Source organism: Bos javanicus, chromosome 7, assembly GCF_032452875.1.
Source record: "Bos javanicus breed banteng chromosome 7, ARS-OSU_banteng_1.0, whole genome shotgun sequence".
NCBI classification, from domain to species: Eukaryota; Metazoa; Chordata; class Mammalia; order Artiodactyla; family Bovidae; genus Bos; species Bos javanicus.
The window spans coordinates 71,205,860-71,350,038 of NC_083874.1; the positions used below are offsets into that span (position 1 = coordinate 71,205,860).

Here is a 144,179-nt window from a genome sequence, read left to right on the forward strand (position 1 = left end):
CTGGCATTTGAGAGGTCAGAGCAGAGGAGTAAAAGGAACATTATAGAAACAGCCTTTCTGTTTTCCTTTTTTTCTCCAGAGCCCGGTATCGCGGAGTCTCGCCGTAACCCAAGATGGCAACCATCGCTCATTTTCAGTCCGTACAATGACGTGATAGAGCGACAGTGCCGCACCCTCTCCCTGAGGTTTTACTACATTTCCCAGGATGCTTTGCCAACGCCGACGATATTGGCCGGCGCCGACGGAAGAGCACCTGACTGAGCGGAAGTAGAGATCTCAGAGGCGAGGAAGGTGAGGACGAGAGGAACAGTGAAGCTGTGAGTAGCCACATGGGTCTTTAGTCTTGGCGGTGAGGGACACAGCTAGGGGAGGAACGTTTGGGAAGTGTAGGGGTGGCCCTCCTTAACTCAGGAGCCTCAGACTCCTGTGTTCTTACACTAGGCCTGGGAGCTGGGAAAAACAAAACGTTGCTGTGGAGGCAAAGTCTCCGTATTAAAATCGTGCTGTTTAAAGTTTTCTTGGGACGAAATAGGGGCGAATTCGGGTTTTGTCGCAACCCAAGAGTCTGCGTGATTTTACTGCGACCGGAGGAGTGGAGCTGCTGACGGTCTGACTCAGCGTCTACAGCACTAGTTCTCAATTGGCTGCACCTGAAAGTCACCTGGGATGCCGTTTTAAAACTACAGATGCCCTGGCTCCACGCCAGACTAGTAAATCAGAATCTGTAGAGTATACAGTCTGGTCAGCAAGACTTGCTAAAGCGTTTTGAGTGTTAACGTTGTGCGTCCAGGGTTAAGAACCACGCTTTTCATGGCTAATTCTGACCCCTTCGGGAATCCTGATTAGGGCTACCAGAGCCAAGGCCTTCCTTCCACTGTAACCTGCGTGGGCTGTATCACATGCAAGTGGGTGAAGTTGATGATTGCTCTGTTGGCACGGATTATATTTTGAACTCTACCAGAAACTTATTTTTGAGCTTCCTGCGGTGGTGCTGGAAATTATTTACGACCTGGTTATTCAATCTGAATAAAAATTAGAAACGCATCGTTTTTCTTGCCATTGTTTTCGCTTCTGCCAATTTTTTGCAACCCTGAAAAACTAGGAGCAGTAGAAGATGGAAGAATCACATTAAAAGCGGTGTCTCCTATTGGCTTGTAAGAAGTTCTGAAAAGGGTAGCAGTTAGAATTACATTTGGCATTATTTGTGGGCTTATGAAACCCTTTATGTATGAATATATAATTGAATCAATGAAAAGAAGTTAGGATGTGATTTGAATTTTGATGCAGAAGTTTGTTTAAATGTGATAGTTAGGATTGGATAGGCAGGTAGATGGCATTACTTAACCTATTTTCTCTTTCGCAGTTTCGGCTTCACCTCCCTCACTGATTGAGCAATGGGGGAAAAGTCGAACTGTAGGGTTCCAGAGGATCTGTTCACTGGTTTGAAAGTTACAGATCCCCAGGAAGCAGAGTGTCTTCACCCTCCAGTATCCAGTGGCAAAGAGCAGCATTCCCAGAGCGAGCTGCTCAAGGATGTCGACGCCCAGCACCAGGAGGACCAGGGGGAGGAGGAGTGCTTTCATGACGCCAGTGCCTCATTTGAGACGGAGGAGCCGGGAGCCGACAAGCTTGAGAACAAACCTGAGGATGATATGAATCCCTCTGAACTAGATGAAGAATATCTAATGGAGCTGGAGAAGAACATGCCAGATGAAGAGAAAAAGGTACATATTCTATTTAGTGTGCATGATTTGCCACATAAACTTTTGTAAAGTGCTAAATTTGATTGATACTGTTATCATAGATTGCATCATTTGTGGTAAAGAGTGACTTGCCCATCTGTGTCCTTATTGCTTTAGTAATGATGCATCTGAGATAAATCAGTGACATGGTGGGGCCGCATTGAGTGTATCTGTTTAGCGAAGAAGTTTCCACTTTTTTTCTGTGAACTTTGTTCTTACTTTCATCTTGTGTAACTATTTCTTATATATATACCCTTTAGCTTTTTTTTAATGACCTTATTGATGGTTGGCTGCTGAAATTCCTGTCGTGGATATTTTTTGGTCAGACTTTAGAATTTGGTATGCTGCCTGTTTGTTAATCCTTCTTTAGCAAAAAATGACTGCCTGAATATCCTGGTGTGATTCGCTTACAGAGGGCAATGACTGGGACCTGTGTCATTTACATTTTGTTCTTGAGGAACAGAATTATGTGTGATAGTAACTCATTTGTTAAGCACCAGTAATATGCCAGCCACTAAGCTTAAAATGTTGCTTGTGTTTTCATTTAATCTTTACAACATGCCTATGAAATGTATACTGTTAGTATCTCCATAAGATAGCAACTTAGGGTAGTACAGTAACTTGCCTAAAATCACATATCTATTAAGTAGTAGAACTGTTTCTCAAACCCAGATCTCTTTGATTCCAAAGGTAAAATATAATGCAGAATTTAATAACAAAAACAACTGTCTTCCTACAAAGCAGATCCACTAATAAAATGTATATTGTCCTGCTACTCTGCCCCTGGGCTAGTGACTGAGCAAGCATTTATTTTGGGAGACAGAGGCTTGGTGTCTTCTATATATTCTTCCTTCTGATCTCATAAGCAAAGTGGCTTAATGAGGTACTATAACATCTGAATTTGTCTGCAGAGAATATGAGTGAGATTTGTAGCTTACGGCTCTGAAGCACTCACTCAGTGAACAGGTTATGACGCATTGGTGATGCGCTGAGATGGTAAACATGCAGTGTAATGATGGGCGGGGGAATGTAGCAGGAAGTGAGGAGAAGCATCTTAGGCACTTTTCATTATCAAATCTTTTGGTTTTAACATGCATGTGTTAGCTTTTGTGCTAGTGTGTGCCACTAGAGGAGAACGATAAAGGGCAAAAATGAGCCAAGGTCATAAACTACCTCCAGCAGAAACGGCTCAGAAAATTAAATCAAGTACTATTTAATAACATTAGAGAAATGATTTTCCAGAAAGTGTTTGGCTTAATTTTCGTAACACTGGTCCTTTTAAAAGTTAAGATATAATTTACATGTTGTAAAACTTTAAGTTATAATGTGTACTACTCACTGAGTTTTGACAACTGTGTATACCTGTGTAACTCACAGCAGTTGTAGTATTAGCTTTCTTTTATGATGCTTTGATAAATATCTTTGTGAAATTAATATTAGGAAATCAGCTAAACAGATGAAGAAATGTCTCTGTTGCACATAAGGTTTAGTTTTATAGGTCATTGGGAAAGGGATATGTTTAAGCTTGATTCTTTTAAAGTAGACACAGTTCAGATAATTCAACAATAAAAATAAACACAAAGGGCCACACGGGAAGACTTTCAGTCTCAGTAATAATTTTTAAATGCAAATTAAAACATATGTCATTGCTCAGATGAGAACATTGTTCGGATGTTGACAAGAAAAGGAAGTAGCAACTAATGTACCAACAGTGAGAGTTTGAATTGCTATATCATTTCTATAGTGTACAGATAGCAAATTTTTATATGAGCATTTCTTTAGATCAGGGATACCATGGAACCTTCTGCAGTGATGGAAATGTTCTGTATCTCCACTGTCCAATATGGTAGCCACTGCTACTACATTTTAACAGTCATCTGGCCATTAAGCAGGTAAAATATGGCTAGTACAGCTGACAAAATGAATTTAAAAATTATTTTTTTAATTTTAGTTAATTTAAATGGTCGCACATGGCTGGTGAGTACCATAAAGACGCTTTGCAGGATCATTCATAATTTCAGAAAACTAGAACTAATGTTGAACAGAGGGGATTACTTTAAACAGTTTTGGCATATTTATGTGTGGTGTACAACATAATCATTAAAAAGAGATAAATCTTGTATCAACATGGATTAATGCCTGAATGTTAAATGAATTAAGCAGGTGTTATAATATAATTTATAATAAATATGTATTTGGTGTTTATCCAGTTCCTGACACAGAGTTCCTAAGACCTTTGACATTTCCTAAGTGGAAAGAGATGAAGGTTTATTTTGTTATTCATAGCAAGGCTCTTTCAACCACATCTGAGTTAATGAGATGACTTTGGGAAAACCCCTAAGGATGAGGTCTGGTTGTCAGTTTGGGGCTCTCAGCCCCACTCCCACTCCACCCCACTTCTGGGGAGGGAAGAGATGCTGAAGGTTGAATTAATCAATCAGGCTTACTTAATGAAAGCTCCATAAAACCCCTAAAGGATGGGGTTCAGAGAGCTTCAGAGTTGATGAGCACATACAGAAGCTGAGAGGGTGCATATCCATAGAGCCTGGAAGCTCAGTGCCCCTTCACACAAACCTTGCCTTACGCATCTCTTCCATCTGACTGTTCCTGAGTTATATCCTGTATAGTAAAGTGATAATCTAATAAGTGAACTCTTTTTCTGAGTTCTCTGAGCCCCTCTAGCAAATTAGTTGAACCTGAGGAGGTTGTCGTGGAAGCTGTCCATGTATAGCCCATGGGTCAAAAGCAGAGCTGACAGCAGCAACACGGGTGGACTTGGAGGTCGTTATGCCAAGTGAAAGAAGCCAGAGAAAGACAAGTACTGTATGATACCACTTACATGTGGAGTCTAAAAAATAAAGCAAAGGGGTGAATACAGCAGAAAAGAAACAGACTTGCAGAATCAGGAAAGCAACCGATGGTTACCAGTGGGGAGAGGGAAGAAAGGAGGGGCAGTATAGGGGTAGAGGAGTAAGAGGCACAAACTACTGTGTATGCAATAAGCTATGGGATGTGCTGTACAACACAGGGGATATAGCTGATATTTTATAATAATTAGAAGTGGAGTGTAACTTTTACAATCATGGATCACTGTGTTGTACACCTTTATATATAACATATAATATTGTGCATCAACTGTAGTTTAAAATATGTATAAACAGACCCCCCCCAAAAAAAAAACAAACAGCAGTGACACCCTGGACTTGCAGTTGCCATCTGAAGTGGGGATGGATCCAGGCTTGTGGAACTCAGCCTATAACCTGTGGGGTCTGGCACTGTCTCCAGATAGATTGTGACATAATTAAGTTAAAGTGTAGCACACTGGCTGCTGTCCACTGTAGAGCTGGAGTTGTTTGGTGTGGGAGAAACTTCTACACATGTTCTGAGTGAGTGTTGAGAGTAAAAGAGACATGCAGGTGTTTTCTTTATCAGAGGTTATAGAACAGTCTGGAGAAGGCGATGGCACCCCACTCCAGTACTCTTGCCTGGAGAATCCCATGGACGGAAGAGCCTGGTGGGCTGCAGTCCATGGGGTCACGACTGAGCGACTTCACTTTGACTTTTCACTTTCATGCATTGGAGAAGGAAATGGCAACCCACTCCAGTGTTCTTGCCTGGAGAATCCCAGGGACGGGGGAACCTGGTGGGCTGCTGTCTATGGGGTCGCGCAGAGTCGGACACGACTGAAGCAACTTAGCAGCAGCAGCATAGAACAGTCAGTGATTCCTTTTAAGTTACAAACCTGTGTGAAAATAGTTTATACATGAAAATACGTTAATACAGGAATGCTTGGAAGGGTATACACCAAATTATAAAAAGTGAGTAGCTCTGAAGGATGTGGTTATTGGAGAATTTTCATTTATATTTAATATAATTTTATAATGTTTGCAGGATTTTTTTTTATGGTAAGTATATGTTACATTTATGACCAACATCAAAAAAAGTAACTCCAATTTGAGTATATAAATAAATAAAATTTCTATTCTTTATAACCAGGGCAGACTTTTTACTAAAGTAAGTACACAAAGCTGACCTTTGGAGATTTGGGAAAGATTTACTATCATAGGATCTATGTATTGCCAAACATATCAGGTATCAATAGCTGAAGTCTGTTATTCACGTTGACTTGACTTGCCCTGTGGCTGAGAAGATCCAGGCTCAAGTGAGTGCCAGTTCTCAGCAGAACTCGTAGATTAGGAGTAATGGAGGAGGGAGGCAGTTAAGGTTTGGTTAAAACTGGCAGAATCTCTTCAAGAAAGCACTGTGTGTGCACGTGTGTCTCAGCAGCAATCCTGACTATTTGTGAAAACTTAAATGTAGACATGAGTACACAGAGGGATGGGATTTTTAACTCACATTTGAGATGTACTAGATCTGCAAAGCAAATAAATGATTTTTAAAGGCTTAACTGAGGTGGACTTACCTGGTAGCAGATGAGAATTATTACTATAATAATACTATGATACAAAGATGCTTATAGTTTGGGAAACTATAGAATATATTTCTTTGTGGTGGTATTGATGTAAGAGAATCATTTTTTCTGGGCTGCTTATCAAAGTGGAGTTCTCTGGGTATTCTTATGCACACACTAAAATTCAAAGACCACTCTCTTGGAACCTTGCACACTGTCTTCCTTCATTAAATAGCTGAGTAAGTAAGGTTTTCTCTCTCCCATGAGGGCCAGTAATTGCTCTTACAGATATCAGAGATTTTATCATTCATTTATTCAAGAAATATTTGCATTTCTTCCACATGCCACACATTGTTTGAGACATTTAGGAATACAGTGGTGAATAAAACACTCATCTCTCATATTCTAGTTGGGAGGTATGGGTGGAGGTGGGGGGAGTGATGAGAAACGCATGGGGCCTGGTGGGATGGGTGGGACTACTTTATTTTTTTTAATTGGAATATAATTGCTTTACAATATCGTATTAGTTTCTGCAGTACAACAGCGTGAATCAGCCATATGTATACATGCATCCCTCTCTCTAGACCCTCCCTCCCACCCCGTCCCTCCTCTCTAGTCGTCACAGCACCAAGCTGAGCTCCCTGTGCCGCGCCGCAGCTTCCCGCTAGCCCTCTGTCCAACACATGGTGATGCGTGCACGTCAGTGCTGCTCTCCCCATTCGGCCCACCCTCTCCTTTCCCCTCTGTGTCCATAAGTCCGCTCTGTATGTCTGCATCTCTATTCCTGCCCTGCAGGTAGGTTCATCGGCACCATTTTATAGATTGCATATATGTGTGTTAATATATGGTATTTGTTTCTCTCTGATGTACTTCACTCTATGTTATAGATGCTAGGTCCATCCACATCACTACAACTGACTCAGTTTCACTCCTTTTTATAGCTGAGTAATATTCCATTATGTACCTGCACCACATCTTTTTTATACGTTCATCTGTCGGTGGACATCTGTCTAGGTTGCTTCATGTAGGCAGGACTACTTTAAATTGGTTGGTCAGGGAAGACCTGTCTGGGGACGTGCCATTTTAGGAAAGACTTTTCGGGAAAAAGGAGTCAAGTGTGTGAGGATCTGATAAGAAAATATTCCATATAAAGGGAGCAGTTAGTATAAAGGTTGTACAGTAGCTGTAAACTTGATGTATTTTTGGCATGGGCTTCCCTGGTGGCTCAGATGGTAAGGAATCTGCCTGCAATGCGGGAGACCTGGGTTCTATCACTGGGTCAGGAAAATCCCCTAGAGAAAGGAATGGCCATCCACTCTAGTATTCTTGCTTGGAGAATCCCTTGAACAGAGGAGCCTGGCGGGCTACAGTTTATGAGCATGCAAGGAATGCAAGGCCTGGGAGCTGGAGCAAAGTGATTAAGGAAGAGAATGGGATGATGAAGTAAGAGAGAGTCTGATGATGGAACACCTTGAGAGCTGTGAGTAAGGAATTTGAATTTTTTTCCGAGTGCACAGATGGAAAACAGATGGGAAATTTTAAGCCAGAGGAAAGATGAAAGTTATTAACATTTTATTGATATTCTGTTGGTCATGGGGACAGGGATGGTGCAGAACACTGAGACCAGTTAGGGCTTAATCTGTAGCCTGTGAAAGACGATGGTAGCTTGAACTGTGGACTGAGTGAAGATAAGTGAATACTTCAGGATTCATTTTGGAGGAGAAGTTGACGAGGCATACTGGATTCCTTTGGGAGGGCTGGACAGAGGAATAAGTATGATTCCTTGGCTTTGGCTACTGGGTAGCTGGTGATGCCCATTAGAAATACGCAAATGAGGAGGGCTTTTTGAGCTTGTCAGGTCTCTGGTGATTTCATTTTTGTGTGCAAATGAAAAAGGTTTTTTATTTGTGAGCGAGAGCGCAGATTGCTTCCTTTTAACGGATTTGCTCCTTGTTGCCAGTTGTGTGCACATCGAGTTCATTTACAAAAAGTCTGTTGCTTGGTGAGCGTGGACTCAGAACATGTTGTTTCTGCGATTTTAAAACATTTTCCGTAGGTTCTGAAATTGAAAGGATTGTTTTTTGCTTTAGGGCTGTTTAATCTTTAACCAGGAATAGTTATTGGTTTAGTGCTGAAGTTCTTTATTAGTCTTTCCACTGTCACTCCCATATTTCTTAAATCCCACATTACTTTATCCTTTTGATTTCCATGTATCTGCTGCCTCATTGCATTATATTTTTTTAATATTATTTGTTTTATTTATTTGTCTGTGGCTGGTCTTAGTTTTTGCACTTCGGATGTAGTTCCCTGACTCGGGATTGAACTCAGGCCCCCTGGATCGGGAGCACCGAGTCTTATCCATTGGACCACCAGGGAAGTCCCCATTGCATTGTTTTCATAATCTTATCAGTGTTGTTGTAACTGTGGGCATGATTACCAGGAACAGTTCTCTCGATTGCTTCCAGAAAGTTTTTAGTAACTTAGTGCCCTGCATATTCTGTTAACTTCATGAGAAAACCCTTTCTGATTTGTTCTTTTCCTTTTATTTCATTTCTAATGTGCATTCTTTTGAACTAAGCTTGCCATATTTAATTTTATAGCGTTTACCAGTATTAAGTTTAATGAATGCTACTGACAAGTGATTAAATAAAATCCTAGAATTTAAGAACTGGAAGGGACCTTAGATTTCTGATCCTGATTTTAAACCAGGGGAAGTAAGGGTCGTTTACTCTAAAACATTTGGAAGTTATTTGCAGATGAAAGAGTTAAAATGGCATTCAGTGTTTCTTTTGTTTACTAAGGAAGATCTCATTGTGTAGATAAGTGGTTCTCAAACTGAATTGTGTCTGAGAATCACAGGAAACTTGCTAACCATGCAAAGCCCTGATAAGTGTCTGCTACCACAAAATTGTGAGGTAGCAGCCAGTAATCTCCTTTGTTAACAATTGAAGTTAGTTGATTAACAGCGTTGTGTTCATTTCAGGTGTACAGCATAGTGATTCAGTTGTTCAATTCAGTCGCTCAGTCATATCTGACTCTTTGCGACCCCATGAACCGCAGCACTCCAGGCCTCCCTGTCCATCACCAACTCCCAGAGTCTACCCAAACCCATGTCCATTGAGTCGGTGGTGCCATCCAACCATCTCATCCTCCGTTGTCCCCTTCTCCGCCTGCCCTCAATCTTTCCCAGCATCAGGGTCTTTTCAAATGAGTCACCTCTGCGCATCAGGTGGCCAAAGTATTGGAGTTTCAGCTTCAACATCAGTCCCTCCAGTGAACACCCAGGACTGATCTCCTTTAGGATGGACTGGTTGGATCTCCTTGCAGTCCAAGGGACTCTCAAGAGTCTTCTCCAACACCACAGTTCAAAAGCATCTATTCGATTCAGTTGTACTTTTTCTCAATTATATTTCTTTATAGGTTATTACAAGATATTGAATGTAGTTCCCTGTTCTATACAGTAAATCCTTGTGGCTTATTTTCCATGTCATTTTGGTTCAGGTAGAACTGTGACTCCACTTTGGGAGACAGAGAGCTAGATGGATGCAAATGATTAAGCTTCCAAAACAAGAAGTATTGACTAACCAGTATACTGACTCCATCTAACATCAGAAGAAGAGCTTACTAATAGGATATATATATATTTTTTTTACCCTGATCTTGCGCTCAGGGTTCTAAAAGATGAAAAGAATGTAAGCAGTACCAAAATAAGAAATTTATTTCTGTTGAATTGAGTTTTGGGAGATGGGATTTTCTGAGTTAAGAAACAGGAAACTGTTTCCAAGATCAGTTGTCTTTCCTCAGAAGGACAAGGCTTAGTGAGAGGTTCTAACTACAGCTTCAATCTAGAGATTCTCCCTCCAAGCTCCTAGTAGACTAATAAAAGTGACTTGTGGAAAGAGCGAATGTGTGAAGCAAATGATGTCTTATTTCAAAGAAGACAAAACTGAAGCTTCTGTTTCCTTTTTAATGATAAACCATTCCCTTCAGGATAATTTGTAGGTCAGTGTATCTAGCCCTTTCAGTGTAGGGATTCCTTTTCCCATCTAAACAGGGCTGAAGCGGAAAGTTTTGTCTGTGCTTCCACTTTCCAGCCCTTTAGCAAGTATGTAACTTTTTTTATTCCTCTTTTTTAGCCAGATAAGATTGATCTCTGTTTGCTGCTGCTGCTGCTGCTAAGTCGCTTCAGTTGTGTCCGACTCTGTGCAACCCCATAGACGGCAGCCCACCAGGCTCCCCCGTACCTGGGATTCTCCAGGCAAGAGCACTGGAATGGGTTGCCATTTCCTTCTCCAATGCATGAAAGTGAAAAGTGAAAGTGAAGTCGCTCAGTCGTGTCTGACTCTTCGAGACTCCATGGACTGCAGCCTACCAGGCTCCTCTGTCCATGGGATTTTCCAGGCAAGAGTACTGGAGTGGGGTGCCATTGCCTTCTCCAGATCTCTGCTTACTGTGCTAGTTTGTACTTTTTTATTTTGTAGCAATTACTTTACAAAGCTGCAGGGGGAACCAGAGAGCTGCTGATAGATTTACAATATGGAAATTAATCTGCGGATAGTGAACCTCTTGTTTTTCTCCCTGTTGTCTATAAACACATATTCACTACAGAATTATTTAATTATGAGAAGTTTTTTTTAATGTACTTAATGCAAGTTTTTATCATTTAATAATGATAGAAGGCATATACACTTGTAAGTTCCAAGTCAAACTTACTGTATTTATGTTTTGTTCACTGACCTAAAGTATAGGAAATATCCCTAGCCAGCCACTGCATCGAGAGGGTCTCTGGTGGAGAGTGGATGTTTTGTGATTAATAAGGGAACGGTTGAACACCTTCTGATATTTTTTCCAGGTTACACCAATATCTAAAGTTGTGTCAGTTGAAATTCTGTAGGATTCTGAGTTACAGAAAGCCATTCCCTACACCGAGCTTAAAGAGGAATTCACCTGTTTTTTCCCAGTAGTTATAGATTTTTACATTTAGATCTGCAGTCCAGTTGGAGTTTATTCTTGTGTGTAGTGTGACATAGAAATCCAAAGTTTTCATTTTCCAAATAACTACCAACTTGTCCCAGGACTGTTTCAAAATGTCCATCTGTGCCTCGAAGATCTAGGTATATTTTAGTGTCAGCTGGGTTCGTTTCCTTTCCCAAATGCTTACCTTCTTCCTGTTTGTCAGATTATCATTTAAATTTAGGTTATAGTGGCATTAGAACCTCATTTAGATTCAGATTAGATTACCAGAGATTTGAGTAGTAATAAAATTTTAAAATAACTGGAGAATTATTTTAAAAGTATAAAAGCGTGCTGTGGAGATGGCTTTCTGCAGTATAATATTTTAGTTCTTTCATAAAGGACTGTGCCCCAAGTCATGTGAAATTATTTTACCCTATGACCCAAGAAAATAATTTCCTAGAAAACAGAATAAAAGATCCCATGCATCTGTATATTTGTAAGGGCAAAGAATAAGGGAGACATGGGTTCAATCCGTGGGTTGGGAAGATTCCCTAGAGAAGGGAAACGCTACCCACTCCAGTATTCTGGCCTGGAGAATTCCATGGACTGTAGTCCGTGGGGTTGCAAAGAGCTGGACATGACTGAGTGACTTTCACTTTCAAAGAATAAGTACTTGCAGATTGAATTCATCCATCTTCAAGGAATCCATTTTGCTAACTTACTGGAAAATGAACTTGGATTAACTATAGAAGAAAAACCCAAGACCAGTGGTACAAGTCCCTGATTCACAGTGAGGTAGAGGTTTATTTTTAACATAGGTCTCAGAATCTTTATAGATCAGATCTCTGTGACTTGATGACATGTTCTGAAGTAGTGTCATCTTCTTTCAGGTGCCCTAATTCTTGGTAGCAAGGGAATTTAAAGTCACTTTTTCTTCAGGACAGTGAAACGTGTAAGCTCTGTGCTTTTACCTTTGTGCAGCAGTTTCTATGTCTTGCTCAGTTATTTCTTCCTGCAAACAATTTGTTATTTCCATACAGTGAAAAACAATATACTCTTGTAGTTAAAAGCATGAGGGGTTAGACAGATCTGTCCTAGTTCCATCATTTAACTTGGTGTAAGGTGGGATAATAGTACTACCTTTCTCACAAAGTTATTGTAAGGATTAGATGACTAGCACATGAAAGCAATCAGGCAGTGTTAGTTGTTCGCGAAGTTGTAGCTAAACTTCAGTGGAGTGTAGTCTGCAAAATACTTAGGGGCCTAGAGCAGCCTCTAAGATCTTTGGAGTCCTTTCTGGATACGTTTCTCACAAGGTGGCAAGCATAAGTGAATATTTCAGATTTTTAGAATTATGTTAACCTCAGTTAATAATACATAAATTTTTCTTCAAGTTAATTTATGAAGAACAAATTGAGTGTTTGCTGGGGGATGTGGGACTGGGGTGAGAAAGAAGGTATTACAGATTTGGAAGGGACACCTGGGAAGCGTCTGAGGTTCTGGCAGTTTGTCCTCTTTATGTATTTTATAACTTTACCACTTTACTGTTAGTTAGATATCCGTTTTTATAACTATTATATTTTCCTAACTTGACTGTCCTATCATCATGAAATGTTCCTTGTCTCTAGCAATATTTCTTGTTTTTAAAACTATTTAGTCTGATACTTCTAGAGGCACTGCTATAGACAATATTTTCATCCTCCCTAAATTTATATCTTAGACGCTTACTCCCAATATGACGGAATTAAGAGATGGAGCCTTTGGAAAATGATTAGGTCGTGAGGGTGGAGTACTCATGAATGAGATTTGTGCTCTAATAAGAGATCCAAGAGCCCTTGACCATTCTGTCACATGAGGCTGTAGTGAGAAGACCCTTAGGATCCAGAGAACAGGCACTCACCAGATATTGAATCTGCCAGCCCCTTAATCTTAGACTTCCAGCCTCCAGAATGCTTGTTGGTTATAACCCAGTCTTTGATACTTTTGTGATAGCAGCCCAAACTAAGACATCCACTCTCTTTTATGGTTACTGATTCATATATTTTTGATATCCTTAAACTTTCATCCTGTTTGCATGTTTGAATCTGAAGTGTGTCTTAGAGACAGCATGTAATTGGATCTTCTTAATTTCAGTCTGACAGTCTCTGCCATTTCATTAGTGCTTAGTCCATTCACATTATGCTTATTGACATGGTTAAATTTATATCAGACTTTTTGTCTTCTATACGTCTCATGTCTTTTATTCCTTTTTCCTTTACTACAGTCTTTTGTGTTAGATAATTTTTTTACTGTACCATTTTAATATTTCTGATTTAGCCATCTGTTTCTTAGCTAAATTTTCTTGAAAGTGAAAGTTGCTCAGTCATGTCCAACACTTTGCAACTCCATGGACTATACAGTCCATGGAAATGTCCAGGCCAGAATACTGAAGTGGATAGCCTTTCCCTCCTCCGGGGGATCTTCCCAACCCAGGGATCAAACCCACGTCTCCCACATTGCAGGCAGTTCTTTACCGGCTGAGCCACAAGGGAAGCCCTAAAAGAGAAAATAACGTATTTATAGAGCATTTGGTGTATTTCCCATTTATAATGCCCTTCATTTCTTCATGAACTTTTACTGTCCATTGTCATTTTCTGTCCAAAGGACTCCCTTTAGTATGTCTTGTAAGGCAGGTATGATAGCAGCAAATTCTCTGTCTTTATCGTGAATGTCTTTATTTAGCCTTTATTTTGAGGTATGGTTTTCCTAAATATCTAATTCTTGATTGACAGTCTTTTTTATTTTACCATTTAGAATGTGTCATTGTACTGCCTCTGCCCTTCATTGTTTCTGGTGAGAAATCAGATATTGACAGTTTTGTTGTTCCCCTGTACTTGATAAGTTGTTTTTATCTTGTTGCTTTCAGATTTTGTCTTTGAGCACATTTGACTCTGGTGTCTCTAAGAGATGGATCTGTGTACTTGGGGTTCACTGAGCTTCTCGGATCTTTAGATTAACTCTTCATCACAGTTTTGAGATTTTTAGTCACTTTTTCAAATACCTGGTCTCTCCTCATTTCTGGAACTCTAATCACATATATTGTGACAGGTCCATTTTCCGCCCCCCCTGTCTTTTTTTCCCGCCCTTAGTTCTTCAGATTGGATGTCTATTGCTCTAACTTCAAGTTTACTTATTCCTTATGCTGATATAAGTCTGCTGAGCCCATCTGTGAATATTTTATTTCAGTTATTGACTCTTCCATCTTTGTTTCATTTTGTTTTTCTTTGTAAATAATGTCTGTCCTTTTTTCATGGATCTGTTTTTTTAAATCATTGTCATCATGCTCATTTAAGTTTTTAAACATACTCCTTTTAGTTTTTGCAACAAATTATTTATAACTGGTTTTTTATTTTTTATCATCTTAAAATTTTAGAAATTTATATTGGAGTGTAGTTGATTTATAATTTGGTTAGTGCATATATACAGCAAAGTGAATCAGTTGTGTGTGTGTGTGTGTGTGTGTATATCCATTCTTTTTCAAATTCTTTTCTCATATGTCACCACAGAATATTGAGTAAGACTTCCCTGTGCTATAGTCAGTCTTTATTAGTTATCTATTTTGTATTTAGTAGTGTGTGTATGTTAATCCTAATCTCCCAATTTATCACTTCCTCCCTGTGTTTTTCCTTTGGTAACCATAAATTTGACTTTGAGATTGGTGGGTCTGTTCTGTTTTGTAAATAGGTTCATTTGTATCATTTTTTTTATTAGATTTCACATATCAGTGATTTCATATGATATTTGTCTGACTTAACTTCAGTTAATATAATCTTTTGATGATGGCCATTCTGACCAGTGTGAAGTGATATCTCACTGTAGTTTTGATTTGCATTTCTCTAGTAATTAGTGATGTTGAGCATCTTTTCATGTGCTTTTTGGCTATCTGTATATCTTCTTTAGAAAAATGTCTGTTTATATATTTCACCCATTTTTGATTGGGTTGTTTGTGTGTTTTTTTTTTTTTTTTTTTGAACTGCATGAATTGTTTGTATGTTTTGGAGATTAACCCCTTGTCAATTGCATTGATTAAAAATATTCTCATTCTGTGAATTGTCTTTTCGTTTTATTTATGATTTCCTTTGCTGTAGAAAACTTAAAGTTTAATTAGGTCTCATTTGTTTATTTTTATTTTCATTACTGTAGGAGGTGGATCAAAAAAGATATTGCTGTGACTTACGTTGAGCCTATGTTTTCCTCTAAGAGTTTTATAGTTTCCAGCCTTACTTTTAGGTCTTTAATCCTTTTCATTTTTGTCTGTGATGTTAGGGAGGGTTCTAATTTCCACTATTTTACATATAGCTGTCCAGTTTTCCTAGCACCACTTATTGAAGAGACCATGTTTCTGCATTGTATGATCTTGCCTCCTTTATCACAGACTAGTTGAAACTAGGTGCGTGGGTGTATCTCTGGATTTCCTGTCCTGCTGCACTGATCTTTACTTCTGTCTTTGTGCCTGTGCTGCATTGTTTGGATGACCATGGTTTTGTGGTATAGTCTGCAGTCAGGGAGCCTGGTTCCTCTAACTCCCATCTTTCTTTCTCACGATTGCTTTGACTATTCAGGGTCGTTTGTGTTTCCATACAAATCCCTAAAATTTTTGTTAGCTAATTCTGTGAAAAATGTCGTCAGTAATTTGATAGGGATTGCATTGAATCTGTAGATTGCTGTGGATAGTATGGTCATTTTGACAGTATTGACTCTTCCAATCCAAGAACACTATATATTTTTCCATCTGTGTCATCTTTGATTTCTTTCATCAGCATCTTGTAATTTTCTGAGTACAGGTCTTTTTGCCTCCTTAGGTAGGCTTATTACGAGGTATTTTATTCTTGATGTGATGGTAAATGGGATTGTTTCCTTAATTCTCTTTCTGATCTTTTGTTGTTAGTTTATAGAAATGCAAGAGATTTCTGTATATTAATTTTGTATCCTGTGACTTTACCAGATTCCTTGATGAGCTCTAATAGTTTTCTGATGGCCTCTTTAGGATTTGCTGTGGATAGTATCATGTTATGTACAAACAATGACAATTTTACTTCTTATCCAATTTGAATTTCTTTTATTTCTTTTTCTTCTCTGATTGCCATGGCTACTACTACTATTAAGTCGCTTCAGTAGTGTCCGACTCTGTGTGACCCCATAGACGGCAGCCCACCAGGCTCCCCCATCCCTGGGATTCTCCAGGCAAGACCACTGGAATGGGTTGCCATTTCCTTCTCCAATGCATGAAAGTGAAAAGTGAAAGTGAAGTTGCTCAGTCGTGTCCGACTCTTCACAACCCCATGGACTGCAGCCTACCAGGCTCCTCCATCCATGGGATTCACCAGGCAAGAGTACTAGAGTGGGTTGCCATTGCCTTCTCTGATTGCCGTGGGTAGGACATCCAAAACTGTGTTGAATAGAAGTGGGAAGAGCAGACGTGCTTGTCCCTGGTCTTAGAAGGCGTGGTGTGTGTTTGCTGTCCTGTCTTAACTCTTTGCCCTCCCATGGACTCCCCGTCAGGCTCCTCTCTCCATGGAATTTTCCAGGCAAGAAATAAGAGTGGTTTGCCATTTCCTTCTCCAGGGGCTCTTCATGACCCAGAGATCAAACCTGCATCTCTTGCATCTCCTGCATTGACAGGCAGTTTCTTTACCACTTGTGCCACCTGAATGATCTAAATTTTTCACCATTGAGAGTGATGTTAGCTGTGGGTTTGTCATATATGGCCTTCATTTTGCTGAGATAGGTTCTCTGTACCCACTTTCTGGAGATTTTTTTTTTTTAATGATAAATGGGTTTTTGAATTTTGTCAAATTCTCTTTCTGCAACTGTTGAGATGACCGTATGGTTTTTCTTCTTCAGTTTGTTAATGTGGTGTATCACACTGATTGATAAGCATATGTTGAAGAATCCTTGCATCCCTGGGGTAAATCCCATTTGATCATGGTGTATGATCCTTCTCATGTATTGTTGGATTTGATTTGCTAATATTTTAAGGATTTTTGCATCTGTGTTCATCAGTGATATTGGCCTGTAATTTTCTCCCTTTTGTAATGTCTTTGTCTGAGTTTGGTATTAGGATTATGGTGGACTCGTAGAATGAGCTTAGGGATGTTCCTTCCTCTGCAGTTTTTTGGAAACATTTCAGAAGTATAGGTGTTAACTCTTCTCTAAATGTTTGATAGAATTTGCCTGTCAACATTTGTTGCAAGTGTTTTGATCACAGTTTCAATATCAATACTTATGATTGACATGATCATATTTTCTGTTTGTTGTTCAGTCTTGGAAGATTGTACCTTTCTAAGAATTTATGATCTTTTGTATTTCTGTGATGTCTATTGTAACTTCTTTGTCATCTCTAACTTTATTGTTTTGAGCCTTCTGCCTTTTTGTATTGGAAAGTCTAGCTGAAGATTTATCAATTACATCTTTTCAAAGAACCAGCTTTTAGTTTCGTTTATATTTTCCTTTGTTTTCTTCATCTCTATTTCATTTGCCTGCTCTGATCTTTATATCTTTCCTTCTACTAACTTTGGATTTTGTTTGTTCTTCTTTCTTTAGATGTAAGGCTATGTTGTTTGATATTTTTTGTGTTTCCTAAGGTAAGATTGCATTGCCATAAACTTCCCTCTTAGAACTGCTTTTGCTGCATCGCATAGGTTTTGGATCGTCATGCTTTCGTTATAATTTGTGTGTAGGTGTTTTTTAATTTCCTCTCTTATTTCTTCAGTGATCTGGTGGTAGTTCAGTGTCAAATTGTTTAGTGTCCATATGTTTGCTTTTTTTTTTTTTACAGGTTTTTTTTCTGTAATTCATTTTTAATCTCATAGTGTTGTGGTCAGAAAAGATGCTTGATATGATTTCAATTTTCTTAAATTTACTGAAGCTTGATTTATGGCCCAAGATGTGACATGTCTTGGAGAATGTTCCATGTGCACTTGAGAAGAAATTATATTCTACTTTTGGATGAATTTTTCTGTGAATATCAATTGTCTGTCTCGCTTAATGTGTCATTTAAGGCCTGTGTTTCCTTATTGATTTTCTGTCCGGATGATCTGTCCATTAGTGTTAGTGGGATGTTAAAGTCCCCCACTGTTACTGTCAGTTTCCCCTTTTATGACTGTTAGCATTTGCCTTACATATTGAGGTGCAACTAGGTTCAGTGTATATATATTTATAGTTGTTACATAATCATCTTGGAGTGACCCCTTGATCATTACGGAGTGTCCTTCCTTGTCTCTTGTGACAGTCTTTTTTAAAAAAGCCTGTTTTATCTGATGTGAGTATTGCTACTTCAGCTTTCTTTTGGTTCTGTTTGCACAGAATACTTTTTCCATCCCCTCACTTTCAGTCTGTTTGTGTTCCTGGATCTGAAGTGGGTCTCTTATAGGCACCCTGTACACAAGTCTCATTTTTGTATATATTCAGCTGTTCTAAATCTTTTGGTTGGAGCATTTAATGTTTACATTTAAGGTAATTATCTATCTGAATTCTTAACTACCATTTTGTGAATAATTTTCAACTTGATTTTGTTAGGTCTTTTTTTTCCCCTTCCCCTTTTGTTCTTTTGTGACTTGAGGATTATCTTTATTTAGTGTTGTGTTTGGGTTGCATTTCCTTTTTTGTGTGTGTTGTAGTTTTTTGGTTTGTAGTTCCCATGAGGTTATGATATAGCAGTCTATATCAGATCAGTTCAGTTCAGTCGCTCAGTCATATCCAACTCTTTGCAACCCCATGGAGTGCAGCACCCAGGCCTCCCTGTCCATCACCAGCTCTCAGAGTTTACTCAGACTCATGTCCATTGAGTCGGTGATGCCATCCAACCCTCTCATTCCCTGTCATCCCCTTCTCCTCCTGCCTTCAGTCTTTCCCAGCATCAGGGTCTTTTCAAATGAGTCAGTTCTTCACATCAGGTGGCCAAAGTATTAGAGTTTCAGCTTCAGCATGAGCCCTTCCAATGAATATTCAGGACTGATCTCCTTTAGGATGGACAGGTTGGATCTCCTTGAAGTCCAAGGGACTCTCAAGAGTCTTCTCCAACACCACGGTTCAAAAGCATCAATTCTTCGGCGCTCAGCTTACCTTATAGTCCAACTCTCACATCCATACATGAGTACTGGAAAAACCATAGCTTTGACTAAATAGACCTTTGTTGGCAAAGTAATGTCTCTGCTTTTGAATATGCTGTCTAGGTTGGTCATAACTTTTCTTCCAGGGAGCAAGCGTCTTTTAATTTCATGGCTGCAGTCACCATCTGCAGTGGTTTTGGAGCCCCAAAAAATAGTCTGACACTGTTTCCACTGTTTCCCCATCTATTTCCCATGAAGTGATGGGACCAGATGCCATGATCTTAGTTTTCTGAATGTTGAGTTTTACGCCAACTATACAAGGTTGTTTTTAAGTTACTGGACTTTTATTTTCACATGCATTTCCCACTTCCTGCAATTGTAGTCTCATCTCACAGTTGCTGGTTTTAATATCTTACTCGTATGGATGAGTTTTTACATTTACTGTTTATTTGCCTTTATTGGTGAGCTTTCCCACTTGTGATTTTCTTGTTTCTAGTTATGGTCTTTTTCTTTTTCCTTCCTTTCTCCCCTCACCCCCCCAACCCCTGCCTAGAAAAGTTCCTTTTTATCATTTGTTGTAAAGCCAGTTTGGTGATGCTGAATTCTCTTAGCCTCTGCTTGTCTGTAAAGCTTTTGATTTCTCTGTCAAATATGAATGAGAGCTTTGCTGAGAGTATTCTTGGTTGTAGGTTTTTCACTTTCATCACTTTTAATATGTCATGCCATTCTTTTCAGCAGAGTTTCTGCTGAAAAATACCTGATAACTATGGGGATTCCCTTGTATGTTAAAGTTATTTGTTTACTGTTAATGTTTTTCTTTGTGTCTAATTTTTGTTAGTTTGGTTAATATGTGTCTTGACGTGTTCCTTCTTGGGTTCATCCTATATAGTAATATCTGTGCTTCCTGGACTTGAGTGTTTTCTTTCTCGTATTAGGGAAGTTTTCAGCTATAATCTCGTCAAATATTTTTTTCAGGCCTTTCTCTTCTCCTTCTGGGACCCCTAAAATGTGAATGTTGGTGCATTTAGTGTTCTCCCGGAGGTCTCTGAGATTGTCCTCATTTCTTTTCATTCTTTTTTCTTTATTCTTTTCTGTGGTGATAATTTCCACCACTCTGTCTTCCACCTCACTTATTTGTTCTGCCTCAGTTTTTCTGCTCTTGATTCCCTCTAATTTAGTTTTCATTTCAGTTACTATACTGTTCATCTCTATTTGTATTTTAAATCTTATAGCTCTTTGTTAACAATTTCTTGTATCTTCTTGGTCTATTCCTCCATTCTTTTTCCGAGATTTCATATCATCTTTACTATCATTACTCTGAATTCCTTTTCAGGTGGATTGCCTGTCTCTTCTTTAGTTGTTCTTGTGGGGTTTTATCTTGTTCCTTTGTCTGAAACATATTTCTCTTGCCATGTCATTTTGTGTAGCTTTCTGTGTTTGTGGTCTCCTTTCCACAGGGTGCAGGAGAGTAGTTCCTCGTTCCTCTTGCCTCTAGTGACTACCCCCTGCTGGGTCTTGTCCCTCTGGTAGGTAGGGCCGTGTCAAGGAGTATGTTTTGAGGTGGCTGTAAACTCAGTACAGCTTTAGGCAGACTGATGTTGTGGTGACCAGGGCTTGCACTGGATATTGAGTGGGACCTCCCCTTTGCTCTGTGGTTACACTGCCCTGTCAGGGGCGGGATCTGCTCCCTTGCTATTGAAATGGAGTAGAAGCCCCTGGAGGTGTTTCTGAGGTACGATTCTGAGCTGTGGTGCAGGATAGGTGGGATTGGAGCACTCCCACGGGAGACGTCCCTGAGTGCCACCCTTGGAGCTGTCCACCTGTGCGTGTGCTCTGTCGTGTCACGTTTCACCGTTGTGCGGGCTCATGAGTTACACCGTTGTTGGCACTGCTCTCAGCCCTATCGTGACCATTGGTAGGCCTGTGGTTGGCCCTGGTGTCTCTCAGGCGTTATTTTCACCAGGCCACCAGCACAGATTCACTGAAGGTGGGTCTCAGCACTGTAGTAGCCATGCCCCTGGGCCTGCTGTGGTAGCTGTGGCAGCAGCTCAGCCTCTGGCCTGGCCCAGCCCCCTTGTGTATCTGCCCACAAAGCCCACAGCTCTAAAGCTGGACCCATCTCAGCTTTGAGAGCACTCATTGTCTATTGGGATGTTCTGTAGGTGCTGAATTTACAGAATCAGCAGCACGGATGTAAATCCACAGTTCGCACTGCCGTGAGCAGAGATATCATCTCTTCTCTCTCAGTCGCATGGCTCCTGGGACTCAGCTGGGGTGTCAGCCCCCTTCTCCCTGTGCACTCCCTAGCTGGTGTCTTCTCCTGAGGCTGCCCCAGGGCACATGAGCCTGCCCAGGCAGAATGGGGCCAACGCGCAGAAACCTGGGTTTGTGAGTCTGCCCACATGTGGTGGTCAAGCCACCCCTCCTGGTGCCCATGGTGGCAGGGGCCAGGGTGAAGGGGAGAGGCTGCAGTGGAGGCCACGCCCGCCGTGCACTGCTCAACCATGGAGCTTCATTTCTATGGAGGCCCAGGCTTCTTCCACAGGCATTCCTGGTTCCTGGTTGTGGACTTCCTCGCTCCCATCCCTACAGGCTTTTTCTTCATAGCCAACAGCAGTCCTCTACCCGGGTCTGTTCTCCAAACCCCACCTTCCAGCCCCCAGCCCCCATCCACACTAGCAGACCCACACTTCAGGCTGGGGTGCGTGGGGCTGTGGCACACACCATCCGGGTGGGTCTCACTCTGTCCTGCCTGCCGCCGACCAGTTGCTGCACGCTGCTCCAAGCCCCCAGAGCTCCTTTTCTGACCCTGCTGATGTCCCTGCTGGTGAGGGGGCTTCCCCAGGTGCGGGACTTTTTCTTTTCCTTCAGCTCCTCACCCCTCCCCAGGAGTGCAGGTCCTGTGCTGCTTCCTCTCTTTCCTCTGTCTTGCCCCTCCTGTGTGGATCTTGTTTGTCCTTCAGGTGTCCAAGGTCCTCTGTTGGCTTTCTGTGGGTACTGTGTGAGAACTGTTCCATTCGTAGTTGTATTCTTGATGTATTTGTGGGGAGAGATGAACTCCGTGTTCTCCTGCTCTGCCATCTTGATTCCTCCCTTCTATAGCCGCTTTTTGTGGGTTAGATCTAGTATCCCTGTATAATCAGATGTTTCTGTCAGCTGCTGCTTTTTCCTGATTGTGGTCAGACTTTCTCTTTGCCTGTCTTACAATTATTTTGTTGTTGATGAATCTGGGTATTTTAAGTAATATTGTTGCAACTGTAAAGTCTGACCCTCCCCCATGCCCCAATTATTTTTGTTGTTGCTATTTTGCCTGTCTGCTTATATGTGTAGTAATTTATCTGGACTTACCTGGACTTAGCTGTGTGATTCATTTCCTCTGGGATGTGTGGCCACTGATGGCTCTGTTTAGTTGGTTTTTGTTTTTGTTCTTGTTTTGTTTTTTTTTTTAATTTTAATTCTGGCTTTCTTGAGGTTGTGTCTGTTTCCACACAGTGTAGTGGCCATCCAGTACTGGTCAGAGATTATATTCAAACATATCAAACCAATATGGCTTCCACTTACTATCAGTGGATCTATATGTGAATTCAGAAGTATATTCCAGGTTTAGATAGTTTTCAGGTCTGCACCTCTTGTGTTTCCTTAGTACATGTGCACAGGCTTCTGATAAAACAAGGATGTGTGAATAGTTTCATCCTTCTCGAGCGTGCACACCAACTCCAGTTAGCCAGGATATTTGAAACGCTTGTCAAGTGCCTCTATGACTCTCTCTCTTTTTATCTTCCCATTACATTTTTCTGTCCCATGGCTTTTTTACGTTTGTCTTTGCCCAACCAGGACTGCAACCACAGATCAGTAGAACCCCTGGCTTTCCCCATTTGTTTAGCTCTCAGATTACAGCACCACGAGGCATGGATTATTTCACCTTCTTTAAATCAAGTCAGTCCTCCAGCAGTAAAACTGCTGGTTATTCACAACCTACCTTGTGGTGTGAAAATTACCACACTGAATGATGGGAGGAAGAAAGGGAGCAGTCCCTAGGAAGTATGCCAGGGATTTTCATGGTGATTTCCTGAAGTTCAATAGTTTTTTCATAAATAAGCATTGTTCAATTTGTCGTAAGCCTGTAATCCATTTCCAGGACACTGAAATGGTTGTGGTTGATCTTTTTGTCGTTGCTCTTAGAGGGTTTGGAAACCTCGTTTAGCCACATCAGAAGTCTCACTTAGTATTGTTTTGAACTGTGCAAGTATTTTACACTTTCAAATGTTAAAATTAAATCAGAAAGGATAATTAACCCTTAAAATGGATTACAAACAGAAACAAATTGCTGTAACTATATCAAATTGATTACATGTTGGCATAACTATTTCAAGTTAATTACATAGAGAAGGTAATTTCAATAAATTTGGACATAATACTCTGGGTGTATATCCTTAGTAGAATATATTCTAAAGTTGGAAAAAAATGAGATCTTGAACTTTATGTAGTAGATAATAAGTAGTAATAGTCGCATAGTGTTTGAAATTTTTGTTTATTGTTGGATAGAGCAAAATGAGTTAAGTATTTTGCTGTTACTGGGATTTCTGTTTTATTTCTGTATTTACTCCTGGGATTTCTGTTTTATTTAAGATGTATTTTCATGAATCTCTTCACTGAGAGGACCTAAAAGCAATGACTCCCTCATAACACCTAGATCTTAGTTTTGAAAAAATGACTGATTCCAGGTACAGGGAAGGCAGAGTACAAACTATTGCACTTGGAATATAATGTATGCCTGCAGCAAAGCTTACCCTTAGGGGGATAGATCCAGGCAAAGATTCGTGCATATCCTGAAAGTGGGCTAAGAAGTCTTGGGTAAGAAATCTGGAGTATGGCCTAAAGGGGCCCCACAGGAGGAAGAGTGCAGTCAGAGGAGGAGCTTGACTGGCCTGTTTTGCCCAGGCCTAAGGAATGTGGAATGTTCAACTCATGAAACCATCTAAGCACTTTGTAACCATCTAGACTTTCTGCAGTGCTTTTTAAAAAAAATTCTCTTATAATTTTTAAAAATAACCCGAGGTAGAATTGAATTGCCCAGTTAGAGGCGTTTTGTACAGTTGACATTCAGAGGAAGATCATGTGGGGAAGGAAGTGAAGGTAGTCCTGGGGAAGAGGTCTGGTTTGTGTTAGACTTGGAAAACAGCAAAATTTGGTTTGGGCAGTTGAAAGGAAAATCTGGAAGAAAAACAATGGCATTTCCAAGGTGGGTGCATAAGCAAAAGAATGGAATGAAGAATAAGAGATCCAACTAGTTAGAAGAGAGGACTTGTGTAGTGATGGGAGATAAGACTGAGTAGGTTGGAATAGAAGTTTGTTGCAAAAAATAAAAGATTTCTGAATCTTGAATTTTTTTTTTTTCTAACCTGTAAAACAGGTAAATACCTACATGCCCATCTCTCAGAATTGTCTTGGGAAACCGATGAGTGGACCTCTAATGTGTCTGATAGCAGATGTCAAGCAGTGAAATCTATACTGGTAGAGTTTATAGTGAACTGAATAACAGGCTGAAAAGTTGGCAGTTGCAGTGATAACTGTTGAAATAAACTCCCTTCATCAAGGGCATTGTGTTTTTGAGGTTTTCCGTGACAGCTCCTGTGATGATTCACAATACAAAATAATGTCACTATTTCCCCCTGAGCTCTCAGTGATGGGGAGGTCTACTGAGTTTAGAGTCCTGTAAAATTTCTTTGGTTCCCATTCTTAAGGAAACAGAATTCTAGAACAGATGTTACCCCATTCGGCCTCCCCAGAATCTGGAGGCATGTGAGAGGGCCCTTAACCACATTAGACCAGAACCTGGAAGATTTGCACCCAGTAATGCCGCAGGATACCAGCCCTGCCAGTTCACTTATGTGTGATGCTCTTGGCACTTGTCAGGCTGAGTAAGACTATGCACTGTGGAGTCTGTCCTTGGATTCCACAGCATTTCACAGTGTGCATGCCATCCTCGGGTTAAAGAATGTGTTCCGGCGGCAGAATAAATCCTAGTCTTTGTACTAGGATCAAGTTAGTCTCCTGGCACAGCCGGGAGACAGTGCAGCGTTCTTTTCAAAGTGCTATTTTTAGCTGTTACCAAGGAGATATTCAGCATGATATTGATAATTGCATTAATCCTCAATTTAACACAATCTGTGAAAGCAGCAGCTCTTTTCCAGTGTTATTACTTAATGGGTCACTGAGTTGTGATTTATCAGACCAAAAAAATAAAACGCCTTCCTTAGAATAATTGGCCTCTGTAGTATGTTCCAGAGCCTCTTGGCCAGTTCAACTTTTAGGCCCAGTTGTAACAACACTGTGAACTTCTCTCAGGCTGCCTGCTCAGGCTGGCCCCCGTCAGTAATTCCTTCTGGGTATACTTTGGATCTAGGCTTTTCTTGTTGGAATATTAATGTTCTAAATTTACCAAATAATGATTAAACTCTTAAAACACACTCTTCACGAGAGCCTGATCTGGCAGTCTGAATGACTGATCTGTGTTCATAAAACATTCCTGGTAAGTTGGCATTGGAGAACAGATTATAGATCAGAAAGTAGCTTAAAATTAGAGAGATTGAAGTTGTTGATGGATGGGCATTGAACTCTTCATAACTTAATGAACCGCCCTTCCCTGAAGAATTTTTATTTTTGATAGTACTGTTTTAAAAAAATATATTACAGACCTGTGATACTCATGTGATATTCATGTGATCCTATAATTTTCTCTTAATTCATTAATATGCTACCCTGCATTAATATATTTTCTAATGTGAAACCAATTTTTCATTTCACTGTTAGAACTTTATTAGCCAGTGATATATGGTTGTTTGTGTGAATTTAAGATTGATTGAATGAAGTCACTACTATTTAGAGGGTTTTCATTTTGCCCTAATTGAAATTACTTTAGAATTTTGAAGTGGTTTTTTTTTCCCCCCACCCATTTCTCCACATACCCTCCTGCCCCAACCTTTGAGCTTGGTGTTTTTTGTTTCATAATTTGTTTAGATTCTGCATAGAAGAGAGAGCATATGGTGCTTGTCTTTCTCTGATTTCTTTCCCTTAGCATAATACCCTCGAGGTCTGTCCATGTTGTATCAGATAGCAAGATGGCATTCTTTTTTTTTTTGTCTTTTTTGTCTAAGATGTCGTTCTTTTTATGGCTAAATAATATTCCTTTGTGTGTGTATAACCGCAGTTTCTTTATCCATTCATCCTTTTTTTTTTTTTTTTTTTTTTGAGGTATGTTTCTTCTGTCTTTGGCTGTGTTGGGTCGTCTTTGCCATGTGCAGGCTTTCTCTCATTGTGGTGAGCAGGGGCTGCTCTTTGTGGTGGGTGGGCTTCTCGTTGCAGTGGCTTCCCTTGCTGCAGAGCACAGGATCTAGGCACGTAGGCCCGCCCGCGCTAGTTGCAGCACGTGGGCTTAGTTGCTCCATGGTATATGGGATTGTCCTGGACCAGGGATTGAACCTGTGTCCCCTGGATTGGCCGGTGGATTCTTAACCACTGGAAAGCCAGGGAATTCCCTATCCATTTGTTCACTGATGGCCATTTCGGTTGTTTCCATATCTTGGCTATTGCATATAATGTTGCAGTTGAACATGGGGATGCAGCCATCTTTTTGAGTTAGTGCTTTCATTTTCTTCAGATAAACACCCAAAAGTGGACTTGCTGAATCATATGGTAGTTCTATTTTTAAGTTTTTAAGAAATGTCCATATTGTTTTCCATAGTGGCTTCACAATTTACATTCCTACCAGCAGTGCTCAAGGGTTTTCTTTTCTCCACATTCTTGCCAACACTGGTTATTTCTTGTCTTTTGATAATAGTTATTCTAACAGGTGTGAAATGATATCTCATTGTAGTTTTGACTTGCATTTCCCTGCTGATTAATGATGTTGAACATCTTTTCATGTTCACCATGTATGTCATCTTTGGAAAAATGTCCATTCAGATCTTGACCCACTTTTTAATAAGGTTGGGGAGTTTTTGCTTTTAAGTTATATGAGTTCTTTTTGTATTTTAGATTACCGCCTTATCAAGTAGATGATTTATAACTATTTTCTTCCATTCATTTTGTTGATGGTTTCCTTTGCTGTGCAGAAGCTCTTTAATCTGATGTGGTCCCACTTGGTTATTTTTGCTTTGAGTGTCAGATTCAGAAAATCATCACCAAGACTTACTTCAAGAAGCTTACCACCTTTGTTTTCTTCTAGGAGTATTATGGTTTCAGGTTAATCCATTTTGAGTTAACTTTTGTGTGTGGTGTAACACAGTGGTTTGTTTTCATTCTTCTGCATGTGGCTGTCCAGTTTTCCCAGCACCACTTACTGAAGAGACTGTCCTTTCCCCAGTTATATATTAGTGGCTCCTTTATCATAAATTAATTGACTGTATGTGTGTGGGTTTATTCCTGGGCTCTCTATTCTGTCTCACTGATCAGTGTGTCTGTTTTTATACCAATACCATACCATTTTTATTACTAGAGCTTTGGAAGTGTAGGTTGAAATCAGGGAGTGTGATGCCTCCAACTTTGTTTCTCCAGGTCACTTTGTCTATTTGGAGTTGAAATAACTTTTAACTGGATTCTTTGTGGGGTTTTCTTTGCTTCCAGCATAGAATTCCCTTTCTTATGTGGAGAAAGTTCCCCTTGTTGAGTGCTGGTCAGTCCCCTGTGTTCACTCTGGTCTCTTGACAGCCAAGGCATGTGACTACGCTTGGCTCATTGGAGGCTTCTGACCGAAACTTTAAATCTAAATTAGGACAAAGAAAGGGGAATGGTTAGGGTCTGTTGGCTGTTATTACAGCCCTATCTTGGCGAGACTCTTCTCCTAGAAGACACATCAATATTTTTTAGCTTTTTGACTTCAGAGTTGCCTTGAGTCCTGTCTGTTTTATAAGCCCATGTTTTAGGCCTCCCTGTGATCGTGTGAGCCCCACGGTAGCTTTCCAGTAAACTTATGCCCTTAAAAAAAATTTTTTTTTCTTTTTTGCCCAAGATAGTTCTTTTGCTTGCCTCCAGAAATCCTAACCGGGCTTCCCAAATGGCTCAGTGGTAAAGAATCTGCCTGCCAATGCAGGGACGTGAGTTTGATCCTTGGGTTGGGAAGATTTCCTGGAGGAGAAAGGGGCAACCCACTCCAGTATCCTTGCCTGGGCAATAATGGACAGAGGAGCCTGGCGAGCTGCTGTCCATGGGTTCGCAAGGGTCAGACATGACTTAGCGACTAAACAACAAAAACACTAACCAGTTCAATAGAGGATATTACAGTTCGGGCACCTTCCTCTGGGTGGTAGTAGGTAAATGTGGCCACATTTTTATATTTTGATTGTCATCACCACTACCCATCCTATTTTTTCCTGTATTCCCTTGGAATAGGCCTTCTTCAGATATGTTATAAATGAATTATTATTGTCTGCTGAACATCTGGCCTGTAATAGATGTCGTAAAAATTAGATTCTGTTTATACCTATTTCTTAGTTTCTTTATTGAGATTCATCAAGTGTTCTGTTTCTTTCAGAGTATAGTAATAAGGTATTTGGAAAGCACCCAGATCTCAGCAGCTCATTTACAGATCTTCTCCAGAAGCATTATATTTTTTTAATTTGGTTCCTAATATTTAGAGTACCAACTGTTTAGGATGTCAGCTTGTACTGTCGATGAAAGAATGTGCTAATTTTGTTTCCTCCCATTGGAGTTTTTATTGAGTCAGAAACTTCAAGAATGAAGGAAGAGATTTTTGGAGATTCTCTTTTTTTTTTTTTAATGCTGTCAAAGGTGGCATGCTAGCTCTGCTTATGCCGGCCAACTTGCTGAGGTGTTCAGGGCTGAGAGCACACAGGGGCTCGGCACGTGTCTTTTTGGCTCCACAGACTAACATTCACTCTGCCTTTGAGTCCCATGAGTGCTCTACCATCTGTGTGAAATTCTGTTGATAGAAGAGGCTAGGAAAAGAGATTCCTCTGGGTTTCTTCAAATTCCCCTGTGTTAGCCTGCTAACAGCATACCGCCTGACCCTGCAAATAAGACTCATCCCCCATAGTGCACTTTGCCAGCCTCTCTATGTCTGCTTCATGACACAGAGTGCAGTTGTAGCTAAATAAGTATTACACTATTTATTTTATAGAAAAATAATAGCTAATTTTTGAACCCTTATTCACCAGTGGATTGGAAACTTTACATACATTATCACATTAACCCATAAATCTATTAGCCTTAATTTTTAGATGAAGAAATTAACGCCCAGAAAGATCTGAAACTTGTCCAAGATCATCTACAATTAATAAGTAGCAGATCTAGAATTTTAATTTATAAAGGTAAGCATACCAGTGGGTATATTAGTTTCATTTTTAGTAAATGGAAATTACTGTCCATGCAAAAGCCGGAAACAAAGAAAACCTGGGTTTTGTCTTTTTAGTGTCAATTCACTGGATGTTTAGCCAGATGGTCATGTGTTTTTTTTCTGTGTGTTTGAGATGTAGATAAAACTGACCCAGTTCTCAAAAGTCAAGCTGCTGCCAGTTGAATAGCCTAATGTGTAATGAAAGCTGGCCTCTCTGTTCACTTATCATAATACTGTATTTATTGTCATTCTCTGATCTTTTTCAGAGAAGGAGAGAAGAGAGCTCTAGACTAAAGGAGGAGGGAAATGAGCAGTTTAAGAAGGGAGGTAAGATGTGTTTTCAGCACTGATGCTGGCTGTCTTGACTTATTCTTTTGTAGAGTCTGTGAAGAAACACTGAAGAATGTTTGGAAACAGCTAGCAGATCTGAACTGCTAACAATACTGAAGAACAAAGCTCTTTGAGTTTTTGCTTTGGGAAACTCTGATCTGGAATGTTAAAAGGCTATTTGCTGCATTGCTGTCAAAAGGGGGTCTCAGTTCCTCACTTTGTGACAGTGCTGTGAATACTGGCCCAGTGCGTCCTGTGCTGCCTAAGAAGGGTTTTGCTTACACTTCAGTTGCTCTTTCAAGTTCCTTTTTCTGTAGATGCCTTAACTAGAGAGATGGTCCTTCTGCATTTCTTGTATTTGCTTAGGGATAGTTGAGGTTCATTTTTATAATTTGGGAGAACTGTTTGATCTTATTATCAAATTTGTCACATCTCAGAGTATGTATGCTTTGGATATCTAGGAGTAGTAACATCTTCCCTTTGTTATTTTTAGGTTAAAAAAATTTTTTTTTCATATATCCTGATTTATCAATTATCACTTCTTTTTTCTAAGAGAACTAAAGGTTCTCTGAAAGTTTTATCTCTTTATATTTTAGTACTAAATATTTCAAACCTGAGAAAGGAGTGACTAGGCAATTATCTTTTAGTATCCTAACTATAATTCTGTATGTGGCAAAGAATGTATGAGTTGATCACCATTTTCTCTCTAAGGTATTTAGTCAACTACTGGTTTTTAACATAGTTGCTTTTAGCTCTATAAAATGTCTCTCCAGACATTTCAGGAAAGCATTTTTAGCCTGGTTGACTCCATGAAAGCAGAATATCTTTAATGAAAAATATATCGAGTTTTTTCTTCATCCTGGGCTGTTAATTCCAGATTTTAGTCTCTTTCCTCTGTCCAGTTTCCTAATCCCCTTTCAAAACTCTTTACTAAATTGATAAGCCAAGTGAAAGGTGAATGTATAGAATGGAAAGCTATACATCCTGAGGTCATTTGGAATACAGTGATATCAGAAATAAAATCATAACGACTTCTTATATTTTCCCTTCTCCTCAGATTACATAGAAGCCGAAAGTTCTTATACTCGAGCCTTGCAGACGTGTCCCTCCTGCTTTCAGAAAGACCGGTCTGTTCTGTTTTCCAACAGAGCTGCAGCAAGGATGAAACAGGTATGTGTCTTGGACCCTGTCTTTTTCAGAAGCACATGGACTTGCACTGTGTTTGTAGGCTAGCTTCTCTCCGGAAACAAGCACAGGGGCTTTAAAGTCGCTGCCTCTCTTTTCCTACCCCTATATTTGGCTGATTTAAAGGGCATGGGAAGGATAGAAGCATAATTTTGAAAAACTTAAGTCAGATTACTGTTCGTATTCCTTATTAAAGTGGCTGAGTGAATACTTTCACAGAAGGAAGCCTGGCACAGTTTCTACCAAACCAGGGTAGGTTAATGAATCAAACAGCCAAGTAGTACATGTCCTAGAATAGCTCCAGCTGCTTATTCCAGGCCTCTGAAACTTCAGATAAGACTCGAAGGGACAGGAAGCAGTGCTTGAAACTGGACTTCAAGGTGCTTATCCCTGAGATTCTGATTTTCTGTTGAAAGTATGGATATAGGGAGAAGCATCCAAGAGTTGGGGTGAAAAGTACCCTTAAATGCAAAATAGGTGTCAGGGAAAATTCAGAAGCATTTTTGTATTTCCAAAGGATTGAGAACCTGATGTTGCAGGGTGAATGTAGAGTAGAGGAGAATGTAGTGATATTTGTTTGGTATCATGTTGGTATTAAAAGTTAGATTGGTGATTTGTTGATATTCCTGTTTAGACACCATAGTAAATCTTGCTGGATTGAAATGGTGAGAGCTTGAAAAAAAAACAGTACCCCTTGTTAAAGACTACTTATATTCAAAGCACAAGGGTAGAGGTTTTTTTTACCTTTAAGCAACCACAAAGCAGGCATAAGATTGGGTGAAGTGGTTTTCTGTTTGTTTTGATCAGGTAACTATGTCATTTTCTTTTTGATGTCGACTGATGAGGGTTTTTAAAGGGGAGAGTGGTGGGGGGTGCACTTGAATGTTTGGACATTCAAAAAGTTTTATTTTAATCCAGGCTTGTATGTTTTGTTACTGGATTCAGTGTCCAGGGTGAAGTTTTTAATATTTTTAGAGTGATTCATGTGACACAAGAGAGGGAATAATTCTAGAGCATATAGAATATACAAACAGACATTTTGTATTAGGGGAAACAAAACAATTTTTAGATTTATTTAAAACAACATTTATTAATATGTTCTACCATCGATCAGAATTCACAACTAACAGTCTTTCCACTTAGCTGGAAAATTCTGATTTCACTTTTGCCTCTGGGAGATATCAAGCCACATTCATAGACTGGAAATTGTCATTGTGAGTTGAGATCGAGGACACCTTCAGTGTCAGAGAAAACACACCATACCCATTTGGCTCCTGGAATTTGGGATTCTTTGTTCTCACAATTACCAAAATTAGTGACATTGCTAGCATTAGGCTGCTGCTGCTGCTAAGTCGCTTCAGTCGTGTCCGACTCTGTGCGACCCCATAGACGGCAGCCCACTAGGCTCTTCTGTCCCTGGGATTCTCCAGGCAAGAACACTGGAGTGGGTTGCCATTTAGGCTAGCATTAGGCTAGTATGAGCAACTCGTTCCTAAGTTAAGAAGATGGATGGCCTTGCTAGTCTTCTGTCTGTCACAGCCGAGGGGAACTCAGACTTGCTCTGTAACTCTGACTTCTACAAGGGATAAGTTTGCTACTGGGCTCTTTTTGTTTGTTTTATTCTTTCAACTTTCATTCTTAATATTTTAAGAAGATACTAAAATTACAGACTTGGAGACTTTCAGGAATGCACTGAAGTGATTTAAGGAGCCTATTCTGAGTTTAAGGAAGTGATGGGTTAACTATTTTAAGAAGAATCTCTGAAAGACAAGTTTGCAGGCTCAGCATCCCTGATTGGGTATGCCTGGCCAAGCTTTATGTTTTGCGTCTAGAGGGGGAAAAGGCAAACTTGGAGTTAGGGCAGGTTTCAGCTCTAGGCCTGACTACACAAGAGTAAACAAAGTCCCCCAAAAAATAGGTTCTAAGAATAGCTACTTGGGGGCACAAAGAATACCACCACATCAGCTGTACACACAAGTTATAGAGATTCCTATATCAGAAATTTTAAAAATGACATTGTGTGTGTCAGACTTAACAGTTATCTAAAAGTTGGGAAAATACTGACTTCCAGTTTTCTATACTGCAGGACTTCTTGTTAGAGTTTTTAATATGTGAATTGCTATTTTGGACATTGGAAGAGATAATGTAGTTAGTGTTTCCCAGACAGCTCTGGAACCTTTTTTTGCTTATTGTGGGTAAAGTACACATACTATAAAATTGACCATTTTAACCATTTTTAGATATATTCATAGTATTAGCAATGATCATCATGTCCAGTTCCAGTAATTTTTTATGACCTTAAGAAAAACCCATTAAGCAGTCACTCCCCATCCTGGAACTGTTTTTGATTGAATCCTGAAACTCAGTTGGTAGACAGTGCTCTGAAATATTCTACAAAGTATTTGGCGTTTGCCATAGTAGCCATTATGGAAGTATTAAACACTTACTTGAACTAACATCTCTCTAACATTGTAGAACATTTCCAATTTGGAAAAAAATAGACATTTTAGAGCCTAGAAAAATTAAATAGCAGATGAATATCAGAGCTAGAATCTAGTTCTTTTGAGAGTCTGGTTCTCAAGCTAGAATCTAGTTCTTTTGAAATCCTGTGTTCTTTTCACTACACCATGCTTCTCAATTCAGCAAATTAAATTAGATATTTGGCAAATTCTTTTGTATTTTTGTTTGGTCAGTGAATCAATTAAGGTTCATAACTGAGACTACATGACAAGCCATGCTCTATCTGTATATGAACCACCTCTGTACTTTCTGGAAAATACCACTTTGGGTGTGATATGTAACAGTTCACCAAAGAGGAAGGTTACTCATTCAGTTATTCATGTATCAGTCATTTGTCCTGTTTATTGATCAGAGTTTTCTCACTATCAACATTCTAATGTAAAATGTTGCAGGCCAATTGCAGCAGTCTTTAAATAAAGATACTTCAGGAGGAAGCTCCTTGAATAATTTGTTGCCAGGAGACTTTCAAGTCAGCTGTCAGCATAGTTTGAATTTTAGCTTGGAAGTGGCATGCATGTTTTGGTGTGATTTCCTTAAAGAGCATGTATCTATCTCTGTAAGCAATTATTAATGATCAGTTTATGTCATTGAGCCTTTAAGCTGTTGAGACAGAATTAGGGTGACACATATTAATGATCTATTTCCTTTTAGGAGAAGAAAGAGATGGCCATCAGTGACTGCAGCAAAGGTACAGCGTTTTGGTCTTGTACATGTTAACATACAAGAGCATTACCTCAGCTGTGTGCTGAGTTGTGACTGACTCTTTTGTGACCCCATGGACTGTAGCCCACCAGGCTCCTTCGACCATGGGGTTCCCAGGCAAAGAATACTGAAGTGGGTTGCCATTTCATTCTCCAGGGGCTCTTCCTGACCCAGGGATTGAACCTTTGTCTCCTGCTTTGGCAGGTGGAGTCTTTACCACTGAGTCACCTGGAAAGCCTGTTAGTTCAGCTAGACAGCAAATACAGAGGCTCTCAGCCAGGTGTGTACTTGTACACATGCACCCTTCTGGGGCTGCTAAATGAGAAGCTTTGGGTCTTTCTTGGAGGTGTACTGTGCAGTAGTCATCTTAGTGAAAGCATTTTTTGAATGGATAGTTCAGTCAGTTTATCCTGTATTGGTAGATATGTGGAGAAAATTTAAACCTACCTTGGCCACAGAAACAGTATATACTTCTTGTGTGCTTGCCTTTGAAATGAAGATCTCAGCTGCTGCTGGGGCTTCTGAATCTGTGTGCTTGGTTAGTGGTGGTGGTTGCTCTTAAGTTCAACATAGTGAACAGTCTTTGTCATCTGATGTCTGAGTTCCATAATGATCTTTGCATTCTACCACCTCATAGAGACAGCTCCAGACATAGGGTCATTATTGTTTTTGTTTTTTTTTTTCCCCAAAATTTCCTGACAGGCCAGATGGTTGTCTTGTCTTTATAACCTGCTTGGTGTGGGAAACACACATAATCTTGTTCCTTGCATCTTGCTACTCGCATGAGTTTTTTCAAGCTAATATTGTTTTTTAAATTTGTATTTTCTTTTCCATTTTGGATAATATTTTCTCTGAGAGAATCAGATTTTAAAAGAACTTTATTTAAAAAAAAAAAAAAAGAAGAAGAACCTTATATATTATCTAATCCTTCTCTCAGACCAAGCATGAATTCCCTCAATTGTTTTGTTTCTTTCGATTTTTTAATAACATTAACTAGTCACCCTCTCTTCTTTATACTTGGCAATTCATTAGAGTCTCTGAATGAAACTTAACACATTAGGATCCAGCAAACTTATTCTGATCTATTACTGTCTTCAGCTGGAACTAATTCTAAATGTACTGTTTTGTTTGGAAGAAGGTATTTAACCTTAATCTCTGTGAGATGTGTGGGTTTGACGAGTTTAAGTTAGGAACAAGCTGCGATTTTCAGAGTTCTTTTCTTGGTAACCAAATGGAGAGAAAATGGCTTGTAAGCTGATTAGCGGGGAATATACTAGAAAACTACATTTCTAGCTGTCGCTCTCAGTCTAGGAGCCAAGAGAATGAGAGGAAGTGGGGGGAAGTGTTTGTTTTCCAGATTTGTTTTTGGTTTTGGTTAAACCAAAATACATGTGCTTATACTTAGTTGTTATGGCTACATATGGTTTATTGAATCCATGCGCAAAATACATTAACAATAGTACAGTTTATTTGGATTAAGTAGTACAGATTATTTGGATATACAGCACCTTTCATTCCCCTGCCCCCCAAATAAACACATGCCCACTCTGTGTACAAACTTTGGCAAAGGACTTAACTCATTTGGAGCTCTTTGCTATGAAATACTATCTAAGAAACTGTGTGAAAACTGTGGAACAGTATTTAATGCCAGTCACCTTTATGCTTTTAGCCTTAGCAGGTAAATAAAGTTTAATTCTCTATAGGGATTGAGAAAGCAAATCACAAGTTAGAGTGATAAGTTGGTGTTAGAGGTTTCTATAAAGTAGTCATAGGGAATTCCCTAGTGGCACAGTGGTTGGGACTCAGTGCTTTCAGTGCCGGGGCCCGAGTTCAGTCCTTGGTTGGGAAACTAAGATCCTGTCAGCTGTGCTGCCAGTAAGAAGAGCAATCCTGGAAGGATTCCATCTCTTCGGTCAATATTTGCATTGTTAGAAGTTATCCACTAGTTGAGAAGGGGGCAGTATAGGAGTTAAAATGTAAATTAGAGGGTTCAGTTTTTTAAAAGATGGCGTGGTAGAGGTCACTGGAGTATTTTAAGAGAATATGGTATGCTAGACTAAGGGGAGGTTGACAGTGTGTAAAGATGAAATCCTGCAGTTTATGTTCTTTCAGAAAACCTTCTCCTGAACCACTATCCCCTTCCAGCCGCTGCACCATTTCTGTCATCTGCTTCATTGAAAGACTGTCTGCCTGTCCATACCGTGTGGTTTATATCTTCGGCCCTGCCCTGTAGTCTGGAGCCCTGTACCCCACTGCAAACTTGACATCTCCTTGGGACATCTGGTCCCATGGCGTAGCAGATGTGCCCAGAACAGACTCTGGTGCCTCCCAGTCCCCCACACATACATGAATGCATGAAAACAACTTGGTAGTTTTTTTCATACTAGTAAATGGCATTATTATCCATTCACTTGCTGAAACTCTAAAACCTTTGGAGTCATCCCTGAGTTATTCTCTCATTCCACATGGCTTAATTAATTAGCAAGTCCATTGGGCTCTGATTCAGAGACATTCCCTTAATCTGGCCTCTCCTTTCCATGTCCACATTTAGCAGCTTAGTGAGCACCCTCTGTCATCTGGGCTATTGCAGTGACCTCCCAGCTGTCTCACCGCTTCCACCCATACCCTTCACACTGTAGCCAAAGTGAGTTTTTAAAACTGTAAATCAAATTATGTCTTAATCTGCTTGAAACAATTCCAGTGGCTTCTTATCACACTTAAAAGGTCTAGTAAATGAACTATATTCCAATAAAAATTATAATAAATAACTAAAATATACAATCAGCAAGGACTTACTCCCTAGCACAGGAAACTCTACTCAGTACTCTGTATGAACCTAAATGGGCAAAGAATCTGAAAAAGAATAGATGTGTGTGTGTGTGTATATAACTAAATCACTTTGCTCTACACCTGAAACTAACACAACATTGTGAATCAACTGTATTACTCCAATATAAAAACTTTTTAAAAAATACAAAATAGAAAAAGTCCAAGCTCCTTTCCCTGGCCAGCAAGGCCCCCATGACCTGCTTGTTGTGTATCTTCAACCTCATCTCTTCTGCACCTCTGCCTGTCACCAAGATGCCGAAGTTATTCCTGCTTTTAGATCCTTTACTCTTTTTAGTTCTTTTTCCTATACTGTCTCCCTCAGCTTTTCAAATAGCTGGCTTCCCTCAAGTAATCCCTTTTCATATTCTTTCCACTCTTTATAAAGTCACTTATTCCCCTCTTCTTTTGAATTTACATCACCTTGTTTTATTTTTCTCTGTAGCTCTACAGCTATCTGAAATTATTTGTATGCCATCTTCTGTTGCCTCCTGGAATAGGTTAAAGCTTCATGAAGACTTGGACCTGGTCTGTTCTGGTTACACTGTACTCTGGAGGGTCACTACCCTAGGTGCATATATTAGGTATAAACAAACAGTTACTGAAACCATGAATGAATTTAAAAATGAGGATATCATTTGAAAAGAAAAAAGTTTTAGAGCCATGATACTGCTTTTTAACAGAAAAAATAAAAAACACAAAAAATAATACAAGAATGTAGTGTACTTGAACCAAAACATGGGCACCGGATTATTATAAGGCATTTGTTGTTGGATAAAAGAGAGGATATTATACACTAGTGACCTAAGGGTGTTAGAGCAAGAGTTTGAAGGAACAGTGAGGATTTAGCCAAAAATACCACCTCAGTTGTCATTATGTGACCTCCGTAGTTGAGGCCTAGAAAACGAGAGTAAATGATAGTCTGCCACTGTTCTGCCTCAGTTCTTTAACATGCACCTTCAAATTCCCTCTCACTTTTTCACTGTACACTTGAGCTCTGTTGTTCTGGATTGTTCTGAAGTGGGTGAAGGATCTAGGTGGAAACCAGGACTTGGGGTATAGACCAGGGTTGGGTAAACTACAGCCACAAGCCAAATGCAGCCTGCATGCCACCTGCTTTTGTACAGCCTGCAAGCTAAGAATGGTTTTTACGTTTCTAAATCATTGGAAATAAAATCAAGAGAGAAGTAATATGTTAGGACACATGAAAATTATGTGAGATTCAGATTTTCGTACCCATCAATAAAATTTTATTGTAATACAATCACCCTTATTTACTTAGGCATTGTCTGTGCCTGCTTTCATGCTGCAATAGCAGAGTTCAGTAGTCGTAACAGTCTGTCCCACAAAGCCTGAAATCTTTACTACCTGCCCTTTACCGAAAAAGTTTGCTGACCCTAGGTATAACCTTTAACAAATAACTCTTCCTATGGAGCCATGAAGAATGATTATTGAGGAAACTTGATATAACTGAGGGTGTGTAGGCCCTTTTTCCTCATGGTAACAGTTACTTCTTCCCTTTTTACAGCAATTCAGTTAAACCCCAGCTATATCAGGGCAATACTGAGGAGAGCAGAGTTGTATGAGAAGACTGACAAGCTGGATGAAGCCCTGGAAGACTATAAATCCATATTAGAAAAAGACCCATCAGTACATCAAGCAAGAGAAGCTTGCATGGTAAACCTGATTTTTTACAAAAATATTTTCTATTCCTTGTGTTACTAGTCATTGACTCTTAAATAATCTTCTGAGACACAACTACATGCCATTCGTATGCTTTTGAAAAGCTTATTGGAAGGAATATGCAGGAGATAGAGCTTTGAAATGGTGGCTGCAGCGCACTGCACCCTGTACTGTTTAACCTTCATTCTAAAACTGTTGTATAAACCTTTGACCTCTAGGGTTAACAAGAACTTTATTTTGTTGTTGGACTAGGGAAACCTTGTCTGCTTATAGGTGTACAGTTTAGTCGAAAGTGAGCCTTAATATTATAGATAATAAATTTGTGGTTTTCTTTTCCTTACTCAGTCACCAAGTTTCTACTCATTGTCATATGTGCAGAACATTTCCAGTTGAATATATCCTAATCTTTTTATCCTTCTTAAAATGACTCTAGTTCTTGTCCTTGTCACTAAAAATCCTTTTCCTTCTAAATGTCATATTTTTATGTCAGTAAATTAAAACTAAATATTACTTGTTTTCCTCTCTTTAAAAGTAACTGTATATTTGTGCTTTTACCTCTATCATCACTCTTTATCTCCAGTGCATAGGGTATACTCTTAGGGATTTCCTACAAAATTGGATGTGTGTCTCACTGCCCCAAAATAATAGGTGTTCAAATAAGTTCGACTGACACTGGCTTTAACTAAACAGGTTTCTTGATTGCCAGACTTTTCAGAGGGCATTAGAATGGGGAGGTCTGTCCTGAACCCAGTATGTAGCTGAGATGGCAGGAGCCAGAGAGCTACAGGCATCTTTTATTTAGCCAGACTTTTTGGTTTTGTTTTTTTAATTGAGGCTACATACCAACATTTAAAAATGGAAAGAATTTTTAAATGAATAAACTTTTATCCATTTCAAGTGGATAAAATTAAATGGATAAAAATCTAAGTCGGGCTCCTTTTGAAAGTTGGAAAATGTGGACATGCGGGCTCCTCCTTGCACTCGCACATGCTGGCGTGGGGCTGAGTGCTCCGATTACATGGCTGAGCACACCAGTGCTATTGGCTTACACCCGGTCCATTACTTATTTACGTTTCCTGTCAGTTCCCTGAGGGCATCTGAGCCCCTACTCCACAGGATCTCCCATTTAGTTCATGGGACTGTTTTTCCACCAGGCAGACCTGAGAAATGTTGACTCGTCTCCATGCATTAATATCAGTATCCTAGGTAGTTTGGGTTTCCTTTAGCTTTGTTTTTATACCCACTTGAGGTGAGTTCCTTCGGTTACAACAGGTCTTTTATTTACCTAGATATGGAGTAATCGGAGAAAGGTTCATTTGGGTAATTAAAATACATACGCAATTTGAAAGCATTTTTAATCCTTTATCTGACTTTTAACGTATCTCTGAATGGTGTTAGGATTAACTTAAATTGGACATGAGGAAAGGGAATAGAGTACTTAAAATCTTGGCTAAATTCATGGTGGCCTTTATCCTTGTCAAATTAGTGTTAAGACAAAGGGAGCCTTTTATTAAAGCTTGTTGTTATAGGCGTAAAGAATTTATTTTATCTTGAATTATTACAACGGAGTTAATACTGGAATCTCAGAGTGTGTGGGGGCAACTCTAGAGCTAAAAGTGCCCAGAGAAGATCTGTGGCTCTCAGCTGGAGGCGATCTGGTTCTGGGGGACATTTGGCTATGTGGGGGGTCACTTTGCCATGGTGGGGAGCGTCCTGTTGGCATCACTAAAGGCCGGGGGTGCTCTGACCACTGCACTGTGCACAGGGCAGCCCCGACAGCAGACTGCCCCGTCCAGACTATCGGGCCAAGGTTGCAAAACCCTAAACTGGATGATCGTTTCAGAATATCAAATATCGATCTGATGCTTTCTCAACAATTAAGTTACATAAAGAAAGGACTTCAAGTTAAAAAATACAAGTGAGCAAAATCTATTTATAAATATCAGCCATTATCCCACCACCTGAATATACCACTGTAAACATCTGATGTTTATCCTTTCAGATGTTCTGTGTGTGTGTGTGTGTGTGTGTGTATATGTGTATTTTTCACCAAATTTTTATTGAGGCCCTGCTGAGTCCACTCCAGTGATCCAGGAACTGTGTATAGCATTGAACCAAACAAAACTCCTGTCTCTGTAGTGCCCCCACAGAGAAATATTTGGGATTTTTCTGTAGTTGGTAGGATCATATATGTGTGCTTTAACCTGATCTCATTTTCACACAAGGTTTGTAAAAATGTTTCTCAAATTCAAAATAAAGCCAAAAGATTTTCACAACCCTGTTTTGGTGCTTTTTCCCTCAGAGATTACCTAAGCAGATTGAAGAACGCAATGAAAGACTGAAGGAAGAGATGTTAGGTAAGTCTGCCTCCCTTGCCTTCTCTTTACCATAAACAGCTCAGAAGCTGGGGGACGCAGCCATCCGTCCTTTTATTCATTAGAGGAGAACTCAACAGTTGGAAACAGCTTTGAGGCCTTTCTGTGGTTCAGTACCAATATCATGGGGCACCAGCAACTTGGGGCTCGTGAGTTCTTACTCAGTTTTGACTCTAAAGGACCAGTGTAGTTTAGAGTGGATATCAGCTTTTCAAAAACTAAACTTCCATTTTGCTTTTATTTTTTTGGTAAGTTTTCCTGCCTTCAAAATGCAAACATAATTAACTCCCATCCCTGGGGGTGCCACCAATCTCTCTTTCAGATCATCAGTTTCATAAAAACGGTTGAGTTTGTTCACTGAGGAAACAATTTCAGTTTTTAAGTTCATTAGGATGCAATCAGTACAAGCCAGTACCCTGTGAAAACCAAGGGGATTTTTGTTTTGAAAATAACATTCAGAGGCCCTTTAGTATTTGAGAAGACATGAGAGGGTAAGAATTAGTAGTAAATGGGAAGAGGGGAAAAAACTGTGTGGGTGGAGGGTCAGGGGAAATGGTTTCATTTGACCCGTGTTTTAGTTAGTTCTTATATTGGCCAAACCGTGTTTATGGTTGGGATTAGAGGGCTCTTCATTGGAAACAGTCTGCATGACCAAGAGGAGTAAAGGTTCCTGGACAGAGACCTGCCCAGCACAGTCTGCTTAGAACCTGTGTGATAGTTGTCTGTTCATGATCTCCTGTTTATTTTCCTTATGAAGAATCTATATCATGAATTGCAGTCACATGGGCCAAAAGGAAAGATCACTTAAAATAAATTGAGCCTGACTATTTATGGCCTTTAGGAATCAGTGTCAGAGAATGAGACAAATTTCCCAAAAGATCACTGACAGAGAGTTGATTGAGGAGAAACTACTGACCCAGTAAATCCAAGTGTGGGCCCTGCTGGGTGGACTCAGACTCCCAGGAGAGCTGCTTCAGACGTGGGCAGATCTCTGGAGCCTTCCTCAGTTCTTCCAAAATTGGCTGTTTCCCTAATTTACATTTTTAATCAAATTTGACACCATGTTTGAGCCAAAAAGTTATTTTGGAGGTACTTTTTCTTCAGAGAAGGAAGAAGAGTATTCCTCACCTATTCAAAATGATTATTTTAGCAAAAAGGAAAAAGGTGTTTGCATTTAGCTGAGCTGGATTTTGTGCTGAAAGAGAAGACTTGGTGAATGACCGTACTGGTCACTTAGGCACTGATCACTTAGGCACTGATCTCTGGGTCCATTTTTTTTTTTTTTAATCACCATGAAACAATAAATGGATAGATATAAACTGAATCTTACTGCCATTGTCAGTTCCAGATGGAATTAAGTTCCATCTGTCCTTGTCACTCAGGTCTCATAAGCTAATGTTTCTTGTCTTGAGGTTTTGGCAGTTACTTAGGTTGTTCCTTTCATGAAATAACGTAAGTTGCTTGGTAAATAATGCGTCAGTCTGTTGTTACACATCAGTAGTCTGAATGAGCGGACTCGTTTATTTTCTTCATGAATATAATGATAGTGCATAAAATACTGCTTCTTGGTAGCATCTACCATAGGAGAGCCTTAAAGGGAGAAGTCACTCTCAGCATTGTATGAGCTTCCTGATGTGTCCCTCCTCGTTACGCATGAACTAGCTTTGATTCGTGCACTTTAAGATCCTTGGAGGCTGGTCCCTCCAGATGCGCAGAGCCATATCACTTACTCAGAAGTCCCGTGCAGGCTTTTTGCAGTGGACTGCATGACTTTTAGTTTGTTCGGTACTCTTGATTTTCTTTTCCTTTTCTGTCTGTAACTTGACTTCCTTTTTGTTGGAAATGTACCCCCCTCCTTGGGAAAAAAGTTCTAATTGAAACTGTGAGTGGGCAGAACATACTTGCTCCTCTCTTCTTAGCCTGTCGTTTGTAAATGTCATCCTTAGAACAGGAGTGGCCATTGGTCATAGTGCCACAGTCCTTGCCAGAGAGGATGATCGTGCTGACGTTAGATTAGAGGAAAGGGGTCAGTCACTGGAGTGTTTACTTGTTTGCCCTCTTCTCTTCTCTGGGAAGACAGCCTCCCTGTTGTAGCCAGGGAACATAAGGTTTAAAAGGACTGCAGGGTATAGTCACTGGTTTGATGAGGTGGGAAAGATGCCCTGGACAGAGCATCTAGCTTCTGTTCCACCCATTCCAGATGATCTGTCTTCCCACCTCAGCTGAGAGTCTGTCCTGACCTGGAAAACCTAGAGCTGGACATGAAACTTATTGACTCCTTCAAAGGTCAAGAGCCATGGGCGAGGTGTTGCCCCAGTGACCCTGCCTTTCTTTCACTAGCTTCCAGCTGCTCGGCACACACGGGGGCCTTGTTCGTCATCCAGTCCAGCTTTCCACTTGTACCATCCCCTCCTTCCACCTTCTTGGAACATGTTACCAGTCCCCTGAGTCCTGAAGTTACTCAGGTGTTTGCTCCTGGCCACTAGCATCCTAATGAGTGTGCATTTGTGAACTAAATTAAGAACACCACCTTGTATGATCCATGTTAAAAAGTGAGATTTGGAGCTGGAAGTAACTTGTTCGTGTCATTGTAAGGGTTCTTTTGACTATTCCTTCGCATTAAGGGCTTCTGTGCAAGTGATTCAGGGTCCTAGAATCTGGTCATTCCCTCGCCTGTTACTGGCCCTGAAAGCTGCTGCAGCCAGGCTCCTTTCCCACATTTTTCTTCCTGCTGCACTCCCTAGTCCTTAGCTCAGACTGTGCACTTGCCATGTAGTGGGTCTGGCCAGCAGAGAGTCTCAGCCAGCCCGCGTTGCTGTTGCCCCTCAGTAGCGAAGGCCAGTTGGGGGTTTTCAGTGCCCTCCCTGCACTTTGCCTCATTTCCTGGTTGCTATTCCCATAGCTCCTCCTCTCGGGAGAATCACTCCTGCTGCTTTGATAGTTAGCTTGGTAAGGAACTGACTTCCACTTTCACCCAGGAGCTAATATATAAGCATTTGAATTGGGTGTAAATTTTATTTTCTGTTTTCTGTGCTGTCTCTTAATTTGCCTTTTGCTCAGAGGACATTAGGAGTCAGCTGCATGGCTTAGTTTCCTGCCTCAGAAGAGGAAATGCAGTGTCAGGATTCACTTGTGTGCAGTCTGGTTCTCCTAATAGAGGATCTATTCCACGAGGCCTCCACCTCAGTGATCTTGAGAAGGTGAAAACAAACTGTCTTCTTGCCTCTCCTGACAGTAAGCTGACTACTGCCCAGTCACTGTCTCCAAAGAGAAGTGATGTATAACAAGTCAGTTGGTTTATTACAATGCAGTGTTGCTTGCAGACACAGAAATTCAATATTTATCAGAAGTGGATCCAGTGCCAAGCCTTGGTCTCTAGTCCTAAGTGTTCTTGTCTGAGCCCAAGCACTGTTGGACTCTTCTCTTTGCCATGGGATCTGGTCTGAGAGATGAGATCCTTACAGTTAAGGACATGTGGACACGTTCAGGCCGAGTGGTGGTACCAGGTTTGCTACAAGTGGAAAGAAGGGAACCTGATTGATTACTGCCCAGATAAGGGGCGGGTGAAATCTGGCAGCCAGTGGAGAGTGTCGGAGATGGGCCAGATGGCAGATGGTCCTGTCTGGGGTGTGCAGAAGCTGCTTGAGGCTCTGAGAGTCCAGCCTGACTGAGCAGCAGCAGGAAGTCTGAGCATGTGATCGTGTGCACAGCCGAAAGCCTGCTCTCACTGAAGGTGCTTGTCTACCACCATCATAAACGGTAAGGGTGAGTTGTGCAGACACCACAGCTTGGTTCTGCCTTAATGTTGGGCTCTGTCTCCTTATGTCCCCATTGGTCCTACACTGATTTTAGAGCGTTGTCAAATTGAACTGTAGTTGATTTACAAAGTTGCTCAGCAGAAGAAAAAAAAATACCTGCAGTGCAGAAGAGGCAGGTTCCATCCCTGGGTTGGGAAGATTCCCTGGAGAAGGAAATGGCAACTCACTCCCGTGTTCTTGCCTGGAGAATTCCACGGACAGAAGGGCCTGGCAGGCTGTAGTCCATGGGGTCGCAAAGAGTCGGACATGACGTGACAACTAAACAGATCATCAGCATCACTGTGTTAGTTTCAGGTATACAGCACAGTGCTTAGGTATTTTTGCAGGTTATACACCATTTGAAGTTTTTACAAGATAACGGGTATAATTCCCAGTGTATCTTTTTGTTTATCTATCTTATATATAGTAGTTTGTGTCTTTTATTTCCATACCCCTAATTTCAGAGCTTCTTTACCTGACAGCATAGACATCAGCTGTTTGTTCAGTGAATAAATGGCCTCTTTCTTGTAATGTTGCACTAGCTCTCTGTCAGAACCTTTGGGTTTGTTCTTCACTTTGCCGCACAGCATTATTAACACTGAAAACTGTTCTCCAACTATCAGTGGCCTTGGCCGCACCCTCCCACTTCCTTTCAGTCCTGTGGACTTGCCGCCCTCCCTTGCCCCCGTCTCCATCCATTTTCACCGCACTGCCTACTCCCTCTGTCTCAGACCGTTGCAGTTCTGCCTGTCCTTGGTGACTGAAATGCAGATTCACGTACACAGCTCTGCCAGGTCTCCCTCCTTCCTGCCCAAGCTGGAGGGGATCATCTGCTTACTGATTCTCATAGCATTTTACGTCTTGACTCCATGTGAACTGGCTTGTGTGTATGCTTTTCCATCAGACCTAAGCTTATTTTGGTATAAAGACAGTGTCATGTATCTTTGCATCCCCACTGCACATACGTACTTGGTACATGTTGGTTAATTCAAGTCAGGTAACCCCAGGTCTTCTCTTACGTGGAGACTGTTTGATCATGTGTCTTTATTACGTGTCTGGTACCTGCCAGGGATTTTATGTGCGTTATCTATTTAGCAGGCAGACTTTCCATCTTCTGTTCTGCTGTTCTGGTGGTAATAGTCAAGCTATTGTGGAATGTTTGGAGGGCAGAGATACGAGAATAAAAGGAAAAAGTGATGCCACACGTGTTAGGTTGGGACCTTGGAGAAACAGAAGCAAAGATTGGATTAGAAATATGAGGGGTTTATTAGAGGGAACACCTGCGAGGGGAAGTGAGCAGAGACAGGGAACTGGACGTGACTGGGATCCCGTCAGGTCCCTGAGAGGAGTAGGGACCTGGGTCAGAGAAGTCCTGCCTTGCAGGTTAGTCCCAGGGACGCTTCAGCAAAGCCACTGGGGAGCCAACACCGCCTGTCACAAGGGCCCCTGCTCTGTTCTGCAGGGCTCGGTCACTGACTGAACAGCTGTGGGACCTGCGACCTTGGCATGGAGGCGCCCTGCATCCAGAGAAGTGCGTGTTCTGGCTGCCACTCAGTGGAATCAGCCAGGCCAAGGTTCCCAGCTCCTTGCGGTGCAGGCGCTTCAGCCTGATGGGCAAAGCGAGGGCCGGTGCACGGCCCCTGCTCCACTCTGTCCTCAGTGTGAATACTCGTGCTCTGGTTTCACTGCCATCTCCAAGGTACAGGGGCCTCCTCACCACCTTCAGTACCTGCTCCCATCCTTCAGGGCCTCTGCCCTCCTGAAACGCCTGCCTCACACCCCCGCATGGGCCTGGGGGCTCCTCTGCACTCACCCCAATCTGTGTCTGCCTGCTAGACTGTGAGCATCTCAGAAGTTACACCAGAGTAACTCGTATTTTTTTAGATCCCAGTGCCTCCTGTAGTGGACACCAGATAATACACACATTTGCCCTGGAGATTGTTGTTCCAGCCATGGACATGGCCATGCAGTGATCCCTTCCCCCGGGTGATGGCCCCAGGCTTGGCTGACAGTCCAGAGCCTTGGGACAGGCACCTCCTTGCTTCACTCACTCTGTGTCAGAGGAGACAAGGATTGTGCCAGCAGTGACATTTTAGTGGGCTTCTTTAAATGTTTGGTTCCCTCCCTGTCCTCTTTCTTCAGTCCCAAGACAAACTGCCAGAGTTCTGGCTGACTTGCGCTCTCCTGGGGAGGCCCTGTCTTTCCTGGCTTCCTATTCACGCATCTGTCTCCTGCCCTACATGGGGCCTCTCTGTGCTGCCCCCGGCGCGCAGGGACGAGGCCTGTGCGATGACTCTTCCTCCATCAGCAGCACTGAGCACGTGTGTTCTGGGTTTGGGAAGCCTGTCTGGAGAGTGGTCAGTCTGGGTTTCTGTGAATATGGTGAGCTTTTCTGGGGGCTAAATCTCAGACTGAGTCCAGAAGTTCTTTCCAAGAGTTCCCAGGAAAGGCCTTGGCATTTAAAAGCATGCATCTTTAAGTTCTTTATCTGGGATTTATTTCAAAGTGGGAGATCTCAGAGTAACAAAGCTGCCAACAAGGGCAGCAAGGTGAGAAGGAATCTGTACCTCTGATGAGCAGGGGTTTCTTTTTCTTTTATCCTCTTCCTCCTCTCCACTGGAAGCAGACCTGCAAGAAAAATTTAGAACCGTTTAGAAATGATTGAAATGCATATTTACTCATCTTAGCCAAGATTTTCCAAAACACCCTAGTTTCAAATATTCCATCCTGTTGCCCCACAAATCCCAGTCTCCCAAATGTCCTGGAAACTCCTACTTTTGTATAAGCTCCATGTCCCCCTTACATGGAGAATCAACATAAAAATCCATGGTTATGCTGTGTGTGTTCATTTGACTTTATGACGTGAACTCACCTGGTGATTGACAAAGAAAGCCCGAAACTCAGGGAGGGAAACTAGGCTGTTGAGGTTGATGGAGCTGTGCAGGAGAACAAGATCTCCCGTTTCCCCAGAAATGATGAGTTTGGTTTGGAAGCTGAGACTTGACTTGGAAAAGCAGGAGGCTCTTGAGTTTCAACCTCAGGTTCAGTAGAAATCTGCTGAGTGGAATTAGATTCAGCAAGTGGCTCTGCTGTTTCATGGAGAACAGACTTGGAGGCGCCTCAGCCCTCCCCGCCAGGCTTGGCCTTCAGTCCCCGAGGCAGCAGCTCATCACTCAGCCCAGAGAGCCTGTCCCCTGGGGATTCTGGCCAGTGTGGCCAAGAAGCTTTGCTGTCCCAGCGGGGCCCCTTGTGCTCATCTGTGCAAGCAATGGCTCAGGTGGATGGCACTGAAATGACTGCTCTGCTGTTGGTACATTGGGGGCTGAGGGTTTCATAATTTTAAAAGCAGGAGTTTCTTTAACTGCAGAGGAATACTGTGTTTTGTAGTCAGATAGGAAGGCAGTTGGAATCTCTTGCTTCTGCCGACTCCCTGTTTTTACTGGACTCTTTGCTTTTTACGTTGCAGGTAAACTAAAAGATCTTGGGAACTTGGTTCTCCGGCCTTTTGGACTCTCCACAGAGAATTTCCAGATCAAACAGGATTCCTCTACTGGCTCCTACTCCATCAATTTTGTTCAAAATCCAAATAACAACAGATAACAAAGATAACAATAGCTTTTAAAGCTGGCTTGGAAATTGTGTGCTGCTTGGATTAGCAAGGGGAAAGGCCCTGCCAGTGTTTAACTTCTAAAAGCATCTGATCTCAGAGACAGGCTGTCTCGTAGAGCCCAGCGCTCCCTTCTCCCCCTTGTTTTACGATCAGGGTGAAATGCACTTCCTGATACAGTGAGCCTAATTTGATTTCCATTTTACGGTGGTGTCTGTGCTGCTGTTGCCCTGGTTCCAGCTGTCCTTTGTTTTGTCCAGGAGAAAGCCTGCTTATCGAGACTCACCTCCCTGAGCTCCACAAACACAAACCCAGCTGGAGTCTCGTGGGCTGAGCAAACCTGCTGGGCAGAGACCACCCGGCCATGTGTGATGGGGTCCCCGCCTGCTGTCCCCTCGCCCCGATCGCACACACTGCCCTGCGTGGGCTCCAGCATCTCCTGGTTTCCTCTGGTAATAAATGCTTTCTGTGACAGTCTGAGCTGGGTTGTGAATTTTGTCCCCAAAATAACAGCTAGAGCAGAAGGCGTTCTGGCTGTAGGAGGCAGTGTTGATTTCGAGCAGTGTTACTGGAGTCCAGTCCTCCCAGAGCCTTAGCTGCCACCTTGAAGACGATCGGGAGGAGCTGAGCATCCACCATGTACTAAGATTCAGAAACCCCACCTCACAAGCTGTCCCGGGCCTCTCAAGGTTTGTGCAGATGCTTATGAAATCAGTGTTTTTGACCAAGTAACCAGTCTTACTTAAAATGGCTTCATTTAGGAATGCTGGTATGTGAATCCCAGAACAAAACCGTCTTCTCTTAGATTCCATGAACCCAGAAATTTCAAAGGTAGTTTTTTTCTAATCCTCAGTGCTGGTGAAAAGCTTTTGATTGTTATGGTTTAAGTGTTAAAAGCAGTGACATTCAGGTTTCATGTTAGAAATGAAGTACACGTATAATTCTGTAAATGACATGCAGTACGCATGCTCCCAGTGTTAAGAATTGTGCTGTTTTTTTGATCAGTTCCTCAAAGCTTCTTAGCGTCCGTTGTTAGGCAGTGGAATGATCTGCTGTATCCACACTCTGTGGTTCGCTAAGCCTGTCTCCCAGGTTTTTTGGCAGGGGCAGCATGAGAGATCTTAGCTCCCCAACCAGGGATTGAACCCATGCCCCCTGCATTGGAAGCACTGGACCCCCAGGGAAGTCCTGTCTCCTAGATGGAAATCAGATTCTTCATGCAGTTTATCAGGGGGAAGGAAAAAGAATGTGGTTAGTTTTGCTTTGCTGTCTTTATGATAAATCTGGTATCTAATTTTTCCCAGAAGGTGTGTGAGAAATGACACACGTAGCACAGAAACCTTGGCTGAAAGCTGCATGGCCCGGCTGGCGGTGGCACATGCTCCCTGTGCAGCAGTGCCCTGCTGGCCCAGCACTCCACCGACCTCTCGATCTCAGCACTACTCCACGCTCAGAACAATGTAAGGAGGGGACTTCCCTGGCAGTCCTGTGGTTAAGACTGCACGCTTCCACTGCAAGAGGCATGGGTTCAGTCCCTGGTCAGGGAACTAAGATCCCACGTGCCACAACGTGCTGCCAAAAAAATAAAGCAAAAAAAAAAATTTAAAGAGCTCTTTGATTTATGTGGACTAATGTCTTGATATTTATCAATATTTATATAGAAGTTAAAATAGAAATTTTTAAAATATTCCTTTAAAATAAAATTTATTTTTTGTTAGTAAGTTATTTCATAACCACTATGAAAAGTTTTGACCTCGTAGACACCTGAAAGGGTCCCAGGAACCCTTGGGGAGCCTTGGACCACCTTGAAAGTCATTTGTCAGATTACGGTGGCCTGTATTTACCTCATGTTATAATATGTATGATTTAAAAGTCTGTGATGCTTTTGTCACCCCACAAAAAAGGTATACCAGAATAGACTTCTAAGGTAATCCACGCTGAGACATTTATTTTTATGCTAGTGACACTGCAGTGGATCACAAAAATTTTGGATCTTCTAGAATTGCCATTACTTATTCCTTACCTGCCTCCATGAATAGACCGTGAGCTTCTGGAAGGTAAGGGCCATATTTATCTTAATAGCACCTACTGCTTTACTAGAGAAGCTTAGTGAACTCTTGTTGAAGGCTGTTCCACAAGAAGTAGTCTCAGTGTGAACAATCATTCTATCCAAACGTCTCTAGGTTCTGTGGCCTTTCTTTATTTAGTGCCTGTGTTGGTTGATTGGTTTTTTGCAGCTCAAAAAGACATTTGTAGAGAGTCCCTTAAAGCCAGTCGAGCCCATGTTGTGCAGCCACGTAGAATAGCCTCAGATGGTGATCATTCACCCTGGCCTGTAAACATAATGCCTCCTGATTTTTAAATTTTCATTTCTGCATCTTGGATATTTACAAGGATTTATCTTGAGACTTTCAGAAACCCCCAGCTTGTCCTCTGGTTTCATGCTCCCCTCCATCTTCCAGGTCACCTTATATTCTCTATTTGTGTGTCCGCAGTCTCAGCCACCTCCTGGTTCTCACGTGAGCAGCTTTCTCATACATGGGAGCCTCTGCAGTAGGCCTACCCAGGGCTTGGCTCTGTTACAGTCACACTTGGGTGGTAGTTTTTCTGTGCAGAGTGTACTGTGGATTTAGTTCATTTTGCACATGCATCATGGATCTGAAGTATGGTTAAATTCTATTCTTAAAACCCAGCCCTTTTCTAAGAACTCCTTTTCTATGTTTCCATCACAAGCATTGCAGCTGGGTTTTTTCCCTACCCTTTTGCACCTTGTCTGACCCACTGCCCAGATACCGTAACTTAAAGTTATCGTGCTTACTGGACTAGAGAATGTTAACCGCATGCCGAGATGCTGAGGCAGGGAGTGGCCGAGCTGCTAGGTTATGACCTGAACGTTGCAGCACTGGGCCTGTGTTTGAGCTGCAGTAAGATGACAAGACCTCACACACTGGACCTCCAGAGTTTCTCAGGTAGAGTCAAAGGTGTGAATGTTTAGTCCTACAGCACTTTGTGTAGTTGAAGATAGAAAACTGCTTGAGGAAATGTGGCTGGGCCTGGTGATTCTTTCTGGTGCTCCTTGATCTCTATGCTGGTGTCCGAGCCTGTGTTGAGTTTCTCACAGCTCTCAATCCAGACTGCTGTAGGAAGAGGCACAGGGACTTTATGGAGGCATGTTACTGTCAGGTTGGACTGGCGTGGAATGGGGAGCTGGCAGTGGCTGTTAAATCTAAGCCCGATTAGAAGGTGTATTCGGAAGGTTATTTGTTCCCAGGAGCTAATGAGCAGACCTGCAAATTGCCTTACAATTGCCGGTTTAGCGAATCTTGGAATGTCAAAGGGGAAGACTATGATAGGAGGCCAAGGAGAATGGAAAGAAGTTACTGGCTGCTTTAATCGTGAGAAGGATCTTTAAAGCACAGGACCCAATAACCTTCCAAGACTAGAGTGTAAACCTGAGACACCACACCCAGGAGCCAGGAGCCAGCAGCAGCTTAAACTCATTTCCTCCTCAGCTCTGGGTGTGCACTCCCCTGTGGGAAAGGAAGGCCCTTGGCTGCCAGAGCTCAGTCTCACTGAGCCTGCAGCCCAGGGGTCACTGCCAGCCCACAGCTCTGTCCATGTTGCTCTCTGATCACTTCTGCTTTTGACCCTGCCTTACTTGTTAAGGCACTGAAATCTTCCTCAAATCCTCCTATGGGTGTATACTGTGTACCTGATAACACATTCCCACACCCTAGGAAAAATCTCCTGGAAGCAATTTCAGTGAGATGTTCCTCATCCTTTGCAGCCTACCCATCTCTGCACTTCAGTAGTAAGCAGCTGAGTCCTTCTCTCATCTGGATTTCCTTTAGAAAAGGAAGCATTGATATGTGAACATTCCACCAGAAGTGGCTGGAAATTCTTTCTTCAGGGAAGCTGCACAGCTAATGCAGAGAATGGCAATTTCCAGTCACTATCTGTTGTCTGGAGAGCAGCCTTGAGCTCATACTAGACTGAGTCCATTAGTACTCCTGAAAATGAGAAATGGGTTACTTGCTACCAGCCAGCCCATAGAGCATCAGAGTGACTGTGTAAGAACTTCCAAAGGGCAATCAAGGAAACTAGAGGTTAGTTTATGAAAACTAGTGAGGATGTCCTCGTATTTCAGAGTATCAAAAATTTCAGTCTTCCTGTGAGTAAGTAATTTTTAAGGTAAAGATGGGTACATGGGGTTTATTTCTTATACCAGTCTGCCTTTACAGATGTTTGAAATGTTCTAGGGTTAAAAAAATACTCCATTTTCTTCTAATTTCTCAATCCTCTGAGGGCTGCAAGCTAGGAATAAACTCCTGAGAATTTCTATCGGCCAGACTAGAATTAGACTCCCTACAGCTTCCTTTCACATTCCCTCCCACCTTAGCTGAAGCACGGCAAAGCCTGTCACCTCACTGCCAGGGTAGCCCACAGCTAATAATCTGTGGGTGAGATCAAGTCCCAGCTGCTAGTTGTACCTTGCTAAAAAAAAAAAAAAAATACAGCCTACCCAGATGGCAACCCCAAGTCAGGCACTGGGGCTTCTCCAAACATGTCATGATTGACAGATGTGAAGGGAATCAACCCAGATGCTCTTCAGGAAGCCTTTAGTTCCAGGTGTGAGGAGCCAGATCTGCAGACAGTGGAACTCCTAGTACCAGGTGGAGTGCTGTGCCAGCGGAGGTCCGCATCTGACACCCCATCACACCAGGCACACTGCCCTCCAAGTCAGAAATCAGCAAGCATGAGCATCGTCAAGCAAACTAAAGACGAGGAGGCCAGGGTTGGGAAGCAAGGGAACAGTGTGAGATGGGAAAGTGTTTGCATTTCAAAGGATGGAGGCTTTGGAGGACTCTCTGGTACTTAGTCTCAAGGACACAGGACTGTTGTGTAGGGATAGTTTGGCTGCCCAGAACAGATATGCTATCTGCAGCGCTACCTCAGGGAATTAGCTGGGAAACTGTCTTATTTCCAAGAGCCGTGTGACTGACTGGATTCTCAGTAGGCTCCAGAGGCCAGGAGGCAGCTTTTCCAGCCGCTCCCTTTCTACCAGCATGAAAGCAGCTCTGTGGAAGCGCGTTCTGTGAGGTCGCTTTGTGTCTCACTGAAGCCCCTGGCCCTGCGTTTCTAGAGCAGGGACACATCAGACTCCTCTTTACCTCGGGGCACTGCCCATTGCTGAATCCGTTTGCCTCTGTTAGATTACAGGTGTGGGCGGTCTGCTCAGTATCCACAGGCTTCAGGCCCTGGGCACAGGCAGAATTCAGAAAAGTAGGATTATTCCCTGAGTGAACTATTCTGTAGAGTTCCCTGATGTCACCTGTGTTTTTGGCCTTGGCTGAATAAGAACTCGAGCTAGTTGAGTGAGACACCTGTTTTCCATACCTCATCTTGGCCAGTGTGGCCACTAAGTGATTCTTCTGTCAATAAGGTAACTAATAGAACTAAGATTAAAATACATGTCTCTACTGAGTAAAGCAGGTTATTCTGTACTGCAGGCAGATTCTTCACTGACTGAGCTACAAGGGAAGTGCCTGTTGAGATAGAAGCATCATCCTAATATCACCCACTCATTTTGCCTCCTGTATGTGAGGTTGCTTCTAAAACCGTGCTCCACAATGCAATGAAGGGCTAATCCTAGAAGTATTAACTCTTTAGGACAATGACCTAGCCACTGGTTTAGCCAGCTCTTTCTTCCTCTGGCACAGAATGCCTGAGTTGTATTCTTTCATCCCAAGGTCATCACCCTTTGATATCAAAGCAAAGGCCATGAAACTTCTTTGTGAATAAGCCAAGATTTGGCAGGGTGCTGTTCACCAGAGAAAAGTATGCTTAAGAAACACTTACAGTATACTCTCTTCAAAGCACTGAGGGAAGAATCATTACTTGAAAGAGTAGAAATGAGCTGTCACGTATAAAAGCAAGAAAACGGCTTACTTTTATGTGCAGTGACATGCCAGCATTCCCAGGGAGATACTCCAGTGGCTTCCTTCTTACACATTTAGGTAAACTGAAATGGGAGAATGTTTGCAGTTAAAGACTCTTGTGTATATACTCTGGAATAACAGGCAGCCTTCTAAAGGCTTGCTTTACTTAAATGAAAAAAAAAAAAAACAGAATTTACCTGACTTTAGGTTTCTAGATCAGCCTTTTTAAATCTCAGCTGTCCAGTAGGTGTCCAGAGGCTAATTTTTCCTAACAACTGAGTGTTTCTGGTCAAACACTTGCCCTCAGATTGGAGGTACTCAGCTTTTAAAGAAGCAACCATTTATCCATAAGAGTAGAACTACTTGAAATTAAGACAAACCCAACAGTAGATGTTTAGTTACATCCAGCTCTGAATGGTAGATTACTTGTTTCTATCAGAAAACAGTAATGTTTGTGCACAAGTTCCTTATTAAGCTAGTTTCCCTTCCTCCATCCTTGGTCATAAAGACATCCCATAAAATCTCCCAGTGATTATAGGTTGTTCTCCTAAGGAAGCAGTGCTGCTTAAAAACAGCTTCCTAGAGAACAAGTGGTTGAATCTTAACAGTTTAAAAATAATCTTTAAAACCTAACTCCTAAGTAGTAAACAAATAGTTTTTAAATAACTAAATTTTAAAAAAATCAAGACTTTATTGAATATATGTTACACAACATTCTTTAACATTTAGGTCTCAGCATAGTTTAGATGAGAAACAATTGTTGTCATTCAAGTCTACAAAATGAAATAGGCTTGTGAAGATTTGAAATACAGATGAAGGTAGCATGAAGCAAAGCTTAAATATTAAGCAACTAAAGCAATGAAGGTGAAATAGCAAACATGGTATGTCTAGATTTTAAATACCACCAAGTTTCATTTTTCAAAAAAATGAAAGTCTGGTTTATAACAAACACCACTGAGAATTGTCATAAAAAATGTTTAGATACTTAAAACCTGATCTCTCCCAGTTCTTTTTGCCTTTATGTTACTTAGTCATTTCCCTCAGTCTGCAATTAGAAGTTTTGACTATGCAAAATCTGCTATGATCTGGGAGTTATCAGGTTATCAGAAATGAGCCTGAAGTGGTACTGCTGGGTTACGGATCTGAAAGAACAAGAGGGACCCCAGCCTAAGCTCTGGGCCAGAGCAGAGCGTCGCTTGTGTTTAGAGCTTCCTGCTGCTGCAGTTCCTGAGCTGACTCTTTCAGACTTGATCAAATGTACAATGACTTCATGATAAAAAATTTTCTATAAAGACAATCTTAAAATGGAATCAAGACTTTTAGTTACAGCGTAATTAGGGTTGGCATTAAACTCGCTAGAAGCAAGACTGCCTACCTTTTCTAGGGTTGTAAAACAGATCCTAGCTGGTACAGTAAATGTTCTAAAACTTACCCAGAACTGTGTGTTAATCCTGAGTGTGGGGTTAATAAGTAATTCCAAACACATATAGTAAGATTATGCAAAGTTTGAGCACTGAAGCCAAATGCTCAGTTATCATTTATGTTGCTTCAAATGAATTTTGTATTTTTATTTTTGGCATTTTTTTCCTTTTGTATTAAGTAATCACTATGGATTACCTTTCTGGTTTAAAAAATAAATCAGTATTGCCACTAAAAAACTTCAGGTATATTATTAAAAGTACGGCACCATCAAATATAAAATGCCTTAAAAATGTAGTACTAACAAGTTCATCTGGTTTTCTCAATGTTTTCTCCATTCATTAAAAAAGAAAAAGTAAGGTCTTTTATAATGTATAATTTTCATAGATAAAACATTATGGTCTCTGTGAATAAGAATTCATACTTTATGCATGAAAACTTCACCGTCTTTATGGTTCCTGCTGCTTGTTCCCCAGGATCAAGTCCCATCGGACACCTCTGAGGAATTCTTGCACTTATTAGAAAGAGGGGCTCTCTGTGGAGAGAGGTCAGTATCAAAATTCAGATATTATCACCTTTTGTGAACTCGATAAAATCAGTAAGGACAGGAAGAATAAAGCCTTTCCAGCTCAGCAGGATTAAGAACTAGTTCCTAGAGAGTATGTTTTCACTCCAAGATTGACAGTAGCCTATCCACTTGGAGTCAGAATTTGAAAGTTAAGAATGTAGTTATGAAAATGTGCAGAAAACATTAAATACTGGTGGCAAATAAATACATCTTAATATGTTCTAACAAGCAAATGTATATTTAAGATAGCATAGTCCTGCTTTATTAAAGAAAAGATCAAAATTTTCTTGGTGGGGTATAGGGACACTTTACCATCCTTTTAGTAGGATGTTAGATAATCGTTTCTGAGCTGATTAACAGTAAACCTTGGAGAAAGCAGTTTTAATATGAAAAATAAGTCAGCATTTCTGTCATCATCCTGTGCCTTTTAGGCGTGTCCAAACTGTACTGAGAACTTCACGTTCAAAAGAAGGTACTGTCAGTGATTCTTCACACATAGAATTCAAGAGTTCTTTGCGTATTTCACATCACTTTCCTCCTCATCTCATGCATAATTTATTGCAATAGGTTTTTTTTAATAAAATATTCCCCTAATACCTTTTCTTCAGTTTAATATAGCACAATATGCAAGTGCCTCTTTATAGACTGTTGGTTTTAATCACTGCCTGAACATTTACTTCTTAGTGCAGCTTTAAAAATCTGAGTCTCCAATTTCATTCAGTCCTGATGCTCTGGTGTTCTCTGTCATTGTGGTACAGGTCCATGAAACCAGCAGCCTGCTAATGTCTTTGTGCTGAAATATAGTAAAGAAAAGGAAGAAAATGTAGTTAAGCACAAGTAATTATGATAAAAATGATGTCCTTGTTTTTTTAAGCCCTATATAGATTGTGGGATCACACCTGATTTTTTACTTAAAATCAATTAAATTTGACCAGTGTGCATTTTTTTGAGAAAACAACTTACTGCCACTATAAACCAGCAGAAGCATTCCTATTCTTTCCAAAGTATATCTGGGCAAATTCCAACACAAATAAAATGGTTATCACCGTCACAGAGTCGATCTGCACTTGAGTATATTTTTCAACACTTATTTGTGAATGTTTGCCTAATAAAAGGGGGATTTTAGCTTTGTCCTTTACACTGCCATTTCACAAGTAACAAGTCTGCAAGTCAGTTTTGCCGCTGTGGACCATGAAACACCAGCAGTCTTCCTCTAGCACAGGCTACCTACAGGATTAAGAAGCAAATTTATATACAAAACCAGGTAAAAATTGCTGCAGATGACACTGTCTACACACATGTAAGAACGAAACAGAGAGAGAGGGGTGGAGGGTGCCTCCCCGGGGTAGACACGCAGCACATCCAAAGGCATCAGCAGTACTGTTTTGCAGCCAGAAGACAACTGGTTCCATTGACCACAGTGTCCTTGGTACACCAGCAGAGCCACTCTGCACTGTACCTCCAACAGAAAGCCCGACTCTGAACAGAATATTTATAAGGATGAGGCTTATCAAAATCACTGCTAAGGAGCATGACCAGAAGGCCCAACATTACAACCTCACTTTGATCCCAGGAAGTGGTACAATCCCACTGAAACCCTCTACAGTTGCCTTTCCAACCTGGAAGCCTAAGTACCAGTAAGGGTTTGAGTTCCAAAAGAGGTGATCTCTGGAAAGAATAATGATTTTTTGTCAAATGTATTAAAAAAAAAAAAAAAGATATGGTATCTTCAGTGGAATAATAATAGACAAAGCAAAAAGGGAAAAAGGAAAACCATCCCCGTCCTTCCCAGTATTTGACTTCCAGACATTTCAGAGTAGGTGTAGTTCTCATTTTTTGATAGCACTCTTGATCTTATGTAAACTTCCCAGTGCTGCCAGGCTTCATTCACTTACTGGATCAAGGCTTATAAATTTCACAGGGCATCTATCACATTTCTTCTCCAGCAATAGAAAGTTACTTCTAGCCATAAATACTGCACACATCAAAACAACAGTAGTCCATGCTTACTAAAGCATGGAATCATTAACATGATTTTAAAATCTGACATTGAGCTAAGAAAAGTTTTTATTTTCTAAGACTATTACACTAATACTAATAAATTTAGACTCATGGAAATTTGGAAGTAAATATCCCCATTGTATAAACTGAAAGAGAAAAAAAGGTAAAGAGCCAATTCTATACACAATTCTATTTCTATTTTTGACTCTCCCAATATCTGGCTTCAACCTTAGTGAGGCCTATTCAAGTTGGCAGGAAAGCCAAAGATTGAAGTTTACTATGCTTCCTGTGGGAGATGAAGAAAACTGAAAATGCTATTCCCTCAAGGGGTCACCAGTACCTAAGACTCCTACACAATATTTAGAGTCCAAAATATTCTAGCCACAATCTCTGATCCAAAATGTGCCATTCTGACCTGGTTTGCAAATTTCAGCTCATACACAATGATACAGCCCAATTACAGCTCTTCACTAGCTTCAAACAGCAGAGTTAAGCAGCATTAATTCAAGGAAGCAAAAAAAAAAAAAAAAGATCCTAAATTCAAAAGCAGCATGACAACAAAAATCCCTAAGCCCTTCCTGCCTTACAAAAGCCCCAAAGAAGCTTTTTGTGCATTATCCAAGGAGGTTTTACTAAATGTGAAGAAAGATTACAGCTGTACTTCAGCATTATCTTTTGCCACCGTCTTGAATTTTGATTTGCCTCATGTAAATGACAAATGAGGTTGATTTAATTCACTAAGTGTATGTTTACATACAGATATATATTCTTAATATATATATTAAGTAATGACTAAATAGTTAATGAATATAAAAAAGACAAAAGACTGAGAAAAGACAAGTCCACTAGCTGACTTTCTGTGGAGCCTCAGTCACTACTTGACATAATTCTGCAACTGGACACCCAGCTTCTCCCACCCTAGGAGATAACTCCTCTCCATCATGAAGTGCTCCGGAGGCGGCTCTCCTTTTTTTTTTTTTTTTAAACACAACAAGTAATAGTGACTGAAAGCTATTTTCACTCACAAAAACTACCACCAATATGAGGTACACCCAGCTACCAAGGTCAATGAAAACAAAGGAAAAAGAACCAGTGCATTCTTTTATGTCTAGCCTAATCTACTTAGGGAATGATAAGTGATGACATGATGCCCTCTTCACTTTGTGGCAGGGCTTAGCACAGACAGACCTGCCCGTTTCACTGTTAACTTCAATGCTCCCAGTCTGAATCCACAGTGGTCTGTCAGACACTGTAAGGGAGCAGCAGCGCTCGTCACTGTCTGATGTAATAGCTGCCATTTGTTGAGACCTATGGTAGAAAAAACCAAGTTAACAAAAATAGAGCATTTGAGTTCTTTTTCATCCATTTACCAAAAAAAAAAAAAAAAATAGACTAAAATTCAGTTGAATTTTCATAATGAATTTATTCTAGATCGCTTGCTGGCTTCACACAATGGGAAGCGCTGGTAGACTTGAGGTGTGTACACACCAGTCTTGGCCAGGAGAGGGCACTCTCCAGCCCAAGTCAGTTGAGCCGCAAAATGCCTTAAGGCTCATGAAAATGTTGCCCGCCAATGCTAACTCATGGTTTAATTCTGACAAAAATCTTGTACTAGCCTAACACTAGCCTAGTGGTGAGAGAGTCCTGATTGTCTCAGTATTCAACAAGGGCCAAAGCTGTCATCCCTACCTGCATTAACGAGCTCAGAGACTCTGCTTTGAAGAATCACCAAAACTGCCTGAATCCCTTTCTCTGTAATGCCAGTGGCACCTCTGCGTACCATTCAACAGCTGAACTTACTGTGAGGTCAGACCTGTTTGAAATAGGTTTGACAAGGAAAGCTTTCTCTGAGGCTTTCAGAAGAGAGACCAAACACCAAACACTAAAGGGTTACTGTTCAGCCTTATTTTTTATTAACCTATTTGCTTGTTTCCTTTTTTCTCTAAGTACAGTATATAGTATATACTGTATATATATATATAGTATATATAGTATATATAGTATATATATATAAGTATATATATAAGTAACAACTCATGTATCATATCAGTGTAGGCAACTCTGGGATCACTGATTTAGATAATGTCCAGTCCCTATAATATTAAGTTCTAAATCAGAAATAGTAGCTAATCAAAACCTTAAAATAGGCTTTTCTGATACTGAAAAAGAAGAAACGTTACACACCTGATCTATAAACATGATTACTTACTGAATTTTAACTCAACAGATTCCTTAAATGATGTTCAATAATGAGGTTATTTACCCTTTTGTTTATGGGGAAACAAATATACTATTAGCTATAACCCAACAGCAATCACACAAGTAGAAATATGAATGCACAAAAAATTATCTTTTGAACCTCTCTCCCTCCATGGGTAAAACTTAGGTTTCAACAATGATTCTAAAGAATCTCCTTTTCACATCTAGGCAAGAGGGGGTCAAAAAGCTGCATCAAAGAATAATCTTACCCTATGCATTAACCCCACCAGTGCCCAGAAATGCTGTGAAAATATTAACATGCAAGACCCCAGTCCACAGAGCCTGGCCTGTGAGTCTTTTGTGCTAATGCTGAGTTTCCCCTCAAAGCTTTTAGGGTCTCGAGGTTTTTCTTTAGAATTGACCACACAGGATCCATTAGGAAGAACCAGGAAACCCTGACAGTGAGGTAGTAAATAGGAGAACCTCATGAAAGGCAGGGATTTCACTGGAAAGTACTTATTTTTGTCCTTTTTAAGAGAAAAGCTTACATGCAACAATGGCAACTACTCCCTGGGATGCAAGCAAAGACATAAAGGGGCAAACCAGAACAGGTAAGAATTTCCCTTTTTTAGAGCACATGAAGGAATGAAGTAGAGGAGGTCACACTCTTAGAGCAAAGCCCAGAATTAAAAACTAAAGAACTAAAATTACATACATCCTGCTGCCTCTCTTAATACAGAGTAGCATGATGCAACATGAACCACCAGGAAAAACATTTTACAGTAGACATTCTGGTTTTTCAGCCTCAATGCTGTTTTTCTAACCAGTTCTTTTTTAGGGTTTTAGACAAACTGCATAGTTCTTCCCAGCATTCCAGGACTCCCACCAAGATGTGCCACTCCCAGCTGGACTCCCTGCTAAAAACTAAATGGTGAGGGGAAATCACAGGTTGGTAAACAACAGCACCTCAAAAATGAGCCGCAGATAGAAATGACTACTCTCTGGAAAATACAACCACAACACACACAGATCAAGGCCTTGGAATGTGAGGTATTTCCCTGCTAGAAATGGGAAACGATCTCCTACTCAAATCACACCAGTGGCACTAAGAAGGAATGTTCAAGTTAATGTCCACTTTTTCACCAATTGGCAAAATATTAAAATAATAAACACCGAGGTTCCAGGAAACAAGAAAACCAAAAACTGCTAATTTATGCTACTCAAAAGCTGAGAAGTATACCTCTGTAGCTCTAATGCCTTTGGAAAGTCTTCCTAAGAGGACTTCTGCCCCACTGAGCCCCACCAGCTCAGACGCTGCTCATGCCTTTGAAGGCCTTCTGAGATGGTGACTGGGCATCAGTACACAAGTGTCTGAAGCACAATTACTCTTCCTCATTCAAGAGCTGCAGTGTTCATGGACTTCTCACTATAACCTCCATGACCTCCAACCCAGTTGCTCTCCACAGGTGACTGTTGAGACTACTCAGATCATGCCACTTTTAGGTATCTGATCATACTATGATTAGTGGGATTTTCAGATTTAAAAAATAGCAACCCACTCCAATACTCTTGCCTGGAAAATTCCATGGATGGAGGAACCTGGTGGGCTAGAGTCGGACATGACTGAGCGACTTCACTTTCACTTTCAGACAAAAAAATTTAAGTTGTTAAAAAAAAGTTTATACTGCATGTATGTTGCAGAAAGATACTATCCGAAGCTACCAGAATGAAATTTCTATGCCACATACAGAAAGTGGTAGTTATAACAGCAAGTATTTATGTTAAGTGTTAGGGCCAGGCACTTTATTGCTCTGAAAATTTAAATTCTCCCAATTACCTTTTGAAGAGGTAATATTTTTCTCCCCATTTCACAGATCATGACACTGAAGTAACCTGCCCAGGATCACACAGCTTGGAAGTGGCAGATCCAAGTCAGGTTTTGCATAGGAAGTCTATCTAGCTCAAGAGCCTGTACTTTCCACCATGTGCCTGAAAAGTGAAAAAGACCGATCCTTTGCTCAATTAAAAGACTGATACCAAGTACTATTAGTGCAAAAATGTTAACAAACATTCCAGCTCACCTGCATCTGGCAAGTTATATTCTCCTAAGTATCCATTTCTATCATTTACACTCAACAGGATGATCCTCTCACATTTCTTAAAAAAAAAAAAAAGAAAGAAGTCTCCCCAGGCAAGCAGGGGAGGGAGGGGAGGAACCCTATTATAAAGTACAATAGGTAACGTACCTGGGGGAACAGGGTCCTGGGAGGGGATGGGGATGTGCTCCGTGCTCCTTCCAAGCTTTTTCAATAGCTTTTGTGCTCACTTTGGCAGCACATTTATCAAGCTTTTTTGGTAGCTTTTAAGTGAATCTTTGTGCTGCAGACAACTAAGTGAGGGATACTGAGGATTACAAAATTATTTTAAATATTTAAACAACAAAAAGACCTTGCTAAACCTTGATGTGCATTATAATTACAAGTTTTTTAGTTTACATGAAAAAATTATAATACAGCTGTAACACTTGGCTATGTAACTAGGGGTACCTAGTTTTACTTCTAGATAGCTACACCGGATAGAAAAAAAATCACGAGGTTTAAATGACGGTTCTGTTAATAAAAGCGCTCTAAGATTTCTAAGTCAATAAAAGGAAGTTAACTGTCACATTCTTAAAAGGAAAATTCCATTTTTTAATGAGATCTTACAAATATCAAAAACTTAATATTTATGTTCAAACTAAGCTTAAAGACAAGTAATTTTAGAACTGGCCAGTTTTCAACATCAAAGTTTTATGGTTTCACAAACCAAAATGTCTAAAACAAAAGGCCCACAAGTTAGACTACATATACTACAGCCATCTAATTTATTCTGTGAACAGTGAGAATTTGACTCAAATTCACTGTTTCAATAAATCCTGGTAACTTCTGAATCTGGTTTCATTTCCTTTACACATCCCCACAACCAGTCTTTAATTTATGCTAGCATGACATAGGATCATATAAGAAAAAACTCAAGTTTGGCAATTAGTTTTTTCAAAGATTAATTAGATGCATTAAAACCTGGCTCTATCCAAGATGGATTTTAATACAGGGTATAAAAATTCAGTATTTCCTACCAGAGTGTGATAAACAAGATGATCTCAGAATTCCAAACAGAATTATCTACATATGTCAAGGAATATCTGTTTTTTCATTAGTAGTACTGACATAAAAAGTGGAAAAACAGTACCCATGTTATGAAAATATGGTAAAGAGTGGGATGGCATGTAAACAAGTTTTGGAAACTAATTAATTCCATTACTAAAATCATTTAAATGATTTTCATATTCACAAAATTGTTTTTGTCATTAGGAAGTGATGGTTTTAACCCAAAACCTACTCTGGTAAATACAGTCATAAGCAGGGCAAAGACTAAGAGAGTTTTGCCAAGAAAATGCACTGGTCATAACAAACACCATCTTCCAACAACACAAGAGAAGACTCTACACATGGACATCACCAGATGGTCAACACCGAAATCAGATTGATTATATTCTTTGCAGCAAAAGATGGAGAAGCTCTATACAGTCAGCAAAAACAAGACCAGGAGCTGACTGTGGCTCAGACCATGAACTCCTTATTGCCAAATTCAGACCTAAATTGAAGAAAGTAGGGAAAACCACTAGACCGTTCAGGTATGACCTAAATCAAATCCCTTATGATTATACAGTGGACGTGAGAAATAGATTTAAGGGCCTAGATCTGATAGATAGAGTGTCTGATGAACTATGGAATGAGGTTTGTGACACTGTACAGGAGACAGGGATCAAGACCATCCCCATGGAAAAGAAATGCAAAAAAAGCAAAATGGCTGTCTGGGGAGGCCTTACAAATAGAAAAGAAGAGAAGCGAAAAGCAAGGAGAAAAGGAAAGATATAAACATCTGAATGCAGAGTTCCAAAGAATAGCAAGAAGAGATAAGAAAGCCTTCTTCAGCGTTCAATGCAAAGAAATAAGAGGAAAACAACAGAATGGGAAAGACTAGAGATCTCAAGAAAATCAGAGATACCAAAAGAGCATTTCATGCAAAGATGGGCTCGATAAAGGACAGAAAATGGTATGGACTTAACAGAAGCAGAAGATATTAAGAAGAGGTGGCAAGAATACACAGAAGAACTGTACAAAAAAGATCTTCACTACCCAGATAATCACGATGGTGTGATCACTGACCTAGAGCCAGACATCCTGGAATGTGAAGTCAAGTGAGCCTTAGAAAGCATCACTACAAACAAAGCTAGTGGAGGTGATGGAATTGCAGTTGAGCTATTTCAAATCCCGAAAGATGATGCTGTGAAAGTGCTGCACTCAATATGCCAGCAAATTTGGAAAACTCAGCAGTGGCCACAGGACTGGAAAAGGTCAGTTTTCATTCCAATCCCACAGAAAGGCAATGCCAAAGAATGCTCAAACTACCGCACAATTGCACTCATCTCACACGCTAGTAAAGTAATGCTCAAAATTCTCCAAGCCAGGCTTCCGCAATATGTGCACTGTGAACTTCCTAATGTTCAAGCTGGTTTTAGAAAAGGCAGAGGAACCAGAGATCAAATTGCCAACATCCGCTGGATCATGGAAAAAGCAAGAGAGTTCCAGAAAAGCATCTATTTCTGCTTTATTGACTATGCCAAAGCCCTTGACTGTGTGGATCACGATAAACTGTGGGAAATTCTCAGAGAGATGGGAATACCAGACCACCTGATCTGCCTCTTGAGAAATTTGTATGCAGGTCAGGAAGCAACAATTAGAACTGGACACGGAACAACAGACTGGTTCCAAATAGGAAAAGAAGTACGTCAAGGCTATATACTGTCACCCTGTTTATTTAACTTATATGCAGAGTACATCATGAGAAACGCTGGACTGGAAGAAACACAAGCTGGAATCAAGATTGCCGGGAGAAATATCAATAACCTCAGATATGCAGATGACACCACCCTTATGGCAGAAAGTGAAGAGGAACTAAAAAGCCTCTTGATGAAAGTGAAAGAGGAGAGTGAAAAAGTGGGCTTAAAGCTCAACATTCAGAAAATGAAGATCATGGCATCCAGTCCCATCACTTCATGGGAAATAGATGGGGAAACAGTGGAAACAGTGTCAGACTTTATTTTTCTGGGCTCCAAAATCACTGCAGATGGTGACTGCAGCCATGAAATTAAAAGACGCTTACTCCTTGGAAGGAAAGTTATGATCAACCTCGATAGCATATACAAAAGCAGAGACATTACTTTGCCAACAAAGGTCCGGCTAGTCAAGGGTATGGTTTTTCCTGTGGTCATGTATGGATGTGAGTTGGACCGTGAAGAAGGCTGAGCGCCGAAGAATTGATGCTTTTGAACTGTGGTGTTGGAGACTCTTGAGAGTCCTTTGGACTGCAAGGAGATCCAACCAGTCCATTCTGCAGGAGATCAGCCCTAGGATTTCTTTGGAAGGAATGATGCTAAAGCTGAAACTCCAGTACTTTGGCCACCTCATGCGAAGAGTTGACTCACTGGAAAAGACTCTGAAGCTGGGAGGGATTGGGAGCAGGAGGAGAAGGGGACGACAGAGGATGAGATGGCTGAATGGCATCACTGACTCGATGGGCCTGAGTCTCAGTGAACTTAAAGTTGGTGATGGACAGGGAGGCCTGGCGTGCTGGGATTCATGGGGTCGCAGAGTCGGACACGAATGAGCAACTGATCTGATAGTTCTTAAAAACGGGCACCACTAGCACAGTGCAGGACTATAGGTTGGTTAGGAAGGAATGCCGGAAACCAGGCTGCCAGAACAATACCACTCAAACTTAGAAGATTTCTATCCAAAACCAAATTACAGATGGATAATAGTGACGACTACTCAACAATGTAGATGCACTTAATGCCACAGAACTGGTTAAAATGGTAAACTGGGTTAGGTATATTTAATGAGTTTTTAAATACCAAAAAAATAAAATCTCAGCAAACTACAATGATCTATTAATATAAGAGAAGAAATGAGTTCCACCTACAGTCACAAAAAAAGTAAACAGGAAAAAGGCCCTGTTTGAGTCTATAAAGGTTAAGTCTCTTACTTGAGTAAACAAAGAGCTGAGCTGTTTCTCTTCTCATCTCAGCATCAACTCTCCATGGTAAAAACACCAAGACATCCTGGAAAACTAAAAATGCATAGATCACCTATATCCCCAGGACTTTAACTGCTAAAGCTTCCATCTGTTAACATTTCTGTTCCCTCTTTGTTGAAATAAGGTATACAGTAAACATACACAAGCAAATAGAGTATAGAGAGCCTAGTAACTAAGTCAGAATGAGGTGAAAGTATTGAGACAGCTTAGCTGTTTTATTTCTCCTGACAACTGGCACGGCACCAGCCTCCTGTTCTATTTCTGAATTCCCTCTATCAGGCATTTTAATTGTTTTAATATCAACCATACTTGTACAGTCCCAAAGAAAAAAGTAAATTTGTCCCAACTTACAAATAGGGTCTTCAGGGTTTTCTGGCAAATCCCCTACTGGAGACCACCACTGGATACAAATCAGAACACTGTCCTCACTTTACATATTACCAACTTTTCTAGACATTTCCCAGTCTCTTCTCTGCTATGAGTAGTAACAAATGTGAACCAATGCAGCAGGAAGTATAGAGAAATTCACACCTTACAAAGGAAAATATTATTTTTTAGATCCAAATTATTGGTTTCTTAAGGTATTCCAGTTCCCAACTCAGGTATTTAAGGATGTATATGTCTATAATGGAATGTAAATGTGTTCTTCAGCATAAGCACCAGCTCAAATATGGGTGCAACTCAGTATTTTCACATTAGATATTCAGACTTAATGTATACATTCATTTAGTTGATTTTAAGTTCCATATTCCTCTGCCTGCAGCCCACCCTCATATCTATATTCCTACTGTCTTTTCTACTCACTACTATAAACGTTATTCAATATCCAAGTAGGGACACTGTCAAGTCCTGCAAATGGGCTTCAGATGAGTGAATTCTACTTTCTCTGTTTCACTGATAACTTAGATCTCTGGTTCTACATCTATAAAGAGCTCCTTCCAAATTTAAACCAGACTCTTTCTGATCTATAAATTCTAGAAAACTAAAACACACTCTGATGCTTTACATTTAGAAATAGACATCTCTAGCCTTCATAGCTTTTACTTTGCTTAGTTTTTCACCCTTGCTAATCTTGTTCTAACCAGTCTTCTTGGACCACTAGAGACTTGGCCTAAGCCTAGTATTCTCTCTGCTCAGGGGGAAATACCCACTTGGTTGTCTCCACAGATATCAGACAGTAAAGAAACTACCTGCAACGCAGGAGACCTGGGTTCAATCCCTGGGTTGGAAAGATCCCCTGAAAGGGCATGGCAACCCACTCCAGTATTGTCTGGGAAATCCGATGAACAGAGGAGCCTGGCAGGCTACAGTCCATGGGGTCACAAAGAGTCAGACACAACTGAGCGACTATGCACAACACAAAGAGCCAAGTGTCTTTTTTGTCATTAAAAAGAAACTTAAAGAGAAAAATGACTACAATTACCCAATCAAATTCTATCTCCATCTACAGTGGACCCTGGACAAATATATCTTAGCTGCTTAAAAAATTTCTCTTTGAATAAAACACTGTTTAGTATGCAGCTATTGGATTAGTGTTTAGAACATAGAGTACATCTTAAAAAGATTACAGAATTTCTTTCAAACTAGTTTCCTTATTGAAAATTCAGATGAAATATACCAGACTGCTGGTTTAAAACTGAGGGCTTACTTGGCATGATTAGAGGTCATGCACAATTGTGATTATGCTTCAACTTTTTCCTCCAAGGTATGGATTGTATCAAATTCAGTTTTACTTTTATATTCAACAATCATGATTTTTTCTTCTTTCCCCATGGCTTCTGAAACAAATTTAGTTCATCCCACAAGAGCATTTGCCCAAGCCCTTGACTCCATTAGCAATATCCGCTGTCAAAAGCATGTTAGGATAAAACTCACCTGTATCATTTCATGAGACGTTGGAATGACATAACTTAGGTGACTCTGCCTATGTTTAAAACTTCCTAAACCTTAGATTTGAAACTTTCAAAAAATAATGAACAAATTCACTAATCTGAAACAAATACTCTGAAAACCTTTAAGATACTTCCTTAAAACCCCTCAATCACACTGAACTTCTTTCAGCCTATAATCAAAGAATTCAAAAAATACTAGTTATTTCTGTTTGCAGGAAAGAATATGTTCAAGTGAAACATCTTTTTTAAATTGTGTGTTTATTATAATCAAAAAGCATTGACTGAGTTCCCCAGAAAAAATTCTACTTGTAGAAATCAGTACCTTACCTTAAGGAAGCTGACAGACTATTGATTTCAGTCTCCATTAAAATCTTTTCATAATTCCATAGGAACTACAGTATTTCAAACTGGTTACTTAGGAATCCACAAAAAGTTGCTCTCTTTAAAAGTTCCAAGTTTCCAAAAGTGTCAAATTGACATTGTATCATACTTAAAGGTTAAGTTGGATGCATACAATATGAAACCAACTTACAAATATTGGGAGAAACTTGCCTCCAAAAGGCCATCAGATTTTTCACTAAGAATAAAAAAATCTAAAAATGGAAAATAAGAGATCAAATCTTAGGGACAGATGGACCATGTAGAAAGTAGTTAGCCAAGTTACAAGCCCCAAAAGCAATGATACCTGAGGCAGAAGATCAAGCAGAAAATAGAGTCTTTGTAATTACCCAAATGTAAAACAAACCAAAAAAAAATGAAGCATGCGGTGAAATATTAAAGCTAAATATGAAGTAATTAAAATCCATGTACTTATGAGAAATTGGCTGGAGGATGGGCTCAAATCTAGAAGCTTATCAGACCTCTAAACTACAAAACCTCATTTTAAGACTATATTGATTAGTCCCTCATTTGAATTGTATCTATGCTCAGATTATATATTCCCTGATAGGGCAAACAGGAAAATATAGGTGATTTTTTTTTCATCTTCTCTATATACTATTACAAAGAATAATTCTCTACCATCCTGAAATTTTTCAAAGCTTTTTGAGAAACACACACAAATAATTTGGATTTAGTCGATTTTATTTACAGCTTGTTTTTTTTTGGTTTTTTTTTTTTTACATTTCAAAGCATTACACAATTACAGTTTCTCATTTTCTGACCTGCAAACAGATAACCTTAAACGGAAATATTTTTTTAAAAATTATCAAACTAGGTACATCCAGAATGCAACAATTACATATATGACAATTAATTCACAAAGTGTAATTTACCAGGACATATCCTAAGAATTTAGGAACAGCCAGTCAGTCAGGAGAAATCTGACCAAATTTAGCAATCAACTATTTACATATCCAAAGACAAATCTATCTAAACTCCCAAACCAGAAGTTTGAAAGTTTTTGTTAAGTCCCCACTGGACAAGAGAGAGGGCGCGATGATTCAGACCTAGCCAGCCTTGACAGTCTTAATCCTCAGGACTGGGCTGCTTCCCCAGTTTGCACCTTCACAGCAAGCAGCTCAGTTTGTCAGACATCCAAATATCAAACTCCTGTGCCATTATGCACGTATTAAGTACTGATTAATAAAAACTAAGAAGTCATTAAATATCACTATTCCCCCCAGCTCACCAGCCCTTAACATCCCAGATATGCAACCTGTGTCACATAGTGACAGGCGATATTTTATATATGTATGCATCTATGTACACACACATACATGTACATGTGTGTATATACATATACACATACACACAGTACTAGGTACAAATGACAATTAACAGTCCCTGCAAAAATTCATTTTCAGTTGAGGCTATGGCTCCTATGCCTTGTGATGGTTTTAGACTTCAAAACTGAAAAATACTGCTAAAATCTCCTTTCCTAAAGACAAAATTTGATTGCTTGTTCAGTTTAAGCTTCTCTGTCTAAAAATGGCTATAAGATTAAGTATAAAAAAGCAGCCAACTGAGTGCAGTTTCTCTCTCAGGTTTAGCCAAGCTGTCTCATAGAAGTTACCCCTCACTAGACTAGAAAACCTGGGGCGCCTCCCAAAGGTTCTTGCCTACCTTACTGTCCATGTTCACGATTCAAACTGTGTCAGCAGAGCCCGCACTTCAGGGGTCAGCTGCTTGGCAGCCTTAGCTGCCTCTGTGATAGCCTTGCGATACAGGCCCTTTCTCTTCTTATTAAAGCGTGACTGGAAGTTTTCTAAAAAGGGGGAGAGTTGCGAAAGAGCCAGAAAAGATGTTGTTGGAGACCCAAACCATGAAATACGGGCCTCCTGTCGGACTAAAATGCCGCTATCTTTCCGGCTCACAGTTATGGTAAGAATACGGGCTGGCCACCAGGGGAAGCCATATATCTTGGCCCAGACAATGTCCCCTACACATATGGTCCTGCCATCTGGTGTGACGCACTTAGAGACGTTTTTGGAAAAGACTTTCATTTTCAAGGAATTACTGAGCTTTTTCTCTTCCTTCGAAGAGGAGGAAGTGGAGGTGGAAGGTGCATGCATACAGCCTGGAGGAAAATCAAAACTTTCAGAAGAACTACACTCAGAGTTGGAGGATTTCAAATCATCTGTGCTATCAATGCTACACACTGAAGCACTGGAAGAGTCAGACTTCTTTTGATTTAGGGTCATGTAAACAGAGATACTGCTTTTGCTGCCCTTTCTGCCCAGTGTCTGCGGTTCCTCCTGCTCACCAGGCACAAGCACTTCAGTTGTGTCCTGAACCCCACTGCTGGCCTCTTCAGGGCCTGTGGAGGGACTCTGATTTTCTGAAGGGGCCTCACCTGCTGAGCGGGTAGAGGTGCAACGGGACTGGGGCTTGGGTGCCATCTTGCTGCTTCGCATTTTCTCCAGTCCGGTCTTCAGAGAAGAGTCATTTTCTTCATTCCTGTACCTCTGGGGCTTTAAACGAACCCGGGGTGGAAGGGAGCCTGAGCTAGGGTTCTGATACCGACGTGTGAAATGGACTTTTGAATGCGCACTTCTGGATGTCGAGGTTTCACTCTGCTTCTTCTGTGCCTTTTCTTTGGCAATTTTCAGCACTTCCCGAGCTTTTGCATGATCCATGTTTTTATTCTGGAGCACTTTTTTAGTATTTAACTGAGCTTTTGATGTATTTGCCTGAGCAGAAACTTTGACTACTCTGCCTCTGCTGTGAGGAATATTTGAAACCTTAACCACAGCACTTCTTTTCTGGCTTTCATTTTGGCTTCTCCCATCCACCTTATGGTCAGTTTTCAGTTTTTTGTTCACAGTAGTTACACTTTCACTTCTCCGTTTTTTATCTTCATATTTAGAAGGGTCACTTGCACTACCACCTTTCCTAATTTCTTTTTTTTCAGCAACAACACTGTTTTTACACTTGTCACACAAAACTTGCCTGGGTCGTAGTTTAATAGCATTCATTATTGAAGTAGGTTCTTCCCTGTACATTTTTCGTTTGGGTCGCTTAATTTTCCGAGGAGGCGGCTGAGGTATTGATTGGTTATATGTGTCCCTGATAAACAAAGGGGGAGGATAAGGTGCTCCTTCATGGAAGAGAGGTGGTGGTTTGGAAGTCCACAGGCTTTCGGCCAAGCTGAGCTCAGGAGGCGGGACGGGAGAAGGGTCATTGGGAACAGCACCATTCACTTCACACTTGACTTCTGTCCCTTCTTGGAATGTATTACTTTGGAGCTGCATGGCTTCGGGTTTATCCTTATATTCCCTTTTGGGAAATACTGTCACAGGGATCCCATGGGGCCCAAACCTTTGAAAGAAATGAAAGGAAAAAAAGAAACCATTAAGTTAGCATCTACAATTCCATTTCTTGAAAGACCACCTACTGTTTATGTGACCCTCCTTGAAAGCTATTTCAGTTTAAAAAACAATCCAAAACCTACGGATGGACCTCCCCACAAAAGTCCCAAAGCATACCATTCCATTTTTTTGGTCTTACATTTTGGCATACACTCAACAGGAAATACTCAATAGTTGCTCTAAGCAATGCCATGATAGCTGCTGTTATTTTAAATAGATCTTTTCAGTCTTGAATCAGTAAGGAGTTTCTGTCGGACAGCTTAATATTTAATGTCATTTGCTGTAACACTCTCTCAACTAGACATGTCCAATAAATGCAACTATAAATGTGTAGTATATGGATCTTCCTCTGGTTATATAATAGCTTTTAAAAGCTTCACAAAGCAAATTTGGCCTTACCTACTCCAAAATATTGAATCAGTAAAATCCTATCTCAACTTTATTGTTTAAACCCTAAAGATTCACAGGTATTTACTTCTCTACTGTTCTACCCTAGCTCATCCCATTCATCCACCCCGCCCTATCCCCAAGGGGGTGGGGGGTGCAGGGAAACAACACAGAAATATTAGAAATTCAGATAACCTCAAAAGCAGAGAGCTACAGAACTATGGCTTTTGAGCTTTTTAAAATCACATCACACATTAAGAAATATCTTCACATTGCAATCCAATAAAATGTTTATGCATGTATACATGCATGCATACATATGTAAATGCACACAACTGAGCAAAAGCGTCACTAAATACTTAACCTTACAATATGTTATACATAATTGTATTTTTTTCTACTCTGGTCTATTTTCATTTGTTTTGATGCTAGTCAGATGCAGTAAATGGATTTCCGAACTTTACAGATCCAAACCCAGTTTGTGAAGCAATGGTAGAGAACAAAGTCTCTACAATGATCAATTTCTAATAAAACAGGAGTCAAATAACCTTGCTTCTCAGGTGGACTTACTGTGGTTTGATCTGCCTGAGCTGAACATCAAGAACCCTTAAATCTAAACTTGCTATATACGCAGAATCTTGCACATAAAAATAAAAGCACACTACCAATTTCATCAAGTACATGTTAACGTGCTAATTTTAAGCACTAATTGAGTAAAACAGTATTGAACACAATACAGTTCTAATGCCAATCCTCTAAAGCAAAAGTGCGTAGAACCCAAGAACTGGCTTCAAATAGTCAGATGGAACCCCTGACCTTATCAGATGCAAGTGTTTTATTTAGATCTGTTTTTCTGGAGAATGGTTGAGTCTTGGTTCTCACATTCTCTAAACCATCCTTATGTCCCTGAAAATGTACTGAATTCTTCACTGGAAAGAAATCTTGAGTTCTTAGGGCTACAGATACCTAAACTTGGGCAGGGATACAGGAAGAGCCAACACCAGGATATTTGGTTCCAAGGCCTGAATGGTTTTCTTCCTGAAGTCTTTTGTTAGCTTGACTACCACAAACCAGCAACTTTTAGCAAATATAAGTCACAAAGGAAGAGGAACGCCGTCTTTACCTAGGGTGGGACAAGTTTGGGTCTGTGCTAATCCACAAAGGAAAGACAAATTCCTCTCTATGTCAGACTGCAAAATTAAATTTCAACTGTATACTTCAATACAAAAAAAAAAATTTTTTTTTAAGTAGCTTTCTATTCCAGGATAGCATTTTGTACCCAAGTGTTTGCTTCCTGACTACTTAATTGCAAGGTACTTTGAGTATTTGCCCTTATACGTAAGTGCTCAACACTTTTTCAAGATGACAGGAAGGCAAAGGAATTTCTGTGTTTTCTTCTGGAGCGACATAAAAAACTTAATGAGGTGAGACCACTATTTGTATTAACAGAATTCCCAAATTTGTATAAGCCATCATTTTGTCCCATTATACTTTCACTTATTTCTATAATTGAGAAAAGAACAAATTTCCTTCCTTTCATTAGGGATAACTAAACTGCAATCATCTTACTTTGTTTTATTTTTTTTTAACAACTTTGTATCCTCAGGCAGTCCTGAACCCCTCTAAATTTAGTTTTTGCTTGTATAAAAGAAAATAGCACTATTTCCTACCTTAGAGAATTCAGGGAGGTTAACAGGTCAATAAATGTTAACCATTTTTCAAGTAATTTAATTTTACTTTCAACTAACAATTTACCTGAGTTTCAGATCCTTTTCTGTGTATCTTACATATCATCTGGCCAATTACTTTAAATCTGTTTATGTCAAATAAGCTGTGAAATCTCATATGTCCACCTTCATGCAGTTTTTAATAAGAACATTAGTTTCCCCACTAGATCTTTTGCCTTTCCCTCTCATGCATATACAAGTATTACATATTTTTAATAACATAGGGAAGCACTTGATTGTATAATGATAATGGAAAAAAAAGAGGCCAAAAAAGAGAGGAAAAAAAAGAAAGAAGCCTAACTGGTAATTGTGGGTAGTGGATTGGCAAATATTTTTTAAACTGATAACAAAACTTCCAAAAAGAACCAGAATGATAAATTTAAGAGGAAAAAGGCATCAATGTCCTACTCCATCTTAGTGATCATTTTGGTTACCGTTCCAGGAAGAACACTTAATACCATGGCTGTTTTCAAACTAAGTGTGGAAAGGCTGGTTGCAAAATCAACAGTCATGTCTATTTGTGAGTCATGTCTATGATTTAAATTTTTAAAAATGTGTAAATATATGTAACTGCAGTGCATCTGTCTCATGTAATATGTATATATACGGGGTCACAGATAAAATACATTCGTTACTATGCTCAAGTATGAAAGCCAATGACTTATGAAACTGTAACCTTAATAAGAATATAAAGTAGCAACAAAACTATGGTCTTCTAAAAACCCTAAAATCTAATTTCTCAAATACAGTTGGGGAAATCTACAACACACCATGACTCAACGGTGTTTGAAAAGGGAGATTCTTAAGCCCTGCCCCAAGACTGAATGTGAAGACTCTCCTAGGCTGGAACACAGGATCTAAATTTTTAGCAAGTATATCTGCTTTACCTTTTTCTAAAGTGAAGATATTTATGTCCCATGTGAATGCTCAAAGGGTGGCCTCAGCAGAGGAAGATTTTAATGATCAGTGGAGAGGAAGAAAGCAGACTAGTATCCCTTGCATGAGCTTTTTCCAAAAGAACTTTTTACAAATACTTCAAGCGTTGAGTAGAAAGATTCAAACCATCTCTCTTTCCCCTCCCCTTCTTTGTGCAGCATGAGGATATTTATTAACACATTAGCAACAACTCATTCTAACTCCTATCCATTTCCAATCTTTAGTACCCAAATCTTCTAAAGGAAAATTATTCAGGTATTATAGCTTAATTAAAAATAGCTTTTGGATATAAAGTAGACAGGAGACCTCCCTGCCCTACTTCTGTGGATTCCTGTGAATTTAGTTCAGAACTAGTTTAAGACTAGCCATCATCTTAATAATCTAGGAGTAATGAATATCAAAATTCTGAGGGCAAATAATGGGGCTTAATAGTTATTTTGTGTCAAAGCAAGAGAAAATCACTATGAAAAAGAATCTTCAGCCAATGCAGATGTGAAACAATTGCTCAGAAAAGAAGTTCAGGCAAGTTAGTTGAGACAGACGCCAGAGTTCCGTTTGAACCAAACCTCCCTCCATTCAAGTGTATGAAGGAAAGACAAAGGGAAACCTTTCTCTCTCAGAATTCTTTTCTCTTATAAAAACCTACAGTAGGAAAAAATTATATGAAATTAACCCATTTTTTAAAATATCTAGATGTACTTATTTCAAGCAGATGTTTTCAGAAATCTACCTCCCTCCTTAAATCACCAATAGGTTCAATCATAAGGGAGGGAAAACTAAAGCAAGCTGATTTTGGTTCACAGTGCATCTCTGCAAGATTGGTTGTTAGGTCAAATGAAATTAGTTCAATATCAGCTACGTGAGGTAGAAAATTAAAATACAATGTACATATATGCTTCAAAAAATTAAACACATCTACTTCTGAGTATTTAGCCAATAACTGGAAGAAGAAAAAAAAGGTTTCTCAAATATCTCAAAGATATTTGCACACACACATACATAGCAGCATTCACCATAGGCTAAAGATGGAAACAACCCAAATACCTATTTACAGACAAATGTATAAAGTACAATGCACTATGACTCAGACTTAAGAAAGGAATCCTATCACATGCTACAACATGTATTATCCTTGAAAACATTATGCTAAGTGAAATAAGTCCATCACAAAAAGACAGTACAATTCCACTGATAGTAGTCAAACTCACAGGAGTTACTTAATGGGTACAAAGTTTCAGTTTTTTAAGATAAAAAGTTCTGAAGATCTGCTTCACAACAATATGAATGTACTTAACACTGCTGAACTACATACACTTAAAGAGTATATTTTATGTTTTTACCACAATTAAATTTTTTTAATTGTCTAATGGAAGAGGGGCAAGTTTGATGAGAAGCAGTATATTTCCATGGTGATAAAGGAATTATTACTGCAAGGGAAATAGTAATTATGATGGAGAATAACAGAACAACACCCTGACCTGAGAGAAGACTCAAACGGAACATCACCAGTGAGGCCACATGACCACAGACCCGGTGCCCTGAGCACACAACATTGCCTGTATAACCTGAGCCTCTGGTGAGTAAGAACAGGCAACTAAAGGGAGGAAGAGTCCCCATTTCATACATTCTATATTATACTGCAACTAAATGCAATACATTTACTCAAGGAAAAAGTTTTAAAGGACACTTTTGGGAAAATTGACAAAGTAATGAAACATGAGCTACAAAACAGATAAATGTTCTCTTATCAACATTTCCTGAATTTGAAAACTATGCTGTGGTTATGTAGGAAAATATCTTTGATCTTAGTAAATAAATGCTCAAATATTAAGGGGTAAGAGAGATGATGTATGCAACCTACTCTCAAACAGTTCAAGAGAAAAACGTGTTTATATAATGAATGATAAAGCAAATGTGGCAAAACGTTAAAAATCAGTGCAGCTAGGATAAAAGAGTTTAAGTTCTCTATTTTGAGATTATTTCAAAGTGTAAAAATTATTCTAAAAAGTATAATCTTAAATTTAGTTTACACCTCAGTTCCCTCAAAACTTTCAAGCAGGGACTTCCCTGGTGGTCTAGTGGTTAAAACTCCAAGCATCCACTGCAGGGTACACGGGTTCGGTCCCTAGTTGGGAAACTAGGGATGCTGTGGCACAGACAAGGAGGAAAAAAATTAAAACCTCCAAAGAAGTATATAAAAAAGAAAATTTGTTCTGCTTAAACATAAATGCCCACAAACTCACCTCAAGTAACACTAAGCACAAAATCTATTCAAATACAAGTATGCTAATTAGTCAGATAGTATAAAACTAGTTCCCAGCCCTAGGATCAACTGCAGTAGGTGAGACAGAATGCATGAGTCCCTGCTAAAAAAGGGTTCTAGACTAGAGGGAAAGAAAGCACTGAGGATTAGTGGCTAGGCAATGAGCCTTGCAATAGACTATACCTAGAAGGGCCCAAGCAGATTAAGTAAAGAGCAAAACAGGAGTGGCAGAGAGTGGTTGCCTGTTTTTGAATGTTGGTAACCAACTAAAGTTAGGTTTTAAAAAAGCAAAAAACTTAAGCCAGCCAAAGAATCTGCTTACCTGAATGTGTTTCTGCAGAAATTTAGAAAATGCTGGCAATAGGAAAGCCATGTTACGAGCCTTAAAGACATTGAAGTCATTAAGGTCCCTGAAAATGGCTACAAGGCATTTTAATGGTGGGAAATACTTAATAAGATGTGCTATTTTTTTTGTAAAGTGAAAGTGAAGTTGCTCAGTCGTGTCTGACTCTTTGCAACTCCGCGGACTATAGCCTACCAGGCTCCTCCGTCCATGGGATTCTCCAGTACTGGAGAATTCCAGTACAGAATACTGGAGTGGGTTGCCATTTCCTTCTCCAGGGGATCTTCCAAACCCAGGGATTGAACCCGGGTCTCCTACATTGGAGGCAGACGCTTTAACCTCTGAGCCACCAGGGAAGCCCCTTTTTCTTTCTTTTTTTTGTAAAGCTTCACTGTAACTAGTGCTAACAACTTGGGAGTTTGTAAATTTTAGTAAAGCCACATTTGTTTTTTAGAAAAAAAAATAAAAAGCCAACAGATGATAAGATGCAGCACAGGAATTACCCATCAGCAAACTGACACCCCCTTCCATAGGAGACAGTTCAGAGGCTTACACAAGCAATAAAACACAGATAATCCATATAGTGGGAAAAGAGGACATGTTGATGAGCGTGTGTATGAGGGAGGGTTAGGTAAGAGTGCAAAGGAAATAGAGTACTAGTCTCCTAAAAAGACAATGCCAGTGCAGGTTTCTGATTACATAGTGATGGGACCAAAAGTACAAATCACTTGTTAAAAAGTTCAGCTGTTCTAGTCTGGTCCCACCATTTAATAAGTAAAAAGAACACAAAACATCTTCCGTTCCCTAAGTTTGAAATTTGTCTTCATCAAAAGTGAGCCCTTTTCAATTATGTTTTAGAAGCATGTAATAAGCAGGACTAAATTTCCCAAATGACACTGTAACTTTCTCTTCATGACAAAGCCCATAATTCCCTCAAAATCCACCTGCCCCAAGGGGTTACTGGAAGAAAAAATTGAGACACATCCCTCACCATCCATCATGAAAACTCCTACTTATCTCACTCCTTCATAAAATATAAATGTCATCCTTCCTTATTAAAATGGGAAAGTTATACTTCACCAGTATTACTTGAAGCTTACAGATGTTTTCAAGTTATTTGAAGATGCAGATTATACTGCAGGCCACAATGCATTAGGCTGGGTGGCTATTCAAGCAAACCTATTTAAATGACTGTAACAGCTGCTGTCATCTTAGTTCTGCCACTTAATAGCTACTTCATAAAACTATGAATAGTTAACAACTATATAGTACTTTGTGCTAGGCACTATTCTATTTACAGCAACTGATTAATCATCACAATTTGTAGCTGATGAAAAACTAAAGCACAGAGTGTAATGACATTCCCAAGATCACATAGCTAGTTAGCAGTACAGCCAAGATACAAATCCAGGCAGTTGCCCCCAAAATCAGAATCTTAACCACACTACTGCTGCTTCCCCTTACTTCATCAAGCTACTTAACCCCTCTCCTCCACCTCTAAGGGAGTGGAGGAGCTAACAGGCCCACATACTGTTTTCTGAACCCCATCGAGGTGGACAGGCCTCAGAATTTTTCCCAGCTTTCAAAAGATAATAAGCACTGATTCATCAAGCATATTACTAGTTCAGCGGTGAAATGAAACAACTTCACGCTAAATGGGATAAACACATATAATATCCTCATATAACTTCAGTCAGGTTAGGTTTTGCCACCAAAAAATTTAACAGAAAATTGGTTTCAGAGCTTTTTCAATATTGGAATTGAAGTAACTTGATAGAACTGTCAAGATTAATTAAGAGTATAAATAATTACTGTATACTAGGCCTGGTGGGCTGCCGTCTATGGGGTCGCACAGAGTTAGACATGACTGAAGTGACTTAGCAGCAGCAGGTATAATATATGGTAACTATTATTATAGTAAAATTAATACATATCTGAGACTTCCCTGGTGGTCTAGTTGTTAAGACTCTGCATTTAACTAAAGGGGGCATGGGTTTGATCCCAGGTTGGGGAACTAAGATCCCTGGTTGGGAATCTGTACAGCCTAGCCTAAATAAATAAAACAATATTTAAAAAATAAAATATATTCAATTTTGTTAACCGAGTAAATGGATATTTTTAATTAAAAGCCCCACCAAGTATTATAAAGGCAATCTGCAAGGACTGTGGGTACCCAAATGGGTGAGGGAGGGAGGGAAGATGACTTTAGCAACATAAAAACAAAACATCCACATATTATGAACAAGAATGCCAGGAAAAATTAACTAGGGGTGGGGAGCATGGACAGGCTGCATAAGTTTTAAAAGAACATCTCTGTAATCCTAAGGATCTACTCCATCTTCTGAAAAGTCCATGCAATTCCCTTTCATAAATATAGTTTTTGGAGGAAAAGAAAAAAGAGGTTAATCGTGAATAATTTAGAGTTTAAGCTCCCACTCACATACCTTCAACTAATCCTCTGAAATAGGGGTCCCCAACCTCCGGAATCTAATGCCTGATGATCTCCAGTGAAGCTGATACAATAACAATAGAATCAAGTGTACAGGAAATGTAATGCACTTGGATCATCCTGCAACCACCCCCCGACCCCAGTCCGGGGAAAAACTGTTCCATGAAACCAGTCTCTGGTGCCAAAAGGCTGGTAACTGCTGCTCTAAAAACAACTACTTACCTGGATATTCTGGAAATATGGAAACAACTATAAAGAAAACACACTTCCTTCTTTTTCAAAGCAAAATGGTCATAACATCTGTATGGTACTCAAATTATTTAACTCCCTAACAGTAAATTCTTTTAAAATAACCATCCAAGAAAATGATAATGACCATGAAGCGGCAAAACATTTTTAAGAGCTGACAAATCTTGACTTCACTTTTGTATAACATCACTTAGAGAAAGATACTTGAAAATGAACACTGGTATAATAAAAGAATCTTAATTATCAACAAAATACTCATCAGTTTTCAAACACTTGGAAAGAATTCCCTTGGTCCTGGCTCTAAGACACCAATACATAGTCTTAAGTTCTCTATGTTTCCATTATTATTTCTATGTACTTTTGATATTTCTGTATTATATCCAATAGGATCTATCACACAGAGGTCTAAGTTATTTCTCAATGGATGGACTTTTTTAAAAGCAACTAATTCAATTAATTTCACTACTTCTGTTTTACCACAAACAGGTTTCCAACAACTTACTATAGGTTAGTCTTTAAAGTCTTTTCCAACTCAATCATCCAGCACTTAATCAATGTGATCTTGTGCTCAACAAGCTTCCAATCTGACATTTTGTGATTCCTCCCATGAAGTAGACTCCACTGTTGCCAGGACCAGGCCAACCAAGGCAAAACATTTAAGACCTAGGACCATATATGAAGAAGAAACCCCATTTTCAAAAATGCCCCAAAGAGTTCACTAAATTGAACTAACTGAAAAGCAGCTCACAATTTAAAGTCAAGCAGCTACTCTTGGTGGCGTGAGAACAGAGCGCTCTGCCATTTCTACCTAGCAGGGTAACTCCCCACCACAATTGTAAGCTAAATGACAATGGGAAAAAATAGTTATATGTATTCGAAGTAGAACAAGGCTGTTTGTAAATCTTAAAGAATTGTATGTCATTCAAAAACGCATCCTCGGGGACTTCCCTGATGGTCCAGTGGTTAAGATTTCGCCTTCCAATGCCGGGCAAGGAGGTTCGATCCCTCCTTGGGAAGTTAAGATCCCACATGCCTCTTGGCCAAAACACCAAAATCTAAAACAGAAACAATATTGTAACAAATCCAATAAAGACTTAAAAAAAAAAAAAAAAGGCTCCTCACTGCTTTCCTATTCAAATCACAAAATGTAGTTCTCACAAACCACTGTGACTATCAGCTGTTCATCTTATTCCATGAGCAAAAAGGTGTCTTCGATACACCTGCAAATTCCTACCACTTATAGTTTTAGGCAATTAACTTAATCTCTGAGCCTTGGTGTCTTAATCTGTGAAATGAAGATTAATAGAATTTAACTTCATTGGACTTCCTAGAGTAAAATGAAACAATATCTACAAAGTACCTGGCACAGTGCCTCGAATGGGAGTGCGAAATACATAGTAACTATTGTTAATTATAGAAAGTAAAGCTTGGCAACCTTTTTAAATGGTGGGAATAAGCAGAAAAGAGAAGTCAAATATTATAGGAATTATTTGTTTTAAAAAAGGCTAAAAGACCCCACAATTTTGTTAAGGCCACTTGGTCCAAAGGTAAAGAGCCAAAAATTGACTTCTTAAACTTCTAGTGGGCAACCAGACTTAAGGAACAATTTGCAAGTCTAATTACCAGTTCTACACAAAGGATCTGACCTGCCACCCAAGTGGCCCATGTATTGCTTACTTTGTAACTACATTCCAGTCAAATTACCCAATAACTTTAAAAACAGGTTTAACAAATTTATGGTCCTACTATCTTGGCAAAACTACCCCTAAAAGTCAGTTATCTCCAAATATGCTCTAAGAGTCATCTGTATCAGAATCAGCTTGTTAAAAACAAATTGGTGGAGCGAAGCTCAGAAATCTTAAAGCACATTTGTTTTGAGAAAAACTGCTCAAAAGATTTTAGCCAAAACATTCTCTATTAAATCCATCCAGAGTATAATTTAACCTCCACTTTCCTGCATGATCTGCCACTAAAGCAAGCTCTGTTCTGGTGTGCCTGAACTAATGAGGGAATTAAGATAGAATGGGACCAATAAATATCAAGAAACAAGGATGTACTTCGGAGGCACAAGTTAACTACTAAAAATATCTTTCATTTTTAATCAGTGTGAAATTAACTCAGCCATAACAGAGAAGATGAACACAAATTCTTTAATGGCCCCCCACAGAAAAGCTGATCTCAGGAAGATTAAACTTAGTTCCATCAAGAGCATTGCTGTAAGACAGTACACAGTGAAGTATGGTCTTATTCACACATAAAAGGCTGAAATTTAACCTCATTTTATTAGAGACCCAACTCCAAAAAAACATGCCTGGCATAATTTGTGTGTAACACATCTAGTTATCTAGTCTACAAAATTCATTTTCAATACTATGATATTACAAGATTCTTTACATTCAAACTAGACTTTTAATGTTCAATAACTAATCACTTCCAAAAAAATCACTGTAGTCCAACCAGCAATGAAGAGTTCACTCTCAATACAATATATATACAAGTACAGCAGTGGCTGTCCTAAAGCTGCCTGGGTCAAAGTGATTGGCACTCATCTCTACGCTATTTTACTGTCGAAATTCTTTATCAACACGTTTGGATATAAGCAGAATAATCAAAAATATTTTTAAGTGTTTCAAATATGCACAACTCAACACAATCATTCAAGCATACTACTTCAGGGCCTAAATTCTCAGCCTGGACACTTAGTATAAGCTACTCATACCACTACTCACTGCTTCACCAGAATGGCTGTATATTTTTCCCACCAAAAGTAGGGCTATTGCACCATACGTTTCATGATGTCTGTAAAGAAAAAAAATTATTGTCTTGGTTTATATTTCCTTAAAAAAACAAGTAAATCTATAAACTGTCTTAAGAATTTAGTGAAATCTGAAGTTGTCTATTAAGAAATCACCTCAGTTCTTATTAATACAACCTGCATATACAAAAGTCAGTTTTGTAAAAGATCATTTCCAAAATACAACTAGCTACAATCTTTAATAAGTACGTACCACAAAATTAAAAACGCACAAGGACTTTTAAGCGTTAAGCATTTACTTCATGATCCCTTAATTCATATCAGTTCCCAAAATACGGGATCAGAAAGATTTTTTAGGACTTCAACGTAGCTTTATAACTTTAAAGATGTGAAGAATAGTAACAAACAGTTTAAAGATCCCTCTTATAGAAAGAAACCACAGGTTTCATACATATGTCCCTTCAAAAGACTCAGTGGTAAAGAATCTGCCTGCCAAGCAAGAGACCTGAGTTTGATCCCTGGATCAGGAAGATCTCCTAGAGAAGGAAACAGCAACCCACTCCGGTATTCTTGCCTGGAGAATACAATGGACAGAGAAGCCTGGTGGGGCAAAGAGTCAGTCACAACTTACAGAAAGACTTAATTTGTTTCAAGTATAGACTGAGAAGCTCTGGCTGAAGGCTTTTGCCCTCAGCAAGTTATCTTGCCTGGTTAAACTTTTCTATGTTTGGAATTACTAAAGTTGGAGGTGTGTTTAAGGGAGAGGCCTAGAAGTCTGCAGGCAGGCAAAAGATATTGTATCATTTCTACTGACCCAAAACAAGGCCCTTGGGGGCCTGTAGGGGGCTACAGTTGTCCCATCTGTTTACTCCTGAGGGAAAAGAACTATTTTTAAAATGTTATGGAAATGCATCCAAGGGGATGCAATTGGAAGAAACTCACAATGTGGAAAATTCTACCAAAAAGGCTATGGATTAACAAATAAACTGCAAGGGAATAAAAGTAATGGTAGGAGAACTACAGATGAAAACCTTAAGGAACTTAACCAATTGCAATGTAATAAACTTTACTTGAATTCTGATTTGAACAAAACTTAGATGTTAATTTTGAGAAGCTGACTGCATATTATGATGTGAAGGAATTGCTACTATATTAGATATGACAAAAGTAGTACAGTTAAAATTTTAAAGTCCTTATCTTTTTAGAGATCTGTACCAAAATATTTATGGTAAAATGATGTTTACGATTTGCTTCAAAATAACCCAGTGGAGGTGTGCGTATGATAAAACAAATCTGGCTAACAGTTGACATATGTCAGAGCAAGGAATATCCACTTACCATAATACCATGGATGTTTATTTACCATAAGAAAATTAAATATTGTACAACCAATGATTATTCTGTCTAAAATAAGCATTAAGACAGTTTAGCAACCTGAAGGAATGTTTACTATATAATACTATATAATGCTAGACGAAGAAACAAACGTACCAAAGTCAAAATTTCAAAAGCATAAGGTTAAGGAAGAAAAGACAATAGGAACACCAAACTACATTTGGGAGTTACCTGATTACTTTATCTGCTTGTCATTAGACTTTGCTAAAGTAGACAGGGTTAATTTAAACTACCTAAGAGGGCTGAGGATAAAATAGTGGATATGCCTAGAATAAACTAAATAATGCAAGCCTCAACTTAAAGCCATTCAGTTTCAAACAAATACTCCACTACACAATATCTGTTCTAACTAGATATTCAAATATCCTCATTTTTAGGGTGACCATGTTTTTTACTTGCCAAAGCAAGTTACTTTGAATAAAGAAAAGAGATCAACAATCAAACCAGGTACAGGAAACCAGGTACCTGTATAGGATGGTACAGGAAAACCAGACCACTTGGTCACCCTATTTAGGTCTATAAATTGAGGTGTAAAGTTTGTTTGCTTATTTGTGTGTAAAGTGAATTGCCTTAAGTCAAAATGAATTAGCCTCATAAAGACTAGATAGAGACTGAATCCCAGACAGGCAAAGAGATTTGCCCAAAGTCAAGGTATTAACTGGAGAGGCAGATGCTAGAAGTCAGCACCCATGTACCCTGAAACTCTGTCCAGATCAATGTACCATTCAGCACCACTTTCTTTTCTTTAGGTTTTTTTTTTTTTTAATTACATGTGTCCTGCTCCTTTTCCACAAAAAGATTCTCTTCAAAAATGTCTTCTTCAATCAAATAATTCTAAAAATAAAGGAAAAAATAATTCAATGACAGGAAGGTAAAGAATGTCAAGCAAATGCTTACAAAAAGCAGACTCTTGATCAAGCCACATATATATATATAAAATCCTGTACTCTAGGATCAGACACTCTTGCTACATGAACAACTCTTCCAACTTTGAAAGACATTTCTGTGCCACACGTCAGAATAAAAAAATTAATAAAAGCATGAACTGGCCCATTGGAAGACTGAAGAAAAGCACGTACTAGGAGGCACCTAGTAGCCTCCCAAATGTTCATTATTTTCTGACATCTCACTGAGGAGGCAAGAACCAAGGCCTCAGAGTTTACTCCGTTCCCAGTATACAGCTATGAAAACGGGGAGTCTCCAGAGCAGGTATGGCTATGAGCTGACTAAAAATATCTGCCTGGCTCCAACATACACAACCTCTGTATTATCCGATATAGCTATTAACAGAAGGATAAGCATATATTTCAGAAGCATGCACTTCTTTACTTACTACTTAACAGGAAATTTGCCAGCCCAACTGCCTTTCTAATATGAAATTAGAAAATGCACAGGCTTTAGAATCAGATCAACTACATCTGAATCTTTGCAATTTACAAGCTAAATAACTGGCCAAACTGATGGAATTTCCTCTCATATAAATGAAAAATACCCCCAGAATTGAAGCATGAGGTTCAAAGCCTGTTACTTAACAGGTACTCAAAAAAAAAAAAAACAGGGAAGCTCTTGTCTTAATTTTTATGTTGGAGTCCAGTTGATTTGCAGTGTGTGTTCATTTCAGGTGTACAGCAAAGTGATTTAGTTATACAGTCTATTTTTTTCATATCCTTCTCCCATATAGAGGAAGCTGTTGTTATTTCTACCTAAAGGTTTCACTCAATGGCCAATTCAAATAGGAAACAACTTATTTTTATTTATCTCTTGGTCATGCGGCCTTGTGGGATCCTAGTTCCCAGAGCAAGGATGGAACCCGGGTCCAGACAGTGAGAGTGCAGAATCCTACCCACTGATCGGAGAAGGATTTCCTGATACAAACTATTTTTAAAGCAACTGATGACTATACTCACAGTCTTGGTAAAATCTGTAAAGATTTCTCTCCTGGATCATCAGTTTAACCCCAAAACTGTGCATGAAAGTATGCAAAGTAAGCACAGATTACAAAATAATATTGGCAGATCTATTTTTCCAAATTATATTATGAAAGGATATTCAACTAATCAATCACTGACCCAATACTTCCTCAAAGAGCTAAATTTTAAAAACTGTTTTATTTCCTCACCACTTCCATAATGTGTATGCTTCCCATGTACGTTTCTAGGAGGGTCAGATTGTGTCTCATACATATAGTATTCAGAATAGCTAGGAGGGTGCCTTACATAAATGTGCTCAACAAATATTTGTGGAATGAAAAGTTAATATGGTTCCCTTAATGGCTTTTTAAAAAATACTTTAATGACAGGATCTTTTCATTTCAAAACATTAAAATGTAAAAGGTTCATAACAAGAGCTACAAAAGCTGCTGTTCATTAGAAGTACTGTAGGTAAAACAGAACTGCAATTTCCTATGAAAGAAAAATTTTAAAAACAAACAAAACACCTGGACAATGAGCACCTCAAAACAGGAAAGCAATATGGATTCCATTTCCAGAAACAACTTACCTTTTTGCACCTTCCTTTTGCAGATTTGAAATCCAGATTCTCACACAATCACTGCCCTTCACTTCTGTTTGATTCAATAGCATACACACTACTGACCATACATTCTCTCGCTTGCTAATAAATACATCAGTGGAAAGCACACTGGTCTTATTCTGCTTTCTGTTTTACGAAAACAAAAGTGCAAAAGTCCTAACCCAAAATTCTTTATAAATAAAAAAACTAAAAAAAATTTTTGAGAAGTGTTTGCGGTAATGGTAAAGGCTCCCATCTTTTCCCATACTTCTATTACGCACTTCTTCCCCAAACGAGGAAAGATTCTTGTGTCTTGATGGGAGGGCAAGCAGTTAAAAGCAAAACACACTAAAATAAGCCATTTCTAAACAGGTGAAATACCATCAGAGTGTGTGCTGTTGCAGGAAACAGAATGGAGAGCCGTGAATGGGAGTCTCTGCACTTCATATCTGCAAAAGAAGAGAATAAAAAGGTTAACTTAATTCTAGACTCGGAACACAGTATCTTCACCTGTATAAACCAAAGCCCCAAAACAACCTAATGTAAGAAATGAAAATGTGCTAAAGAGGTTTATGGGTGAACTCAACCATTCAAACTGTATCCAGTTTTACAAGTTAGTATTTGAACACTTTTATACCACATCATCTTGATATTAAAAGTTAAATAACAAAAATCCCATCTCTTCTTTAAACTTCTCTTAAAATTTATCGTAATTACCCAAATATGCTTCCGTATTGAACAGTTATATAGGGGGAATTAGTTCTAACATTGAGAATAACAATCAAAAGGCTCATTTTGAATAAATGCTCTTCCCTTTATAAGGAGTGACAGTTAACGTTTCCGGAACCCCAACGCACACACCCCTTTCTCCAACCTCATTAAAGATTAATTTCGGAACACAGCAATCTCCCCCACCCTGTATCCCGTACTCTGCGAAAATTCTTCTGCGTTTTGCATTAACCCACCCGACTCAGTGTGGGTGAGCCAGGGTCAGGTGTGAAAGGAGGCTGGGACTGGGGTTGGGGGGGGAGGGTGAGACCCAGGAGCCCCTCAAGCACTCGCGCCCCCCACCTGGAGGCACACCTGCCTCCAGGCGCCCACCTGGGGCAGGGATCGCCCTTTCGCGGCCCCGCGCCCCTGCCCCACTCGGAGCGCGCGCCACGCGCCGCGCGGTACCCGAGGGCGGCGCAGGCGGCGGGACGCCTGAGAGGCGGGAGCCGGGTGTAGATGGGCAGCCTGGACTCGCTCCCTCCCCGGGGACCGAGCGGGCCGGGGCGTCCCGGGGGGCTGCTGGGGGCGGGCGCGGTACCTTTTGGACAAATCCATGAGGACCCCGGAGAAGAGCTTCTCCCCGAGGCGGAACGACACGACGAGCGCGTCCTCAATGATGTGGTCCAGCGTGACCCGCACCTCCGAGCCGGGGATCAGTTGCGACACCGCGGAGTCCCCGCCCGCCGGCGGTACTAGAGCCGGGGCTGCTGGCTGGGGCAGCGGCGGTTCCTGGCGCTCCTCGGGAGCCGGGGGCTCCTCCGGCGGCGGTACAGGAGAAGGTGGCAAGCTGGGCCCTTCCGGAGGCGCGGCTGCCCCCGGTTCCACTACTCGAGCGGGCAGCTTCTCCTCAGGCTCCAGCTCCAGCCCCGCCGCCTCCGGGCTGCGGGCGAGCTCCCCCGGCGGCGGCGGCGGCGGCGGGAGCGGCGGTTCATCGGCCTGAGGAGAGGACTGCTGCCCGTCAGCCTCTCCGTCCGGCACAGATGCTTCAGTAGCCGTGACCGGGAGGGGGTCAGTGCCGGCCTCGCTGCCGGGGATGGGCTCCATCTCCGGCTCGGCCTCGCCGGCGCCCCCCTCCCCGGGGGACGCTGCAGTCGCTGCCGCCTCTGCAGCCACGGCCGCCATTTTCTTCCTGGCTTCTCCCTCCTCCAACTCGGGTTGTAGCGGCGGCGGCGGCAGCGCTGTTTGGTTCCCTAGGCCTTCCCCTCCCTCCAGCAAACAGTTTTGTCCCGCCCTCACCCCGATGCTCGTTATTGGCACCGCGCCATTGGTCCTGCCCTACACCCCTCCCACACTTGTGACACTTCATTGGTCAGGTGGGGATGTCTATCATTCAGTCGGTCCAGCCTTCTCATACAGAGTAGGAACTTCTCATTGGCCAGACGAGTTGTCAAATGCCGAATCTTAGAGGAGAAGTGGGGGGGCGGGCTCAAAGGGGGCGGGGGAAGTCACAAAAGCTGAGCCTTGTACCTATCGCCTCTTTTTATTGGATGGAAGAGAAAGTAAAGTCTTATGGTTGGCCTATGCTCCTGCCCATTATCAACCAGGTTTTCTCGGAGGTGGGATAAAGGAGGGAATCACGTGGCGTGCCTGTTCTTTCAAAGGCTACAGAGGGGAGGAGTAACGAGGTAATGAGGGAGGGGAACCGCTTCCCAAGACTCTCTGCGCAGAGGTCCTTAGAATAAATGTTATTTCTAGGAGCGGACCTGCTTGCGGCCGAGTGTGGGCAAGAGAAGCTTCTTTGGGAAGGACAACTAAAGTTTGCAGATAATTCTACGAACACTTTTTGAGCTCCTCCTATGCTAGGCACTGTGCTAGTGCTAGGGATAGAAAGATGTGAAAGACCTTCTCCATAACCTCATGGCAGCCGCTTCAGCTCCCACACAAGGAGTGTCTCATTGAGTACTCTCCACTTTCTAGGAACAATGCACCTACTTATTTCGAAGTAGGAAAATGCTAATGAAAACCAGAAGAACATCATACACACTGGATTAAGCTGATAAATATTTCAGAGACTAGTTCTGCGGCATTGCTGGACTTCACATGAATAGCAATTTTTCAACCCAAATTCACTGGAAAGTGGTCACACCTGGTTTCTTGCTTCAGCCTTTATGGTTGCCTCGTGTATGCTACAGGTGCAAAAAGCCTCTCTCTTCAGGGTTCTAATGCCCCTACTTGTCTATTCCCACTTTAAGTTTCTTGATTTGTTTGTTTGGAAGACTCTACTGAACCCATTTCTCTCAAAGTGTACCTCAGAGTGAGCCTTTTCTCCAGAAGAGATCGTATGACTAAGAATGCCTACAGGAGGAAAGGAAGAAAGGTTACCAAAGTTAGGAGTGAAAAAGGGAATCATAAAGACTCATCACAGCCAGTACTTACTAAGCATCCCCTATGTGCCAGGCACTAGTACAAGCACTTGGTATAACACCTCATGTAATCCTTAAAATACTCCTATAAGGCAGTTACTGGTAATGTTACTTAGTTGCTAAGTTGTATCCAACTCTTTTTCCACCCCATAGACTGTTAAGTGCACCAGGTTCCTCTGTCCATAGGCTTTCCCAGGCAAGAATACTGGAATGGGTTACCATTTCCTTCAAGGGAGCTTCCCAACCCAGGGATGGAACCATGGCTCCTGCCACATTTCCTGCATTGCAGGCAGATTCTTTACCACTGAACCACCAGGGAATAAATAAAGAAATTGAGGCACAAAAAGGGTGCCCAAGGTCATATAGTAAATTGCAGAGTCAGAATTCCAAGGTTTTGTGTGGTTTTTTTTGGGGGGGGGGGGAGTGGGGGATAGATACATTAGGAGTTTGGGATTAACAAATACACACTACTATATATAAAATAAACAACAAGGACCTACTGTATAGCACAGAAAACTATAGTCAATAGTTTATAATAACCTATAATGGAAAATAACCTGATAAAGAATATATATATATGAGTGAATCACTTTACTATACACCTAAAACTAATACATTATCGATTATCTATTATCAAGATTATCAATCAACTATATTTCAATTAAATATAAATCAACTAATTTCAATTTTTTAAAAACCTACAGTTTTACATTGAAAGGATTGAAAATGGGAAAGAAAAATCGCCATAGGCCCTATTTCAAGCCCTGGAGCTCTTGGGAAAGGCAAGTCAGAAATCCCAATCAGGGCAGGTTCAGCATCTCCAAAGTAACAGAAGGAAATAAAGGTACTGATCCATTGTGTACCAGAGATTTCCCCCATAAGCTCTTATTTAAAACCCTGTGAGTTAAACCTTCTCCCTGTTCTACAGGTGAGAAAACTGATCCTTAGCCAGGTTACAGGTCTTCTTAGCCATCACACAGATGGCTAGCAACAGATCCTAGAGAATGCAGGTCCTTCAAGAGCATGATTGTTTCACTTATTCATTGAACAAATAATCTGTCCCCTGCAGGCTAGATCTCTTGCAGGAAACAGCCATGGATCCCACCTTACAGAGATTTTACCATGATTGCTTTTCTATATTTCAACATAATCAATTAAACATTACATATAGTTCTATGAAACTTGGAGACCCACACAGAGTTCCCACATTGCATAATATCCTACAGGGAGAAAAATACAGTTCAGGTCCTAGGATGTGATTACCTCTTGCAGTAATTCACTGCAAGATGCTGCAGTAAATCCTTTAAATTAAGGATTTATAGCAGGTTGTGGGATACCAAGTAACCCTTCTAAATAAATCACCATTTTCAGCCTGCAACTCAAGATTCTCTACTGGCTTCCTAGCCTCTTCTGCTTGTCCTTCAAGGCTCTCTCTGTTCCTACTTTATCTTTTGGGGTCTGCTCTCCCTTGCTCTTCAAGCTTTCTAATACTGGGGAGATCTTTCATCCATTTATTCAACAAATAAATATTCAAGGCCTACTATATGTCAGTTGGGGATTCCCAAGTGGCTCAGTGGTAAAGAATCCACCTACAATGTACGAGACCCGGGTTGGTTCCTTGGGTCAGAAAAATCCCCAGGAGAAGGGAATGGCAACCCACTCCAGTATTCTTGCCTGGAAAAATCCCATGGACAGAGGAGCATACCAGGCTACCGTCTGTGGGGTCACAAAGAGTTGGACACAACTGAGCACACACACACTATATGCCAGTTACCAGGCTAGCAGTCAGAAGACAGGCAGAAAGAACATGTAAGCCTCCTGGGACTTATTTCTCTACTTAGGGAACTAGAAAATAAGCAATGAATAAATAACATGATTACAAATTGTGAGCAACGCCATACAAGAAATAAACAGGGTGAGGTGATAGGGAATAGCTAGGGGAGAGGCAGAGAGTGTCTCTTTCAGATAAGGTGGTCAGAAAAGACCTCTCTGAGGACAAGACATTTTAACCAATGCAAAGGATTAAGAAGGAGCCAGGGACTTCCCTGGTGACCCAGTGGCTGGGACTCCAAACTCCTAATGTAGGCGGCCTGAGTTCAGTCCCTGGTCAGAAACTAGATCCCATATGCCACAACTAAGACTCAACGCAGCTAAGTAAATAAATACATTTAAAAAGAAGGAGGAGCCAGCTATTGACATTGCTGAAGGAACATTTGGGTCAAAAGGAACAGCAGTTGCTCAAGTCCTGTGACACAAGAGGGCTTGGTTTACTCCAGAGAAACCAGTGCGACTTCCCTGGTGGTTCAAATGGTAAAGAGTCCTCCTGCAATGCAGGAGACCACAGTCGAATCCCTGGGTCAGGAAGATCCTCTGGAAAAGGGAATGGCAACCCACTCCAGTATTCTTGCCTGGAGAATCCCATGGACAGAGGAGCCTGGCGGGCCACAGTCCATGAAGTCCCAAGAGTCAACCCTAATGATCGAGAAATCTCTCATTCAATGTGGTTGAAGAGGAATAAGAAGATAAGCTAGGGAGATAAGGCTGGAAAGGAAAACAGAAGTCTTATTTTATGTACTTCAAATACAAAACCAAGGATCTGCCCTCAGGGGTTTCCAGATCTACTGGGAATCCAGTTTTTACATGTGCTGCTATATCCTAGTCTCCACTGCCTTCAGCTTTCTCCTGGCATAGGGTAAGCATAGAGGAGGTATTTGTAGGATGGATGAAGTGAAAGTGAAAGTGAAAGTCGCTCAGTCGTATCCGACTCTTTGCGACCCCATGGCTGTATAGTCCATGGAATTCTCCAGGCCAGAATACTGGAGTGAGTAGCCTTTCCCTTCTCTAGAGGATCTTCCCAAACCAGGGATTGAACCCAGGTCTCCCACATTGCAGGTGGATTCTTTGCCAGCTGAGCCACAAGGGAAGCCCAAGAATACTGGAGTGGGTAGCCTATCCGTTCTCCAGCGGATCTTCCCAACCCAGGAATCGAACCAGGGTATCCTGCATTGCAGGTGGATTCTTTACCAACTGAGCTATGAGGGAAGCCTGTACAGAATGGATAGCCACATGGCATTTGTTGCTGAATTGAGAAAGGTTTTGATGAATAGTTGAAAGCTTGGTCCATTTATGCTGCTAGAGCAAAATGCCACAGACAGGCGACTTATAAACAACAGAAAGTTGTTTCTTATAGGTCTGCAGCCTAGAAATACAAGATCAAGGTGCCAGGACAGTTCAGTGAGGGCCCTCTTTCAGCTTGCATAATTCTTGTTGTATGCTCACTGGCAGAAGTGGGCAAGAGTGCTTTTTTGGGCCTCTTTCATAAAGGCATTAGTCTCTTTTCATAAGGGCCTTGTTTTAGTGACCTAGTGCTCAGTCACATCTGACTTTTTGCAACCCTCTGGATTCTAGCCCACCAGGCTCCTCTGTCCATGGAATGTTCCAAGCAAAAATACTGGAGTGGGTTGCCATTTCCTACTCCAGGGGATCTTCCCAACCCAGGGAATGAACCTATATCTCCTGCACTGGCAGGTAGATTCTTCACCACTGTGCCACCTGGGAAGTCCAATCTAGTGACCTAATCATCTCCCTAAAGTCCCACCTCCTAATACCATTGCCTAGGTGGTTGAGATTTCAACATGTGAATTTTGGAGGGACACAAACATTCAGACCATAACAGATGAATAGTTGTTTGGTTGGACAAATTGTTGAAAGGATGGGTGGATTGAGAGATGAATGTCAGGGATAAGAAATCCAGCTGACTAACCAAGTGGATTCTTACTGTCTCAAACAGACTTTGATCTGAGTTCTCCAGAGTACTACAATTTGTGTATGTGTTCAGTTGCTCAGTTGTGTCCAACTCTTTGTGAACCCACAGACTGTGGTTTGCCAGGTTCTTCTGTCCATGGGATTCTCCAGGCCAAGAATACTGCAGTGGGTTGCCATACCCCCCTCCAGAGGATCTTCCCTACCCAGGGAAGATAAAGTAAAAACCCAAACACTGGAGTGGTGGTTCATGAAGACGGATAAATATGGCTAATTATGTTTTAGTAGTTTTTGTTTCCTGGGCCTGGTCTCTCGGGAAATCTAATTACAGAAAGACAAAAGCATGGGTCCTGGAGACTCAGGACAAAAGGAAGTAACTATCAGCACATGGTCGTGAAGTCATAGTGGCTGAATAAATTGCTCCTCCTGTTCTAGGCCTATTTCTGTCCAAGTAACCAATATTTCTCTTCTAAAATCAGATGACCCACTCCCAGGCCAAGACTGTGATGATAACTACCGACAGACATGTCACTGGCTTTCCATGTGTCTCAGCGGTTCTCAATGTATTAAGGGATCTCTGAGAATCCACTAAAAAGTTGTTTTACGTACTGTGTAATCACATTTATATAAAGTACAAAAACAAAGAAAACAAACTTACTACTACTACTACTACTAAGTCGCTTCAGTCGTGTCCGACTCTGTGCGACCCCATAGACGGCCAGGCTCCCCCATCCCTGGGGATTCTCCAAGCAAGATTATTGGAGTGGGTTGCCATTTCCTTCTCCAATGCACGAAAGTGAAAAGTGGAAGTGAAGTTGCTCAGTTGTGTCCGACTCTTAGCCACCCCATGGACTGCAGCCCACCAGGCTCTTCCACCCATGGGATTTTCCAGGCAAGAGTACTGGAGTGGGGTGCCATTGCCTTCTCCGAAAACAAACTTATGCAGTTACAACTCCTCCTTTCTTAGCAGGAGAAAGGGGACGGTACATCTAGTGACTAAAAGGGAATATGAATGGAGTTTCCTGGGACTCTGATATTTTTCTGTTTTTCATCTACTCACTAGTTATAAGGAATGTTCAACTTATAAAAATTCATCAACCTGTGCACATATGTGCTTTTTTGTATATAGATTTGTATTAGTTTTCCTTTACTGCTAGTGTCTTAAACACCACGTTTATTTTATCAGTGTCTTGGGTCAGAAATTCAGGCAAGGGTTAGCTGGGTCCTCTATTTAGGGTCTCTCTCAAGGCTATAACCAAAATGCCAGCAGGGGCTGCAGTGTCATCTGAAAGTGTGACTAGGGAAGGGCCCACTTCTAACCTCTCTCTCATGATCCCGGCAGGATTCAGTTCCTCAGTGGCTGCCGGCCAGAGGCTGCCCTCAACTCCTTGCCATGTGTGCCTGTCCAGAGAATAGTTTGTGACTGACAGCTTGCTTCATCAGAGCACGCAAATGAGAAGAGCCAGGGAGAAATGGTGCAAGGAAGACAGAAGTCACAGTGTCTTATAGCCTAATCTCAGAAGAGGCATCCTGTCACTTCTGTTGTGTTCTGTTCAAAAGCAAGTCACTAGAGCCAGCCCAAACACAAGAGTAGAAGATCACACAGGGGTAGGAGTACCAAGAAGGCAAGGATCACTGGGAGCTGATGGACACCTCATTTCAAGGTTTTAAAAGATGAAAAGAAAAAATATTCTAGATGTTTCCCCAAACCTCCTCCCATCCCGACACACTCATCCACAGACCCTGCTGAAGCCTCTTATTCAATGCAGATGCTTTCCACACCATATTACCTGCCCCTAGTAACAGATCCTCACCTCAGACTGGCAGGTGGAAGGGGCCATCATACTAAAAAAAATAAATCCTGGGATTTCCAGTGGGTAAGACTCTGAGCTCCCAGGGCAGGGGGCCAGGGTTCAATCCCTAGTCAGAGAACTAGATCCTACTCAGCGAACGAGATCCTGCATGCCACAGCTAAAGATCCTGCATGCGACAAGGAAGATTGATCTTGCATGCTGCAACTGAGACCCAGCACAGCCATATAAATAAATGAATATTAAAAAAAAAAAAAAAGTAAATCCCAATATTGAAGAAAAGACAGCCGTCATCTATCCAGCTATTTAGTGAGCACCTATTATGTGCCAGGCTGAGACAGCAGCCAGATGAGCCTGGGGGAATCAAGCACATCACAGGTGGGCACCATCCTGAGTCATCTTCCTCCCTGGTCTCAGGTGTTCCTTCACATGGTCCCTGCCCCTCTCTGTATATGCTCAACAGCTGCCGTGTCAACATAGTTCCCTCAAAAGGGACCCTAAGGGTACTGCTTGGGAGGGAGTGGTTCTAGGCTGAATGTCTCAGTTTGTCTGGAACTGAAATATTTCCTGTGACACAGGATGTTCAGTGTTAAAAGTTGAACAGACCTGGAATTTCCCTGGTGGTCAAATGGTTAAGAACTAAAATCCTGCATGCTGCATGGCACGGTCCAAAAAAAAAACAAAACCAAATTAAAAAACAAAACAAAACACCACTCAGGCCTAGCTAGGCAAACCCTAATGGTTGGCCAGACTTCATGCTTCGTATCTTACAGAAATGAACATTGATCTTTGCAACAACCGAGCAAGAGGGGGAGCCTCGGACAGGTCAAAGAAAGCCTCCAAAGCTAGAGACTGGGCCTCATAGTCTCCAAAGAATGCGCTCTCGGCAACTTTGATCTTTTGGCTGTTTCTTATGTTTCCTTAGCCATTCCCTGGGACAGGATCCTTGGGTAAATGGCAAATCAGTGTGCATTTTTTGGGTCTAGCCTTCTACTTTCAAGCCGACAGGTTAAATCTGACCTTTAAAGTAGAAAATCTAAAAAAACAAAAATAAAACCTGACCTTAGATTCTAAACACCTCTGATTGAACCCACCCCCTCATAATAATTCCAAGAACTTTTATTTACTTAACATTCCTCTAGGTTGGGTTCTCCCTTCATGTCAAATGTGGTAGCTATTAGATTATTAGATCCTTGTAAAGTAAGGACTTAATTTTATAACTTCCTTAGCACAGTGCTAGGCCAAGTAATAATGTCTAATATTTATCAAGTATTTACTTTACATCAAGCCTTAAATCAATTAAGCCCTATGAGGTATAATCACATAATTTTCACCATTACAGAGTAGGAAACTGAGGAATAGAGAGGTTAAGTAAGTTGCCCAAGGTTACACAGCTAGTAAATATAGGCACCAAAGAATAACATCTATTTGCTTGTTGATTACAAAGAGCTCCCTGTGCTTTTTCTGAAAAAAACTATCATTTGCTCTGACAGACTTAAGTGAATCTTTCTGAAAAACAGGTGGAAACCTCAGCTAAAGAGATTCATATGATATGACATCCATTCTTGAAAAAACACAAACTCATTTTGATAGAATTACTTCTGTGTCATCACAGTTTCTCTCTGTCTTGCTTTCCTTGTCTCTGCCTCTAATGATAATGATCACCTCTACCTCAAAAAAACAATCATCTCTACCTGGATCAGGGCTGTGAAGCAGCAACTGTTCTTACTATCCCTCCCAAAGGTCTGAAGGCCTGGGTGGGAGTGTGGAGGTCATTTGGTTCACCCAATGTAAGTGTTGGGCAAGGCTAAGCACGAATACAATATAAATTCAGAGCTAGAGGCTGCCAGCCAGGCCCTAGTCTTGGCATTCAGTTCATGGCTACTCGTTTCTAAGCAGCTATTTCCGTGCTTACCCCCAGTAATTTCTCTCACTACACAGGTGCTGGGCTTCCCAGGTGGCTCAGTGGTAAAGAATCCACTTGCTGACGCAGGAGATGCCAGTTCGATCCCTGGGTCAGGAAAATCCCCTGGAGAAGGAAATGGCAACCCACTCTGAGACAGAGACAGAGGAGCCTGGTGGGTTACAGTCCATGGAGTCACAAAGAGTTAGAGATGACTTAGCAGCTAAACAGCAACAACAGAGCTGTTACATTTGCAAATACAAACAGAATAGAATATTCAGTTCTATGTTGCTTTGGTTCATTTTTATATCAAGTTCCTACTTTCTGTTGTATTTGTTTTTAAAATAGCAGAGATTCTTCTTAGGAAGGAATGTGCATACAGCTACACATAGAAAAAAGCCCTTGTGACATCAGTCTTGTGCATCATTTGACCTCTCCCACAGAACGCAGTGCTTCGGCTCAGTGGTAAAGAATCAGCCTGCCAACACAAGAGATGCAGGAGACATGGGTTGGATCCCTGGGTCGGGAAGATCCCCTAGAGGAGGGAACAATAATCCCATGCAATACTCTTGCCTGGAGAAGCCTATGGACAGAGGAGCTGGAGGGCAGGGATCGGGGGCGAGGCGGGGGCGGGGGGGAGTCCACTCCATAGGGTCTTAAAGAGTCTGAACACAACGGAGCACGCACAGAGCACAGTGCCTGGCATACAGCATACCCTCAAGAACATTTGTAGTAACCTCTCTGGCAGTCCAGATTAAGACTTCATGCTTCCCCTGCAGGTGGCATGGGTTCAGTCCCTCATCTGGAAACTAAGATCCCACACGCAGGACTGCCAAAAAAAATTGTAAAATTCATAAACATGACTAAATGAATAGTTATTACTAGGGAGTAGGATCACTGTCGGAGAAGGCAATGGCACCCCACTCCAGTACTCTTGCCTGGAAAATCCCATGGACAGAGGAGCCTGGAAGACTCCAGCCCATGGGGTCGCAAGAGTCGGACATGACTGAGCGACTTCACTTTCACTTTTCACTTTCATGCATTGGAGAAGGAAATGGCAACCCACTCCAGTGTTCTTGCCTGGAGAATCCCAGGGACAGAGGAGCCTGGTGGGCTGCCGTCTATGGGGTCGCACTGTCAGACACGACTGAAGCGACTTAGCAGGATCACTGTGGCTCTCTCTCTCTTTTTGCCCATCTACATGTCCCAGTTATCTTAATTTTCTCATTTTTCTACATAGAACATGTATTTCTTACAGAAAATGTTTAAAATCTTTCTTCAGCAAATAAATAAGTGTATAAAATGGAACCTGGGTAGTCTTGTAACAGGAAGATCACAAACATGGGCTGTCTGGGTTGGGTGTGCAGAGCCTCAGGCATGACTCAGAGACATGGGTTGTGATGGGGAGAAGGCACAGAGCCTTCGCCAGCCTGCCCTTTCCATTCTCCTTTGGGTCACAGCACATCATATTTTGCTCTCATATGTTTACTGGGTGAAAACAAGAAGCAAGTCCTCAAAGAGTTTTCAAGGACTGAGAATGATTCATAAGGAGCTCTTTGACCTTGACTGTTTCTGTGGCTCAGCATTCGTTAGAGGTGGCCCGGCTCCCACCCTCCGCCTGTCCCTGAACCCTCAGAGGTGACCCGTTTCCCCATATCCAAATCTGAATTCCTTCCATACTCAGCCCTCTCCACCCAGGTTTGTGGCTGCTGGGGAAGAAGGGAACAGACAAGCCAATTTAGTTGTCGTCCTCGCTTTGTTCGCTTGACCTTGAGGCACTTAACTCAGCAGAGCTCCTGGTGGGGGGGAGCCCAGTGTGGGGAGGCTGGCAGACTTCTGGAATGAAATGCTAGAGACCTTGGAGGGCTCTTGGAGCCCGCGCTCCTTCTCTTGGCTTTGGTCGCCATAGTGACTTCTCTCTGAAGCCTCAACCCTGTGGTTTTTGCTCGATATTCATTCATAACAAGGCCACCTCTGCATTTTCCACCCACGGGGGAACAGGCACTGAGTACATTCACAGTCATGCAGCTGACACACTGGGCCTTTAAAGCAGGGAGGGGAGGGTGGCAGGGCGATGGTGTGCAGGGAGCCTGAGCCTGATGGAAGGGAGGCAGTGTTCTGCTGTGCAGAGGGAAGGGTCAGAGCTGGGAAGGGGTTGAGACCCCTTCCAGTTCTGTCCCCTCAGTTTATAGAGGAGAAAGGACTCACCCACAATTTCTCATCATCAAGGGTGTGCAGGGCCCATGTTCTCATCCTAAATTTTCTAACTTCTTGGCCTTTTGTGCCAAGCACTGCGGTCCCACTTCCTGGGACTGTCACTAAAGGTTACCAAATTTATGGTAATCAGATTGTGATGAGCCCCTGGTGAAAGGCCAGTACTAGAGTTCCTGTAGGGAGACAAAGCATTTTGATTTCCAGTACAGATTTGCAAGTAAATTAGCTCATTTAATCCTTAAAATTACCCTGCAAAGTGACTGTCATTGTTTCCTTTTAAATTGAGAAACCTGAAGCTTCAGAGAATGGTTGAATCTGTCTACTTGGAGTCAGAGGCGAATTTGAATGCTACTCTGCAATTTACTAATGATAAAGGATGGTACAATAGCTCATTAGTTCAGGCAATGACTTCAAATTCACTGAGATCAAGTCCAGCCATTGTCCAGCTGTGTGACTTTTGACAGTTACTTCGCTTCTCTGAGCCTTTATTTCTGCATCTGTACAAACATGATAATAGAACCTACTTTATAAGTCATTGTGAGGATTTAATAAAATAATGAATATAAATCACTTAGCACTATGCCTGACATTCAATAAGTGGTTTTTGTTATTCCAAAGTTACAAAGTACTCTCCTGCTAGAACTTCTGGTCACAGACAAAAACAGAAAAGTCTACAATCTTCTCCCAGACTCACCCAGAGCCCAACACCTTTGCTGTGTGTTAGCCAAGGAGCAGAGTACTTGAAAAAAGGACATTCCATAGGGAGGAAGGTGAATTTGGAAAATGCTTTTCATAGCTTGATTTTCAATTTTCAAAAGATTTAGACAAGGGAAGAGAAGGGAAGAATGGAAATCTGTACCTCCCTATAGCCTTGCTGCCAATACTTTCAGAGCTATGCTGCCCAGCAGGGTGGCTGCCAGCTTTGTGTGGTTACTGAAGACATGAAATGTATCTGGTCCAAACTGAGATGCGATATAAGTATAAAATACACACTGACCCTTCAAGACTTGTGGGAGAAAAATTTTATATAAAATATCCCATTGTAAACATCAGGATCCTACTGTATACCACAGAGAACTATATTCAACATCCTATGATAAACCATAATGTAGAAGAATATATTAAAAGATGAATGTGTATATATATATGTAGAACTGAATAATTTTGCCATATAGCAGTAATTAACACAATACTGCAAATCAACATAAATAAAAATAAATTATTAAAATTCAAAAATAGAGTATCTTCATGTTGGGAATAATTATATATATATATATATACACTTTTTTTTTTTTTTAACCCCCCCGCCGTGCCAAGTAGCATGCCGCCCCTGCTGCTGCTGCTAGGTCGCTTCAGTCGTGTCTGACTCTGTGCAACCCCGTAGACGGCTTCCTACCAGGCTTCTCTGTCCCTGGGATTCTCCAGGCAAGAACACTGGAGTGGGTTGCCATTTCCTTTTCCAATGCATGAAAGTGAAAAGTGAAAGCGAAGTCGCTCAGTCATGTCTGACACTTAGCAACTTCATGGACTGCAGCCTACAAGGCTCTTCCGTCCATGGGATTTTCCAGGCAAGAGTACTGGAGTGGGGTGCCATTGCCTTCTCCAGCCATATAGCATGAAGGATTTTAATTCCCTGACCAGGAATTGAACTCACAGCCCCTGCAGTAGAAGTACAGAGCCTTAACCACTGGACCACCAGGGAAGTCCCTGGAATAATATTTTAAGTAAAATACATTATTAGAGTTAATTTCACCCATTTCTTTTCATATTTTTAATACAGCTACTAGAAATTTTTCAGTTATATATGTGATACATATTGTATTTTTATAAAACTGAGGTGGTATAGAAAATTCTAATTCTAGCTCAGCTGACCTATGTAGAACATCATCTCACATTTCTCTCTTTTAATTGTCACAACAATATTATCTGAAAGATATTGTTATCTATATTGTACTAGTAGAGGACAAACTTAGGGCTACTAACCCTTTATTTTGCCAGATAAAGTCACCAAATCACTATTATTATGTACTATATCATTCATAAAGAAAAGACTTCTTTAGTAAGAATAAAATTGAACATTTCAACTATATAAAACAGTATGTTAACACCCACAACTGTCTCCCATAAGAAAAAAAAAAAAAAGCAGGCATTCTTATTATTTTGCAGGCACTGGGATAATATATACTTTATACCATTCATTTCTATAAAATCCATGAGATTGGTACTATTATCCTCACTTAACAGATGAGGAAACTGAGGCTCCGAGAGCCATTTAGCTTATAAATTGGGGTTATAAAAATATAGGTTACAAGGTCCCCAGAGAAAGAGAACCAGGAATGGCTTTCTTGATATAAAAGAAGCCATTTTGGCCTAAGCCATTTTGTAATCAGCCTGGCTGCACTGCTTGCCCTTGAACACGTCTCAGTAATCCTTGATTTTAGAAAACAAAGAAATGCAGGAGCAGGGAAAAGGCAGTCAGACAATAGTTCAGTGGTAAGTCCTAGTTCCTTCCTCAGCGTTCAATGCAAAGAAATAGAGGAAAACAACAGAATGGGAAAGACTAGAGATCTCTTCAGGAAAATTAGAGATAAAAAGGGAACATTTCATGCAAAGATGGGCTCAATAAAGGACAGAAATGGTAGGGACCTAACAGAAGCAGAAGATATTAAGAAGACGTGGCAAGAATACATAGAAGAACTGTACAAAAAAGATCTTCACGACGAAGATAATCATGATGGTGTGATCACTGACCTAGAGCCAGACATCCTGGAATGTGAAGTCAAGTGGGCCTTAGAAAGCATCACCACGAACAAAGCTAGTGGAGGTGATGGAATTCCAGTTGAGCTATTTCAAATCCTGAAAGATGATGCTGTCAAAGTGCTGCACTCAATATGCCAGCAAATTTGGAAAACTCAGCAGTGGCCACAGGACTGGAAAAGGTCAGCTTTCATTCCGATCCCAAAGAAAGGCAAGGCCAAAGAATGCTCAAACTACTGCACAATTGCACTCATCTCACATGCTAGTAAAGTAATGCTCAAAATTCTCCAAGCCAGGCTTCAGCAATATGTGAACCGTGGACTTCCAAATGTTCAAGCTGGTTTTAGAAAAGGCAGAGGAACCAGAGATCAAATTGCCAACATCCGATCAGTTCAGTTCAGTCGCTCAGTCGTGTCCGACTCTTTGCGACCCCATGAATTGCAGCACACCAGTCCTCCCTGTCCATCACCAACTCCCAGAGTTCACTCAGACTCATGTCCATTGAGTCAGTGATGCCATCCAGCCATCTCATCCTCTGGCGTCCCCTTCTCCTCCTGCCCCCAATCCCTCCCAGCATCAGAGTCTTTTCCAATGAGTCAACTCTTCGAATGAGGTGGCCAAAGTACTGGAGTTTCAGCTTTAGCATCATTCCTTCCAAAGAAATCCCAGGGCTGATCTCCTTCAGAATGGACTGGTTGGATCTCCTTGCAGTCCAAGGGACTCTCAAGAGTCTTCTCCAACACCACAGTTCAAAGGCATAAATTCTTCAGCGCTCAGCCTTCTTCACAGTCCAACTCTCACACCCATGCATGACCACAGGAAAAACCATAGCCTTGACTAGACGGACCTTTGTTGGCAAAGTAATGTCTCTGCTTTTGAATATGCTATCTAGGTTGGTCATAACTTTCCTTCCAAGCAGTAAGCGTCTTTTAATTTCATGGCTGCAGTCACCATCTGCAGTGATTTTGGAGCCCCAAAAATAAAGTCTGACACTGTTTCCACTGTTTCCCCATCTATTTCCCATGAAGTGATGGGACCGGATGCCATAATCTTCGTTTTCTGAATGTTAAGCTTTAAGCCAACTTTTTCACTCTCCACTTTCACTTTCATCTTTCAAAAAAGCAATAGAGTTCCAGAAAAACATCTATTTCTGCTGTAATGACTATGCCAAAGCCTTTGACTGTGTGGACCACAATAAACTGTGGAAAATTCTGAAAGAGATGGGAATACCAGAGCACCTGACCTGCCTCTTGAGAAACCTATATGCAGGTCAGGAAGCAACAGTTAGAACTGGACATGGAACAACAGACTGGTTCCAAATTGGAAAAGAAGTACATCAAGGCTGTATATTGTCACCCTGCTTATTTAACTTATATGCAGAGTACATCATGAGAAACGCTGGGCTGGAAGAAGCACAAGCTGGAATCAAGATTGCCGGGAGAAATATCAATCACCTCAGATATGCAGATAACACCACCCTTATGGCAGAAAGTGAAGAGGAACTCAAAAGCCTCTTGATGAAAGTGAAAGAGGAGAGTGAAAAAGTTGGCTTAAAGCTCAACATTCAGAAAACGAAGATCATGGCATCCGGTCTCATCACTTCATGGGAAATAGATGGGGAAACAGTGGAAACAGTGTCAGACTTTATTTTTGGGGCTCCAAAATCACTGCAGATGGTGACTGCAGCCATGAAATTAAAAGACGCTTACTGCTTGGAAGGAAAGTTATGACCAACCTAGATAGCATATTCAAAGCTGAGACATTACTTTGCCAACAAAGGTTCATCTAGTCAAGGCTATGGTCTTTCCTGTGGTCATGTATGGATGTGAGAGTTGGACTGTGAAGAAGGCTGAGTGCTGAAGAATTGATGCTTTTGAACTGTGGTGTTGGAGAAGACTCTTGAGAGTCCCTTGGACTGCAAGGAGATCCAACCAGTCCATTCTGCAGGAGATCAGCCCTGGGATTTCTTTTTTTTTTTTTTAATTATTTTATTTTATTTTTTAACTTTACAATATTGTATTGGTTTTGCCATATATCAACATGAATCTGCCACAGGTATACACGTGTTCCTCATCTGGAGCCTATTATACAGAGTGAAGTAAGCCAGAAAGAAAAACACCAATACAGTATACTAACGCATATATATGGAATTTGTAAAGATGGTAACAATAACCCTGTACACGAGACAGAAAGAGAGACACTGATGTATAGAACAGTCTTTTGGACTCTATGGGAGAGGGAGAGGGTGGGATGATTTGGCAGAGAATGGCACTGAAACATGTATAATATCATATATGAAACAAATCGCCAGTCCAGGTTCGATGCATGATACTGGGTGTTCTTTGGAAGGAATGATGCTAGAGCTGAAACTCCAGTACTTTGGCCACCTCATGCGAAGAGTTGACTCATTGGAAAAGACTCTGATGCTGGGAGGGATTGGGGGCAGGAGGAAAAGGGGACGACAGAGGATAAGATGGCTGGATGGCATCACCGACTTGATGGACGTGAGTCTGAGTGAACTCCAGGAGACGGTGATGGACAGGGAGGCCTGGAGTGCTGTGATTCATGGGGTCTCAAAGAGACAGACACGACTGAGTGACTGAAGGGAACTGAACTGAAGTCCTAGTTCCTCCTCAGGGGATATACATAATAATATATCTTTTAAGTTCTGCATGAACAAAGGCCCCACCCTGGTGGGGAATGAAATGATGATGTTGACCCTCCGGACTTCAATTAACTAAAGGTTAGCTGTGACCTTGGCCCCAATTCTATTGTGAATCCTCCTCTGCTCAAGCCTGTTCAGGACTTTGCATGTCCATGGGGTCAAAAAAAGTGTCAGACCTGATAGAGCCATTAACACTTTTTTTTTTAGCTTAAAACTTTGCTCTTGGGGAGACACTGCTTTAAGAAAGATCCCCAGTGTTCTCCTCACCTGCTGCTAGTAATAATAAATCCTACCTTCTAACCCCATCTTTGGTTCAACATATACCAAGAGCCAAGAGGCAAACCCATTTTTCAGGTAACAAAATTTAAACATTAAATGACAAAAATAATGCATCTTAGAAATGAATATTCTGTCCTTTACTTATGTGAAAACAACCCATGGATGGGGAAGTACAGTGCCTCACAAGCAGAAGAGCACTCCTTCTAAAGGGTTTTGGGCAAAAGAGCATCAGATGAAGGGATGTGGAAACAGGGTGTGATTGACCAGGAGATCAGGGAGGTCCTGCTCTCTAGGGTAAGGTAAGCCAGCTATAGCTGAGTTGGAGGACTGTAATTAGTTTCCTAGACAGTCAGGTGTTTCCAGATAGTGTGGGCTGACTTAGGTTTAGATTTATAACTTGGATCAGGCCACTGGCATGCTTAGTCGCTCACCCGGCCTCTTTGCAACCTCATGGACTGCAGCCCGCCAGGCTCCTCAGTCCATGGGGATTCTCCAGGCAAGAATACTGGAAAGGGTTGCTAGGCCCTCCTCCAGGAGATCTTCGCAACCCAGGGATTGAACCCAGGTCTCCCACATTACAGGTGAATTCTTTACCATCTGAGCCACCAGGGAAGCCCCAGGCTCCATTTTGTAGGTCCTGATGTATGAATGTGATTTATCAATTTGCCACATTTAATCAATACTCTCAGTTTTACTAGAGCATTGATTAAAACTTAAGATGTTAGCTCTGCTCTGCACTACTGCTTTCTGTGAATGCTGGGATCAGGTTGGATCTCTAACTGGAATTCATAGGCTAGGATAACCAGGGTCTTGGTCCCTGAGTTAGCTATTTTCTTCATCTCATTTTTGACATTCCGAGGCAGGAGATAAATGGGCCCCAGGCTCAGCAGCCAGAGTTTGTCCCCCTGGGGACAGATACTCCCAGATGAGGATTCAGAGAATAGCTAAATCCTGACCAGATAAGAGATAAAAGACCACATACTCCTCATTCTCCAAGTCCAGGAGACCTTCCCAACTACACATGCACAGAAAGACTCCTTGAAGGTCAAGAGGGAGGGGGCATCACCTCATAATAAGTGATGTCAAAGTACACATAAGCCTCTTGACTAGAATCCATCTTGGCTAAGAGATGCACAAGTACACAGGGGAGGGTCCTAAGATATGCCAAATACACTCAGAACTAGGAAAAGCAAGGTGATTGGCCAAGGGAAACCCAGAAGAAATACCCTTGAAGAGTGATTCAAATCACCGCAAGGGTGCGACTCTCTCTGAGCTTGCCAGTGTGTCTATCCACACTTACACTTTTTTTCCTCCTGATAAACACATTGTTAGTTTCACTACTTTTCATCTCTATGTGGAAATTCATTTCTACACAGCTGACAAGCCAGGGTCTTGTCCCTGGTGGTCTAGTGGCTAAGACTCAGCACTCCCTCTGCAGTGGCCTGACCTCAACCTCTGGTCTGGAACTAAAATCCTGCATCAAGCCCCCACAGGCTGAGGCCACCTGAGATCAGCTCTAGGCAAACGGAGATCATTTGTCTGGTCCCCAGAGGCTGCGTGCATGCATTTAAAGCCTTTGAGAGAACATGGCACACCAGGGAGATTATTAGCATGATTATAAGCAGGATGCCACCCAATATTTGGAGGGTACTTTGAGGCCAAGGTCCCTGCGACGCAAACCAACTCAGACCAGATAGATGAAAGTAAAACCCTGTTGAAGGAGTCACCTTCTTAAGTAAAATGGTTTGCTCAGTGATCTTACACAGCCGAGTCTCAACTTCCCTAAATTATTAATCCAAGGGCAGCAAGTGGTGTTGGCCACAGTACAGATACCTCCTTGTTCATCTAAAAGATAATCAAGGGCTATCTATTATCAAGAACAACTTTGGTCAGAGTCCAGGGATTTTTGTTGGGCAGCTATTGATTTAGCAGTTCAGGCACTCAGACAAGCTTAAAAGTCTGCCACTATTTGGCACTCTCTCTCTCTCCTCCTCATGAAAGAAAGTGCTGATAGCTTGTAAATACTTCTTCCTGTTCTTATGGTGTGACATGGAACATAAGATAAGGAAAAGAGATTGTGGGAGAACCAAATGGCCACCCTGAATATCCCAGAGCTTGGAGATCTTATTGATATAAAACCTTTTGAGGTGATCCAAGGCTTCAGCAATATGTGAACTGTGAACTTCCTGATGTTCAAGTTAGTTTTAGAAAAGGCAAAGGAACCAGAGATCAAATTGCCAACATCTGCTGGATCACTGAAAAAGCAAGAGAGTTCCAGAAAAAACATCTATTTCTGCTGTATTGACTATGCCAAAGCCTTTGACTGTGTGGATCACAATAAACTGTGAAAAATTCTGAAAGAGATGGGAATACCAGACCACCTGACCGGCCTCTCGAGAAATCTGTATGCAGGTCAGGAAACAACAGTTAGAACTGGACATGGAACAACAGACTGGTTCCAAATAGGAAAAGGAGTATGTCAAGGCTGTATATTGTCACCCTGCTTATTTAACTTCTATGCAGAGTACATCATGAGAAACGCTGGACTGGAAGAAACACAAGCTGGAATCAAGATTGCCGGGAGAAATATCAATAACCTCAGATATGCAGATGACACCACCCTTATGGCAGAAAATGAAGAAGAACTAAAGAGCCTCTTGATGAAAGTGAAAGAGGAGAGTGAAAAAGTTGGCTTAAAGCTCAACATTCAGAAAATGAAGATCACAGCATCCGGTCTCATCACTTCATGGGAAATAGATGGGGAAACAGTGGAAACAGTGTCAGACTTTATTTTTTGGGGCTCCAAAATCACTGCAGATGGTGACTGCAGCCATGAAATTAAAAGACACTTACTCCTTGGAAGGAAAGTTATGACCAACCTAGATAGCATATTCAAAAGCAGAGACATTACTTTGCCAACAAAAGTCCGTCTAGTCAAGGCTATGGTTTTTCCAGTGGTCATGTATGGATGTGAGAGTTGGACTGTGAAGAAGGCTGAGCACCGAAGAATTGATGCTTTTGAACTATGGTGTTGGAGAAGACTCTTGAGAGTCCCTCGGACTACAAGGAGATCCAACCAGTCCATTCTGAAGGAGATCAGCCCTGGGATTTCTTTGGAAGGAATGATGCTAAAGCTGAAACTCCAGTACTTTGGCCACCTCATTCGAAGAGTTGACTCATTGGAAAAGACTCTGATGCTGGGAGGGATTGGGGGCAGGAGGAGAAGGGGACGCCAGAGGATGAGATGGCTGGATGGCATCACTGACTCAATGGACGTGAGTCTGAGTGAACTCTGGGAGTTGGTGATGGACAGGGAGGCCTGGCATGCTGCGATTCATTGGGTCACAAAGAGTCGGACACGACTGAGTGACTGAACTGAACTAAACTGAATGGCTAAGACTCTCTGCTCCTAATGCAGAGGGCCTGGGTCCAATCTCTGGTCAGGGAACTGGATCCCACATGCTGCAACTAAAGATTCTGAGTGCTGCAACGAAGGTTGAAGATCCCATGTGCCACAACTAATACCCTGTGCAAGCAAATAAACATTTTAAAATATTTATTTTTATTTATTTGGCTGCATTGGATCTTAGCTATGGTGCATAGGGTCTTTTTTTAAGTTGTGGTATGTGCGATCTAAAATGGTTAGGAAATGAGCAAATTTAATTCAGATGACCATTTTATCTATTACTGTGGGCAAGAATCCATTCACAGTAACCATCACAGTAATCCAAGTCTATGTCCGAACCACTAATGCCAAAGAAGATGAAGTGGAACAGCTCTATGAAGACCTACGGGACCTTTTAGAACTAACACCAAAAAAAGATGTCCTTTTCACCACTAGGTACTGGAAAGCAAAAGCAGGAGGTCAAGACATACCTGGTGGTGGTGGTGGTTTAGTCACTAAATCATGTCCAACTCTTGCAACCCCATGAACTGTAGCCCGCCAGGCTCCTCTGTCCATGGTATTCGCCAGGCAAGAATCCCACTGGAGTGGGTTGCCATTTCCTTCTCCAGACATATCTGGAGTAACAGGCAAATTTGGCTTTGGAGTACAAAATGAAGCAGGGCAAAGAGTTTTGCCAAGAGAATGCACTGGTCAGAGCACCCTCTTCCAACAACAGAAGAGAGGAATCTACACATGAATGTCACCAGACAGTCAAATACTAAAATCAGATTGTTTATATTCTTTGCAGCCAAAGATGGAGAAGCTCTATACAGTCAGCAAAAACAAGACCTGGAGCTGATGACTGAGTACATGAACTCCTTATTGCAAAATTCAGACTTAAATTGAATAAAGTAAGGAAAACCACTAGGCCATTCAGGTATGACCTAAATAAAATCCCTTATGACTACACAGTGTAAATGACAAATAGATTCAAGGGATTATACCTGATAGACAGAGTGCCTGGAAAACTATGGACAGAAGTTCATAACATTGTACAGGAGGTGGTGACCAAAACCACCACCAGGTAAAAGAAATGCGACAAGGCAAAATGGTTATCTGAGGAGGCCTTACAAATAGCTGAAAAAGGAAGAGAAGTGGAAGGCAAAGGAGAAAAGGAAAGATATACCCATCTGAATGCAGAGTTCCAAAGAATAGCAAGGAGAGATAAGAAAGCCTTCCTCAGTGATCAGTGCAAAGAAATAGAGGAAAACAATAGAATGGGAAAGACTAGAGATCTCTTCAAGAAGATTAGAGATACCAAGGGAACATTTCATGCAAAGACGGGCTCAATAAAGGACAGAAATCGTATGGACTAACAAGCAGAAGATATTAAGAAGAGGTGGAAAAAGAACTGTACAAAAATGTTTTATTCACTCAGATAACCATGATGGTGTGATTACTCACCTAGAGCCAGACATTCTGGAGTGTGAAGTCAGGTGGGCCTTAGGAAGCCTTGTTCATGTTCTACGAACAAAAACCAGCAGAGGTTATGGGATTCCAGCTGAACGATATCAAATCCTAAAAGATGAAGCTGTTATAGTGCTGCACTAAACATGCAGCAAATTTGGAAAACTCAGCAATGGCCACAGGACTGGAAAAAGTCAGTTTTCATTCCAATCCCAAGAAGGGCAAATAGGATTTAGAAAAGGCAGAGGAACCAGAGATCAAATTGCCAACATCCGCTGGGTCATAGAAAAAGCAAGAGAGTTCCAGAAAAACATCTACTTCTGCTTCATTGAATATGCTAAAGCCTTTGACTGTGTGGATCACAACAAACTGAGATGAGAATACTAGACCACCTTACCTGCCTTCTGAGAAGCCTATATGCAGGTCAGGAAGCACCACTTAGAACCAGACATGGAACAATGGACTGGTTCCAAATTGGGAAAGGAGTAAGTCAAGGCTCTATATTGTCATCCTGCTTATTTAACTTTATGCAGAATACATCATGCAAAATGCCAGGCTGGATGACTCACAAGCTGGATTCAATACTGCCAGGAGAAATATCAAAAACCTCAGATAGGCAGATGACACCACCCTAATGGCAGAAAGCAAAGAGGAAATAAAGAGCCTCTTGATGAAAGTGAAAGAAGAGAGTGAAAAAGCTGGCTTAAAATTAAACATTCAAAAAACTAAGATCATGGCATCTGGTCCCATGGCAAATAGATGGGGAAACAATGGAAATAATGACAGACTTTATTTTCTTGGGCTCCCAAATCACTGCAGATGGTGACTGCAGCCATGAAATTAAAAGATACTTGCTCCGTGGAAGAAAAGCTATGATGAATCTAGACAGCATATTAAAAAGCAGAGACATTACTTTGTCCACAAACATCTGTATAGTCAAAGCTATGGTTTTTCCAGTAGTCATGTACAGATGTGAGAGTTGGACCATAAAGAAGACTGAGCACTGAATAACTGATGCTTTTGAGCTGTGGTGCTGGAGAAGACTCTTGAGAATCCCTTGGATTGCAAGGAGATCAAACCAGTCAATCCTAAAGGAAATCAGTCCTGAATATTCATTGGAAGGACTGATGCTGAAGCTCTAATACCTTGGCCACCTGATGCGAAGAGCCTGTTAATTAGAAAAGGCCCTGATGCTGGGGAAGATTGAGCTCAAGAGGAGAAGAGGGCGACAGAGGATGAGATGGTTGGATAGCATCATCAACTCAATGGACCCGAGTTTGAGTAAACTCTGGGAGATAGTGAAGGACAGGGAAGCCTGGTGTGCTCCAGTCCATGGAGTGAAAGAGAGTCAGACACAATTGAGCATCTGAACAACAGCAAATGTGGGATCTAGTTCCGTGACCAGGGATTGAACCCTGGCCCCTTGCATTGGGAGCTCAGAGTCTTAGCTACCGGATCACCAGGGAAGTCCCCTAAATAATTTGTTTTTAATATGATTTCTAGTATTGGTGTCCTTAGTAGGGGAAGTGTGGATGCAGTGACTGTGGCATGAAAATCTTCCCATGCCTTTCTCTGGTATTTCAAGCTCAGTTCTTTAAGAGTGATTTTAATGATAGCGTGTTTAGAAGGGAGGAGAATGGTGGAGAGAAGAACTTCGAATTATTCCCTCTTTTTAATAGGAGTTGCTTAGCATGGTAGATAGTTGGAAAACTATCTACCATGCTAAGGGCATGGTGGCTATCAGTAAATGTTAACTGCTTTTTCTTGAGTTATGATGCATGCTCTTCTGGTCAAGGCAAATAATTCTGCCTGTTGTGCTGAATTACCTGCAGGAAAGGTCTGCATTCAATGAACTCATATTGAGTAGTGACCTCATCACCAGCTTGATATTTTCACTGTTTATTTTCAGTATGAGACCCATACACACAGAGAACTAAACCTGGGTTATATAGGCCTATGTCCTTTAGATCTGGATGTGGGGTACCTAATTGAAAAGTGACTGTCTCGCAGCCATGTTCTTCTGCACATGATAAGGGAAGCCAAGCCAGGCAGCGTTTAAGATGTTAGATGGAGACAAAAGCAGAATCTATAAGCAGTGGGCCTACTTGAGAGAAGATGCTGATCTTAGAACAACAGTGTGAGATGTTTGAGATAAACATCAGTTCAGACCTGTTGAGGCTATTATTAACTGAGTTGCAGCTGTGACTGCCGTAAGCTGATGTGCGTGAGCCCTGGCTCCCATGTTCAGCGGCCTGCTGCATATTTGGCAGGTCTCGTTCTTCCTCTCCCAAAGCCTGGGACTTTCCTCATAGTCCAGGGGTTGAGAATCAGCCTTCCAATGCACAGGACATGGGTATGATCCCTGATTGGGCAACTAAGATCCCACATGCTGGGTGGGACAACTAAGCGCCTATGCCACAATTAGAGAAGCCGTGCACAGCAACTACTGAGCCCACGAGCTCTAAAGCCTGTGAGCTGCAAAAAGAGAAGCTGGAGAGCTGCAAGGAAGACCCTGCACAGCCAAAAATTAAAAAAAAAAAAAAAAAATTCCTAAAGCCTGATTATTCCTTTCATGGAGGACTACAAAGACTTGTCATAGCTGGGTAGCCCCGGTGCCGGGGATTTTGGAGGGCTGTCTAAAGGTCAGTAGGTGCTTGTTCATGTTTGTCTTCCCCTGAGGATGGTTCTGGTGTGGTTTTGGTGAGTTCCTAAAACAGGGAAGCTTTTGAGGAAAAATTAGGAATCCAAAGCCTGCAATATCCTGCCAGGCCTAAAACTTTTGTTTTGTTTTGTTTTGTTTTTATGGTAGGCTTGGGAAAGTTTTGTATTCACTGTATGCACTTCAGAGAAAAGTAAAATCCCCTAGTGCTTTAAATCATGTCCTAAATAGCAAATATACTGATTGCAAAATTCACGTTTTTTTCTTTGAGGACTTGTGACCTTTGTTTGGAAACTGTTAGAGTAAATATATTGAGTCTAATTTAGAGACTTCCTGTGTGGGTGAATATACCAACACATCACCCACATATTATAAAACTGAGGGGATTGTAGGGTGCTCAGATCTTGGTAGAGGAATTGGGAAAAATACGTGGAAGCCTCAGTAAATCCTTGAGGCATTGTGGTCCAAGTGTATAGCTGAGTGTTCCATGAAAGACAAATAAAAGTTGGTGATTCAGGTCCACAGGGATGCTAAAGAAAGCTGAGCTTAAGTCTACTACTGTGATCCATTTAACAGTTGGTGGGACCTGTGATAATAGGTCTTTGGATCGGGTAGAACTGGAAAATGAGGAATCGCGATTTATCGACCTTAGGTCTTGGACAAATTGCCATCCTTGCCCACTTGGTGTTTTAGTTGGGAGGATGGGAGTATGACAAGGCCTGGTGCAAGCAACAGTAATCTTTGTAAAATTTAAGATTCAACAATGGGGATGATTCCTTGTGTAGCCTTTGATATTAATGGATATCCAATCAATTTAGGCAAAAGTTTGGTAGATTATGTTTTTCTGAGTTTAGCACTCTTGATTTTGCTAAATGTCTGATGATAGAGTTGCCCACAGATTCTGGGGAACTTCAGATAACTCTGGAGTCTCATAGGGTGAAACATCTTCAATACTATTCATTGCACATTATGGCGTACATAATGATTGTGATTCGGGTGGGCCAGGGAATTCAAGGGTTATTTCTCCACTGGGTGTGATCTTTATGTGCCCTTGTATTTTTTTTTTTTTTTTTTTGGTGGCTCAGCTTGCAGAATCTCAGTTCCCTGACCAGGGACTTACCCTGCGGCCACGGCAGTGAGAGTGGAGGGCCCTAACCACTGGGCTACCCGGGAACTCCCCTTACCCTTGTAACTTGCTTTTAGAATATTTATTTATTTGGCTGCATCGGGCCCTAGTTGTGACGCTTGGGCTCTTCCTCGTGTAATATGGGACCTTTTGTTGTGGAGTGTGGGCTCTCGAGTTGTGGTGCGCAGCCTCCAGAGCTATCAAGCTCAGTAGTAGCTGCCACGCACGGGCTTAGTTGCCTCGTGGCATATGGGATCCTAGCTCTCCAACCAGGGATGAAACCTGCATCCTCTGCGTTATTATCAGGTGGGTTCTTAACCACTGGACCACCAGGGAAGTCCCTGACGTTGTAATTGAGATCAAAAATCTTAGCCCATTAAATTCTAAAGAGGCTGAGTCACAGAGTAGAAAGGTATGATTGTTGGAGATTGGTCCTACAGTCACCTGGACCTGTTTTGATTCCAAACTGTATCTTATTTGAAATCCCATTTTATCTTGTTTTCTTACTCTGAGAGATAGGCTGTTTTTAAAAGATAGGGCTTGACTTAGGTTTAGATTTGTGACTTGGGCTGGGCCACTGGGGCAGCCTCCATTTCCTGATGGAGGAAATGGGTCCTGATGTGTGAATTTCCTTTATGAGAACCCACATCTGGTCAAACAAATCCAGTTCTCCATCAGTTCTACCTCCCAATAATTGTCCCAGAAAGGGACTGCAGTTTGCATTTGGTTACAAATTTGATGAGCTGTTGTGGCTTTTGTTTTCCTTTTTAGAGTCCCATTATAGATTCACATCCTTTCCTTCCCTACCCACCCCAGTCTATACTTGAATTTGCAGAAAGGTAATTACAGTTGAAGTGACACGTGTACTTAAGAGGAAATCAACACCTCTGCCTTCATCCTGCATGAATATGGAAGAGGAATTTCTATCTAACTAATCTCCCTCATTTTCACTTCTGCTGGCAACTGTCAGGAATCTCTGGAGAAGGTAGGGCTGTAGCTGGCTGCCTGTCTCTGTCTTACCCACATCTTACCCACATCTTTCCAAACAGTGCCTGAGGCCCTGGGAGACCACTCCAACTTCTGCCCTCTTTCTACCTGACAGGGGATTAGAATCGAGCTTCCCATGCTTGAGTTACAATTGATTTCTAACTTGTCTACCTCCTGGTTTTCAGCTCTCAGGGAGATCATACTTCTGAAAGCTGAGGAGAAACCTGCTGGGTGTGAACCTCCAAATTCAAATCCTGACATTGTAAATTTGCAGGCTGGGTGATTAGAGAGGCTGGCATCTTAAAGCCACAAGTATAAAGGGAGGCCATAATAATCACATCTTTTCGTCATACTGGGCTTGTGATTATAATAACTATTACTTGATAGATGCTTTGCAAATAAGAAATCATTTTTGTTCTCACAGTAACTCTTATTCATCATACAAATGAGAAAACAGACTAAGGAAAGTGAAGTGATTTGCCCCTGATCACACAGTTGGTGATAGCTAAGCCAACACCACAAGCCTGGCCTAACAGACTCCAAAACTTATTTGTTGTGTGTATATATATATATATATATATATATATATATAATTTTTTTTTTTTGTCACACATCACAGCATGTGCAACTTCCCCCACCAGGGACTGAACCCGTGCCGCCTTCAGTGGAAGGACAGGGTCTTAATCACTGGACCACCAGTAAGTCCCAGACCCCAAAGCTTGGAACTGTAAACTAGCTTCCCCAAGGTCGTGTCATGGTTTATAAGAGATGGAACCAGAATTCCAATTAAAACAAAAATGAGAGACCATGGCTTTTCCCAGAGAACTTGTAAAGATGAAAGAAATGGTGATATCAAATGCTAGTGAAGGTGAGTGAGATGAGCTTTTCTTTAGGCACTCAAGCCTCTGCAATTTGATATTTTCTTTTTGAATAGCAACTTGATAATATAAACAAGGTCCTTAATTTTTCAATTTCTAGGTAAGTGTTTTTTTTTTTTTTTTAACTTTATCTACAAAGAATTTTATCACTATGCACCATGGCTCAGTTGGTAAAGAATCCACCTGCAATGCAGGAGACCTGGATTGGGAAGATCCCCTGGAGAAGGGAATGGCTACCCACTCTAGGATTCTGGCCTGGAGAATTCCAAGGATTCTTATAGTCCATGGGGTCTAAGAGAGTCGGACACGACTGAGTGACTTTCACTTTCACCTTGTTAAAGGGGATGGAAAAGGAACAACCTAAATTTCACTAACAAGGTTTGGTAAATTAATTATAATATGGCCACTCAATGGTATATTATGCAACTTTAAACGTTGTATTCAGATTGCTGCTGTAAAAAATGATCTTTGAATTTGGAATGAAGACTTTACCTTGTTCTTGGGTCTCAGACATGTGAAGAACAGTATACCATTGAGAAATTCTAAGAAAGCTTTGAAAATTCACCACTCAAAAGTAAAAGAATATCATCACCATTAAAAAAAAACTTGTATTCATAAAGATTTGCATTAACATGAAAAGTGTTTATGATATAAGTCTTTGGATATAAAGTATTACAATATTATTTAAATGCATAAAAACTCCTGGTAATACTCTAAAGTATTAATATTTTACATTTGAATGTTAGAAATAGAAGGCATTGTAATTTTTCTATTTTTCTGCATGATTAAAATTTTCCATAAGGAGCAAACTTGACCAAGGAGGTGAGACTTATATGCTAAGAACTATAAAACATGAATAAAGGAAATTAAAGATGATTCAAAGAAATAGAAAGATATCCCATGCTCTTGGATTAGAAGATTTACTATTTTTAAAATGGCCATACTACCCAAAGCAATACATAGGTTTAAAGTGATTCTATCAAATTACACAAGACATTTTTCACAGAACTAGAACAAATTATCCTACAATTTATACAATTAAGGGAACCATAAAAGACCTAGAATTGCCAAAGTAATTTTGAGGAAAAAGAACAAAGCAGGAGGCATAATCTTCTCGGATTTCAGACAATACTACAAAGCTATAGTAATCAAAACAGCACAGGACTTCCCTGATGATCCAGTGACTAAGATCTCATGATCCCAAGGAAGGTGGCCCAGGTTTGGATCCATGCTCAGGGAACTAGACCCCACATACTGCAACTAAAGATTCTGCGCTCCCACAACTAAAATATCCCACATGCCACAACTATGACCTGTCACAGCCAAATAAATTAAAAATAAACAGCATGGTATTGGCACAAAAACAGACATATAGACCAACGGAACAGAAATAGGGAGCCCAGAAATAAACCCACATACCTATGGTCAATTACTCTTTGACGAAGGAGCAAGAATATAAAATGGGGAAAAGATAGTCTCCTCAGCAAGTGGTGCTGGGAAAGCTGGACAGTTGCGTGCAAATCACCATGTGCACACACAAAAACTCAAAATGGCTGAAAGACTTAAATATAAGACACCATAAATCTCCTAGAAGAGAACATAGGCAAACCATTCTCTGACATAAATCACACCAATATTTCTTAGGTCAATCACCCAAGGCAATAGAAATAAAAACAAAAATAAGCCAATGGTATCCAGTCAAACTTACAAACTTTTGCACAGCAAAGGAAACCATAAGCAAAACTGAAAGACAAAACTGAAAAGAAAGCAAAACTGAAAAAACAGCCTATATAATGGGAGAAATATTTGCACATTATGCAACTGATAAGGGCTTAATTTATAAAATATACAAACATCTCACACAACTCAGCAACAAACAACAACAGGATCAAAAAACGGCCAGAAGACCTAAATAGACATTTCTCCAAAGAAAAAATACATTGGGCTATACTCACATTAACGGAGAAGGCAATGGCACCCCACTCCAGTACTCTTGCCTGGAAAATCCCATGGATGGAGGAGCCTTGTAGTCTGCAGTCCATGAGGTTGCTAAGTGTCGGACATGACTGAATGACTTCCCTTTCACTTTTCACTTTCATGCATTGGAGAAGGAAATGGCAACCCACTCCAGTGTTCTTGCCTGGAGGATCCCAGGGACGGGGGAGCCTGGTGGGCTGCCTTCTGTGGGGCTGCACAGAGTCAGACACGACTAAAGCAACTTAGCAGCAGCAGCAGCATACTCACATGAAAAGATGCTCAACATTGCTAATTATTATAGAAATGCAAATCACAGCTACAATAAGGTACCACCTCAAATCAGTCAGAATGACCATCATCCCTAGTGGTCTAGTGGCTAAGACTCTGAGCTCCCAATCAGAGGGCCCCAGTTCGATCCCTGGGGCCACAAACTAGAACCCACATGCCACAACTAAGACCTGGCACAGCAAAATACATATATATTTTTTTTAAGTCTACAAATAACAGGACTTTCCTGGTGGTCAGGAATCTGACTGCCAATGCAGGGGACATGAGTTCCATTCCTTGTCTGGGAAGATTCCACCTGTCAAGGGACAACTAAGCCCATGCCCTGCAACTAGAGAAAGCCCACCTGCAGCAATGAAGACTCATCACACCCAAAAATAAATAACTACAAATAACAAATGTGGAGAGGGTGTGGAGAAAATGCTACCTTCCTAAAATGTTGAAGGGATTTAAATTTGTGCAGCCACTATGAAAATGAGTATGGCAGTTCCTCAGAAAACCAAATATGAATGGTATCCAGCAATTTTACTCCTGGGCAGATATCCAGACAAAACTATAATTTGAAAAGATACATGCACCCCTATCTTTACAGCAGCACTGTTCACAATAACCGAGACATGGAAAAACCTAAACGTCCGTCAACAGATGAATAGATAAATGCTGCTGCTAAGTCACTTCAGTCCTGTCTGATTTTGTGCGACCCCATAGACAGCAGCCCACCAGGCTCCTCTGTCCCTGGGATTCTCCAGGCAAGAACACTGGAGTGGGTTGCCATTTCCTTCTCCAATGCATGAAAGTGAAAGTGAAGTCGCTCAGTCGTGTCTGACCCTCAGCGACCCCATGGACTGCAGCCCACCAGGCTCCTCCATCCATGGGATTTTCCAGGCAGGAGTCCTGGAGTGGGGTGCCATTGCCAGGTGTTATATATTTACAATGAAATACTGCTATTGCTGCTACTGTTTAGTTACTAAGTTGTGATCGTCTCTTTTGCCACCCCATGGACCGTAGCTTACCAGGCTCCTCTGTCCATGGGATTCTCCAGGCAAGAATACTGGAGTGGGTTGCCATTTCCTTCTCCAAGGGATCTTCCCAACCCAGGGATTAAACAAACAAAATAGTGCTGTTTGCAGCAACATAGATGCAACCAGAGACTATCATACTAAGTATTCAGTAAGTCAGAAAGAGAAAGGAAAAATACCATGATATGACTTACTTGAGCAATCTAAAATATGACCAATGAACCTGTCTGTGAAGCAGAAGGGCTTCCCAGGTGGAGCAGTGGTGACGAATCCACCTGCCACTGCAGGAGATGCAGGAGACTTGGCTTCAATCCCTGGGTTGGGAAGATCCCCTGGAGAATGAAATGGCAACCCACTTCAGTACTCTTGCCTGGAGAATTCCATGAACAGACGAGCCTAGCTGACTACAGTCCACGAGGTCGCAAAAAATTGGACACAACTGAGCACACACGTAGACACACACACGTGAAGCAGAAATAGACTCACAGACATAGACAACAGACGTGGTTGCCAAGGGGCAGAGGAGGTGGTGAGGGGGATAGACTGGCAGTTCGGGGCTAGTAATGCAAACTATTACTTATAGAACGGATGGGCAACAAGGTCCTATCATATGGCACAGGGAACTATATTCACTGTCCTGGGATAAACCGTAATGAAAAAATATAAAAAAGAAATATGTATGTGTATGAATCACTTTGCTGTATAGCAAAAATTAACACCACATTGTAAATCAATTAAACTTAAATTAAAAAAAAATTTTCCATAAGGATATTTTCCCCTTAATGGATAAATATTAGCCACTATAAGAGTATTCCAAAGTATGTACTCTGGTCTTTGAAAGCTATTTCAAGAGAAGGAAAGTCATAATCAATAACAACATCTTTGGACTGGGTATAAAGCAGCTCAAAATGACTAATTTGAAGAAAGAATGATCATCTATTCAGACTCTGCTCCTCTCCCTTTCCTTTATACCCCTTTACTTGTTTTATTTTCTTTTCACCACTGGTCACTATAAGGAATGATGGTTGTCCCTTCCATACACCTCCCTCACCGCCCCCACCCCTGCACTTAGATAAGTCTCTAGCTGTCAGTAGGCCTCAAAAAAACTTTGCAGAAGGAATGCATTCACTCTTGCCTGACTTTCCCCTAAGGCCAAAGTGCTGTTATCGTCACTCCAGCCAGGAGTTCAAAGAAGAGAAATGGAGAAGGGAAGGACAAGAATGTAATATTAAAAGATCTTGGGAACTTCCCTGGTGGCCCAGTGGTTAGGATGCCACATTCCCCATGCAGGGGACCTGGGTTTGATCCCTGGGTCAGGGAACTAAATCCCACATTTGCAACTAAGATCTGGTACAACCGAAAAAAAAAAAAAAGATATTTGGGGCTTCTCTGGTGGTTCAGTGGCAAAGAATCTGCCGGCCTGACAGTGCAGAAGATATGGGTTTGATCTCTGATCCAGGAAGACCATGTGCCACAGAGCAACTAAGCCCATGGGCTACAACTACTGAATCCTGCAGGTCCTAAGAGCCTGTGCTCTGGACAACAAGAAAACCACCGCAGTGAGAAGGCTGCGCACCACCACGAAGACCCAGCACAGCCATAAAAAAATAAATAAAATTACCAAAAAAAAGGATCTCTGATCTGTCTCATTGGCAGCCTGCAATGGGTCAGGATTCCCATAATAAATCATGCCCACTGCCAAACTTGAACAGAATATTTCATTGTTGGCCAAAAATGTTAGTAAAAATAACTTCCATATTTGGAATGCTCACCACATGCCAAGGTCTGTGTTAATAAATGTTTATGTATATTAATATCACCTCATCTTTATGACAGCCCTATGGGTAGGTATTATTATCCTCATTGAAGATATTTAGTCTCAGAGAGGTTAAAAGTCACCCAGATGGCAGGTGGTGGAGCCAGCATCCAAAATGAGAGCATTATGGTTTTGTTTTCACTCCTTGCTAAGCATGAGAGAATAGAGATTACCAGATGCCACCTAAAGTCACCAACTCAGGATTTCCCAGTGTCTGGCCCTGGGATGCACTGAAAAGTATCCATAGGTGACCTGAAACCCACCAAAAGTTGAAGACCCAGGCCCAGTTTGGTCTCAATCCAAACTCACCTTTTTAACCATTCACTCACCTTGGACCCAGTACCAATCATATTTTGTTACTTCCCCAGAAGAATCTTTGTTTGGTAAAACCATTGATGGTCTTTGTGAAGGCTGTGGTCCAAAGATCAGCTTTCAGCATGTGATTCTGTCTTTGGAGTAATGGAAACCAGCCCACAGGCTCAGAGGAATCTAACAGAAAGGATCTCAAAAACCCAGATGATCTCATAATATCTTTTAAGCTCAGAAAGGTGCTTTTCTTTCAGCCTGGAGCCCCACACCCTCCTTAGCACATTCCCCTCTATCTTTCAGGTCACAGCTTCCCACAAAGCTTTTCCTATTTACTTGTGTGATTAATATTTGTTGTTTCCCCCTGCACTGGACCAAACAGAGCAAGGACCAGGGCCTTGCATTGCTCATCTCCAAACCCTAGCCCCAGACCTAGCATGTGGTAGGTGCTCAGTAAATCATAGCTAACCTTTATAGACCTCCTACTATGTGCCAGGTTCTGTGCTGAGCACTTCATGTTTGTTAAGTCACTTAATCCTTGCCACAATCTAATCCCCCTTTCACAAATGAACACACTGAGGCATAGAAAGACCAAGTGGTCACAAGAGTCTAAAAGGCTCAAACACACCACACTAGTCCACGTGTAAAGCCCAGTTTCAAACCAAAGCTGTCGAACTCCAAATTTGAAACTCTTGACTGATTCATATTATGGAGGTTGATCAATCGATGGTTTCATTAATGCCCTGTGGAGCAGCCACACCCCCAGTTCACCTGCTGGCAGTCAGACAGAACACTACGCTCAGTTGTGTCCAACTCTGCGACCCCATGCACTGTAGCCCACCAGGCTCCTCTGTCCATGGGATTCTCCAGGCAAGAATACTGGAGTAGGTTGCCATTTCCTTCTCCAAGAGACCTTTCCAATGAAGGGATTGAACCCAGGTCTCCTGCATTGCAGGTGGACTCTAGCATCTGAGCCACCAGGGAAGCCCTGCTGGATATTAGGGCTAATGTCTGCCTGGGCAGGGCTGATCAAAGTGTCCAGGCAACGTGGCCAAGCACCAGCCATAAGAAAGATACAAGGTACCCTCAAGGTACCCTTGAGATACATCCTGGCTCCATCACTTACTCTCTCTGGACTCCAGATCTCCCATAGGCTATGTGGGCTAGTAATTATCACCCTCAAGATTATTACAAAGGTTAGATGACCTGATATTCATGAAACAATCTCCCACAATGTGTCATACCTGGAAGCAGGAATGCAACACAGTGTTTCCTTAATCAACTTCTCCCTTTCTGCATCTCAGTCTAAAGACTGAGCTCAGGCTCTAGCTTTTCCAACAAATGTTCTCCGGCTGAGATACAAAAGCAGCTGTGGCCTTTGCTTGCGTCTGCCTGCTGCCTCACTGAACACTTCTGCTATTTCTAGCTCGTCTCTCATCAAGGTCCTTTTCTTTTTCCAAGGTAGCTAGGATACAGGCTTGCTAGACCTGGCTCTGATTTCCCAGAGGTGGCCGAAGCAGGGCCTTGGACAAGTAGCCACATGGAGAAACTGAAAAGCACAGAATCAAGAGAAAAAAATTTGCCCTGAGAACGGAATCAAGCCCAACCAAGCCATCTCCTCTGACAGCATCTCAGAAGCAGAAACAGGCAAGGGGGTGGGGATCTCTATTCATTCTATCTTTCCTTCCTTTCTCTTTCTCCTTCCCTCCAACCCTCTCTTCCTTTCTTCTTTCTTCCCTCCCTCCTTCTCTTCCTTTCTTTCTAGACAAAGGTCAGTACTTTTGAAAGGACTGAATGATTTGGAACTCCAAATGACCCAAGTCTCATGACCAACTAGGAAGGACAGTATTTTTGTAGGGACCGGCTACTGTGGCAAGTTTAAGCATAAGGAAAAGTCAGGCTCAAAAGCTCGTCCCAGTGGGTCTTTGTTTTGGTTGAGTAAACTTCCTGCTTGGCTGCGCAAATAACTGGCAGAACCTCTCCTGCAAGGACAATGGATCTCTTTCTGAAATCACTCTCTGGAGCACCAGTGAGAATAGGGGAAGGGGTACAGGAGGGAGTTCGCACACAGACCTAGGTCCAAATGTCCCCTTTTCAAGGTAGGCCTCCGGATTCCTCTTTATATGTAACACGTGCACATAGTGAACACTCCAGACCACTCAAGAGAACAGAGTGAAAAGTTAGCCTTCTACCCCAGTTCTTAGGATTGGGGGTACAACTATTATCTTCCCCCGCCCTCCAAAGTATTACATAACATCAGGTCTCCTAGTCCAAGCGTTTTGCTTCCTGTGAATTATTTCAATCACCAAAATGTACGGAGCCCCTTCTATATGGCAGGCACTAGGCTAGGTACAAAGGATACTACGATAAGAATAGATCCCAGCCCCGGGCCTCAGAAAGCCTACAGTTTAGAGAGGAAGAGCACTAATAAATAAGTAACTGTGGGAACTCCCTGGTGGTCCAGTGGTTAGGCCTCTGAGCTCCCACCTCCGTGGGTGGAGATAAGGTTGTGGCTTTGATCCCTGGTTGGGGAGCTAAGATCCTGCAAGCCATACGGTACAGCCAAAAAATAAAATAAACAAGTAACCTCACATAGCTAGCTCTGAAAAGTGCCATAAAGGAAAAGTACAGGCATAGAGGGCTTCCCAAGTGGTGCTAGAGGTGAAGAACCTGCCTGCCCATTCAGGAGACATAAAAGACAAGGGTTCAATCCCTGAGTCAGGAAGACACCCTGGGGAGGGCACAGCAACCCACTCCAGTAATCTTGCCTGGAGAATCCCATGGACACAGAAGCCTGGCAGGCTATAGTCCATAGGATCGCAGAGTCGAGCACAGCTAAAGCGCCTTATCACACGCACACAGGCATAAAAAATGCCTGGCCAAGGAAATGATATTCAAGCTGGCACCTGAAGAATTTTAGGAGTTCAGTACAAGCAGGAGAAGGTTTTTCTGCCAGAGGGAAGAGAATATGCAAAGGCCCTGCAAAGGGAAGGCATCTGCAGGAAGAACTGGAGAGGGCGGTGTGGCTGCAGAGGGAGACGTAAGGTGAGGTTCGAGGGCAGGCAGGCCTGGCTCACACAGCCATCTGGCAGCTCTGGCAACCAGCCCAAAGCTTTTCAGACTTGGGACCATAACAAGGCCCTGTGCCAAGCACTTTGGAGAAATCAAAGACCGTTCAAAAGTTGAAAAAAAAAAATGGACAAATGAAGCAAAGACTGATAACATGGAATTCAAGCCAAGGAGGCAGAACAGTCTTTGGGTGGGTTAGGAGGCAGGACAGAAGCCTTCACCAGGCCAGGAAGGGAGGGAATAAGAGTTGTTTGTACACTCATGCTCACAGCAGCATTATTCACAGTGGCCAAAAGGTGGAAGCAACCCAAATGTCCATCGATGGATGAACAGATAAACAAAATGTGCTATAGACAAAGGAATATTATTTGGCCTTAAAAAGTGGGACATTCTGACACATGATACAATATGGATAAACCTTGAGGGCGCTATGCTACGTGAAATAAGCCAGTCACAAAAAGACAAATACTGTATGATTCCACTTATGAGATACCTAGAATAGTCAAATTCAGAAAGATAGAAAGAATCAATGGTACACAGGTTGCTAGGGGCTGGTGAGGGGAGGGGAATGAGGAGTTGTCATTTTATCGCCTATATAAGTTCCTTTGTCCACACCACAGGCAAGATACAGAATAGCTCCATCACCGGAAGGATCCCTCGTGTTGCCCTTTTGCAACCACACTTACCTCCCCACTTCATCCCCAACACCTGCAACTCATCCATCCTCCATTTCTAAAATTTTTTCATTGCAAAGCATTATGTATGGGACTGTCCCACTTGACAAGTGCTTAAGATTCAGTTTCAATCCCTGTTTGTGGAACTAAGATCCCACATGCTGTGCAGAAGTGCTTAAGATTCAGATTCAATCCCTGTTTGGGGAACTAAGGTCCCACATGCTGTGCAGAGTGGGGGGCCCCCCCCAAAAAAAAGTGTTGTATAAATTGAATGATACAGTATGCGGTCCTTTAGAATTGACCTTCTTCCACTTCAGTTCCATGGAGATTCATCCAGGTTGTTGCATGGGTCAGTAGTTTACTCTTTTATGTTATTAAGTGATAAATTATTCCATGATATGTACTTCAGTTTGCTTTACCTGTCACCACTGAAATATATTTGGGTTAATACCAGTTTTTGACTATTACAAATAATGTTGCTAAGAGTGTTTATATACTGGCCTATTTTGTAATCATAAGTTTTTATTTCTCTGGGGAAAATGCCTAGGAGTGCTATTGCTGGATTACATGCTAATTGCAATAATTAGTTTTTAAAGAAACCGCTAAACTATTGTCCTGTATGCAGGACAAGAAGCAACAGTTAGAAACAGACATGGAACAATGGACTGGTTCCAAATTGGGAAAGGAGTACATCAACACTGTATATTGTCACCCTGCTTATTTAACTTATATGCAGAGCACATCATGCAAAATGCCAGGCTGGATGACTCACAAGCTGAAATCAAGACTCACAAGCAGTGAGAAATATCAACAATCTCAGATATGCAGATGATACTATTCTAATGGCAGAAAATGAAGAGGAACCGAAGAGCCTCTTGATGAAGGTGAAAGAGAAGAGTGAAAAAGCTGGCTTAAAATTCAACATTCAAAGAATGAAGATCATGGCATCTGGGTCCACCACTTCATGGCAAATAAATGGGGAGAAAGTGGAAACAGTGACAGACTTTATTTTCTTGGGCTCCCAAATCACTGCAGACGGTGACTGTAACCACGAAATTAAAAGGTGCTTCCTTCTTGGAAGGAAAGCTATGACAAACCTAGACAGCTTATTAAAAAGCAGTGACATTACTTTGCCAATAAAGGTCTGTACAGTCAAAACTATGGTTTTTCCAATAGTAACGTATGCATGTGAGAGTTGTACCATAAAGAAAGCTGAGTGCCAAAGAATTGATGCTTTTGAACTGTGGTCCTGGAGAAGACTCTTGGAGAATCCTTGGATAACAAGGAGATCCAGCCAGTCCATTCTAAAGGAAATCAACCCTGACTATTCACTGGAAGTGCTGATGCTGAAGCTGAAACTCCAATACTTAGGCCACCTGATGCAAAGAGCCTACTCATTGGAAAAGACCCTGATGCTGAGAAAGACTGCTGTCAGGAGCTAAAGGGGGCGACAGAGGATGAGATGGTTGGATGGCATCACCAATTCAATGAACATCAGTTTGAGCAAACTCCAGGAGATAGTGAAGGACAGGGAAGTCTGGCATGCTGCAGTCTATGGGGTCACAGAGTCAGACATGACTTAGTGACTAAACAACAAACTCTTTTCCACTGACACTCCCACCAGTAAAATGTGAGTGATTCCTATTCTCTGCATCCTCATCAGTATGTGTTGTCTAATTTTTATTTTAGCCATTCTGATAGATGTGTAATGGTGTCTTATTGTAGTTTTAATTGCATTTCCTGATAGTTAATAATGTTGAACATAAAGATGTGATTATTTGTTATCTACATATTCTTTCTGATGAGCTTATTCATGTTTTTAACCCAATTCTAATTAGATTGCTTTTTAAAACTACTGGCTTTGACGGTTCTTGATATATTCTAGATACTAGTCCTTTGTAAAATACATGGTTTCCAAATATTTTCTTCCACTGAGTAGCTTACTGTTCATTGTCTTCATGGGGACATTCACAGATCAAAAATTTTATATTTTGATAAAGTCCGATTAATCAATTTTTTCTTTTATGAATCCTACTTTTTGTGTTAAATCTAATAACTCTTTACCCACTCCTAGATGTTTCACTCTTTTTCTAAAAGTTTTAAAGTCTATGATCCATTTTGATTTAACTTTTGTATGAAGTGTGAATACTTCTTCATCCAGTTGGGGCTTCCCTGGTAGCTCAGTCAGTAAAGAATCTGCCTGCAGTGCAGGAGACCCAGGTTTGATCCCTGGGTCAGGAAGATCCCCTGGAAAAAGAAATGGCAACCCACTCCAATATTCTTGCCTGGAAAATCCCATGGACAGAGGAACCTGGTGGGCTACAGTCCATGGGGTTGCAAGAGCCAGACACAACTTAGCGACTAAACTACCACCAGAGATGAAGTGTGAGGTTTATGTGGAGGCTTTTTTTTTTGCCTATGGACATCTAATCGGACTTGTTTGATTTTTCAGAAGACACATTTATTCAGCATCATGATCAGACTTTGGCTTCCCTGATAGCTCAGTTGGTAAAAAATCTACCTGCAATGCAGGAGACCCCAGTTTGATTCCAGGGTTGGGAAAATCCACTGGAGAAGGGATAGGCTACCCTCGCCAGGATTGTTGGGCTTCCCTTGTGGCTCAGCTGGTAAAGAATCTGCCTGTGATGAGGGAGACCTGGGTTCGATCCCTGGGTTGGGAAGATCCCCTGGAGAAAGGAAAGGCTACCCACTTCAGTATTCTGGCCTGGAGAATTCCATGGACTATATAGTCTATGGGGTCTCAAAGAGTCAGACACGACTGAGTGACTTTCACTTTCTATGATCAGACTATTAGATTTAGTCATCAGCAACAAAACAAACAAAGAAAAAAACCCAAACCTACGTTAGAACCCTTTTGTTCTGATTAAACTCCTAGAAGAGATCACAAGCAAAACATTCTCTGACAAGTTTTCTTAGGTCAGTCTTCCAAGGCAATAGAAACAAAAACAAAAATAAACAAATGGTACCCAAACTTATAAGCTTTTGTATAGCAAGTTATAAATAAAACTAAAAGACCACCTACAGAATGGGAGAAAACATTTGCAAATAAGGCAACTGACAAGGCTTTATTGCCAAAATGTACAAACATTTTGTACAACTTAACAGTAAAAAAACAAAAAACAATCCAATCAAGCATTTGCCCTGGAGACCTAGTCTTTGCACAGGTTCCTTGAAGGATAGGATATTAGTAGCAGCGTTTTAAACTGGAAGAAAGTCAAGGAGAGGTAGGAAATAAATTCAGTAAGGTTACGGATACGCTTAATGGAACTGAAATCTAACAAGAAAATCCCTTCTTGGAGCCCCATGACCCCCTTGGAGCCCTGTGATACCTGGAGGTGGTGGAGGAATTTCCCAAGCATGAAAAGAATGGAAGCAACTCATGGAAGAAGGAATAATATATGCAAGAAACTAGTGGTGTGAAAACATGGAGACATGTGCTTGGTGACAAGGAAGTAGTTCTAGGAACCTGCAGTTGGACAGATCATAGGCACAAGTCACCTCTAACAAGAAATCAAAACAAACCACTCAAACAACCTTACCCTCCAAGGGCAAAAACCAAGAGAAAGAAGGAATATAACCCTAAAGCCTGGGAAAAGGAGACCTCAAGTGGAACAAGTTAGGGAAAAAAAAATCCAATAATAAAACAGGCATTTATCCAAAGAATAGATAAACACATGGCCAACAGGCACACAAAAGATGCTCAACATCTCTAATTACAGAGAAATGCAAATCAAAAGTATAGTGAGGTACCACTTCACACAAGTCAGAATGACCATCATTAAAAAATCTCCAAATAATAGATGCTGGAGAGGATGTGGAGAAAATGGAACCCTCCTCCACTGTTGGTAGGAATGGAAGTTGGTGCAGCCACTATGTAAAACAGCATGATGGTTCCTCAGAAAACTAAAAAAAGAATTACCATATAATCCAGCAATCCTGCTGCTGCTGCTAAGTCACTCCAGTCGGGTCCGACTCTATGAGACCCCATAGACGGCAGCCCACCAGGCTCCCCCGTCCCTGGGACTCTCCAGGCAAGAACACTGGAATGGGTTGCCATTTCCTTCTCCAATGCATGAAAGTGAAAAGTGAAAGTGAAGTCATGTTCGACTCTTCTGGACCCCATGGACTGCAGCCTCCCAGGCTCCTCCATCCATGGGATTTTCCAGGCAAGAGAACTGGAGTGGGGTGCCATTGCCTTCTCCTACCCCAGGGCATATATCTGGACAAAACTATAACTAAAAAAGATACACTCACGATCATCTTTATAGCATCACTACTCACAATAGCCAGTGGAAACAACCTAGCTATCCATTGACACAAGAATGGATAAAGATGCGGTAAATATATACAATGGAATACCACTCAGCCATAATGGAGAACAAAACAATGCCATTTGCAGCAACATGAATGCAACTAGAGATTATCATACTAAGTGAAGCAAGTAAAAAAACAGACAAATACCATATGATATCACTTACATGTGAAATCTAAACTATGACACAAGTCAGTCTACTTATGAAATAGAAACCGGCTCACAGACATAGGGAACAGACTTGTGGTTGCCAACGGGGAGGGGATTGAGGGAGGGATGGAGTGGGAGGTTGGGGTTAGTAGATGTAAACTATTATATAGAATGGATAAAAAACAAGGCCCTACTATATACCACAGAGAACTATATTCAGTATCCTACGATAAATCATAATGGAAAAGAATATTCAAAAAAAGAATACAAATGTATACCTAAATCACTTTGCTGTACAGCAGAAATTAACACAACATTGTACATCAATTATACCTCAATTTAAAAAAACTCTTTGTTGTGAAGCTTTACATTTTCCCACAGAACAGAAAGTAAAATAATCTTTTATACAATTAGTCACAAATACAGTCCTTGAGTTTTTTGCTGCTACACATAAGGAGCGACTAAAACACTTCTCCTTTGTAGAAACTAGGCCCTGCCACCACCTTGCTTGGCCGAGTTCACAAATCTCTTGTAACCTGGAGCTTCTCTGTCAGTTCTCTGGCTCTCCTCTCCTGCTAAGCGTAATTTCCTGGCAGTAATTAAAACCATCTGCCACTGTCATAATTACTACTGCTGCTGGAACTGCCATAACCACCTTGGTTTCATGGTTTGACAAAGTATTGGTCTCCACCACCAGAAAGGCCAGAGTTTTCATCTCCAAAGTTTCCTCCTTTTGTGGGCCTCAAATTAAAAAATTAATTGTAATTGCCCTAGCAACTAAAATATCACTAGCTTCCACCACCTCTGAAACTGTCTTCACTATTACCAAATCCATTACCGTCGTCCCCACTGCCATAATATCCACCAGTACACCATGACTGCCAAAAAAGCCGCACTGACCACTGAAGTTTCCTCCATGACCAAAACCGCCTCGACAACAACCACAGACTTTCAGAATCACTCCTTGGCTGGATGAAAGCACTAGCTATTTCTTGCTTAGCCCAAGCTTCCTTGCTTCGTCAGTACTATTTTTTTCTCTTTCTCTATGTTCCAGCTTTATTGAAATATAGTTGACAGATAACACTGTATAAGTTTAAGGTCTGCTATGTGATGTTTGCGGAGAAGGCAATGGCACCCCACTCCAGTACTCTTGCCTGGAAAATCACATGGATGGAGGAGTCTGGTAGGCTGCAGTCCATGGGGTCGCTAAGAGTCGGACACAACTGAGCGACTTCCCTTTCACTTTTCACTTTCATGCATTGGAGAAGGAAATAGCAACCCACTCCAGTGTTCTTGTCTGGAGAATCCCAGGGACGGGGGAGCCTGGTGGGCTGCCGTCTATGGGGTCACACAGAGTCGGACACGAATGAAGCGACTTAGCAGTAGCAGCAACGTGATGTTTGATATACATATATATTGTGAAATGATCGTCACATTACAGTCGGTTAACACAGCCATCACCTCATACAGATACCATGTGTGGGGTAAGAACACTTTGAGATCTATTCTCAACAAACTTCAAATATATCATATAACACCGTTAACCACAGTCACCACACTACACATCAGATCCCCAGAATGTACTCATAACTGAAAGCTTGTACCTTTTGACAGTATGGAGTCATGGCCATCAGCAGTTACAGAAACATAGATGCCTTCTTCTCGCCACTGCTTCAGTCAGTCATGCTTTCAGACACTTCAGTTTTCTCACAGTGTTCAAAAGAACCTCTTGGATGATGTTCTTCGGTATCTTCTTTAATGCAGCCAGCAAAAATATTTGTCACTGTTATCCTCTCTGGACACAGCCCTCTTTGGTTCCACGACTCTGCCACGCACCTCGTGTGGCCTCGCACCCACGGCTGCAGCCCCCTCCTCCACAGTGGCAGGGGACAAGCCCAAAGCCCTGGAATGCTAGGGGTTTGGACCTTTCCTGACCTCAGTCAGCGAGCAAGCGTTCCCCACAGCTCAATATGGCTCCTCAGACTTTGATCTGTTGTTTCAAATTTCAAGGCTCTAATGAAGAGCCTTGCAGCTGTTGGCCCTCTTTGGGAGCCTCTAACTAAACAGGAGAGCAGTGGGAGGGGGCTGGAGCATGCTTACTCAGCACTGACCACCAGGAGAAAGTGGGTTTGCTTGACTTTGAATCATCACCTGTCTCCTCGTTACTCACTCCCAGTACACACAGAGAGGCTCCACTCCTTTAGGACACGCGGATTTAGGTTTTGTTAGATAAACTGACATTACCTCTTTTATAAATATTCACAGAATCTCCCTAGGGTACTAGAGACCTTTCTAGGTGTCCCCAGAATAAGTTTGGACACCACTGTTCCAGAAGCTTTGGGAGTTTGATGTACTGATTGATTTCACATGATTTCACATTGCTTTCACATGACAATCATGCTAACAGTTACCACATGTGATGTACATATGCCAATTTCTTTGCACTATTTATCTCTTTTTATGGTCACAATATGCCTAGCAATTAGGTATTTTCATGCCTATTTTATGGATAAGAAATTGGGGATGAGAGAAGTTGATAGGAGAACTGGAATTTAAACCCAATCTTTCTGATTTTAAAGCCTGTATTGAAAGTGAAAACAGAACCCACAGAATGGGAGAAAATTTTTGCAAATCATATCTGATAAGGGAGCTTTATCTAGAACATATAATATTTCTTATAACTCAGTATTAAAAACACAACCCAATTTAAAAATGGACAAAGACACTGAGTACACTTTATTCTGGAGAAGATATACAAATGGCCAAAAAAGCACATGGAAAGCTATGTAATGTCATTAGCCATCAGTTCAGTTCAGTTCAGTTCAGTCACTCAGTCGTGTCCAACTCTTTGCGACCCCATGAATCGCAGCACGCCAGGCCTCCCTGTCCATCACCAACTCCCAGAGTTCACCCAGACTCACGTCCATCGAGTCAGTGATGCCACCCAGCCATCTCATCCTCTGTCGTCCCCTTCTCCTCCTGCCCCCAATCCCTCCCAGCATCAGAGTCTTTTCCAATTAGCCATCAGGTAATGTAAATTAAAGTTAAGAGATACCAATCTCACCCACTAGGATGGCTATTATATTAAAAAGATGAAGAACAGCAGTGTTTGGTCAGGATGTGAAAAGGTTGTGACCCTCATATACTCTTGATGGAAATGTAAAAAAAGGTGCGGCTGCAGTGAAAGGGTGCAGCTGGGTGTTCCTCAAAAGGTTAAAACAGAGTTACCACGTGACCCAGCAATGCAAATCCTAGGTAAATATCCAAGAGAAATGGAAGTGTTATGTTCACACAAATATTTGTATGTGAAAGTTCATAGCACCATTATTCATAATAGCCAAAAAGCAAAAACAATTCAAATGCCCATCAACTGATGAATGAATAAAGGCACTGTGGAATATTATATAACAGAAAATTATTTGGCAACAGAAAGAAATGAAGTACTGATACATGCTATAACCTGGGTGAAACTTGAGAACACCATGCTAACTATAAGAAGCCAGACACTGAAAGACTATATATCTTTTGATTTCATTAAGTGTCTAAAATAGGCAAATCCAGAGAGACAGAAAGGAGACTAGTTGTTGCCTACAGCTGAGGGAAGTCTAGGGGAAATGGGTCTGAGAACTAAGATCCCACATGCCACGGGGCAACTAAGCCCATAAGCTGCAACTAGAGAGAAGCCTGCCCAATGCATTGAAAGATCCCATGTGCTGCAAGCAAGACCTGATGCAGCCACATAAATAAATACTAAGAAAAAGGAAAAAAAGGATCAATATTCGGCCATACATACCCCTGCCATGCAGATGTCACTAAAATAGATCACACCACTCGATATTCAGCCTCAGAATCTTCTCAACGCAGTGTTCTAATCAGCTACCGTACCGTACCACCGATGGCGCAGAGTTAGTGCATAAGCTTAACACCTACTAGCTATGTGTCTGAATTGGGTTGTTTCTAACATCCTGATGAATCTGAGCCTCTAGGTTTGCAATCACAAAAGAAACGGTATGGGAGTGGTAGGAAAGGAACACAGGCATTCGAATCAGAAAGTCCTGGGTGTGAATCCCAACAGTGCCCCTTACTAGTTTTTGCAATCTTGTGTAAATTAGCTCTCACTGAACCTCAGTTTAGTCTTCTCTATAAAACAGGATCAGGGTCCGATACATATACAGGGTTGTACAAATTAAATTAGATAGTGGTTGTAATGTAGGTTTTGCTTGCACACAGAACACAGACCCATGCGGCAAGTGTGTCCGACACTAGGAGACTTGTCTTCCACCCTGCTATGCCCCCCTCTCCATCCCTCAGAGCAGAGAAGCCCTGACAAGTGGCTCCTGACATGTGCTGCCTGAAGTCCCCTCCTCCCAGGGCTGTCTCTTCTGTCAGTGTCAGATGCTTCTCTGCCCTTTCAATGCCCCTGGGGCCTGCCAGCACGTCAGGGAGCTCAGAGCAGCCTCACAGTCTTCTGGGCAAGGCAGAAGCTGGAAAGAACCTTCAGAGATCAGTGAACTGTGGGCTTTCCCTCTGGTTTCACGCTTGGCTTCTGCTTAACAACAGCAGCACCAGATGCTGGATGCAGGTGTGGATATAGTTTCCTAGAAGCAGGGCTGTAGCTAGGCTATTTTTTTGTCATTTAGTATAGGTACCCAGAGCCATTGTGGGAAAACTGGGCTTATAATTTCTCTAGGTCCTAGATGGCAAGTTCATGGCTCAAGTATCACAAACCTGCCCACCTCATCCCACCCCCCAACCGCATGCTGTCTGAGAGTGGAATTCTCTGGGAAGTAGACTCTGAGATAGAGATTTGCATGTGAAAAATTTACTAAAGATGCTTTCAGGACCAACAGCAGTAGGGTGGGAAGGAAGCAGCCTGGAGCACTGCAGAAGTTGAATTATGGTGTATATGCAACAAAGGTCCCAGTGCATCCTACTGGGAGCTCGGGAGCTGGAGTGACCTGGGCAGCATTGCCTCCTACTCTTGATGTACATTGACCAGTGGGGTGTAACACTACAACCACGGGCAAGTTCTGGAGAGGCACCCCAATAACACCCTCAGCAGACAGGCGAAGAACAGCTTGATCCTGGAGTCGTAAACCTGCTCAAGGATCCATCATATGTGGTCATGATATGTTGTATTTCTTCTAAAAGGCAAAATGGAGCTTCAGGATTCTCCTCCAGACTGCTCCAGGCAGCCGTCAGTAATCCATGGGTGCTGACATGCTAGAGAAAACATATGTGTCATCCCTACCCTAATGTTAACCCTTCATTTTGCCGAGTCTAAAGCTGAGGCTCAAGGACTCCCTGGCAGTTCAGTGATTAAGACTTCCCCTTCCAATGTGGGGGGTGCAGGTTCAATCCCTGGTTGGGGTGCTAAGATCTCACATGCCTTGGGGCCAAAAAACCAAAACATAAAACAGAAGCAATATTGTAACAAATTCAATAAAGACTTAAAAATGGTCCACGTCAAAAAGAAGAGGCTAAAGCTCAGAGAAAGAAAGCCACTTGCTCAAGGCCACACAGATGAGTTAATATCAAAGGCAGGACTAGAGTACAAGTCCCTTGGCTCTGAAACTGATGCTCTAGACCTGTTCAGATTTAGATTTAAATTACTCAAATTAAATAAAATTAGAGACTGTTTCCAAATCGGGAAAGGAGTACGTCAAGGCTATATATTGTTACCCTGTTTATTTAACTTATATGCAGAGTACATCGTGAGAAATGCTGGACTGGATGAAGCACAAGCTGGAATCAAGATTGCTGGGAGAAATATCAATAATCTCAGATATGCAGATGACACCACTCCTATGGCAGAAAGTGAAGAAGAACTAAAGAGCCTCCTGATGAAAGTGAAAGAGGAAAGTGAAAAAGTTGTCTTAAAATTCAACATTCAGAAAACAAAGATTACGGCATCCAGTCCCATTACTTAATGGCAAACAGATGAGGAAACAGTGGAAACTATGACTGACTTTATTTTGGGGGGCTCCAAAATCACTGCAGATGGTGACTGCAGTCATGAAATTAAAAGACGCATGCTCCTTGGAAGAAATGTTATGACCAACCTAGACAGCATATTAAAAAGCAGAGACGTTACTTTGCTGACAAAGATCCATTTAGTCAAAGCCATGGTTTTTCCAGTAGTCATGTACGGATGTAAGAGTTGGACTATAAAGAAAGCTGAGCACCGAAGAATTGATGCTTTTTGAACTGTGGTATTGGAGAAGACTCTTGAGAGTCCCTTGGACTGCAAGGAGATCCAACCAGACCATCCTAAAGGAAATAAGCCCTGAATATTCACTGGAAGGACTGATGCTGAAGCTGAAACTTCAATACTTTGGCCACCTGATGCAAAGAACTGACTCATTGGAAAAGACCCTGATGCTGGGAAAGATTGAAGGTAGGAGGAGAAGGGGACAATAGTAGATGAGATGGTTGCATGATATCACCAACTCAATGAACAGGAGTTTGAGTAAACTCCGGTAGTTGGTAGACAGGGAGGCCTGGTGTGCTGCAGTCTATGGGGTCGCGAAGAGTTGGACCCAACTGAGCAACTGAACTGACTGAACTGAGAGTTTAGTTTCTCATTTTCACTTGCCATCCTTCAACAAAGCTAGCAGAGGTGATGGAATTCCAGCTGAACTGGTTCAAATCTTAAAAGATGCTGTTAAAATGCTGTACTCAATATGCCAGCAAATTTGGAAAACTCACCAGTGGCCACGGGACTGGAAAAGGTCAGTTTTCATTCCAAACCCAAAGAAGGGCAATGCCAAAGAAGGTTCAAACTACAGCACAATCTCACTCATTTCACATGATAGCAAGGTAATGCTCAAAATCCTTCAACCTAGGCTTCAACAGTACATGAACTGAGAGCTTCCAGCAGAGATCAAATTGCCAACATACGTTGGATCATAGAAAAAGCAAGAGAATTCCAGAAAAGCATCTACTTCTGCTTCATTGACTCCACTAAAGCCTTTGTGTGTATCACAACAAACTATGGAAAATTCTTCAACAGATGGGAATACCAGACCACTTTACATGCCTCCTGAAAAATCTCTATGCAGGTCAGGAAGCACCACTTAGAACCAGACATGGAACAATGGACTGGTTCCAAATTGGAAAAGGATTAAGTGAAGACTCTATATTGTCACCCTGCTTATTTAACATATATACAGAGTACATACAGAATGCCAGGCTGAATGACTAACAAGCTGGAATCAAGACTTTCAGGAGAAATACCAATAACCACAGACAGGCAGATGACACCACCCTGATGGCAGAAAGTGAAGAGGAAATAAAGAGCCTCTTGATGAAGGTGAAACAGGAGAGTGAAAAAGCTGGCTTAAAACTCAACATTCAAAAAACCAAGAGCATGGCATCCAGTCCCATCACTTCATGGCAAATAGATGGGGAAACAATGGAAACAGTGACAGACTTTATTTTCTTGGGCTCCCAAATCACTGCATATGGTGACTGCAGCCATGAAATTAAAAGACACTTACTCCTTGGAAGGAAAGTTATGATGAACCTAGACAGAGTGTCAAAAAGCAGAGACATCGCTTTGCCCACAAAGATTTGTATAGTCAAAGCTATGGTTTTTCCAACAGTCATATATGGATGTGAGAGTTGGATCATAAAGAGGACTGGATGCTGAAGAACTGATGCTTTTGAACTGTGGTGCTGGAAAAGACTCCTCCTGAGAGTCCCTTGAACAGCAAGGAGATCCAACCAGTCCATCCTAAACGAAATCAGTCCTGAGTATTCATTGGAAGGACTGAAGCTGAAGCTGAAGCTCCAATACTTTGCAAAGAGCCTGATGCAAAGAGCCTACTCATTGGAAAAGACCCTGATGCTCGGGAAGCTCAAAGGCAGGAGGAAAAGGGGGCGACAGGGGATGAGATGGTTGGATGGCATCACTGACTCAATAGACATGAGTTTGAGCAAACTCCAGGAGACAGTTAAGGACAAGGAAGCCTGGCATGCTGCCGTCCATGGGGTTGCAAAAGTGGAACATGACTGAGTGACTGAACAACAACAACAACACTTCAAGCACTCAATAGCCACATGTGGCTGATAGCTACTCTATTTGATGAACACACGTTATTAGAACAGTTGCATCATGGAGAAAAATTCTACTGGGCAACACTGCCCTGGACCCACCACCCATGCTGCCCCTTTTTCCTCAACTTCAAAAGTTAGGACATCCCCCAAACACCTTTGTTTCCCTTAGCAACCCATCTGTCAGTGCTTGGTAATGGTGAGTCATGATACGGGATATGTAAGTGTGAATAGTAACAGAAATATCTACCTAAGTGCAAGTCCTCCTGGGGCTACTAGGGACCCAGAGATGGATTGTTTTCTGCAAAAGGAAGTCATTATTTGTCAGGAAAGATGTACAGTTCATACTTCATTTACTCATTCATCTATTCAACAAATATTTTATCAAGTCAAGTCTAGATTCAGGCACTAAGCTAGTTACTGGGGATTTGCTGTTATTATTGATGGTTTGGTTGCTAAGTCATGTCTGACTCTTTGCAACCCCATAGACTATAACCTGCCAGGCTCCTCTGTCCACGGGATTTCCCAGGCAAGAATACAGGAGTGGGTTGCCATTTCCTATTCCAGGGTAACTCCTGACTCCGGGACCAAACCCAAGTGTCCTGCATTGCATTTCTTGCATTGTAAGCAGATTCTTTACCACTGAGCCACCTGAGAAGCCCAAATACTACTGGTACTTTTGGGAATTTATACATAGCCAACCAAACCTTATCATGACTAAGAATGAAACTAACTCCCTAATAACTCAGCCAACTTCTTAAGTTTAACTTAAGAGATTTAAGTTTAACTTAAGTTTAACTTAAGAGATTGTCACAATAGAATATTCTAGAGTATTACCATAGTCATTTTCTCATAGAATGAACCAGAGATCAAATTGCCAACATCTGCTGGATCATGGAAAAAGCAAGAGAGTTCCAGAAAAAACATCTATTTCTGCTTTATTGACTATGCCAAAGCCTTTGACTGTGTGGATCACAATAAACTGTGGAAAATTCTAAAAGAGATGGGAATACCAGACCACCTGACCGGCCTCTTGAGAAATCTGTATGCAGGTCAGGAAGCAACAGTTAGAACTGGACATGGAACAACAGACTGGTTCCAAATAGGAAAAGGAGTATGTCAAGGCTGTATATTGTCACCCTGCTTATTTAACTTCTATGCAGAGTACATCATGAGAAACGCTGGACTGGAAGAAACGCAAGCTGGAATCAAGATTGCCGGGAGAAATATCAATAACCTCAGATATGCAGATGACACCACCCTTATGGCAGAAAGTGAAGAGGAACTAAAAAGCCTCTTGATGAAAGTGAAAGAGGAGAGTGAAAAAGTTGGCTTAAAGCTCAACATTCAGAAAACGAAGATCATGGCATCCGGCCCCATCACTTCATGGGAAATAGATGGGGAAACAGTGTCAGACTATCTTTTTGGGCTCCAAAATCACTGCAGATGGTGAGTGCAGCCATGAAATTAAAAGACGCTTACTCCTTGGAAGGAAAGTTATGACCAACCTAGATAGCATATTCAAAAGCAGAGACATTACTTTGCCAACAAAAGTCCGTCTAGTCAAGGCTATGGTTTTTCCTGTGGTCATGTATGGATGTGAGAGTTGGACTGTGAAGAAGGCTGAGCACCGAAGAATTGATGCTTTTGAACTGTGGTGTTGGAGAAGACTCTTGAGAGTCCCTTGGACTGCAAGGAGATCCAACCAGTCCATTCTGAAGGAGATCAGCCCTGGGATTTCTTTGGAAGGAATGATGCTAAAGCTGAAACTCCAGTACTTTGGCCACCTCATGCAAAGAGTTGACTCATTGGAAAAGACTCTGATGCTGGGAGGGATTGGGGGCAGGAGGAGAAGGGGACGCCAGAGGATGAGATGGCTGGATGGCATCACTGACTCGATGGACGTGAGTCTGAGTGAACTCCAGGAGTTGGTGATGGACAGGGAGGCCTGGCGTGCTGCGATTCATGGGGTTGCAAAGAGTCGGACACAACTGAGCGACTGAACTGAACTAAACTGAAACAAAGATATTCTTACAAAATGGGTATCATATCCTGGAACCCAGGTGCTGGGGATACTAAGACCAGTTAGATGCAGGTCTTGTCCTTGGGATCTAGTAGGGGAAACACGAGGTATACCTTGATGGAAGCTTCTAGGAGGGACACCTGTAGAAAGTTTTCCAGGTAAGTAAGTGCTTTTGCAACCACAAAGGACAGAGAAGTGAACAGTTGTAGAGTGACTGTGTCCCCCAGGGAACCTTTGGCAATGTCTGGAGACACTTTTGATTGTCACAACTGGGGAAAGGGGTGCTACTGGCAGCCTAGTGGGAAGAGACCAGGGATGCTGCTGACTATCCTACAATGCACAGGGCAGCCCCCAGGACAAAGAATGATTCCACCCAAAATCCAGCTACTGTCAGGGTGGAGAAACCGTGGGCAGGGGCTACACTGGGGATCTGCAGGTGCCACCTTCAGTCCCATGGCCATGAGGAGCGACGGTGAGTAAGAGCGCACAGGAACTGAGAAGCGAGGTTAGAGGGCCGCGGGAGGCTACTGAAGAAGCTGAGCAGGTTCAGTGGCAGGATTAGATCTGTACCTGAGAAAAGCCCGTGTTGGGGTCCAGGGTAAGCCACCCCAAAATGTGCCTCAATGGCATATTGATCATTTTGAATTAAACTTCCTTATGAAATGGCCAATGCAAGAGTGACAGTCTGGCCTCCTTTCTGTTTCCCTAAAAACAGGAAATCTTTCTCCTGTGAAAAGGTACATTTCTTGCATCTGGAGGTATAGAAGTGTTGCAGGAAGGAGGACCCCTTCCAGGGGCTGCAAGTGGGCTCCTGTCTAACACTTGGAAGTGAATGATCTGAGGCGAACACACATACTGACAAAGCAAGAGGCTTTGTTGAGAAGGGGAACCCGAGAGGAGAGCAGCAGGGTAAGGGAACCCAGGAGAACCGCTCTGCCCTGTGGCTCAAAGTCTCGGGCTTTATGGTAGTAGTGTTATCTCTGACCAATCATTCTGACTCAGGGTCCTTCCTGGCGGTGCACGCATGACTCAGACAAGATGGATTCCAACAAGAAGGATTCTGGGACTTTGGCAGGACATATGGACTGGCATCTCCTCTCTCCTTTGGACCTTTCCCAAATTCTTCCGACTGATAATGACTTGTTAATTCTGTGTTCCTTACCAGGACCTCCTGTTGTAAGATAACTCATGCAAGAGGTTACAATCTTGCAGGGCCAAGGCAGGTGGTTTCACTCAGTGGGTCCCCTAACAGAAGGACACCCTTATCACCAAAGATAAGGAATTAGAGATAAAATCCTATATAAACAAACCTTGTTACATCTTTTATTTACTATTCCAAGCCCAAACTCTGTTTAGATTCTTCATTAATTGAGCACCCAAAGCCTAAGTGTCTTTGTCCTGTCAATTCCTCACAAATATATTGCTTCTTTGTCTAAAAAGTATAAAAGCCGTCTGCTTGGCCACTTCACTCCTATGGGACCTCTCTGTACACAAATTAAGATGTGTTTCTTTTTTTCCTGTTAATCTGTCTCTTGTGCCAATTTTATTATTAGTCCAGCCACAGAACTCAGCCAGGATAGAAGGGAAATTTTCCTTCTCCCCGACACCCCTCCTAATTACTGGGTGACCAACAGACTGAAGGGCTTGGAAGCTGGGAGGCCTCGGGAGGCTGTTGATGGTGGTGGCCATGGAGACACAGCGAAGAAGGTGGACTGTGGAGGAGCCATGGCGCCTGGTGAAGGGCTGAGGTAGAACAGGAGCAAACAGCACTTGTCACTGCTGTGACTGAATAACATTTTGTCTAATTGAAACTGAGCAGGACCCTGCAGGGCCCTCCTGGGTACAAAAGGCCCTCTGTGCCCCCCTGTTCTTGTTTGCAGAAAAAGGCTTTAGTCTCCTAGGTCTTCCCTGAGTTCCAAAGAGCAGACTCAAGCTGTTACTAATTAGGGAAGTGAGGGAATGCAGAAACAAAGGAAAAGCAGTCAAGAAACATTAGTTCAGCATAGGAATCCTAGTTCGTCCTCAGGGGATTTACATAACACTCTAACACACAACTTTGAGTTGTTTCGATGGAACTAGGACCCCCACTCAAGTGGAGGATGGTGACTTCACGCTGAGCATAAGCACACAGACCCCAGACTGGTTGGAACCGGGAGGTAGGTGATTCAGATTTCCAAAATACCACCCTGTTATCTCACCACCAATCAATCAGGAGAAAATCCTACCTCACGCCAAATGCTACCTATAAAACCTCTCCCCTGAAAGCCATGGAAGAACTCAGGCCATCTGAGCACAAGCCCCGGTACGTCTTGTGTGGCACCCTGCAAATATACGCTGTACTTTCCTTTAGCACAGCCCGTGGTGTCAGCATATTGGCTTTGCTACATGTCGGGTGAGTGAACCCAAATTCAGTTCAGTAACATGATTAGCTGCTTAATGTCTTTCTTCTTCCCCACTAGACTGAAGCTCCAAGAAGGCAGGGATGGCATATCTTTTCATTCACTTCCTGGACCTGGGCAAATTAATTCTTTTGAGCTTTGGTTTTCCCATTTATAAAATGCAGATGACACTGGCAACCCTCCTTCTTAACTAAGTATTAGGATTAAATGGACAATCCAGCAATTCCACTTCTGGGTTATAAAGAAAAAATGTTGCCATTCCAGTTTTCCATGAATTTAGCCACTAGCCACTGCTGTCACCCACCTGAGGGTAATTCAGGATGGAGAAGATAAAACAGGAAGCATTCTGTGCTTTAGATATACTGGCCTCTAGAGAATTTAAGTGCATATGTAACAAAAAATGTCAAACTACCCCATACATTGCTGTTGCTGTTGCTATAGTTGCTACGTCGTATCCGACTCTTTTCTTACCTGGTGGACTATAGCCTGCCAGGCTCTTCTGTCCATGGGATTTACCAGGCAAGAATACTGGAGTGGATTGCCATTTCCTTCTCCAAGGGAATCTTCGTGACCCAGGGATCGAATGTGTGTCTCCTGCATTGGCAGGTGGATTCTTTACCACTGAGCCATCAGGGAAACCCTTACTCCATACATAAGAAAGTACTAAAATCATTGACTTGAGATGTCTGTTCTTTGTGATTAGCAGTAATCTTTCCATGCTTGATTACATATTTCCCCAGCAAAAAGTCTATATACATTCTGGCCCCTCCCTTTTCAGAGCAGTTTCTCAGAGGTATCTGAGAGGCTGCATTCTAGGCTAGAGTCCACAGTAAGGTCCCCAAATAAAACTTAACTCACAACTTTTACATTATGCATTTTTCTTTCAGTTGGCAGAGTATATACCCAAAAGAACTGAAAGCAGGAAGCTAAACAGATATTCGTACATCCATGTTCATAGAGAGTAGTTTCAGTACTATTCAAAATAACAAGAAGGTAGAAGCAACCCAAATATCTGTCAGTGGGTGAATGGATAAACAAAATGTGGTCCAAACATACAACAGAGTATTACTCATATGTGACTAAATGAGATTCATACATGACTAAATGAAAGTTTCATAATGCTACAACATGAACCTTAAAGACAACATGCTAAATGAAATCAGCCAGACACAAAAGGACAAATATTTTGTGATTCCACTTTTATCAGATGCCTAGAATAGGCAAATTCATAGAAATAGAAAATAGAACAGTGGTTACCAGAGGCTGGTTGCACCACAGTATGAATGTACTTAATGCCACTGAATCGTATGTTTAAAAATGGTTAAGACAGCCAGTTTTATGCTGCATATATTTTACCATCACCACAACAAAAAGCTTTTTTTGTGTGTGTGCTGTCTGTTGGCTTCTCTAGTTGTGGCATGCAGGCTTAGTTGCCACATGGCATGTAGGTTCTTAGTTTCCCAACCAGGGATCAAACAAGTGTCCCCT

General features: G+C 41.4%; 2 protein-coding genes and 1 non-coding gene across 10 annotated transcripts; 2 read left to right on the top strand and 1 right to left on the bottom strand.

Annotated features, from left to right (window-relative positions):
- Positions 1 to 200: 200 nt before the first annotated feature.
- Positions 201 to 49,055, top strand: TTC1 (tetratricopeptide repeat domain 1). 2 transcript variants are annotated; one of them, XM_061424235.1, is made up of 8 exons: positions 201 to 291; positions 1,364 to 1,724; positions 29,820 to 29,880; positions 30,941 to 31,053; positions 34,240 to 34,276; positions 38,645 to 38,793; positions 41,102 to 41,156; positions 48,438 to 49,055. In XM_061424235.1, exons 2-8 carry the CDS (start codon positions 1,395 to 1,397, stop codon positions 48,569 to 48,571), a joined length of 879 nt encoding a protein of 292 aa, XP_061280219.1. In that variant the 5' UTR covers positions 201 to 291; positions 1,364 to 1,394; the 3' UTR covers positions 48,572 to 49,055. The 2 variants fall into 2 exon arrangements, with proteins under 2 accessions (XP_061280219.1, XP_061280218.1); XM_061424234.1 differs by having other exon boundaries at positions 214 to 317.
- Positions 49,056 to 55,184: 6,129 nt separating this feature from the next.
- Positions 55,185 to 89,577, bottom strand: PWWP2A (PWWP domain containing 2A). 7 transcript variants are annotated; one of them, XM_061424230.1, is made up of 4 exons: positions 88,868 to 89,571; positions 71,529 to 72,493; positions 59,694 to 59,813; positions 55,185 to 57,297 (listed from the first exon to the last, which is right to left on the bottom strand). In XM_061424230.1, exons 1-4 carry the CDS (start codon positions 89,449 to 89,451, stop codon positions 57,284 to 57,286), a joined length of 1,683 nt encoding a protein of 560 aa, XP_061280214.1. In that variant the 5' UTR covers positions 89,452 to 89,571; the 3' UTR covers positions 55,185 to 57,283. The 7 variants fall into 7 exon arrangements, with proteins under 7 accessions (XP_061280214.1, XP_061280212.1, XP_061280217.1 ...); XM_061424228.1 differs by lacking the exon at positions 59,694 to 59,813 and having other exon boundaries at positions 70,799 to 72,493; positions 88,868 to 89,577; XM_061424233.1 differs by lacking the exon at positions 59,694 to 59,813 and having other exon boundaries at positions 88,868 to 89,569.
- LOC133252216 (small nucleolar RNA SNORA33) lies at positions 78,155 to 78,284 on the top strand. The gene has a single exon (XR_009737840.1). It is a non-coding gene; the product is annotated as a small nucleolar RNA SNORA33 (small nucleolar RNA).
- Positions 89,578 to 144,179: the final 54,602 nt, after the last annotated feature.

What these genes read in the sequence shown, in the direction of transcription:
- PWWP2A (XM_061424228.1), bottom strand. Translation starts at nt 89,451, where the DNA reads ATGGCGGCCGTGGCTGCAGAGGCGGCAGCGACTGCAGCGTCCCCCGGG. An exon ending in CTCATGGATTTGTCCAAAAG is followed by an intron (nt 72,494 to 88,867) that starts GTACCGCGCCCG and finishes TTTCTTTCAAAG; the next exon opens with GTTTGGGCCCCATGGGATCC.
- TTC1 (XM_061424235.1), top strand. Translation starts at nt 1,395, where the DNA reads ATGGGGGAAAAGTCGAACTGTAGGGTTCCAGAGGATCTGTTCACTGGT. An exon ending in TGAGCAGTTTAAGAAGGGAG is followed by an intron (nt 29,881 to 30,940) that starts GTAAGATGTGTT and finishes CCTTCTCCTCAG; the next exon opens with ATTACATAGAAGCCGAAAGT. An exon ending in AAGCAAGAGAAGCTTGCATG is followed by an intron (nt 38,794 to 41,101) that starts GTAAACCTGATT and finishes TTTTTCCCTCAG; the next exon opens with AGATTACCTAAGCAGATTGA.